The 144,179-nt window shown below is 39.9% G+C and overlaps 4 protein-coding genes and 1 long non-coding RNA gene across 6 annotated transcripts; 3 read left to right on the top strand and 2 right to left on the bottom strand.

Annotated features, from left to right (window-relative positions):
* The first annotated feature begins 6,285 nt into the window (after positions 1-6,285).
* LOC147337740 (uncharacterized) lies at positions 6,286-22,756 on the top strand. The gene is made up of 3 exons (XR_015131405.1): positions 6,286-7,010; positions 22,337-22,381; positions 22,633-22,756. It is a non-coding gene; the product is annotated as an uncharacterized LOC147337740 (long non-coding RNA).
* On the bottom strand, positions 8,528-12,654 carry mchr2b (melanin concentrating hormone receptor 2b). Its single transcript, XM_086309927.1, has 2 exons — positions 11,965-12,654; positions 8,528-9,913 (listed from the first exon to the last, which is right to left on the bottom strand). The coding sequence occupies exons 1-2, from the start codon at positions 12,366-12,368 to the stop codon at positions 9,274-9,276; spliced, it is 1,044 nt and encodes a 347-aa protein (XP_086166053.1). The 5' UTR covers positions 12,369-12,654; the 3' UTR covers positions 8,528-9,273.
* A 14,544-nt stretch (positions 22,757-37,300) lies between the features above and the next one.
* On the top strand, positions 37,301-45,051 carry LOC147337739 (uncharacterized). Of its 2 annotated transcripts, none has more exons than XR_015131396.1 (2): positions 37,301-44,855; positions 44,957-45,051. XR_015131396.1 is itself a non-coding variant. In XM_086309915.1 (2 exons), the coding sequence occupies exon 2, from the start codon at positions 38,327-38,329 to the stop codon at positions 44,453-44,455; it is 6,129 nt and encodes a 2,042-aa protein (XP_086166041.1). In that variant the 5' UTR covers positions 37,301-37,604; positions 37,706-38,326; the 3' UTR covers positions 44,456-45,051. The 2 variants fall into 2 exon arrangements, 1 of the variants encoding a protein (XP_086166041.1); XM_086309915.1 differs by having other exon boundaries at positions 37,301-37,604; positions 37,706-45,051.
* Positions 45,052-60,964: 15,913 nt separating this feature from the next.
* Positions 60,965-138,572, top strand: ctnna1 (catenin (cadherin-associated protein), alpha 1). The gene is made up of 18 exons (XM_086309904.1): positions 60,965-61,291; positions 62,784-62,901; positions 63,141-63,336; positions 73,955-74,121; positions 74,484-74,603; positions 76,664-76,933; positions 82,893-83,096; positions 100,360-100,440; positions 100,732-100,884; positions 106,535-106,627; positions 107,112-107,268; positions 108,132-108,332; positions 111,531-111,682; positions 114,942-115,052; positions 119,202-119,383; positions 124,325-124,430; positions 135,548-135,682; positions 136,756-138,572. Exons 2-18 carry the CDS (start codon positions 62,797-62,799, stop codon positions 137,044-137,046), a joined length of 2,724 nt encoding a protein of 907 aa, XP_086166030.1. The 5' UTR covers positions 60,965-61,291; positions 62,784-62,796; the 3' UTR covers positions 137,047-138,572.
* Positions 85,250-97,009, bottom strand: lrrtm2 (leucine rich repeat transmembrane neuronal 2). Its single transcript, XM_086309894.1, has 2 exons — positions 96,350-97,009; positions 85,250-95,667 (listed from the first exon to the last, which is right to left on the bottom strand). The coding sequence occupies exons 1-2, from the start codon at positions 96,351-96,353 to the stop codon at positions 94,031-94,033; spliced, it is 1,641 nt and encodes a 546-aa protein (XP_086166020.1). The 5' UTR covers positions 96,354-97,009; the 3' UTR covers positions 85,250-94,030.
* Positions 138,573-144,179: the final 5,607 nt, after the last annotated feature.

The following is a 144,179-nucleotide window of genomic DNA, read 5'->3' as shown; positions in this document are numbered from 1 at the left end:
CATGGAGTGTGTTTTGCATATTTAGGTCTGGTAATTTTTTATGGATCATCTCCCTGCAGTGCAAATAGAAGTGGGCTCTATCCCGGGGAAGCTTGCTGTAAAATCCCTCGTGCCACAACCTCCTGGTGTTGCATTAAGATTTAATTTCCAGTAAAACAATGAGTCTTAACATGCATCAGAGCTATTTAAAGTCCAAGGGAGAGCAACAAGTGTTGCTCGCATGGCTCTCCATCAGCAGTCACAAGACCTCAACCCCAGTGAATATTTGGCATCATTTGAGGAAGAAAATTTTCAAACAACATCACAAGACATGCTCTGGGATGCTCTAAAAGCGAGCTGGAATTTTGTGTTTTGTGTGGTAGAAGGAAAGAAATAGTTACGTGAGGTGTGAGTTCTGATAAAAGCAAACAGTGAACAAAACCAGACTTTTAAGAGGGTTTCAAACACTGAGAGCAGTATCGCTGTGGCAGAGGCGGAGTGGAAAATCTGATTAGTGACCAATTGCATGTAATCTGGGGTTTTAGGCTGTATCCACACTGATAAACCTGAAAACACATTTTTCTCTCCTGCTGGGCTTTGTATCCGTGCCAGAACTGCTCTTTGCAGTTTCGAAATTGAGCTTTTTGGGACTGCTGACTATATTAGGTGAATCTGATAGCGCACGTTTCTTACATAACTTAGGAACGAGCCTCATGGTCTTTTATAGATGCTCCAACCATGCTCTGATCATAATTATTCATCCCAGGGGTGGCTGTAGCTCAGGTGGCAGAGCAGGTCAGCCACTAATCAGAAGGTCGGTGGTTCGATCCCAGGCTGCATCCTGGCTGCATGCTGGGCAAGATACTAACCCCATGTTTGCCTACTGGTGGTGGTCAGAGGGCCCGGTGGCGCCTGTGTCCGGCAGCCTCGCCTCTGTCAGTGCGCCCCAGGGCAGCTGTGGCTACAATGTAGCTTGCTATCGCCAGTGTGTGAATGTGTGTGTGAATGGGTGATTTTATCTACTGTTCTGATTTTATCTGTTTTGATTTTATATACTGTTGTTTGTTTGTTTGTTAACTAGTTAGTTAGTTTATTTGCTTGTTTTATTCAATTTTAAATCATGCTTTTTATTTGTTCTTGTTTCTAATGTCTCTGTAAAGCACTTTGAATCACCTTGTTGTTGAATTGTGCTATACAAATAAACTTGCCTTGCCTTGCCTTGCCTAGTGTGAAGCGCTTTGGGGTCCTATGGACTAGAAAAGCGCTATACAAATGCAGGCCATTTACCATTTGCCATCCCTTGTCAATCTTCACGTTCATTAAATATATTTCTGACCTTGACACACACCAGTTTTAAACTATGATTATCTTTATTCACTTCCACTGAGGTTGGTTTTGGTCAGTGGTTTTGCTTCACAGACATAGCAGATCAACAGAAAGTCGGCTTATTTTGCCTCCACATCTCTCCGCCTCTGTTTAATTCTCTAATAGCTGATCACATGAGAGAGTAACGCAGGGAAGCTGCTATAACCGTAAAGTTGATGATGTCCGTGAAGATGTCAGAGCCTCGGAGTGGAAAATTCAAGACAAATACACATCTGTGTAACGCTTGGCAGTAACATGTTTGATAGGTGATCTCATCGCTGGTACGGGTTTGAATGCAGATCCACTGGGGAAACAGACACACAGAACCAGCATCAGCACATGTATGCACAAGCGTCACAATGAAGGATGATCTGCATGATTTACATCCTCTGTGTACACAAAAGTACGTACTAATGCACAGCCTATAGTGATGTGTTACAGTGGACTCAAAAATCCTGGGAAACTTGCCTGGATGACGACGGAAAATCTAAGATGTTTTGATCAAGTTTTCTTTGAATTTTCAACCTCAGGCTGCAACACATGTTTATTTGCACAAGAGACATGACATGATGTCCCTTTAAACCAACATAGAGATGCATGTTAATGCCAGATGTGAACAGGGTGAATGTAAGGCTCCTTGTAATTCAGCACACTCTGTCATCTGTTATGACTTTGCAGACTTGCTACATTTTAAAGGTAACAGCTATGCATGTCACCTTCAGTCTACTGCTTAATTATGTTGTCTATGTGCTCATCTTCAAGCCACCGTAGCATCTTAATGTGTTCTGAATTTTGATTGATTTGACTGCACATGTCACATCCACATTTTAAACTTTATTCTCTTAATCATCTGATTTATTTCATGCAGGCAGGCAGAGAAGAGCGGATGGCTCTCTAAAGCACCGCATTCAAAGCGGCTTCCCTCTTATTAGTTCTGGTGCTCATCAAATTTTTACACTGTGGTGCTCGAGGGTTTAAAGTTAATACTCTTAAAGTCACTGAGTGCCATCGTGTTTAATTTGTACGTGAGCGGTCACAGTTGTTGGAGATCAGCTCCAAATCACCCAACAATCTGCTTCCCATTCACTCGCCAGCTAATAAACCCGCGAGGCAGGTTTAAGACTGCTGCAGTGCACGCTCGTGTCACATCCACATCCAGCGCTCTCCTTCGATCACCGCGGTGCATGTAAACGTTCGCTCCACCACGAGTTCTGCCACACTGCTCACCTGAAAATTATGCTGACGTGCGCTGCTGTCGCTGGCGTTCGTACAGCATTCATATGCCTTCCTGCACCACGAATCCAGTCGCATTTTAATACTTTCAAATGTCTTACATCAACACTGTGCACACACGTTCCCATAATCATCTTTTTCATTTGAGTCGACGTCCTGAAACCTAAGCCTTCTGATTGTGACAAGTTCTGACTGTGCTTCCTGCGTGACTGAATATGTTTATGGTTGTCTACAAATTCCGCATTAAGAACAAAACCAGTTTTGTGTTAGAATTTGTGCTCCGGTTTAAAAAAAATAAGCCAAAAGTAAACAGTGCGGCTCATTTATGTGTTCAAACAGTTTGAGCAATGACAGAAAGTTAAATTAAAGCAGATTGTGGCTCCACAGATGATCCCTGTTAATGCTTTTGGTCTTCAACATTATTACTGAATGAATTCAGGCTGAGTTTGAGTTTGAGCAGAGCTCCGAACACAAACAGTATTTTTTTTTACTGTTAGAGAGATAGATTTTCAGGTAGCATCAGCATTACTGTGAGAGAGCTGTGCTACTGCAACATTTTAATATTCAGTGAAGTTTTTACAGTCAGTGCCGGCCTGTCAGGTTTAACTCCAGCAACTCCTGAGGAGCATCAGCTCACGTTTTCTGCATTCTCTGTAATGTTTCAGCAGCAGAGTGGAAAATATGTCAGATGTGCAGCTTTTCTGATATCATCATAATGCTGGTTTCTTCTGTAATGCAGGCAAATAAAAAAGAAAGAAAGATTTTGGCTTCCGTTCTGCCATCAGAGACCGGAGTGTATGGAATCCATAATTGAATTCATGTTGTCTCCGATGGGAAAATATTAAGTGAAGCTGGGCTGGAAGGGCTCTGCTTCACTGAGATAGGAGGGAGAAGTCAGTGCAGATGAGAGGTGAGGAGGAAAATGTGATTTATATGTTAGCCTGAATCATAAAAAGGACTCCTGTCAAACCTTTGATTGAATCACAGCTGGAACGCATTCAGGTTTAAGCGCTGAACAGGTGCTGCTTGTAGCAAGGATTGCGGAGAGGAAGGCAGGATGACCCGTCTACCTCGACCGGCTTCAGTAACGAAATGTGAACACAAGAGTGAGATCTCCCTTTGAAAAGAGCTGAAAATCACATTTTAAAAGGGCGAGCGGGACAAACCCCTACGAATAAGAAAAGTAAAAGTGGACTGAAAGTTATTTTCATTTCAAATTAAAGTCTACTTCAGAAACATAATCATATAAATACAAACACAGTTGATGGACCTGTTCTCTAAAACTGCTACTTGTTCATTTCGTACTTGGTTAATCATTGCTTGATTGCGAGTTTGCTTACTAACTAATTTCTTTCAGGACTCTAAGAAAATACCTGACATTTTTTTAATCACTTTTTTCCTGAGCTTTGGATGAAAAGGTGGACAACACTTCATTCAATGGAGGATATAGTGATTTGATCCCCTGCTGGATTTGTAAGTTTGCTCACTTACAAAGAAATGAACAGTCTGTGGTTTTTATATTAGTTTAATATTAATGAAGAGAGAACAAATATCAACCCATAATCCAGAAAAACAAATGACATGTTACTGAGTGGACTAAGCATTTGATCCCCAAGCAAAGCAAAACTTAGTACTTGGTGCAGAAAACCTTGTTGGCAAGCACAGCAGTAAGATGTTTCTTGTGGTTGATCACCAGGTTTGCACACATCTCAGGGGCCACTTTTCTTTATAGAAACTCTCTAAATCCTTTAGATTTCATCCTCCACAGATTTTCTACATGATTCAGTTTGGAGACTGCCCACTCCATGACCTTAATGTGCTTTAGCCACTCCTTTGTTGCCTCGATGATATGTTTTGGGTCAGTATTATGCTGGAAGGCCCAGCCATGACCCATCTTCAGTGTTCTGACTGAGGGAGGATGAAGTCTTCCTGGACCCTCAGCAGAAAAAAGGGCACAAAGTAAAATGTTTCAATCTCTGTGCGTACCGTTTCTGAGCGCACAGAGTCGGCACCTTCTCACCAAGCTGATGATCCACTGACAGCGCTTTGGACTTACTCATGGGTTTTTTTAGCAGATCGAATGCTTATTTCACGGCATGCAAATTAGTTTTTCAATTTTATGTAATTTTGGGGGTTTTTTCCCCCATTTTTGGTTGATTTTCTGCCCCTATTCATTAAAACGAAACTACCATAAAAATTAGAGACTATTCATTTCTTTGTAAGTGGGCAAACGTATGAATTCAGCAGGGGATCAAAAAATTATTTCCCCTGTTGGATCAGCGCAGCTGGAGTGAGCAGACAGTTAGACAGACCAGAAACAGCCAGCCAGGCCCTGTCTGAAGATTTTAAAAGTTCGCCTACTAGTACTTACAATGCTCACTAATTAATTCTGTTAAAATCCCTATAAGCAGTTTCCAGCTGTCATATTAAACTAAACTAGCAGTCTTATCCTGTCTAAAGATTAAGAATTTTACTTTCTCCTTTAATAGGAAAAAAAAATCTGTGAAACTCCTGTTTTAGCTATCAGGAAGATTTTGTTCAACTGTGTTCCCAACTTTCAAATCAAAGATCCAAAGAAAAGAGGAGTGGGGGTGGTGGTTGTTGATGAAATCCTCTGCAACTTCACTTCACTTAACTAAAGCAAAGACAGAGGTCGATATATAATTCAGGGTCATTTCAGTGCACTGGTGTGACTTTGAAGCTGTTTTGGCTGCTGACGCTCTGACTCTTGCTTCGAAGAAGGCATGCAGGCATGTCCCAAAACACTAGACTAACCTGGGCCAAGCACACTTCCCCAGTACCTCCTTTTTTAAACTGGCACTTTCAACTGTTCCTTTGGCATTACTGGCATGTTGCTGGAGTGCTAAATAACACAAGAGCTACTGTACGAGCTTCACCGTAAATAGCAGAGGCAAGTGTTTTCGCTTGATGCGTCTGAAGATAATCAAAGATAAATCTGAAATATTACATTTACAAGAAATTCACAAAGAACTCACAGAGTTCATATATATGATTGACATGTAAGCCATACCAAAAGCTAGAGAAGCCACAGAAGCTTTAAAGAGGCTTTTAAAGCTTTCATTGGCTGAGTAATTCAGCATAAAGCAATGAAAGAAAATAAAGAAAAAACACTTTACAATACAGACAGTGAGGAGACCACAGCAAAGCAAGGTCAGGGCTGGATTAACCCAATGTTGAGGTCCCTGGGCAAAAATCAGTTTTATTTATTTTTATTTAGATTATTTGATTTCACTTAAACTTGTTTGTTCTGGATGTAAGCTCAATGGCAACAGAAACAATAAAGGGAAATGCCACCAGTTTCACACATTAAACGCAGGTAGTGAGCCCTAGTCTGGTTCAACCTGTGAAATTGAGACTCCCAGCAGAAACAACAGCAGCGCTTCTTCCAGCAAATTTCCCAAAACAATATTTTTACAACAAGCTAGTGGTTTATAACTAGTGTCACTATTATAGAGTCAAGTACCAAAGAGGAAGAGAGGATCGGGGAGGATGAGCAAACTAACAAGATGTGAGAGACGGCAGACGGTCTCCCATTTCCTGTGTCAACAAAGTGTCTTTTATGCACCATTCTGGTCATTTCTGGTAGAAGGATTTTACTGTAACCATGGTTATGAAGATTTGTTTACCTTAATAAAGCAGCAAATTTTAATCCAAATCATAGTCTGTCCCTAAGACGAATCAAGCTGCTTAAAGCCAATTTCTTTTAGCTTTCACTTGAAAAAAAACCCTTTATTGTTATGAACAATCGTTGAGTTCAGAGGTTGTAAAATGAGGGAAGTGTTGCTTACATTGAAAGTTACACAAGGTTTGTCCCATCAAGTCTGAGAAAACGGTTCTCCTTCAGCATTGGGGGAGAGTTGCTATCCCAAGGGAAGGAGTTTGACCATCCCCGAGTGATGCTAACACCGAGTTTGAGATGGATGGGTGGATTGATTAATTCCACTGTGGTGAAAACAGACCCGAGCTAGATGACAAAGCTTTCCATTTACCAGTCCATCAGTTTTCCAACCTTCTACAACAGTCACAAGCACTGAGTAGTTCATTTTCCATTCGGTTCACGTTTATTTACATAGCACTGAATGACAACAACAGTCCCCTCGAGGTTCTTCATACTGTACAGTAAAGACATTACAGTATTCTGGAGAAAACCTCGAGATAACACTTTGAACTAATGGGAAGGAAAAACTCCCTTTTAACAGGAAGAAACCTCCGGCACAACCAGGCTCAGGGAGGAGCAGCCATCTGCTACAACCAGTTGGGAGTGAAGGGAAAGAGAGAAAAAAAAGGAAAGAAAGAGAAGACAAAAGAAAGAGAGGAGCAGGAAACCAGACTAACACGGAGTAACGAAGAGAAAAGAGAAAAATGTAACAACATCCTGCAGGGGTTCATAAACGCCTAGGGAGTGAAAAGAGGTGAGTGGAGATGTGCTAAGTGCATCGCATGAGGTCCTCCAGCAGTCTGAGCATATAGCAGCATTACTAAGAAATGATTTAGGGTCACCTGATCCAACCCAAACTATAAGTCTTATCAAAAAGGAAAGTTTTAAGTCTATTATTAAAAGCAGAGAGGGAGTCTATCTCCCAAATTCATACTGGGAGCTGGTTCCACAGATACAGACTCTGCTTCCCGCTCTACTTTTATAAACTTTGGGAACCACAACAAAGCCTCAGTAAGTCTGAAAGCAAAATACTCTGTTGGGATAATATTATACTATAAGATCTTTAAGCTATGATGGGGCCTGATCAGTCAAGACTTTGCATGCAAACACAAGGATTTTAAAATCAATTCTAGGTTTAACAGGGAGCCAATGAAGAGAAAAAGGTCCCGTTGGTGCTCTCACCGCAGCGTTTTGGATCAACTGGAGAATTTTTAGAAGAACCTGATAATAATGCATTGCATATCCTCCATTGGGTGGCTGTGCTGAGCTGAGATAAAGTGACAAATCTGGACATGTAGAGGTAAATCTGCATGTCCAAACTCTATTGAAATAAGCTACATGTGGTAGTTCAGACATCTACTAATGATCTCTTCCAGGGCACATTCCCTTTGAAGGTAACTACGGTGGCCCTGACAGGTCAAATGCATAGTAATTTAAGAAAACACCAGCATGTAGAAAAATGCTGCAAAAACACACGAAACACAGCAGAAGTAAAAATATAACAATGGAAATGGGAAAAAAAAATGTCACAAAACACAATAGAAGTGTTTTTGGGGAGTCATTAGTGCAGATATGACAGAAGCCAAAATATAAGAAGGACTCCACTGACACACGCTTTAAAAGAAGAAGAGGAGGATGCATTGGTATCGGTGACACAGATGCCTGTTTACTGTTCACTCCACGACTGTTCCTTCACGTTATCGTCTCCCCCAAAAACACTTGTGTCGTGTTTAGTGAGATTTTAAGCTGCTGCCGCCATGAAAAAAAATGGACAGAAACTGGGATATTCCCGTTTTTCTCTTGTGAGTTTGTATTGAAATGCAACAAGGAATCACTTGAGGGCCGTTGACAAAGATAATGTGAGCTTACTCATTGACAAAGGCTCCCTTTCACAATACAGGGCCTCGATATGAAGTCAGACTCTGAGAGCCACTTCAACACTTCGAGCTCGGTTTGTATTTTGAGTTTCCAAACGAATTTACATGTCGTTAAATTACCACAAACTAATTTTCCAACTTGTATGCATCCAGGGCCCAGTCGCCTAATTAAGCACAGCTGGTAATCCACAGCGCAGAGAGAAACACACTGAAACACACTGTGATTATTTACTGAGGAGCAAGTGTGCGAGGACTCAGGAATGACCTGTAATTAATGAATGTGCGTTCCTCTTTAAAAACTCACTAGGCTCCTTCACCTCAGTTGGCACACAATGAATAAACAACACTCAAAATTAAAAGAATTCATCTTAAAAACTTATGAAATAAACCAGTGATGATCATCTACTGTGCAGTCATAGCTGTTTCCAAACTATACAGTGACAGTTTATTCCTCTGTGTTTATGCTGCGTCACAGATCTAACAGGAAGCGTTATACTTATAAAACGTTCTCACTTTTCATTGTGCATTTTAACGTTACACTGAAGGGAAATGAGTTTGCGGTCTCTGTAATATCACTCTGAGCCCTTTATGAGAAAAAACAACTTCTTATCACAAAATTACATGTCAGAGGCACAATCTGAAGCACATATCAAATATACATTACATGGGAGGAGAGAAGAACACCAATATTAAATCAACTATCTCAACTCAATATACAGTATCAACACTGTTTCAGAATGCTCAGAATGAACATGCCACCATGTGTGTTAACATTATCCGTCAAACACATAATAAAGCTGACTCCTTCTATCACCCTCCCATAGAAAGAGTCCTGAACATCACATCATTTCACACACTCAGCATGTGAACGCTTATCCAGCAAGCTGCACTTCAGTGTTGCAACTGACCAGCAAGAGACTGGAAGTACAGTTTATGAAGGCTAATGGAAACACTGAGGCTAAAAGAGAAAAAAACAGTACTTCCACTTTCCTGTTTTTTTCAGCTGCGGTTGCTTTTGCTGCTCGTGCCATTACGTTAGGTGGTATGAGTTTATGGTGATTCCATCCATCCGAGCTCCTTTCTTCTGTGTTAAGCAGCAATATATTTACATGTACATATGTGTATATATAGAAAAAAAAGTTAGATGACCGTACAGCGGTAGTTGGGGTCGTTTGTCGTGCTGGAGCCATCTGTTTTGACCACCGTCACCTTGGAGGAGTGCTGGGAGCTGTGCAGCGCGTTCTTTCGGCACAGACGCTCACGGTAATTCTGGGCGAAGATGAGCAACATGAGCGGATTGATGCAGCTGTGAGAGTAGCTGAGGCAGATGCTGATGTTGTAGGCATAGACGAAAGCGACGGTTGGCTTGTTGTTGCTCAGGTTGATCACCTGGATGACGTGGTAGGGCGACCAGCAGATCAGGAACAGGGCGATGACCATGAGGACCATCTTAGTGGCTCTTTTAGCCCAAACAGACTGCTTACGCTTGACCCGACGTATGGAGCTGAACACGTGGTAGAGGGTGAGCGAGTAGAAGGTGCTGATGATGATGAGGGGGATGATGAAGCCCAGGATAGACTGGTAGAGAGTGTACCAGTACATATCTTCAGGCCCGTCCAGGTACATCATACACACCTCCAAATGCTGCCTGCTCACAACCTTGGCGTACATCATGACGGGGACGGAGAGGAGGAAGCTGCCCAGCCACACCAGAATATTGATGATGATGGTCCACTGCACGGTCCTCTTTTCTGAGGTGGGATGGACAATAGCTATGTACCTGTGAGGGAGAATGCACTGTGTAAAGAGTATGACCACTCTCTTGAACACAAATGGTAAAAGCAGCTTTGCCAGAGTGCATGCAAGTGCAGGATTTTGCTTGGATGGTCATTTTCATGCTGGATGAGCTCAGGCTACCCAATGAGATACAAGGTACTATGTCAGAGATACACAATCATTAAAGTGATGATTGCACTGATAAATCAGCATAATTTAATAAGAGTAATTTAGCAAGAGGATGTAAACACATTTCCATATGGATTGTGCTTCAGTTTGAAGAGCCAGAAAAATCATTTTGCCATTACATGCAATCATTGCCATTTAAGTAGAGCCAGGGACTGTCTGCATGTTTGCGCCTGACCTTTCTGTTGCGATTTAGCAGGCGTGGACACAAAAACACTCCTGTAATTTCCTCCATGACATGCTGCTAAATTGCCATTGCTCTCTTATCATTAATTTAGTATACTGATCATTCAGAGCCATTCGTGTCCTGAGCTCAGGTTGAATATGTTTGCTATATGCCCAAATACCCCCACTTCAGACTGTCAAAACACTAGATAGCCCTGCACTATATTATGTGCAAAAAAGGTGTCCCTAGATGATTTTTAGGTTTGCATAGAGGAAGAATACTACAGTTTACCTCTATGCAAAGAACCAACAGCCCTTCGGGTATTGTGTTTCAAATAAACAAACACTTGTACGTATCTAAAACCTATAAATCCAACAGCATTGGGGCATTAAAACATGAGTCACTCATCTGTAAATGTTTTTACAATTATTTAGGTCTTCTGTTAATTGGGAACACGATCATGTTGATATCCACAAACCTCCCATGAAATGAAATTACACAGCAGCCCGAGATAAAGTGGCCTTTGTTGGGATAAACAGCAGCGAATTCAAAGAAAAGCACCGTAATGGCAGTTTGGACTTTACCTAATAAGAAATTAAGGGAAAAAAAAAAAATGCAATTACAGTATGAGCAGATGTTGAGCAGATAATGTATGCTTTCTTTGAAAGGTAACATTGATATCAGAAATAAGGGGCAACTCAAATAAACTCAGATAATCAGATATCAAAAATGTGATTTGGAAACTCGGGAAAATCAGCTGCTTTTTGTTTTAGGTTTCCATGAGTTTCACTGCCATTTGACTCAAGACTACAGACTAAAATTATTTGCCTTGAAAGGGAAGAAGTTTTGATTTTTTTTAAAAGGATTGTTTGATCTTTTCCTCAGTGTTTGCTACAGTTAAGCCTTTGTCTTTGTTTTCCCCGTTAAAGAAGTGATTTAAAATGATGAAGCTGAATTGATGTGATATAAAGCTCCGATGATTCACAACCTAAATGGCAAAGCAAATAAGAAACCTGTGAGGAATTCTTCCTGTGGAGGTGGTGCCGCTAAATCGGAGCACATTTATCCGGTCCAGTGACCCCCCTCGCAGAAATGTATTATGTGTATTATTCTGAAGATGTGTGCAATCATACCTCTGTCAAAGCCACCTGATCCAGATTATGTCTAAATGGAGATGTTTATCACTTCAGCTCTTTGGCATGAGGGCTCATTTAATGTCCTGAATGTGTTCAGCTCACAGACCCGACACATTTATATAGGGAAGATTGTGTTTTCATGGGTTGTTACTCGCATGAAAAAACCCACTCAGTGGTACATTTTTAGAAGGAGTGCCTTTCAAAAGAAATGAAAGCTTCACTTGCACCCACTGAGGCTGGCTATGTATCAGGCTGAACAAATGAGCATGAGCATGGATTTCTGTTTTCAAACAGAAAACTCTGGAAATGAGATTTAAAAACACCTACTGTGGAATAAAATAAAGACAGTGAGTACAAAGTGGATACCAGACAACTACTTTTACTTATTTTCAGGTAATATTGGGTTGTTATTATCTTGATTTTTTGCACAGATAAATACAGATAAAATTTGTTGTTAGCATGCTTTGGAGGATATCTTTTGTTTTGTTTTTTCCTAAAAGATAAAATATTAAAATATCTTCATGGATTGGGAACAACTCTGTGAGATGTGTGGATTTCAACGCTTACCGATCAATGCACAACACAGTGACAATCCCCACTGTGGTGAACTGGTTGCTGACATCCACCACAACGACCGCTTTGCACATGAAGTTTCCGAAAACCCACTGCCTGTCTCTGACCAGCTGGTGAATGTTGAAGGGCATCACAAGCAAGAAGAGCATATCTGCTATTGCCAGGTTAAACACGTAGATGTCTGATACCATTTTCTTCTTGCACGCTGCCACCGCGTAGATAACCAGCCCGTTGGCAACAACTCCAACTGAGCACAGGATGCCATAAATGGAAGGGAATATGTGCATGAAAGTGGTGATGTCGATCTGACTGTAAGGCGAGGGAGTTGAATTCTGACATGACTGATCAGCGAAGCTGTCTGTTTGGTTGTTTTTGCACAATATGCCAGTGTCATTCATCTTCAGCTCGTCCTCACAGTCACCTCGGCGTGGCCAGTAATTAAGTGGCGCACCGTGCGCTCCGGGATCCCCTCAAGCCCGAGCTTCAAACTTAGGGCGGCAAACTTTGGCTCTCTCTCCAAACGCGCGTATCCGCTTCTCTGCCCTGGCTTTCACTTACAAGGATTATATGATTTAGCACAAGAGGAGGGAAAAAAGCAGTGTCCAATCCAGGCTGACTCCACTAGCAAAGATATCGTTCCGAAGATGTTTATATGTGGGAGCAAATTAGGATCCAAATGTTTACTGTGCGCTTCTGCCGCGAGCTTCAACAGACACCAGTGTTCCCTCCTTGTAGAGGATCACGCTCCGCGTTGTGTAATGAGAGGAGCAAATCACAAATCGGCACTTTAACCTCATGACAAGAATTTTTTTTTTTTTGGGGGGGGGGGAGTAAAAAAACATTTAGTGAGACATTTTTGATCATAGGGGCGTTTCCAGGATTTTTTCCCATTTAAACGAGGCGACACACCCACAGTTTGTGCGCCTTTACGCTTCTACTTCTTTCTGGGTGTAGGTTAAGATTCAAGCTTCGTGGATCAAAGAGGACTTCCTGCTTAAACTTTAAGACGGCAAACTGAAAGAATCTCTCTTCAAGTTCTTTCAAATCGTTTAAGGCGTTAAAAAAAAGTTGGAAACAAATCTGAGGTTCAGACTGCAGACAGCTAGCGTGCCCCCCTTCCACACTTCTCTTGTTTCACTTAATTTTTTTACATAAAACAAAAGATCTGTCTCCCTTTGGGGGGTTTACCTAGATTTCCAGACGATCTTTAAACATTCTTCTCTTTTGCTTTCTCTAAATTATGATTAGCTTCAACTTCAGCAAATTAAGGCTGGCAATTAAGTTTTCCGGTGGTGAATAAGCCCTAAAGGCTCCTGTCTAACCCTGCTATCAAAGATGTGATTTTCTTTGGAGCTTTGTTCTGACATCGCTGGGAGCAGCTATAAAGGACAGGAGCTGATCCAGAATCTGAAGCAGCTCAACGTAGAGAGGGCTCTGCTGGGATCTCATCACAGGTCATCCGGCAGGAATATATATTGGAGGTTTCCCCGTGCCGGTTTCAGGGGCTGTTTGTTCATTCCCCGTAGTGCTTTCTTTCTGTTCCACCAACCATTCAAAGACGCATATAATATAATTATTTTTCACACAGTCCTCACATAAAATATACATTATACTTTTGCCAGTTCTCTCTTGTCCAAAACACACAGCCCACCTGCCTCAGCGAGCTCTTTAAACTCAGCTCTGAAATGAGTTTTGCATTTAATTATCTTGATCCTCCACACCAGCCCTCCTTCGTGCAGAGATAGACGGGTAATTGCTGTGATCTAGAGTACCTGTGCAGATTCTATCTACAAGTCAAAAACATGCAGAGTGACTAAAAACAAGGCCGTTCGCTGCGTTTTGACTGAGGCCCCTCCACTTTGATATCAGCAATTCAAGGACAGGAGATGTGACTACGTTTCAAATAGAGGATTTGCATAATAATGTCCCCCCGCAGTATCAGAAGTCATTTGCTTTGCTTAAATGTTTTTGAGCAAATCCTTGAGATCAAGGACTAATCCATTGTTTGCATTTATTTCATTTAGTGTTGCATAACTTCATACTCTCTACATGGGCTCCTGTGGAATATTATATAAGAAGTGCGAGTCCCTGAGAAGGTCCTGATTTCTTTTCGATATATTTCTTTGTTGTATATCTCACTGGGTGGATGCTCCCCTACACAAGTTACCCCTAGAATGAACTCTAAGGACTTTTATTGTCCTCTGATAGTTTACAGATATCACCATCAGTGACGTCATGAGTCATCATTGGACAGCTTCTTTTTTGCCTTTGCCTGCGTGGGTTTCTTCTGGGTTTCTTCCACAGTCCAAAGGCAGAGTTTGTTGGTTTAATTTTCTAAACTGGCATACCGGCTGTAGGTGTGGGTGTGAGATGAATCAAGCTCTCAAAGCACAGAGAATCAATGTATGTGTGAATGGATCAGTTTGGCTTGTTGTGAAAGATGGCTTTAGGCGGTTAGTGTGACTACAAAAGCTGTCCATTTCCATTCTTTTCAAAATTTCCATTTGTGCCCTGCACATTGTGTTTAGTGCAGATTTGCTAATGTTAGCGGGCCCACTTGGCAGGTAGTTTGTTCCAAGCTTGCCACGGTTCTTCTGTGGATTTGGGCAGTCTCGCTGTCTTTTGTCTCCTTGTGTAATCCTAGACTGACTGCAAGATGTTGAAATCAAAGGTCCACGGGCGCAGTGCCATCTGTTTTAGGACTCATTGTTCCTCTTGTAACAGAGGATAGTTCAGCTGCAGACTGAATTTGGGACCAGTCAGGCAACATCCTGATGGCTCTGCATCATTGATAACAACCAAATACATTTACACAACACTGTGCGGCTCTGTGTGTGTGTGTAGGTGTGTGTGTACATGTGTGTGTGTGTGTTTTAATAGCTTGTTTAGAGAATAACAGTGTTTCTCATGTGACTATCTGTTTCTTAGAAGGCTAGTAGAAAATAGTACAAAAAAGACACAGATCTCATTGTTTGCAGCAGCACGCTTCTTGTGCTATAAATGATAGACTACTGTGGGCTGAACGTACCCAAAGCTCTAAGAGCTGGGCTTGTGGCTGATACAAATCTCCAAAGGCGCGCAGTGTTTGAGTCTCTCTTTCGGCACCTGCCACTGTGAGCGCTGATGCGCGACAGGGTTAGTAGGGTCTTACCTCACACCTGCTCAAGTGGTCGAGCGCAGAGGACGGCGCTCGCCCTGGTCTAGCCCATGGATTGTGAAAGTGTGTTACTGTAAAAAGTACACTGCAGAAAAAAAGAGAGTGACAGACCAAGCCTGGATCAAGTTAGGATTAGCTGACAGCTTGTTAAAGTTTGGAGTGTGCCGACACGTTTCTGGGTACAGATTAAACCAGAAGGGTTAGGTGTATTAAAACCACAGGAAGATAATGCTTTACCATGCATTACCCTCTTGAGAAACTTTGCATCAAGGCATTCATGCAGAACACCCACATGAACATTGTCTTAGATCAAGAATCCCACCAATATATCCAAACTTGCCAGATCCCAATCCATGCAAGCCTCTGGTCTTGCATGGATTGTCAGTTCATTTATAGGATGAACTGACACAAACTGTTGAATGTTTTTTTTTTTTTTTTGGTGACAGCATGAATTGGAAACTCACTCACATGTATCATGCCTGCCCCACAGACTAACAGTGAGCAAAAAAAAGAAGTGAACAAAACAAAAATATTGTCTTTAGTGTGACTCAGTCTGTAGTATATTAGGTAATGATCATGTGACCTATGCCACCAGTGTCCTCAAAGGCTTCATTATGGTCTCATGTTGTTGTCTACTTCTCCAGCCTGGATTACGGGAATTGAGCCAATGTGAATGCTTTGGAGGTTCACTCGGGTGCAGTCTTTGAGCACGCAAACAGCAGGTCTCCTCTGGCCAGTGACACTTTGCACACTTTGCAGACAATGCCCAGACGCCATAGGTCAGGTAGGCTGCCTTGAAGTGGAAATAGAACAGCAACAGCAGAGTCTAGTGACAACAGGAGGGAAAACAAACAAAGAATCAAGAACAAAGAGTCAGAGATGAGAAGCGGCTTCAGCGGACAGCTTTAATCATTTTTATGTTGGTTTCATTCCTTTACAAAGAAGTTCTTTGTACACGGCTTCTGTCGGGGACAAACAGAAGCAACACATTCAGAAACAGAACGTTCTGATATTGATCTACACACGGACATTATTTTTTAACCTGATAAAAGCAAATTACCATTTGCCTGTCAATCGCAATTTCCCTTTTTGCTCTTCAATGAATTAGTAAAATAAAGTAATCCAAATGCCATCCATGTGACAAACACCATTTACAGCATTCAGTGAAATTACCCATGCTTCTTAGAAAGTTCCTCAATGCAAACACAGAAGTGGTTTCAAGTCTTCTCCAGACAGTTTAAAGACATTACATATTAGATGCTACCCTGTCCTATTTTTTGACATTTCATGCCCTCCAGAATTTTCTCACATCAGTACAGATGAGCACTCATTATGGTGAAGTGTATAATTGCTGTGACATTGAATCGTTTCAAAAGAGCATCGGGGAGCTGGCACTGAGCTGCGCACAGCAGGTTTTTACCTGTGTTTTCATGGTATCGCAGTCAGTATCAAATGCGCATGTAAAACACATGCAGGTTGATTTATATCCATGCAGATAGGCACTAGATTATCGCCTGACATCATAAGTGTGTCAAAAGTGTGGCCGCAACCGCACTGCAGCAAAATACACAGATTGAGCATAAATCTGTATTAGTAGAGTGCATCTACAGAGATTTATACTAAGAAACATTTCGACAAGCATGCACTGTAAACCTGTTTTGACATCCCATTCCTCCTTTCACTTGGATTATTTTACAAAATCCAAAAACAGACACTAAAACCAATCAATACCTTTCCACAGCAAACCATGCTCCATCACATCAAAGGACACAAACCTGAGTACATCCTGTGCTCTGTGCCCGTGGTACACTCTGTGGACATGGAACTGAAAGCAGTGAGTGGCAAGTGTAGCAAAACATAATGTAGTGTCTGAGTAACTTATCTAGGAACATCTTTTATGCAATATAGTGCTATGCCTTAGGCCGATAATTAAATTCTGAAAATGTGAAACGCCACAGAGAAACTGCCACTGTATCTATACGTCAAGCTGAATGTATAGTATAGAAGGAGACTTCAAATTAAATTAATTTCGAAGGATCATGTTTCATTTCCTGCACATTCTGAGCAGGCTGCAATTTACTGAGCAGATACAGTAACGTATGGGCTGTACGTATAATGTGCTCAACGCTAAACTAAACCAGGGTAGAAGTGTCTGTTTGCAATTCAATTGCAAAACATGAACCAAAGAAAATGAAACTCCAGCCTGTCCACTGTGCAGTTAACAGTATCACATGCCTGAGAGGTCGCATGATACTCTGCAATGAAAAGATGCATAAATGCATATATATATATACTATCATGATCATCATGATCATCATCATTATTATCAGTAGTAGTAGCATAAGTAAAAGTAATTACTTAAGAATAAAGACAAGGGCAAAATGTGCATTGATTATTTAAAGTTGCCAACAAAGTTGAAGCTGGAGTGGGTGTGCTGGGTTTATTTATTGGTGTGTAAATGTAGAGAAGCAGCCAAGAGTGTGTTTAGGAAAAAAATACATCAAATGGTTTTAAAAGTACAGGCACAGATTTGTTGGTACCCGAAGCAGCTTACATTGTGAGGTTTTTTTAATATGATTTTAAATATGATTTTTAGTCTTATCCTGTATTTTTGAATTGCAGCTAGTTTACCGCAAAGCCATGATGCAATCTTTTACTTTAACGTATTACAGTGGAGTTATCTGTTTATTTGTTTGCCTTAACAGAGTTTGCATGTTTTCCCTGTGCCTATGTGGTTTTCCTGCGGGCAAAACACCAGAATGGTGTTTTGTAGTATAAAATGATCATTAGCAAATATATGACGATCAGTCCTACAGTGGTTTTTCTCCGAGTGTGGTTGCCACGCCGCGGCAGAGCTGTAAGACTGTTGGATGCAATCAAATGTCAGATACTGTACTGTCTGTCCTTTTCATTACTTTCAAATGCAGTAAAAGTCCCTGGAAACTAAATTTAGTCCCCTCTACAGTTCAAACCCTCACTTTCTACAGCCATGGCTGGCTTTCATTCTACTTCCAAAACATATAGAATTGAAATACATCCAACTACTGGTTCTACTGAATTTTCATTGGCCGCAAGTAATAAAAAGAAACTTGTGAGCTGTGAAAACCCCCCAAAAAAAACCCCAAACGCTGACAGGCAGAGCTAAGAGGTAAGTACTCCACATTGCTACCACCATAATTAAATGTGGCAGTAGGGTATGACTGAAGCTTATAATGATTTTATTGCCCCTTGTGACATTTCTGATAACAGATCTTTGCCAGCTTTCGAAGGCAAAACTTCAGCTTAGTACAAATTTCCCTCTGATAGTCCTTCCTTAATAGTGGATGTTTACTCAGAGTTCTCACAGATGGATGCTATATCTTACTAAAGGCAAAATCCCCTCATTATGGAAGACTACCCAGCTTCACAAAGGTTGTGACTTTTGTGACAGAAGAAACTGTGGATCTACAGTTTCTCAAAGCTGCCCAGTCTGTTTTTGACTTCCTCGATGATCAAAGCTTCCTTCAGTGACAGCATTCATACTTTAGACCTTAAACCAGCAAGAACTCAGCTCATAAAAAGTAACACTGTGCTGCAATCCTTGTAGATTTGTCCAAAGTTACAATATCATTACGTTTTGTTAAATAATCTGCTTTCAGCGGGCATTGAAGCCGCTCGTTATTCCAGATTAGATATACGAAACACACAAGATAAAGTAACATTCAAACATCCCTCAGATGAAAATGAGCCCCTTGTTATACTGTGGTCACTGGGTTAAAAGGCATCCACCACAGCCCCCTGACCTTATTTATAGAGCTGCCTCTCCTATTGATCAAATGCTATGAAAATTCCTAGAATGGGACCTTTAGTAACAATTTGCCCTCACAGTTGAGACTAGATGCTGGAACAGATAAAAGCTATTCACAAACCATCTTTGCCATTAAGAGCTGATAAAGGGAAGGAGTGTAAGGAGCGGTGTAGGGAAGAGGATTTATAAGAGATTATTCAGTCCTCTAGTGCAGCACTGTGGCCATGCATCACAGTCTGATCAGGATGACAGCAATATTTCAAATAGTGATGGAAAAAGGACTCGGTCTGCATTTGATTATGGCATTAGTGTGTAAATAGATGCAAGAGGACTACCAGCCAAAGGTAGTTTCAGGTCACAGTTTGAACAGTCCCTAAGAGTTTTTGTTGTGGTTCACGGGGAGCTGGAACAAACACATGGGAAACACTTGACCCGCTTGGCCACATTCAGACTCATTAAGCTTAATAAGAGAAGTATTTATCTCATTAAGCTTGAATTTGGAGGCGGCTAGTTTGTACATTCTTGACTGCGGTGTGTAAAAGCTAACCTCATTTTAGACCCGTGTGTGATTTCCTCTGAGCCACAAATCCCATGATTCAAGGAAATGTGCCTTTTATATTTTCAGCTTCTTTGTTTTATGTTTATTAAATGAAATTGTAGTTTGCAGTGTAGCTACCCTGCCATGGATTACCACAGACTCATGGAATTTTGATACCATTTTGTGACTGATAACAATCAGTTAATACCTACCTACCTAAAAGCTACATTTCTAGGTCTAGGATTTCTGCATTGTTACATATTTGGTTGTCTTTGTGGGAAACCAGATTTAAATTGAGATGATTAATAATTCAATCTTTCATATGGAAGTGGTTCAGGGTCAACACTGGATGAAAGTGCGCTGCATGGCAGGCAGACTATGCTGGATTTGGATGAGAGAGTGAAGTACTGAGGTATCAGCTAATGCTTGCAGCCTCTGGCTCACATCTGCCAATTAGTAATTAGTAATATTAAAAAAGCCACTTTTGCAAAACAAAATCTGAGAATTCTGTTAGTAAAATTAACAGTAGAGGATAGTAAAATAAAATAAAAAACTTATAATTTTATTAAAACACCAAGACCATCTTGCATCTGAACCTAATCATTGTAGCCTTACAGCATGTGACAGATTTGCTAAAGTATTTGGAAATTCAATGCAAATCTACAGGTGCTACAAGGTTTTGTTTACTGAGGCTGTCAATATCTATTCAGCTGGACTTTAGATCCACCGGCGTGGCTCACATCAAGAAATCTATGGTTTCAGGGTTTTTAAAAAAAACTTTATTACATGCCTGTCCACGTCTGTATGTTTTTTATGGGACAGTGATGGCCGAGTTTGCACAGGTTTCTACAGAGACAAGCACCCATGAGTCTTAAAACTGGTCGTAAAAAAGTAAAATCCTTTTATGGTACATATAGATTATTCTTTTTTCAGTGAGGACAGTGTTTAATGTCTGCAATGGTTATCTATATATTGTAAATCTCAGCAACTTGAGAATTTTCTTGCTACTTTGACTTTCCGTTAAATATATTTAAATCATCATGGCTGTTTTCATGCTTCGGGGAAAGCAGGATGTGCAGGAAATGTTGTAGAAATGTAAAAGTACACTTTCGCTGCTCTCTGAAACATAAATTAAGGCTTAATCATTCATGTATTAATGTCAGGTTGGCTATTTATACATTCTAAATACATCTGTAGTTCGAAACTTGGCACAGAGATTTATTATGAGGGAGTTCAGGGCATGAAATATGAACAGTATGCACGGTTTGAGGTTGACTAAGGAACCGTGAACACATTTATAATGTGTTGGATATGAAAGCAATGTTTATCAAAGCTGTTCTGTCTAAATGGAGAAATACTGCGTGACTGTATAACGAGAGTGCACAAAACTTTTTTTCAGTGTTTTTTTTTATTTTAGCACAAAAAATGAAGAAATTATACATAAAAGCAAGACGTCAATCTGACCTTGGTAGGATTCATATCATGCATCCCCACATGTTTTTATCTCTTATTATTTTGGGGGATTCCCAGTGGTGCACCACCTCACATACATGTCTCCTCTGGCTATTCAGTATGAATTTGTGTTTCTTCCTTATGTGCTGTTTTCAGCTGTGTAACACTGCTGGCCACAAGGAAGCTTTTTGTTCGGCTTCTTCTTCTCCGACTAAGCCTGATGAAATATTCATGGAAATTTCACCCAGAACAAAGAAAAGATCTGAATGTAAATTACATGTTATTCCGCGACTATTACAAAGCATGAATCCAGAACAATACTGTGGCTTTAGGGTTTTTTCTCTTTACATATAGCAACGACGCTCCCTGTATGTTTCGTCCCACGCGAGTTGTCATTTTAATGTGCCATTCATTCGGATTAGTCAATGACTCACTCCAGGCAAGAAGATTCTTCTCTGGTTGTTGGATGACACAGATCTTGTGAAGGTTCTTTAGACCATCATATGATCTCCTTCAGGGGAATGAGCAAGATGAATTCACATACTGTATGCAGGGAAAGCATCCACTTATAAAATACCCACACATCTATTCTGGTGTTACAAATAACTCACTTTACTAGCATCTCATTTTCCAAGAATTAACAATCAAAACATTGTATTTTCCTACGAACTCGGGACAAAGTTTAGATTTGTGGACATTTTAAATAGGCTGCCATTTAAGTTATATATGCTGGTAATTCGGGTAATAACGACCAGAAGAAAAGTGGCATGAAAATTTTATTTTCTTAAGATACAGCAAGTGAAGTGAAAACATGCAGACAGGTGCTGAGCTCCAGGAAAATGTCACCACTTTCCAAGAACAGTTTTAATGCACATTGGCATTTACTGTGGAAGTGTGCTAATAAATAAAAAAACCAGCAGTTTTTTCAGTATGCCTGACTGGAGCAAAACCAATTGCTCCCGGAAGTTAGCGACATACGGTTGCTGAGTACTATAGAAAGCAGCACTGATGTTTGAGGTCATTTTTAAAAGGTAAGATGTTTTTTTGTTTGTTGAATGAGCAAGCCTGCATGTTATCAGCACATAAATCAAATTAATCTGTGTATTGAAACACAAAACTGTGGCTTACCTAGCAACAAATTACTACACTGTGGACATATTAGGCTAGCAAACTCGTAAAAGCAATGAGGAACGACACATTCATTTATCAATTAACCAAATATTTTATCCTAATGTTATTTCATTCATTGACATCATGACATGTTTAAAAAAAGACTTTGAGTTTTTGCTGGGTTGCTGGATTGAAATATTAGCTAAATATAACATTAATAAAACATTATGTCCTACGGCTGTCTGCTCTGTTTATCCTCAAATAATGTTTTCAATGTTTTCAAGCTTTGTCGTCCTGTTTACCGTTACTGTCTGTATTACAGCTGAGCTGACTGCTGAAGGAGAGCCAGTGAGACTGAAAACACAAGGTAAGTTTATAATATGCTACCAGGTCTGAAACAAATACTCAAGACTAAATAGATGAATTAGACTAAATACGTAAAACTTATATAACTCTAATCCTGTATTACAGTATTAGTATTTATTGAATATGTATTGAATTACACAAATTCATAATAAGTGAATTTGTGTAATTCAATACACAACTCGTCACAAAGTTCTATCATTAGAGTTTTCCAATGAAAACCATACTCACCTCCTGATGCATTTACCTGTCCAGGTAACGTGTTTATGTGATGCCATCACCGACAGTCTCTTTCTGTCCCACCTGCAAGTCTTGGAGATTACTTTCACTCTGAGATGTGAATCATGAAGATTACTGAAAACACAATGAAGAAAAAGTGGTAGGTAGACAATAATTCATTGTGAAATATAAATTTTATTGCATAAAAATATAACAATTAGTTATATCACAGTTAATTGTTATTGATTAGCAATATATTAACAATAAAAATGACCACCAGCAGCGTGCTGCAACATATGCTTCACTGTGAGGTAACAATTATTATAGATTGATTAATTTATTGACTATTAATTGCCGTTACTATTACGCTCTTCCACAGTGTCTTGTCTGTCTGCCTTCTGCCTGTGCCTGGTTCTTCCTGTTAAATGGGAGTTTTAGTTTCCCGCTGTTGCCAAGTGCTTGCTCACTTGATTGTTGGGGGTTTCTCTGCCTTATAATATAAAGCTTGAGTCAGCTGCTGTTGTGATTTGAGGGTCTATAAATATAATTGAATCTTATAAATTGAATATTCCAGCTGCCTGTTAAGCACTTCCAGGAACTATCTGAATCACACGATGACCCCACATTCACCATTCGAGGGCTCTGACTGAAGCCAAACCATGTCTGCAAATTTCCTCTTGCAGCATAACAGTGCCACTAGATCTTGGGATCAAGAGTTTTTGACACATGTTGGAGGAGGACTTATCCGGTTTTATCACTTTCTCCCATCTCTGCAGACCAGTGCTATGGTTTCTCTCAAATGTGTATTCATCCGGGATATGCTCTGCTCTGCCACCAGTGTCATCCAGAGCTTCCTACCTTATTTACTTATTTATTTATAACGTTTTAGTCACCCTACTCATCTCGGCGACCGATGCTCCATCCACGACAGCAGTGACCCTCCCCCACCCCCAAATCACAATACTGAATCAGACTCCGCTGGGCCTCCTCAGCGCTTTCATTCACCACAGAGCACAGCTGGATGTTAACTGCTTAATTGTACCACGCAGTGCAGCTGTGTGGTACCGTTTGCGTTCGTAGCGTTTCTCCCTTCATTTAATTTGCCATTTTTCCTTTAATTTGTCACCCATCTGCAGTTATGTCGTGCGCCTCTGTTTACCCTCAAACTGCGGGGTTTTGACAGCAGTCTGATGCGGTTCCTGTTTGATTCGTAATGCCTTTCAAAACAGTGGTTTAGAAAGCACAGAGTTCTCTTTCTGCAGCTTATCTGATTATAGATTTGATGTAAAACAAGAATCAGCCACACTTGCCAAGTTATGATTTCTTTTAAAAAAGCTCCTTCCTTTCCTTCCTTCGTTCCTTACTTCCTCCTGGCAGTTCTCAGGAGTCTCTCAGCAGTTTCTAATCTTTCCTTTTCTTTCTTTGTTTGTTTGGAAATACAAATATTTTCATATTCCTGATGTCTTCTTATGGCAGCGGGGTGTAGGTTGAAGAAATTACAAAGAAAAATAAAGGACAATAACCCAGCTTGATAACATTTAGCATCAGCTTAAGGAACTGTTTATATAATCACATCTACTGTTGAATGCCAGTATTTAATGGAAGTGTTTTCCATGAACCTTGATGTGACATGTAACTCATCACAGCTCCCCGATGCCACCCTGATGCTTTATTTGATTTCATATTCTAAGATAAAAGAAGACGAAGGAGAGGTAATAGTTCTTTGTTCATAATGAAGGCTTCAAGCAATCCTGAGAATGTTTAATTACTAATAGCAGACATTAATCCCGCATCACAAATGCAGTGCCAAAAAACAGACTACAAAATGCCGATAAAACGTTTCTAAAATGATAACTAAATAAAACGCAGCATAAGTGGTTTTAGTTTCAGTGACGGAGGCTGAGGACGCCGGCAGCTGCAGGCATGCCTTTCATTTAAAGTGGTAACTTTAAGCCATAACAAAGCCCTGATGGGTTAGTTATAAAGGCTTCTTTTTTTAAAAATTTGATTAAAAACAAACAACCAGGCTGTAAACATGTTATTTTCATGGTTGAATTTGGGCATTTTAAAACGAGTCTATGGGGACTGACTCGCTTCGAGTGGCCTCGAGGGAAACAACAATTTTTCCTGCTTTTTTTTTTAACCCTAAAACAGCTCTGAGTGAAGCACCAGAAGCCGGCATGATCTTTTCACAATACACCGTTTTCGTGAAGACATTTTACCAAACCACATACTCTGGGAAGAGCACAGAGGTCATTCTTTAGATCCTCACTTAGCTCTGTGTGTTACCTCCAAACTTCCGTTCTCAGCCAGCGTTTTAAAGAAACTAGCGTGCATGCAACTGTTAACTATTAGGAAATATTGCAGATTGTAATTTGTTTTTCCACAGATTGCACTCCACAGGGGCAGCTCTCCCTTGTTGTCACTAATTGCATTACTGGATGGCTCGAGCTGTAACTGGAGTGGGTTTTTTTATGTCTCGTTTTGTCTCTGAATATTCTGCATTTGCACAAATGATTTTTTTTTTTTTTGTTATTTGTATACAGCGAACCGCAAGAGCCGATTCTCGGTTCATACTGAGAGCAGGCTCAGTGACTCTAACCCTTGCTCATAGGAGGTCGCTCTATTAGTGTGGGGTCTTTACCTAGCATTGTTAAGTGTCTGTCCCATTTAAATCAGATAAAATGAACGAATTTGCTCCTCTGTTCATTGTGTTTACTGCTTATCCGGTTTAAGGTCACAGGGGAGCCTCCACCAGCAGACACCAGTTACAAGGCAGGGTACGCTCTGGTCAACACAAACCATAACCCCTCCCCTTGTGCTAATTTTTCAAGGGATCTTATATCTGTTTTCACTCTTGTATGCTTTTCATACAAGTTTCGCACAAGACAGATGCAAACTTTATAAGATTTATTTATATCTTTTCCATATGGGAATACTTGAGCTTTAATCCAGTTTAGATTGTCTTCACGGGTAAAGCTATTGGTTTAAAAGGGGTCAAATGTGATCGAAATACATCACCAGCACCGTCAGCAAACACGTGTTAGACATTTCTAAGTTGACAGAGACTTGCGGCAGTCTCCGAGCAAACACGGAGGGATTACACCTCGAACATAGCCTGGAAACACCTCTGTGCGATTCAAGAACGGCTGTGGGATGCGACTGGACAGTGGGGACAAAAAGAAAGCATTCACACGCACATATGAAGTGGCACATTTCCATGATGGCAGTATTTGATTTACCCAAAATTGTGTATTGATTTATTTGATTACTTGCCTCACAGACTCACAGAAAACCATGGCAAATAGTGAGTCATACCCGACCAATTTCATGTGCAGACAAGCATAATGTTTTGTGTGGTCTTATGGTGGGTGCTCAAGATTTAATCAAGGATCCACACTGGATCTTGCTTGCATAATCACAGCTTTGATATCGTGAGTCACTCAAAAATAGGAACTGCAGAGGAGAAGAAAATCCTCCATTGTCACATGGCTGCATGGGGAGGATGGATGCCTGACCACATTGTGGTAGCATAGGAGAGCAGTGACACCCAATGAAGGCTTTATTCAGTCATGGGCACAATTCTTCCCTCGCTTTCTTTAAACCAAGACAATAAAGGTACCCTAGCTGTAATTTTAAAGTTTAATTTAAAAAATGAACTGAGGTATTTCTGTGCCTGAAACTTGACAAGTCTAAACTGTAGCATTTCTGTTTCATAAAACAGATGAAGCTTTAATATTTTGGGAGAAAGCAGGGATTGTGTGCTGCAACAGTGTCCTCTTAGATTTATTTGCACTGTTATCAACACCACAAGAGGGCAAGATGTTATTTTGGGATATTGACGTTGCTTTTGTGCGGATTTGAAATGCAAATAAGAGTTTAGCGTGTAGTATCACAGCTCTTTTTAAGCATTAGAAAAATTATTTCGCCACTATTCTCACCTCAAAGTGCAGCAGCACAATAAAAACATAGTGCATCTTGCAAACTATACTTGCCAGATGCCACTAGACTAACAATGACACTGCAGTCATTTCAGGTCTTCTCCTCCTACTTCAGTGCACAGAGAGAGGAAAAAAGGAAAACAATAGCTCACTGTGAAAACATCCTTTTTATTTATTTATTTTTTGCTTCATGCGCAATCATCAAATCTCTGGAATAGTTTTTGCCCATTTATGACCTGTCACAGCCACAACAAACATTGCCTCTCATAATTGGATTTTAAATAAGAGGATGAAAACTGAGCCACAAAGATGCCTTGTTTTGTGAGGGGACATCTGTATGCCAGTCTGTGTCAGAGCTCCCTCTGGAAATGGAGTCATTCCAGTAAAAGGGACGAATTAAGTAAGGTTCGGATTAGAGATTTGACGTTTTTTAGGAGCAAAGCCTGAACGAAAATGTTTGCTAAAGAAAAGTTATTGTATCAAACAACGTCTCAAAGGACCATTTTTCATGACAACTGTGTCAACAAGGCCACTGGTGGAGAACTTGAGATTGCTTTTTCCTCAATGACCGGTTCCCCTGTTCCCATCCTGGTTCCTGAACACCCACTGATAGCACAGAGAGTGAGCGATATAAAAAAAAACCAAACAGATTTCTACTAAAAATGTCTGCCAAAATTTGTTGGATGTGGATAATCAGTTATGCTGCAGACTACGCGTGCGCAACACTTGGTTACACATTTTTCTTGCAAACTGCAATCAAAGTATGAAACTGCAGTTTGTCTTCCTGCCATCCCCTTTCCCGCTTCCCCATGCTGAGCGCCAAACTGCGCCGCTGAAGTTAAGAACTTCCTTTTTGATGTGATTTTAAGTTTCTAATGGCATAATTAGTCTTTTCTCCAGGCTTAAGGGAGGGCATTTATGTTGTGTTTTCTTTCTTTTTCTCGACAGTCATGAAAGTGGCTTTATTCGAGGGTGTAAAATGCCTGTGCGCAGTTGCTCGTTTGATGACTGTTCGAAAAGAGAAGAGGCGCGTCACTCGGCTTTACGCAAACAAACAAAAGTCTAAAAGGCTCAAAATAGTTTCGGGGGTGGCGGGAGAGAACAAAAACAATAAAAAGAGACAAACACCGTATTGATCCTTCATCGCCCTCGGGGGCTTTTTGAATTAGAGCTCGCCATCTCCGCAAAGAGTTGTCTCACCTCTCTGTAGCATCTTAGCATTCACACGGTGTCTGTGGGGTTCCAGCACTATCAGTATGCGGCACACATCGCCTGCAGGTCTGCAAATAACTCTGTGGCATGCCCCCCACCTACCCACCCCGCCCCTTTGTTGATCTATACTTTATTGCTATATTTATGAGTAATACACAGGCACCAACGCAGTTTTTCCCATCAACTGGGGGCTGCGCAGATTTTTTTTTCCCTTCTAGCTGTAAAACGTAATGAATAATTTGAATAGGTGCTGACGCAGATAGAGAGCATTGTCAAGTTTATTTCGTTAGATTTTACATATACCGCTCTAAAGTTACACGCTAGCCCTCAAATCCTGCGAACGTCCTCTAGAAAAGCATTGATCCGAACATTCCCGTTCCTGCGTGTCAGCCCGTGGATCAAAGATGAACATATCAAACACATTGTCATTCCAGATAACATCTCATCCCTACCTGTCTTTATAGAAGCAGAGACTGCCTTAGTGCACACGGGACTTGCAGTCACCGCTTTATACATAATCCTCTGTGGAGTTCAGTGATTTCACTGTGGAGATACGGACAAGCGCTAAGCCTGCAAAGAAGAAGGAATCAATAAAAAAAAAATTTTTTTTTAACACCAGAGAGACCGGGTTTATACCCGACACGTAACTGTCTTTGTCGCCAGCCCATGATAGCAAAGCTGGCATCATTTTCACCCTGTGACTCTGTAAGGCAGGACCTGCCAACCAAAAAGGTTTTTTTTTCTTGAAGCTCATTGGCAGTTGTTTATATTCCTGCCTGTGGACAGCTTTAGATGATGTAATAATGTCAAGATACAGACGCTAAAGTTTACAGGTGTGTAAAGATCGAAGTGAAGGCCAAGTTCAAAGATGGATGAGGTCATGGGTGGCCTATGAGTGCTCAGTGAAAGATTTTGTGTGTATTTTTAACTCCCATTTAGAGTTTATGAATACGGACTATTTTCCAGGATGGGTAACTCATTGGCATTACTGCTGAAGGATGGGATCACACATGGTCCATCCATTCATGCCTTCAACCAATGATCCATTTTCTTGTCCCCTTATCCAACAAAGATCGCGGTGGAGCTGGATTCCATCCTAGTTGGCACCGGGTTCAGCTAGCGTTCAGCCGCCATAAAATATGACTCAGGACAGATTTCCTCTTCTCTGACACCCATTTTACCAGCTTAAAGATGTACACACAGGGTTCCGTGGAAGAGCATTATCCATCAGAGGAAGATGGCACTGCAGCAAAACCTCTTGGCACTCACTCAGTCACTTAATATGCATGCATTTCCACCTACTGGTCAAGGGATAACACTGCACATCATGATCTCCCCGCCACCCCCATTTTTTTTCTTCTTATTTGTCAGTCTGTGATACAAATCTAAATTACTGCTGCAAAATAGAGATTCGGGCAGATAGTAGACATGCATGTAAAATTTGAGCATATTTATGTAATAGATTGCAGCCAGTGGAGCATATCACAGGCTGCCTCAGGGGTTTATAGAGGTTGTAAAAGCGGGCTGGTTCAGGCCTGAGTTGATTTGTGTCTCTGCTCTCAGGTGTTCCTGCATGTAATTTGTCCAGAACACCCCCACACCCCCTTTTTTTTTGATATCCAAGCTGCAAATTTTCTCTCAAACAGGATGACACAGTGCGTGAGCCATTATTGCAGTGCATTTTAAATTAAGCTTGTCACCCAGACCTGCTCTGACTGTTCGGCTATTGGGAATAAAAACAGGTGGTGCCTCCCCCTCTTGTGGTTTGATGCATTATTACATTGGTTTGTGCAGTTACTGCTTTAAGCTGTGCCCAGTCATTAGCGCTTTTTTCTTTTTTCTTTTTGATAACCGCACCGAGGCTGCGTCTGAGCCGGGGCAGTGCGTAAGAATCTGCATTTCATGAGATAAATGTGCGTGCAAGGGTGGCACCGATGTTTGATCTCAGCAAAACATCCCAGACGCTCTCCTTTATGAGCGTAATGTGGAGTTATGCGACTGGCTGTGATCATGAAGACAATGTTTGAGAGAGAAGAGAAAGAAATCCATGTCAGAATTGAAGTAGATCTCTTATTTCCTTTGGAGTGCAGTGTATTGCTGATTGAGCGTTCAGACCTATTCAAAACCAAGATTGCCTCTCCTCTTTATAGACAGCTTCAGCTTGGATTGACTCTCAGTCTCATGATGCTGGTAAAAATAGCCCTGTTCTCAACAGGCTAGATTTAATTTAGCAGTCTCTACATCGGCAGTCGATGAGAAAAAGTCGGAGTAGAACCAGGTTTAGAAAACTGAGTTCTGTGTGACTTTCATGAAAAAAAAACAACAACAATAACAACAGTGACAACCAGAGTGATTACTGTAGAGCTTTGCATTGTTTGCATTTGTGTACCTATGATCACTTTCCTCTACCTTCACATCTGTCTGTGTGCATGTGGGGTTTTATTTTTTTTGTGACAGCGAAGACAAGTGTTCAGCATGGCAAATGTTTCCCCATGCGTTCAGAATTTTCTTCTTTAATCTCCTCCGAGAAAGCTTCGGGGCTTGGCTGCAAAGCATGGGTGCCTGGATGAGTTATGGCATGCCAGCGCCTCAGAAGGGTTTAGAAGAACGGGTGAAAGAGGAGGTTTCACCCAAGAACATGCTAATAGTGAAAACTTACCACATAACCGTGCAGAGATCACAGATCCCTATCAGTTATTAAAAAGCTATAATATGAGACAGACGGTATTGTGTCCTGGAGAACAGGGTTCCTGCAGGTGAGGGTGAAATGCCGCACACGAAGTGGTGATGAAACTGCAAGTATAGATTCTTGGATTCATTCTGAAAGCATCAAATTTAAGTGTTTCTTTTTCTCTTTTGTGCACACATGATTGTGCATACAATACTCGTGTGTGTTTGTGCACAGGAGGCTGTTGGTGCATCAGGGGGTTCAAGTTATGTGGATTGAAATTCATCAAAATCAGCAGAGCGTTATGATGAAGGTTTTGTGAGGGAAATTCAGCCATGACTATAGCCAGGCTCCATGCAAAGTTGTTCGTTTTCTGTTGCCTTTTTAATGAAAATTCTCCCCAGCTATATTGGTCCTCAGTATAGCTTTAACCTCTGCTGTTTTTACTATCCGCTGAATTGGCTGGTGCCATCCACTGGGCGGGCTGTGTGAATTAAAATCATCCAGGAGTTGTTTAGCGCGCTGAGAGTCTGGCCACGCGTCTATCTATCGCCTGAGTCCCTGGAGACAGATTCCCCATATTAAATTTGTGTTTGTTCCATCCAGTTTCCATTTGGAAACTGATTGACTCAGTGCATCCCCATCCGCCATAATCACCAAATAATTTACCTTGTTGTTATCAAGAGGCAGATAATGGGAAAGAAAATAAATCTCCAATCTCAGCTTTGTTAGGCCAGAACATTACAATAAAATGCTCGAGTTGTTTGTGAGGCACCAAGAAATGAAAACGGAAGAAAAGCCTCCTAATGTTTTACTTGTTTGCATGATTGCTTTAGCGGTTCCTCACCTGTGTTGTGTCTTCTTAAGATCAAATGGGTTCACGTATCTATGGCCAGTCGTTCACTTCCTATAACCCAGCACATTAGTGTGAATGGCACGACTGAAGCTGCCATCATGTCCTCAACTACTTACAGGATGATCACAGCCCATTGCATATGCATTTACAACCTCCAAGTAGGAGGCATGAAGTACAGTTGACATTAGCTCGCTCTCAGTGCACCATCATAAACAAATTCAGTGGCCTTGTACAATAACCTTGCCCAAATCATGATGGATGATTCGCCATCAAGATGATTTTTGGTGAGATCTTCGCTCTAGCAGTTTTTATGATGCAGTGTTTGGAGGCAAATAAAAAAAAAATGCAACAGTATTGCACCATGACCTGTTGTGCATTAGCTGGCAAAACTTCCATCTATCATTGGCAGTCAGAGGTAGGAAATATTTAAGTAAGTACAAATACTAGAATTTTCAGGTATCTGTACTTTTTGAGTATTTTTTGTCAACTTTTTGCTTTTATTCCCTACATTTTTAAACAAATATCTGTACTTCTACTAAAGGGTAGTAGAGATGAATTTGAAGCTAAGCTGATGATGATTGTGTAGTGTATAATATAAAGACGGGATAGGCATTGAACTGTCAGTGTAGAGGATGGAATTCAGCCAGGACAACTGATAAAAACATCTGCTTACACTTCGTTGAATTAAAAAAAGTCTACTGATGCTTTCAATAGACAAACATTGTGAGTTGTGATTCCTTTATTAGAATTAAAAATTAGACTGAAATTAAGTTTATAGTCCTATCTACTAATAATATTGTCACGGCGGGGTGCGCCGATGTGTGTGGAAACAGGACCCAAAAGCAGATGATGACGAGTAGTTGAAAGTTTGAGCAGAAAAGTGATCCTTTATTAGATGACGGCAGGAGTAAACCAGGAAACCAAAGTAAACTGACAAAACACTAAGAAACAAAACACTAAACGGTACTGAGACCAAAACCTAAACTATGACTGTGATGGAAAATAACCAGCAAATACTATGACTAAGACTAATGATGAATAACAGATGAAAACCATAACTAAGACCGAGGTCAAAATAAACAGAACCAGGCTAGAACTAGGGCAGAATAAACAGACGACCCAACAATGGCATGAAGAAAACAAAAGGCTTAAATACAGACATGAGGTGATCAGGGGAAGTGGAAACATATGGGGAAACAGCTGACGGCCATAAACCTAATGACAGGACCAGGAGAGAAAAGCTAAATACAATTAACAGAGAACACATGACATTGTCAGAATAAAACAGGAAATACTAAAACTAAACATGACAACACAACTTAACAGACCTAATACGTGATGAATAAATACCAAACCCCAAAACATAGAAAACCCAGGAACAATAACCAATAACTGCCTAAACTAAAGGCAAAATAGGAAATAACACAAAAACTAATAACATATCAAAAAATACAAAGAAAACTCAGAGTGCTGGGTCGGAGACCCAGCCTGTGACAGAGCCCCCCCATTAAGGGCGGATTCCAGACGCCCGAAAACACCCAGAAAACAAACACAAAACCACAACAACCCACCCAGGGCGGGCGGAGGGGGACCAGGAAGGAGGGCTGGAAACAAAACCAAAAACAAAGCACCAGAAGCACACCGGCCAAAAACAACAAGGGCACAAGAGTCCGAGACCCAGCTTCAGGAGGGCGACCATGAACCCGGCAGAACAGGAGCGAATGGCGAAGCGGTTCAGGCGGCCACCCCGGAGGTCGACAGCAAAACAAAACAGAGGACAAAAGTTCGGGAGGCCGACCAGGAGGCCAACGGTCCAGCAGTCCAAAATCCCGGAGTTCCGGGGGCCGACCCGAAGGTCGAGAGCACAGCAGGTCAGAGATCAAAAGGTCAGGGGGCCGACCAGGAGGCCAACGGTCCAGCAGTCCAAAATCCCGGAGTTCCGGGGGCCGACCCGGAGGCCGAGAGCACAGCAGGCCAGAGATCAAAAGTTCAGGGGGCCGACCCGGACGGCAATGATGTCCAGCAGACGGCCCAGAAAGCGGCCGGCGATCCCGAGGGGCAAAATGAGGCTTGGGCGATAGCAACACAACCGCAGAACCAGGCGAGGCTGACACAGAAACTGAGGCCGAAGCTGGACCAGGCGGAGGCGAAGCAAGAACAAAAGCCAAGGCTGGAACTGACGATAGCGACACAGGCGCCGAGGCCGGGTCAGGCGAAACACAGGCCGAAGCCGGACCAGACGAACCAGAAGCAGAAGCCGGGGCCGGACCAGGCGAGGCAGAAGCCGGGGCCGGACCAGGCGAGGCAGAAGCCGGGGCCGGACCAGGCGAGACAGCAACTGAGACTAAGGCCGAAGCTGGCGAGGATGATGAAGCTGCGGCTGGCGAGGATAATGAAGCTGCGGCAGGAGAGGATGATGAAGCTGCGGATGATGAAGCTGCGGCAGGAGAGGATGATGAAGCTGCGGCAGGAGAGGATGATGAAGCTGCGGCAGGAGAGGATGATGAAGCTGCGGCAGGAGAGGATGATGAAGCTGCGGCAGGAGAGGATGATGAAGCTGCGGCAGGAGAGGATGATGAAGCTGCGGCAGGAGGCTGGACGGGCTCCTTGGGCCCTCCAGCTGATGAGGCAGAAGGCTGTGTAAGTTGCAGCCACACACAGTCTATAGTGGGCGGCATGAGTTTGTATGAGTTCTCAGACTGAGGTGTGGCAGAACCAGGTGAGGCGTCGTCCTCAGGTTGAGGCGCAGAAGCAGCAAGCGGTAGCGCGGCAGGTGGTGGTCCTGCAGGCGGCGGCACGGGAGCCGCAGATGGTGGCGCTGCAACCACAGGTGGTGGCTGGGCGGGCTCCTCGGGCCCCCCAGCTGACGTGGTAGGAGGTTGTGTAAATTGAAGCCACACACAGTCTAAAGTGGGTGGAATGAGTTTATACAAGTCCTCAGACTGAGGTATAGCAGAACTAGGCGAGGTGTCGTCCTCAGGCTTAGTCGCAAAAGCAGCAGGCAGTAGCGCAGCAGGTGGTGGTCCTGCAGGTGGCGATACGGCAGCCGCAAGTGATGAAGCAGAAGGTGGCCGGACGGGCTCCCCGGGCCCTCCAGCTGACACTGAAATAGGCTGCACAAGCTGCACCTCCGGCTCCGGCTCCAAACCGGCCTGGATAGCAGTCCCACAGCAACTTAGCTGAGCCTGATGGCTAGCATTTCCAGTGAAAACAGTCTCATCATAGCCGGGCTCATGACCCAGAAAGGCAGTGTCCGTTCCAATAATCTCCGGAGAAAAAACATGAGGAGCCAAGATATAGTCACTCACTTGTGTTCGTGGTGTGGAGCGTCGATGGCGCGCACGCCGCTTTTTCTTGAAAGTGGAAGACGGCGGTGCAATAGGCGGAAGTCCCTGGTAACTCCGAGGTCCCCCGAGAGCCAGTCGAGAACCCCGGAAAGAGGGCTCGTGCTCCGGAATGAGCCATGGCTTCCACCGGAGCTCCTCCTCCAATAGAGCGCAGTATATCGACTGACGCTCGTCGTGATCTAAATCAACGGTGTCCAGCGCTTCCTCGCGCTGGACCATGGCAGGAGTATGGCGAGACTGTGATGAGGGCGTGGAAACTGGTGAGCTGAGAGGTGGTGACGCTGTGGCGAATCTCAGCGAACCGACACGAACACACTCAGGTTCCGGAGGCAGCAATGGAGATGACTGATTGTGGGGTTGTTGTGACTGGTGGGTGCTGGAAGCCATTTCCTGACTCGACAGTTCCTGGGCCTGCAGCATCTCCTTTATCCTGGTAAAGGCAGCAACTATGGCAGGTGAGTCCGGGAGCTGGAGAAGGCGGGGATCCCTCTCCATAATAGCTTCAGCAACGTTAACCATCACCAGCTTGCTCTTCAAATCGGGCGCTGTAAAGAAGCGGTCGAGGATCGCTTGGATACGAGCCGTCTCCTCCAGACACTCGACGAGAGCTGCATCCGCTGGGTCCATACTGGTCGGGTCGTTCTGTCACGGCGGGGTGCGCCGATGTGTGTGGAAACAGGACCCAAAAGCAGATGATGACGAGTAGTTGAAAGTTTGAGCAGAAAAGTGATCCTTTATTAGATGACGGCAGGAGTAAACCAGGAAACCAAAGTAAACTGACAAAACACTAAGAAACAAAACACTAAACGGTACTGAGACCAAAACCTAAACTATGACTGTGATGGAAAATAACCAGCAAATACTATGACTAAGACTAATGATGAATAACAGATGAAAACCATAACTAAGACCGAGGTCAAAATAAACAGAACCAGGCTAGAACTAGGTCAAAATAAACAGAACCAGGCTAGAACTAGGGCAGAATAAACAGACAACCCGACAATGGCATGAAGAAAACAAAAGGCTTAAATACAGACATGAGGTGATCAGGGGAAGTGGAAACATATGGGGAAACAGCTGACAGCCATAAACCTAATGACAGGACCAGGAGAGAAAAGCTAAATACAATTAACAGAGAACACATGACATTGTCAGAATAAAACAGGAAATACTAAAACTAAACATGACAACACAACTTAACAGACCTAATACGTGATGAATAAATACCAAACCCCAAAACATAGAAAACCCAGGAACAATAACCAATAACTGCCTAAACTAAAGGCAAAATAGGAAATAACACAAAAACTAATAACATATCAAAAAATACAAAGAAAACTCAGAGTGCTGGGTCGGAGACCCAGCCTGTGACAAATATTTTATTATTACATTAATATAGCCCAAGGTTCGGTTAGCGTTGCATAAAATTAGGTTGTTGAAATGTTCTTCAAGGAACTACATTTACTTGTGCTGACAGTGCAGCATTGGCATGCTGTTTACAATGTAAATACGATTAGGATGCAATGATGTGAAAATCACAAAAAACCACAAAATCTTCGCAATAGAACATCAAAACCATCTCAAATGTTTAAAGTCAGAAAATCATTTTGGTAGAAAAATAATATCATGTCAAATATAATGGCAGCAACATGGGCAACAAAAGGCTGGGAAAGTAAGTGGCACTAAAAATAAAAAGCTAAAGGAACATTGTGCAACTGGTTATGTTATTTGGCATAATTGGGCATAAAAAGAGCAACTTAGAGAGGCACAGAGAGTTACTCAGAAGTAAAGATGAGCAGAGGTTCACCGATCTGCAAAACATTGTGTCTACAATTTGTGAAGTAATTTCAAAATAAAATAATTCAACATAATTATCATCTACAGTACACAATATCTTTAAATGATTACAAAAATCTGGAGAAATCTATGTGCACATGGTAGAAGTTTAAAAGTCAATGATGATCATGATCTTTGGGTCCTTGCTGCAATAAAAACAGTAAAGATTCTTTCATGGAAACCACTGTATGGGCGAGGACACAAAGCCATTGACAAATGTAGGTTAATTTTTTTTTGGGGGGGGGGGGGGGGGGGTGTCATTGATGCAGATATACGAAGAGTATCTGCCTTGTTATCAGCATTCAATGATATATGGAGGTGCATTTGTGCCTATAGAATTGTCTGCGTGCACATATGGAAAGTGAATTAATACTTTTGGCTATATAGTGTACTGTATGTATATATGCTTTAGAGTAACATTTGCTCCAATCCAAACAACATCTTTCTCAGGGAAAGCCGTGGATATTTCATTAAGAAACTGCTAACCCGCACACTGTGATTTGCAGTAGAAGCGAGGTTGATTGACAATGATTGGGAATTTTTAGCTGAGAAAAGTTTTAATATAACTTTAAATTACTCTCAGAATCAGGAGTCACAATAGCAGACGTGGTATTACTTGGTGTCCAACTACGTATGAGACAGGAAAGCTTCTTCTGTTACTCTCCACACGTACAGCAACACACACAGGAGGAGAGAGTAAAGGGAAAAAGTAGCAGTTTCTTTTCACATTCATTGCTTTCATATAGCACATTCATGCCGGGCTCCTGACAGATTTCACAACAGACCATGTTGTGTTGATTGAAAATCCACTGATATATTATCACTTTAACTGCCATAAATGTAAATTATGTCAGTTTGTTTAATTTATTGTGTTCATTTATGTTATTTATTTTCTTTATTTATTGTTCCTTTTGGGGTAGGAACTAAGGTTCATTCTGTGTTGCACACAGGCCTTTTTAAGTGACGTAAAGGGAAGTAAAAAGCATGTGCAAGAAGCTAAGTTAATAAGTTAACTAAGGCAGAAGAAGGAATAAATAAGCAGTTTAAAGTAAAAGAAAGCTGCAAAGAAGAAGAAATTGGGAATTATTTTTGTTAAGTTTTGTTCCTGAAGCGGACTCATTCCCTCACGGTTACGTGCAGCCAGCGAGGTACGTTAACTGTGTTTGTTTATCGCGTATTTGTTAACTTGGGTTTAAATGTTTATTTGTAATATTTATGTTGGTCATTCTGTACTTTTATGTAATAACAGTTTGACGGTGGATTTTATGGTGTTTCTGAGGAGAAGTGTGACAGAAGAATAAATCCATCTGTGAATGAAGAACCGTGGTGTCGTGTATTAACTGGAGGGAGTGATAGTCAAACTCGGACCTGCCCAGACTCGCCCTATCAGCGCAAATTCGACAGCTCATCAAGACGGGAACACAGATAAGCCACTGTTTAGGACACACAGGTTCATAAGGTTTTCATGAAGAAGTCTATAAGCCAGACTCTAAAGTTTTTGGTCTGAAAAGTAACACAAGAGTTGGAAACTAAAAGGAACTGTGTATAGCCTGGCAGCCACGCTGTTTCACGTATATGAATGTGCATTTACGTAAGAGATGTAAATTCATGTTCAGCTGAATAATTATAGTTGGCTCTGAAAGGGCAGAAGTAAACTTTGTACATTTTGACAGAAATTCAGTTTGTATTTATGGTTCAGTGTCTTTTAAGAACTCTGTTAAGTGTACTTACTCTGTAATATTCTACATGTATGGGCTAATTTGAATGAGAGTGACTTCATTTAGTTAAGCTCATTCTTTCAGTATTCACAAATGTTGTTGCAGCTTGCTCTTCTATGCTGCCTGTGTATATCTGTGTCTAAATAATCAAAATGTCACATACAAGTAAAGAAGCTCAGGGTGCAGTAGCTGCTCCGGAAGAAGAGACTGAGTTAGAACAGACAGGTGAATCAAATATCGGGCAAAATATAGCACCACCTGAAGAGCCTCGTAGAAGTGAAAGAGCCCGAACATTAACAGAAAAAGGAAAAGAGTTTCAGAAAGGGCAAATCAAAGGGCTATTGCTTCGCTTTGACAGCAAATATGAACGATGGAAAGCTCTGATTAAGGTAGCTAAAAGATCTGTATTAAAACAGGATCCTAGTGACATCCTACAAGAACACATCACCAGTATTCAAAGGGAATTATCTGAGTTGAACATTGCTTATGATGATTACAGAAGAATTGATCAATCAGCCCATGACATGCGTCGCAAGATGGATAACTGCATCTCGATCACAAAGACTGTAGTACAAAATGCTCAATCTGAAATGCAGGGAACAGCGGAGGAGTTGATTTGGCCAGATAATAGTTCTGTATTCTCATCGTCAGCCTCCAGTGTTTCACTTCCTGCCTCTAATGGTTCTAAAGCTTCTTCTATTCACTCAAACGTATCTTCACTTAGAAGACAAGAAGCTGCTGCCGAGTATGCAGCTACACAGGCTGTACTGCAGATTATGGCTGAACAAGAGGGCCACGAAGAGAAACTGCAAAACCTTGAAGCTGAAGAGAGGTTGATCATTGCAGACCAAGAAGCAGCAGCATTAGCTCGTCGTCTTGAAGGAGAAAGGGAAGAAACTGAACGTAGGCTAGAAAGAGAGAAACAAGAGGCTGCTCTCTTAAAGAAACAGCAAGAAGAGAATGCTGCAAGAAGAAGGTCTGTAGAAAACCTAAAGAGAGAACTTGAGCGTTTGGAAAATTTGAAAAGGCTGAATGCAGCCAAAGCAAGGCTTCAAGTATATGATGAGAGCGAGCTCAGTCCAGCCCAAGGGAATGCTGCACAGAGCCTGGATCTACATAAGGTTATGCAGCCACTCAATCACGTGAAGACTGAGGACCAGCACTCACAACCATCAAAGGATGCAGTGCTAACACATGTGCTCCACGATAGCACAGGAGAGCTCGTGAAGGTCTTAGCTGAGGCTATATCAGCAAATAGGCTACCCATTCCAGAGCCCACAGTTTTTAGTGGTGATCCACTCAAGTTTAATCATTGGAAGTCATCCTTCCAAACTCTTATTGAAAAGAAAAACATTCCAAGCTCGGAGAAAATATTCTTCCTCCAGAAATATGTTGGAGGAGCAGCTAGAGAGGCATTAGAAGGTTATTTTCTGATTGGTTCAGATACTGCATATGTTGCTGCATGGGAACTCCTCAATGAGCGATACGGCCAGCCTTTTATGATTGCCAAAGCCTGCCGAGACAAATTACATGCCTGGCCAAAGATAGCATCAAGAGAGAGCGCTGACTTAAGGAAATTTGTGGACTTTTTACGCAGTTGTGAATGTGCCATGGCTCACAATGAGAGTCTGCGTATTCTTGATGATGGCATTGAAAACCAAAAACTGACAGCCAAGTTGCCTGATTGGTTAAGCAGCAGATGGAACCGAAAAGCCACACAGTATCAGCTGGAGCATGGAAGGTTCCCAGATTTCAAGTATTTCGTAACTTTCCTGACTTTGGAGGCTAGTATTGCTTGTAACCCTGTTACATCTTACTATGCTTTGCGGCAAGGGGAGCCAGAAAGGACAAGATCTAAACCTCAGAATGTAGTGACCTCTAAGAACCAAGCAGCAAATGCAAGGATTTTTACAACTAACACCACTGAGAAGAGCATAAGCACATGTATGTTTTGTAAGAAAACAGGGCATGTCTTGCACAAGTGCCGTAGACTAACTGCAAGGCCAGTTGCTGACAGAGTGAAGTTCATACAAGGTGAGAAACTGTGCTTTGGCTGTTTGAGTCCTGGCCATCAATCCAAGCATTGCAGCAACCGGATGGTCTGCGACACCTGCTCAAAGCGCCACCCCACATGCTTACATGAGGGTCGCTCAAAGCAAAAGGAAAATGACGAGACAAGTTGCAGTAAAGAAAGAAAGCCACAATCGCCGCAAGACACCACTCACGAAACCACATCCAATAGAGTTGTGCATGATGGTAACAGTGCTCAGACTTCAGCAATAGTTCCTGTTTATGCATCAATGCCAAGTGATTCAAACAAAGAAGTCCTTGTCTATGCTCTGTTAGATTCACAAAGTGATTCTTCATTCATTCTTGAAGAAGTGGTAGATGCTCTTGATGTTAATGCAGAGCCAGTCAAGTTGAAGCTGTCTACAATGTCTTCCAAGGAGACAATTGTACCATGCAAAAGACTCAAAGGTCTACAAATAAGAGGGTTATCTTCTTCTAAGAAGATCACAGTGCCAACGGTCTACACTCGTGAATTCATACCTGCCAATCGTACACACATTCCAACACCAGAGACTGCAAAGGCATGGCCTCATTTAGAGCATCTTGCGGAACACATTGCCCCGCCGAAGAAATGTGAAATCGGTCTTCTTATCGGGTATAACTGTCCACAAGCACTAATGCCTAGAGAAGTTGTATGTGGTGAGGACAACCAGCCCTTCGCACAGAAAACTGACGTAGGCTGGAGCATAGTGAGCTATGGTGATCCAGGTGAACACTACAGTGATGCAATAGGAGTAAGTCACCGCATCATTGTAAAGCAAGTGACCCCTGAACCCAAAGTAACAAGTAAGTTGAAGAGCGAAGTTCATTATGTTTGCAAAACAAGAATTAAGGAGATGACTGCTCCAGAAGACATACTTAAGGTGCTGGAATCTGACTTCAGTGAAAGGCTTGGAGAAGAGACAAATCTCTCGCAAGAAGATCTCCGGTTTTTGACTAAAATGAAAGAAGAAATTAAGCACAAAGAAGACGGACATCTTGAAATGCCTCTGCCTTTTAAACAGAGCAGGCCAGAGCTACCAAATAACAAGCCAAGTGCTGTTCAACGCCTCATGTGCTTGGAAAAGAAGCTCAAGAGAGACCAGAAATATCGGAGAGACTACATGAACTTCATGGAAGACATTATCAGTCGTGGTGAAGCAGAAAAGGTCCCAGAAAAAGAGCTTGATAAACGATCAGCTTGGTATATTCCCCACCATGGCGTATACCACCCTCAAAAGCCAGAGAAACTGCGAGTGGTCTTTGATTGCTCGGCAAGATTTCAAGACATGTCATTGAATGACTACCTTCTTACAGGGCCAGAGCTCACAAACACCTTGGTGGGAGTTCTTTGTAGATTTCGAAAGGGCCCAGTCGCTATTATGTGTGATGTGGAACGAATGTTTCATCAATTCCATGTAAAGCCTGAAGACCAAGACTACTTGAGGTTCTTATGGTGGGAGAATGGTGATCTTGAGTCTCCGCCATCAGTTTTTCGGATGAAAGTCCATTTGTTTGGAGCAGCTTCCTCACCTGGCTGTGCCAATTTTGGACTTAAACATCTAGCCACAGAAGGTCAAGATCGATTTAACCAAAGCACTGTCAAGTTCATCCGAAGAAATTTTTATGTTGATGATGGACTGGTGAGTGTAAGGTCTGATGCTGAGGCAATCAAGCTGATCAAGGAAGCAAGAGAGCTTTGCAGCACAGGCAAGCTTAGACTACACAAGTTCATTTCCAACAGCAAGAAGGTATTGGAGTCAATACCAAAGGAAGAGTGTGCAGACAGTGTCAAAGAACTGGACATAGATTTAGGGGAGCCACTCCTAGAAAGAGCACTGGGCGTGCAATGGTGCGTATCCTCTGATGACTTTCAGTTCAGAGTAACTGTCAAGAAACACCCAATGACGAGAAGGGGAGTGCTATCCACAGTAGCTTCCATCTACGATCCTTTGGGTTTCGTAGCACCGTTTGTTTTGCGTGGGAAGTTGATCTTGCAACAGTTGAGTCGAGAGAAAGCTAGTTGGGATGAACCACTTTCAGAGGAGTGCAGATCACAGTGGCAGTCATGGTTACAAGATCTCCATAACTTGTGTCAAGTAAAGATTAAGAGGTGCTACATACCAGCAAGCTTCATAGATGTCAAGCAGTACGAGTTACATCACTTCTCAGATGCTAGCTTCACAGGTTATGGGGAGTGCACTTATCTAAGAGCAGTGGACTCTAATGGCAGCGTACACTGCTCACTTGTCATGGGGAAAGCACGTGTTGCCCCCACTAAGGTCACAACAGTTCCAAGGCTTGAGTTGTCTGCAGCAGTGGTTGCTGCGAAGATGGGTGCCATCTTAAAACATGAGCTCGAAATAGACAACCTTAAGGAATATTATTGGACTGATTCAAAGGTTGTTCTCGGGTACATTAATAATGATGCCAGACGCTTTCATGTTTTCGTGGCAAATAGGATCCAGAGAATCAAAGCCACCACAGATGTCAACCAGTGGTATCATGTGCAGTCCGAAGACAATCCGGCGGACCATGCTTCGAGAGGGTTATCGGCAGATCGGCTCGTTGCTTCAAATTGGTTCACTGGCCCAGACTTTCTGTGGGAAAGGGAGCTACCCACAAGAGATGCTAAGGTGGGAGAGGTTAGTGATACTGATCCAGAACTTCGAAGGGCTCAGGTGCTCAACACCAGCGCAAGGATAAATAGAACATTGTTGGACCGCCTGACTAAGTTTTCTGACTGGAAAAGAGTTGTTAAGGCTATTGCTTGTCTTAAACGTCATGCTAAGCAAGTTAAGGGTCTTAGTCCCAAACTCAATGGAAGTACAAGTGTTGAGGAAAGACAACAAGCTGAACTTTTCCTAATCAGATTGGTCCAAACAGAAGTATTCAGCAGTGAAATCAAGAATTTACAGCAATCCAAGGACGTAAAATCCAAAGACAAAGCAAACAAGCTATGCAAATTAAGTCCATTTTTGGATGAGCAGGGTGTGCTGAGAGTAGGCGGACGCTTAACAAGAAGTGATCTTCATACACATGTTAAACATCCTGCTATTCTGCCAAAAACAAGTCACGTGTCTTCTTTATTGATCAAGCATTATCATGAGAAAGTACAGCATCAAGGAAGAGGTATGACTGTAAATGAGTTGCGATCTAATGGGATATGGGTCATTGGATGCAGCAGTGCAGTTGCCTCACATATCTTTAAGTGCGTCACATGCAGAAAGTATAGAAGGAACACACAAGATCCAAAAATGGCAGACTTGCCAGAGGACAGAATGGAAATGACCCCTCCATTCACATATTGTGGCATGGATTGCTTTGGACCATTCTATGTGAGGGATGCAAGAAAGGAACTGAAGAAGTATGGTCTTCTCTTCACTTGTATGTGTTGCAGAGCTGTACATATCGAAATGCTTGATGACCTCAGTTCAGATGCCTTCATCAATGCATTGCGCGTATTCATTGCAATACGTGGGAATGTAAGGCAGTTGAGATGTGATCAAGGTACCAACTTTGTGGGTGCAAAAAGAGAGTTCATGGACTCAATGAAGAACTGGGATCATGAGCAGGTGAAGGAATATGGCTGTGAGTTTGTAATGAATCCCCCATCATCAAGCCATATGGGAGGAATTTGGGAGAGGCAAATAAGGACAATCAGAAGTGTTCTAACAGCAATTCTTGATCAGTCTGCTAAAAGACTTGACACCGCCTCACTTAGGACTTTTTTGTATGAAGTGATGGCTATTATAAATAGCAGACCGCTGACAACAGAGCACCTGAATGATCCAACAAGTCTTGAACCGCTCACACCAAATCACATTCTTCTGATGAAGTCTAACATCATATTGCCACCTCCGGGTCAGTTCGTGAGTCAAGATTTATACCTGCGTAAGAGATGGCGTCAGGTGCAGTTCTTGGCGAATGAGTTTTGGACAAGGTGGAGGAGGGAGTACCTTCTTAATCTCCAGCAAAGACAGATATGGCATGGGGATAAAAGGAACACCAATGTCAATGACATTGTTATTCTTCAAGAGGACAGTGCTCCGCGAAATCACTGGAGACTAGCAAGAGTCACGGAGGTGTACCCCAGCTCTGATGGAAGGGTCAGAAAGGTAAAGCTGTTGGTTAGTGACTCAACTTTGGACAAACAGGGAAAACGCACAACTAGGCCAGTTTATCTTGAAAGGCCAGTGCAAAAAATAGTACTACTTGTTGAAGCAGAATAAGCATGTGTTAAACTAAATGCTTATAACTTGAAGATGCAAATCTGTGAAGAAATCTCAAGTTGAGATTTGGTGGGAGTTTAACTGCCATAAATGTAAATTATGTCAGTTTGTTTAATTTATTGTGTTCATTTATGTTATTTATTTTCTTTATTTATTGTTCCTTTTGGGGTAGGAACTAAGGTTCATTCTGTGTTGCACACAGGCCTTTTTAAGTGACGTAAAGGGAAGTAAAAAGCATGTGCAAGAAGCTAAGTTAATAAGTTAACTAAGGCAGAAGAAGGAATAAATAAGCAGTTTAAAGTAAAAGAAAGCTGCAAAGAAGAAGAAATTGGGAATTATTTTTGTTAAGTTTTGTTCCTGAAGCGGACTCATTCCCTCACGGTTACGTGCAGCCAGCGAGGTACGTTAACTGTGTTTGTTTATCGCGTATTTGTTAACTTGGGTTTAAATGTTTATTTGTAATATTTATGTTGGTCATTCTGTACTTTTATGTAATAACAGTTTGACGGTGGATTTTATGGTGTTTCTGAGGAGAAGTGTGACAGAAGAATAAATCCATCTGTGAATGAAGAACCGTGGTGTCGTGTATTAACTGGAGGGAGTGATAATCACCTTTACATAAGCCGTGTGGTTTTCACTGTAAAAAAAAAAGTATTTTCTTTGTTGACAATAGAAAATCCACACCTCTCATACCAATCACCTAATACTTTAATCACACTCGTTTGTCCCACACTTGTGAATGTAACTGATTAGCTGAATCCACCGGCAGATCAACACGTTGTTTCAACACTGTTAGCACAAGTGCTGACAATGATATTGCTTTCTCCCACTGATACCTCTGGCTATCATATCTGCATTTGAACTCTTGGTCTTCTGCTGCTCAACATTCCTATCCACTCTGCCTTTAACAAATTTGCATCGTAGTGCAGTGCAGAGAGGAAGGTCAGAGGAAGAACACTGTGTAAGCCTATCAATGAGCAAACCTGTGTCAACGATTTGGCCCAGTCTTGTTTTCAAAATTAGTGTTGAGCATCTAAAAATATAATCTGAAATGAGAGAATGTAAAATAGATTGGTGTGTATGTAAAAAAATAAAATGTTTTTAGAAGGAAGGGGTTTTGTACTGTGAAAGTACATACATAAGGCTTAAAGGTTTATTAAAAGCCCAAAACCTCAGTTTACTCAATGGCTACTCATTTATTATTAAGTCAGAATTGTTTATCCATGGTTAATAGCACTGCACCATAATTAATACATGAATGGTTTGTGGGCAGCCACACATAGAGAAGGTGCATTTAGCTTCATTTGCACAGACATGATTAAATTGAAGTCCAGAGAAACACAACCAGAAAAGGGAAAATCAATTCCAGTCAGCAAGAGCCTGACCTAATGTTAACTATGAGGCCCTGAGACACTTGTGCTAACTGCGTACTCTGACCACACTACAGTGAAAGTAAACAGCATTTCCAGCCTGGGTGTAAAGTCGATCTCAACGGAAAGAGAATGAGAATGAACATCATGAGGATCCCGGCGGCGCTGATTGATAGCAATCGCCTTCCCGTATCAGAATAGAGCTCAGCGGACTCTAATTATGAGATGATGTTAAAGTAACATGTCACATCTGCACCTTGGAATCACTCCCCAGCATGAATTCAACATGACAGGTCTGTGTGCTGTGAGAGGAAATCAAATTATATTGTGACAAACCGCTCCAACGATGATACAAACTGCACAGAAAGAATTAAGCCTGGAAACCTGTCTGACAACTTTATTCTCAAAGCTGGGGAGCGGACCATTTATGAACATCAAGCATCAGATTCAGGAGCAGCAAAGAGGCCACCGAGTGTCATAAGTGTAAAATAGTTAGTTAGCGCATTTGGTTTCTGAAAGCATCAGGCAGCGAGGTTAATTGTACTTTAAGGTCATACTCAAGAACTCCAGTGCGCGCCTGCCCAGCGTTCCTCTAACTGTTCAACTCTGTGATGCTGCAAGTAGATTATTATGTCTCTTATGTTCAATGGCCCCTTGACCCTCCCACTTCAGCTTCCCTTTACTCCATACTTATAGATTACACCCTACCATCTTCATTTTGGTCTGAACTGCATTGCTGTAACATTTCTTGTCTGCATCCTGCGTGATTGCAATGCTCATGTCCTACAGTATGTTTCTCCAGAAGTGTGTTTTGCCACGATGACGCACACTGACAGACTCACAGGGTGGAAACAATACTAATGATGCTATACGTGCTGGTCATAAAACTTGGATTTGCAGCAGCTGAGGCTGATCTTGAATCACCACCCACTGATAATGTCTCTCCCTGAGAAGATAAAACTGATGTCATACTTTGAGTTTTCGAAACTATCCCAATATTTTGTTAAGTTTGAAAGTTTATACAGCATGAAAGGACAAATTTGCTGAAATAATTAAATTACTTAAGAAACTGTAGTCATTAAGGGATTAAGAAATGGCTCATTTATCTATACAGAACGACATCTGCTGACGAGCAAAGGACATTTATTATTGAAAATGCAATGAGTCAGACTATCAGCCTTCACAGCACTCCGTGCAAACTTGCACAAACATATATTAAAGGTGCTGCCATCAGAGCCGTTAAAAGTAATTGATACAATGGCAGTGTGCTTTACAAATATGAATGAATGTTAATGGAATGCAAAACACAAATTAGGCTGAAAGGACATCAAAGCCATCAGTCAATTTAACAAGCATACATGATGATTTTCAGGCAGGCAGCAGAAGCATAAAAACAAGATGCTGTTTTTCTCAGTTTCTCAGTCTTTGAAAGTGGACGCGAAACACTACATGTATTAGGGCTAATTTACATCATGGAGCCGTCATAGATTTAACACTTTCTATGAAGCTGGATTTAAGCATGTGTGTAGCTTTGTCGACAGTACAAACCGGACACCTTGGATTACTAATCCAAGCGTCCTTTTCCATCTTCCACATCATTCTGTGTGTTTTGTCTTTTCATCGCCATGCCGCAACATATCCCTGCTCGTCTTCTGCTGACATGCTGACCCTGTGAAATGTTTATTTTCTCCATGTTCACAAATAGTTGCAACTTCCTTTCGCTCGAGTTCTTTACAGACAGTTTACAGCGCTCATACTTGTGACTTAGGTCGGAAAGTGAAGTGTTGCGGAAGAGTTGTAGAGCTGAGGTCTTTAAATCGTTATGGGGATGGGGGGGCGACTCCTCCTCCTCCTCCAAAATGACTTCTGGTTGTATAGAGGTTTATGTGGGGAAAACACCCTAGGCCCTTTTGTTGTGTGATGGCGTAATTGGGTTCAGTCTCTCATTGAAAGAGAACATTACGTCCATTTTGCAATTTATGGTCATTCTAAGAGTCAGAAAGGAGGATTACTAAGCTCACTGGCTAATGATTTGTCAGTCACAAGTTGTTCACCAATGAGTCAGTCACATCCACCTATCACTGCTCAAATCAAGTTCAAATCACCAAACTGGCAGAGGTGAAAACACTCATGCTGAGGCTGATCCTTGATTAGATGAACTATTCTGCATGTTTTGACTCACGACACAGTGAAACTATTTAAACAGGACTAAAACTATTCAGCTGACTTAAATAGATACACAACCAATATTTGTTTAATTTGTAGATACTTGGTAGTGTGGAGGTTAGTGCCATCGCCACACAGCAAGCAGGCTCTGGGTTCTAATCCATCAGCTGGATGGGACCTTTCTGTGGTAGCAATGTGATATTTTGGTGATCTGTCTGGACTGTACCCCGCCTCTGCCCTATCACAGCTACGATAGGCTCCAGCCAAGCTATGACCCTGAAGTAGATGAGCAGAAGAAGATGGATGGATGGACTTTAGATAATTGTACTCAATCCTATTTGCCTCCATTTCCTAAAACATGTATAACACAAAGCGCTCAGAGAAAGCAAACCTTCACGAAGCCTGGTCACTCTCTCAGCAATATTTACTTTAGAGAGAACAGTCTTGTATTTCTTTTGCATAGATTCATTTTGTTTTCTTTGTTCGTTGTAAACAGTGCAGTAAAAAATAACACAATCTGAGATCAACATAGAAGAAAAACTGTAGACAAGCATCACTTCTCTGAAAAATAAAATGCATTTAATGAAAGTTTGACCTTATTTGATTTTTAAAAAAGAGGTCAGAGGTCTAAATTAGCATTATTTATGTAATCCCCAATATCATTCCCTATATGCCTATATGTCATCAATACAAACAATGGAAGTAAGAAACATAGTTTTAAATAGATCAATATAGCATTTTTATTACTTTAACCTTGAGATCATTCTATTGACCTTGAAGGAGAGGTCGGAGGTCAGGTGTGATATTTAAAATCTTTATGTGTGGTACTTTCTATATGTTAACAAAACACACCACACTTGTAGGATTCATAATTTTTAAGTTATAAGGCTTTTGGTCCATTGCTGACCAATAAAAACTAAGCTGACTATGAAGACCTTGGTCATGTTAACATGACCCCACTCTATACACCTACAAAATTTAATCAAAACACATTCAAGGCTTTTTGAGCTGTCGTGTTTGCAGACAGAATGACATGCATGCAAAAACCATAACCATAACCTTCTAGGTGCCACTTTAGCTCAGTGGGTGAGCAGGCGATCACATGTTAGATGGCTGGGGGGCAGTGAGCTGGGTTTGAGTCTGACCTGCAGCCCCTTGTTGTGTGTCTAGTTTCCTATTTTCACTGCTAAACAGTGAAAGGCAAAAATGCTACAAAAAAGGATCTTTTAAAAAAAACACAACCTCCTTGGTGGAGGTTATGTTTTTTTAAAAATAATGAGCAACGAGAAATGCTTTTTCTGACGCGCACCATTACGAACAGCTTTGAAAAAGTCAACTGTCATCACCCGACAATTGAACCAAATCAACCGAGAAAAACAGACATGCAAGAAGGTACAAACCGAGGAGGCACGGTTAAGTAGTGGTCTTGATTTGGTGCAACAAATATTCCTCTTAGTTTAGTTCTGTTTATAAGCTTCATCAAGCCCTGAGAAAAATATCTGTTTCTAACTGCCCGCTGCTCAATTTTCCTCACAAGCAGAACATTTTCTTCATTCCAAACGCTATTTAAAATTGCATGTATGCATAATTCCACTCCAGTGAATGTTTTGCATACACACTGCAACACAATAAAGGGACTCAATTATATTGATGTTAATGGCTCGTTCCCAGCCGTAATTTAGTTTTTTGTCAGAGTCAGCGTATTGTTCCAATACGACCAGGTGCAAGGCAGCTTTTGATGCACTTGAGCACAGATAGCTTTACACTCAATTCTGTTGCCTGGTGAATTACATAGCAGGGGGAAGCCAGAAGTGCACATCTGTCGGGATACATTTTTTATAAGGAAGTCCTACTTGTGGCCATATTCCCTTCAATAATGTGTGAAACATTTACCACAATCTGTGAAAATAAGTCGAGAAATCACCGAGAAATTGGTTGAAGGTGCTAACTGTAGCAGGACGCAGCTCTCTGACATACATGCAATGTGGTTTCCTGATCCTGCAACACCGACACTGGACGAGGACTTCTTCCATATTCCTGTGCTTTGATCATTGCTTCTTCTTAACCAGGTCCATTCCCCTCCTTTCTGTTTCCCTTTTATTCTGCTCCTCCAAACCCATTCCTCACTCTCGGATTCTTTATAAAACACAGCTGGGTCATTCTTCCCGTTGCACTTGTTATTCTCATCTCTTCATGCTTCATGCCTAATGGTTTCATTATACTTAAGAGATGACACATTTTTTGGATAGGCTGCATTATATTTGTCACAGGCTTGTTGTATTTTTTTTTCAGGCTTGTCTGCTGTCACTAGATAACCTTGGTATGTTAAATGGAGCAGCTACAGTTCTTCCCCAGAGGAAACTGCAATGTGACGCCTTTCATTATCGCTTTGTCTTGTCTTTGTCTTTCTTCAAAGACGCGTCAGTGCAATAGTCAACAGTGGTTTAACCCTCGGATTCGTTTTCTCCGCCATGGGCTTTATCTCGCTGTTGATGTGCCGCTACAGAGTGCATTTCAGCTGTGTCACTCAAACTGACAGGGTGGGATCCTTTTCTGGACATAAGTCATTCTCTTTCTCTTAGGTTCTTACATGTACATATTAAAGTGTAATTAGAAGAATTTTCAATGAAAGCTCCATTACTGAAACATCAAGAAAAATAATAACTGTGTTAGGAATGGTGTTTAAAGTTGAACACGTAGCATAGATTTGAAATACCACAGATGCTAGCACACGAATTAAGCTGTTCAATCTGATTGTTTCCGATCCAGTCAGAAGGCAAGGACATAGCAATAATGCTTTTGAATGTATTTGTGCTATTTTCATAGCAATGTGATCCATGGGTCCCAGTGCAACAGAGAAGTGAAGCCACTGCAAGCAAAGCACAGTTTGTGCTAATTTTTTCTTTGTGGCTTTATGAGACATTGGACAACAATACATTTTGAAAAAAGGAGAATTTTTCTTCTAACTTGTTTTCACAGCCAAGTAAACAGATATTTAAACATAAGCTAAAGGCGCACACATTAGTTCTCAAGGCTTTGGGGGTGGGGGAGTGACACTGTCTGCCATGGCATTCCAGATACACCAAGTTCTGCCAAATATCTGCTAATATCGCCAAGAAGTGGACAAACTGACCCAAAAAATTAAAGAAATAACCCAGAGTAAATATGTTAATTTCAAGCTGACACAATCACACACTGAGCTGCTTAAAATAATTATTAAATAATTAGATGAAGACTCATCCTATCCACAAGACATTTTCGTAATGCACTCTTGAAGGAAGTGTGTTTTGTGTAATGTATGTATATTCTTTTATCAGAATAATAATGAAAGTGTTTATTTCCCTTAGATTTGAGTTACTAAAATATGGATGGGACTATTATGTCACCGCATTAAAGAAATATTGAATCACATTATACTGCAATGTGCACTTTTGTATCACAAAATCAATCAGATCACTTGAACACATTCATCCAGTCACACAGCGCTTTTATCTGTGACTAAGTGCTTTTTAGCATTCTGGGGGAGTCAGGGATCGAGCCACCAACCTTCTGATTGGTGGATGACTTGCTTTACCTCTTGAGCCCAGATAGATAGATAGATAGATAGATAGATAGATAGATAGATAGATAGATAGATAGATAGATAGATAGATAGATAGATAGATAGATAGATAGATAGATAGATAGATAGATAGATAGATAGATAGCGAACACTTAAACTGTAGCACCAGCAAACTAATGAGATGCTGAGGTGAGTGCTGGGCCATAAAGTTAATTGTGGGTGTGGACAAGCGAGACAGCAATTACTGATGGCCCTGTGATAATGATGTCACTTTTCAGACAGCCAATTAGGGGTTCAACCCCCTGTCTGCATAAACCGTCTCTTATTAGCTACTGAAATAGCACAGACCCAAACTGAAAGTATCTGATTTAAGCACACAGCTCTGTAAAGTAATCTAATATAAGACAGCGCGTTGATTAATCCTAAGAGGGTGTAACACATCAGCCTTTTTTATTTTCAGTGCAGACATTATAATGTATACAGTGCATGCCCAAGACGTTGGACCAGGACATACTGCACCTCTCGCTATATGAGAGCTGGGACAGTCCAGCCACCCTCCTGTGACATTACGTTTGATAAGAAGTTGTGGAAATGGATGGATAGGTGGATGTGTACTCTCTTGGCTCCTCTGATTTAAAAAAAAAAAGAAAGAAATCTCTAAATGTCATGTCTATAGATAACCAATGTAAAATTTTTATTCTTTGACTGCTTAAAAAAAAAACACGGTACAAATAAGCACAAAATAAAACAGATCCTCAACAATTTTAAGATCACATAAAATATAGGAATGCCTCACCAAGTGTCTGACTACCTCAGTTGCTGTTTGTAGTCTTCTTAATTGGACACACCAGGGCTTCTGCATATTTCTTAAATATTTTATTTATACTACTTTTCATCTTTATCAAGCGAATGTTAATAATTTAGATCTGCAACTCTTCTTTGTGCTTGTTTTGAGGTTATCAAGCAGTTGCTTTTCACTAGTTGTTTTTTTTCTTTCATGGATCAGTATGATTTCTGAACTTCTCCTGACTCCAGCATCTGACACAAACTGCTACAGTATGCACCCTCTATAAGGAATAAAAAGTAACAAACGTTTCTTTTGCTTATGTGATGCACAGTTCATGTTCCAAATCAGTCAATTAATACGTTCCTTCTAAGAAATTTGCACTCTGATTTCTGCTACTCCAGAATTTATTTCCTCATATATTACAGAATTTTGATAATGGACGTGCGGGATTCCCGCTTGGCAACACTGACGCGTCAAAATAGAAATCCATAAACCTCTCTTGACAGCGCATTAAATTGGACACATCCTGGTGATTGATTAGACATCCAGCTGACAGATACCCGGCGATTGTTTACTGTGGTGGACCCTGGATACGACTGGGTGTTTATTGCTGTCTGGTCCTGCAGTATTTCAACATTGTATCTCACTATTTAGAGCTATCAGCAAGCAGCTACACAGCAACCACACGCTTCCAAGTACCAGTTTGTTTCCAAACCGCAGCACATCCCTGCCGTGTTTACCTGTGCTATCACCTCTTCACACTGATGTTTTCACCTGCAGGTATTGCTTTTACAGACCGGGTAAAAAAAACTATCATTTTGGATAATTTATGGGTAATTATCCATACGCGTTCTGACATTCAACACGTCTGCTGAATTCCCTTCAGGTTTGTAAGTACTCTTGGAGGAATGAAAACTGCTGTTTGCCATGTTAGTTTTGGCAAAACGGCAGAAATGTCAACACTAAATGCATAACCATTTCCGTTGCAGTTGTAGTTTGTGTGCTTTTTCTCTTCGTAAAAGGTTTTTGCATATCAGTAGATCAGCTCTTCAATCTTCTATTCATTATTCAAAAAACAAACAAACAAACAAACACTATCAGGTGCTTCTGAAAACTTTATCCATCATCCATTCAAACAGCATAGTGCCATATCAAGTGAAAGTGACTGACTACACATAAACGACGATTCTGGTGACAACCTCCTCCACCAGAAGTCCTCACATCGGAAAGAATCAACGTCAGAACGGCGGCGGTTCGCTTTCCTTCGCTGCTCTTTCTGCAATGTGCGAGAATTTTATGCTTTCAATGACCCGTGCTTTGCAGCACAGCAAAAACAAGTCATGGCCGACTACACAGAAAGAGCATTACTTCCCCTCTTTTCCATTGTTTCACTGCCTTAGGAAGACTTCTGTAAATCTGTGACGGTGATTACATTTCGTTATATGTGGAAGTAATTTGATTTTACAATACACTGTGTGAGGCACCTTTTAAACGGGCCATGAGCAAACAAATGTTTGAGTTTCAGTTCTGCCCGAGCTACAGCCAGAAAAAAATGACATCATCTGACTTATTATCAGCTGTGTGGAAAATGGTAGGTAGTGCCGGCTGAATTGCCACATTTCTGCTGCTGCACTGAGTGACGCTTCGAGCAGTTGGTTTGATAAATTTTTATTATAATAAATATGGCATGAGTGGAGCCGGGGAGAGCTGATATTCTCTACAGGCCTGTCTACACATCACATGGACCCAATCAGGTCCTGATGATGTCATAGCTCTCTGCATCATTAATATTGAAAGGTCATTTCCCCAGCTTGGAAGTTGTCTCTATCACAGGCCGGATTCAATTTCCAATTTGCCACACAACTCTCGAGGTCTTTCTTACTGTATATCTGAGAGAACGCCACCTCACAGTGTTGTAAAATTCTATTTCCTCTATTCTGCTTATAGAGCCATTGACTCAGAGTGGCATTTTATTATTTTCTATGAAATGAATATTTAGTGAGTAGTCATACTCATAACTATACACACACCAAATCCACATTGGATTTCAGGCTTTAATAATATGACTAAGTATCCATTTTTATTTTATTCACAAACATCTATTTATTGCTTGTTTTATTGTTTTATTTCCTACATAGACTGCTTCAGCTCTTTCAGCGCATTAGAAGTCGCAAGCAAAAACATATTCTTTCTTTTTTCTTTTGGCTGTTTTAATAAGGCCCTTAGGTTACTGTGGTACTTTTATGATTAGTTTCTGAACTTCAAAGAAGTCTTATTTTCCATCAGCCCAAATCCTTTTGTGGATTCTCTTTTTACCCATTTCTCTTCAAGTTCCACCTAAAATCACGCCTGGTTATGTGACACATGTGACTTGAAATACATTTCTACCTATAAACACATATGTATAAATATATACACGCTTTGTGTATAAAATGTTCTATCAGAAGTCACAGATTATAATATAAACAGCCTGTGGCGCAGACATTTCCTGAGCGTCCCTTATTAAAAAAACAAAAAAACATCTCTTCTGTAAGGTAGAGTCTGACATTATATAAGCTGTCTTCAGTCATTTCACTGCTGGTAATGCTATGAGTGTGTATGTGTGTACACGATTAGTGCTTCAATGCAAAACAAAGCTTGCATCCTACTGTATTTTTGAAGCTCGCGAATGTGCTTAGTTCAAACACTTTGGCAGCTGCTTAAACCTGTGACTCATTATCGCTTTGAAATTCATTATGTTTCATTCTGTGGCTTCCATCACACACTTCACCTTCCTTTTAGCCTGAATCCCACTTGGAAAATGAGAAATTAGGGCAGCGGGTCTCAAGAGACTTTTGGAATAAAACAAGGTTTCTAGAATAGTTCTTTGTACTGTGAATGACAAGTGATTTCGTGGTTGGTGGCCTGGTGGTAATTGCATACCAGTCAGTAATCACTGTTTATGTGAAAGTGATTATAAACACACGATTGTCTTCTAATCAGCGAAACCCATCTGGCAATAGAGGTAACATGATGAATACAAGTAAGAGGGAGAGAGAAAAAAATAGAGATGCTTGTATAGTATAGTCTGCATCACTGTTTTCCTATTAACATCACCTATCATCAACATCACCTAATATTAACACCACCTTCGCAAGTAGAACCTCTGCAAAAAACATTTGTTTGAAATGCACTGCTTGAAAAAATTAGAGGAACACTTTGAAAACACATCAGATCTCAATGGGGGGGGGGGGGGGGGTGAATCATGCTGGATATCTACACTCGTTTGGACTGGGAAATATGTTAGACATGAAAGGATGCCAAATCATTTGTTGAAAATGAAAGTGATCAATCTCCAGAAAACTGAATGCAACGAAACCCTGAAAATGCTGAAAGTGCTTACTGTGAGTGTTACTCAGTAGTATTTATGCCCCCCACATGCTTGTATACATGCCTGACAATATGCTCCTAGTGTGATAATGGATGGTGTCCTGGGGGGTCTCCTTCCTAACCCCTAACCCTGGACCAAGGTATTGCTAGGCTCTGGAACAGTCTGAGGTGCAACCTGACAGCATTGCATGGGCTGAAACATAATGTTCTAGAGGTCTTCTGTTGGTTATAGCTCAGGTGAGCACTGGGATCCAGTCAGTGGTTCCTTTATCCTCCAGGAACTGCCTGCATTTCTCATCACATGAGGCTGGGCACTGTTGTCCATCAGAAGGAATCCAAGGCCTGCTGCATCAGTGTCTGACAGTGGAGCCAAGGATTTCATCCTAAGATACCTAATAGCAGGCTTGTGTGTCCCTCCATGGATATGTCTCCCCAGACCATCACTGACACACCACCAAACTGGTCATACTAAACGATGTTACAGCAAAATGTTCTCCACAGTTTCTCCAGACCATTTCAGTCTGTCACATGTGCTCAGAGTGAGTCTGCTCTCAGCGAGCCTGTTCTCAGCTCCTTGTAATCTCCTTCATGCTCTTTAGACTGCACTGGGGGACACAGCCAGCCTTCTGGCAATGGCAAGTATTGATGTGACATCCTGGAGGAGTTGGACTACCTGTGCAACCCTTGCTCGTGTTACCAGTAGTGACACTGACCCTAGCCAAATGCCAGACTACTGAATAAACAGTAAGAAACGTGTGAAGAGTGAAAAGGAGGCACGTTCAGATCAGTTCATAGCTATACTTGTTATACTTGACCCAGAAACATTAAAAGGGTTATTTCGTTAGTTCCTTGCTTTTTTTGTAAGTCAAGGAGAGGTTCTGTCAAAGCAGCTCCACTGGGACAGCAGGGAAGAGTGTGATCAAAAAGCCTAAACCAGCAGGTGGAGCTCAGCAGACTGCAAAGAACAGTTTAGTAGTGTTTGAGTCATGGTCACTGTGACCTTCCGATATGTCCAATCAGACAAGCAAGGCAGACCTCTGATATTATGACATCACCGTCCTAACACCTACCTGTAGGCATGTCTGATATGTCATAAGGGCTTATTGTTTGTCCACTGGAATAATGTACGTTTCTGTTCCGCTTTGCTGGACTGTCTCGATGAATGACTGATTATCATTAGCGTCACTAGTCGGCTGACTTCTCTCTGATGCCATGCATCACCACACACTCATTTCTAATCAAGGTACAGGGTTTTGCTTAGGAAAGGGAAAGCCTGCAGATGACATCATGCAGCTCCATGGACAGCTGTCAGAATGAGTCAGGTGGTCCTAGGCAGACTGATAGTCGCTGTGTTCCTTATGTCAGGGAACAAAATTCCTCCAGCAACGAGGCAGCTTCCAGTTCAGTCACCGTCAAAGCATGAGTAACTACTTTGACAGGAAGCTGTAACATACAGTAGCATCCATGACTGAAAAAAACAATAGATAATAACACAATTGTGAAAGATGCTTACCTTTAGTAGTCACCGTGAGCATTTCTTTTATCGGCGTGGAGCAGTGCCAAGGACTGTGATTCAATAAGATGCTGTGTCCCCTGAATAGAAATGTAGAGCTAATCTATAGAATCCATGAAAGCTAAGAGGAAAGATAGCATAAATACCATTTTTGTATTTTGATTTTTGTAATATTCACCTGACGTAGCACAAAATAATATTGCCGCATTTTCTATTTTTCTAGTGCCACACTCTGAAGATTTGCATGCACTCAATTATACATTCAGTATGTGACAAACATGTGCACTTCCACATAATGAGAAGGAATTATTTATAGCATGCTGCGCTCTTATCATTTGTCGGGCCCAACAGGTACAAAAAGATGAAGTTCAAGGACACCCAAACTTGTCCTCCCAGCAAGCTGTTACTTAGACAAACATTCATCATTCAAGAACACAATTACACCACATCTAAACCGTCTTCTCTACGGAGTATTAATTGGATAAACAGATCTCTGTTACACTATGTACATGCCAGTTTTCTCTGTTCTACACTGAAATTAATAATGTACACAAGATAGTTCACTGCTGTATCTCCATCCCAAAGAATTTAATATGGAAATTGAATCCATTACTCCTTAAGTTTTAACATGGTCAAAACTCTATGGCGAAAACAATTACTTCACAAATTATTATTGCACAAAAACCCCAAAAAACATTAAGGAGTGTCTTTCTGAAAGATAATTATATTCCGAGGCCTTCATTAAGAGCTTGATAAGTACATTTGTAATCTCATTCTCTCCAAGACCGTAATTCATGCTGCACTGGTGGAGCTTCTTAATTAACACCTACTCAAGCCAACAAATAGAAGTGTGTTAGTTGTGCTTGGCTGCAGGACAAGACAGCATTGTTGATTGTAGTGTTCTGTGTGTCCACTGCTTTGAATTACTGATGACTGTCCTCTCTTTTTGGAACCATGACGTGAAGCACTGTAGAAAAGTCTTATCTCACCCATCAGTTCTTCATATTTTGCTTGGACAATACAGATCCATTGTGCAGAGATCTATTGAAACATGCAAACATGTGTAGTTTGTGCGATTCTAACAGTTTTGAAGCTTCATTGAACCACACTGCTTCAATAATGTTGAGGTCCAGGCTCTGTGGGTGCCAGTCAACGACTGATAGTGTTCCATTGTGTGTTTTTCTATTCAGTTATGCTTTCACTGCAGTGGCAGTGTGTTTGGGATCATTGTTATGCTTGAATATGAAGCTGTTGCCAATCAGACTTGGTATTGCATGATGGATCAAAATCTCATGGTACTTTTCTGCAATCATAATTCAGTCAGTTTAGACAAGATATCCAACACCACTGGATTAAATTCAGCCCCAAACCACGACAGAGCCTCCACTGTATTTTCCACATGGCTGTGGACACTCACTGTTGTTCCTCTCTTCTGAGCTACTCCATACATTCTCATAAAAATTAAAACCCACAATGTCAAACTTGGATTAATCACTCCAAAAGACCTGCTGCGACTCCTTTTTAGGTCTGAACTGACACCCCAGTGTTGGTTTTGTGTGTACAACATCATCATAACAATGTTGGCTCAACATTGCAACTGACCAGTCACGCTGTCTGAGCAAACCAACACAAGTAATCTAAATTTGGCTAAAAGAAATGCTAACTTGATCATATGTTTGTTAAATAAAATAACTTTTAAAAAATGAACCACTTACCATTTGTTCCATAAGAGTTTAATATAAACAAAGTAATTTGTTTTCTTTTTTCTCAATATTCCAAAGCTATCACGTCACAACAATATGACTGGTCAGTAGCAATGCTGACCAACATTAACAACACCAGCACAGAGATAAGAGATTATTTAGTCCAGCTCTTATCTAATATGGCATACTTCAGTCTTTTTATTCCTCTGTTTGCCTTTAGTGGCTTTCCTGAACAGTAGGCCAGTTGTACCTCTCAGGTCAGGTCTTTGCTGGATCCCCCCCCTTTCTCAAGCACATGATTTTCACAGGTCCATGTTAAGTAGCTTAACAAACACAAAAACACATTCCTCTGAAAGTGGTCAGGTACAAGGACTGGACTAAAAATGGCTAAAAAGCAAACAATGGCAGAAGAAAAGCCTGGAGGACTTTTACTTACAAACACTTTGCAATATTGCAAGAAAGTCTGGCTCCTTGGAAGCAAAATGTTACAAAATGAGGGGTAACTCAAGACTTTTTCACAGTACTGTATTTCTTTAAGAGGTGTCTTGTGCCATAAACACACATAACATTAGGAGGATACAGATTGAACTTAATTAATAAACTATTAATTGCCAGCTCTGCAGCTAGTTCTATACAACCAAGAACCAAGCACTGAAGCTACCACTGCTATACGTGTGTGCGTGTATGTGTGAATTAGAAAAGTGAGGCTAGAGGGGTGGCACCTGGCCTCTTTAGATAATCTATTTATGTCTTTCACACTTCATCAAGCCTGAACCAAAATACCCAGCACTTGAATATGTTTATCAAATGTCTCAGTCCACGACATATGTGAGATATATTTGCTCTTGACCTTGTAAGAGTTGAATTTGCACATGTTTGCGTATCCACAAAGCATTTCTAGATATAGATATGCTGGTTAATTTACTTGTCTTGAATGCCTGCAGTGTTTCCATATGATGTTTATTTATTAATAATAAATGAATAAATGGCGCTTCAATGTGCCCATTGTGTCTGTGCACCTGATGCCACATCAGCTGGCTTTCCCTAGGGGATTCTGTTATACAGAGTTGCTAACATGTAAAACCCATTAGCATTAACAAAAGATAAACATAATTTTAGTTTAAAACAAATCGAGCTGCTCTAAATTGAGTTAAAATTAAAAATTAAATCAACTGAAAGGAAGATAATCAGCAAGTTAACAGAAGGTACAAAATGTGCAAAAGTTTTGATTCACCCGTCTAGTTTTGCATATTTATGTTTTATGAAATATGTGCTAAGATAAATAGAAGTACAGTAAATAAGGAAAAAACAGAGTTTGCAGAATTCTAATGACTTTTGCACAGCACTATATAACGCAAATAGCTATTTGTGAGTCTTCGTGATACTTCACAAAAAGAAGGTTTCAGTTTGAAAAGGCTCTGTTTTACATTCTGCTAGCGACGCACACACAGAGAGACAGTAAGAAAATAAGCAACAGACAAAAGAGCCACTGCCTGTGGTAATAACCTTAAACCTTGGAGTTTGTTATCGACACCGCCTCATTGCTGTCACTGAGTGGTGCAGTGCAGAGAGGAAAGTAAAGACAGGAGACAAAGGTCCAATACACGAGTAGCAATAATACGAGATAATGAACTGATTTGCTCACGGAGAATTTCACTGTTTTTTAATGATTATTTTTTCTGTTGTGACAGACTTAAGAAGAGTAAATCTTTTTATGGCTTTCTAGTTTAGCCGTTACGATTGAATGTCGAAGAAATCCTAGCAGAAAAAACAAAACAAAAACTATTACAACAAAATGTCACGTCTGAAAATCCCCTCAAATCAAATGTCATATTTAAAAATCAGATTTCTTCATAATAACTACTTGCAGTTTATTTTCCATCCTCTGTCAGAAGTCTGTTTTTTCGCCCAACAGTTTAAATAGCTCTTCCCTACTCCTGCCTTTATGGAAGCAGTAATTAATCCATATATGGACATACACAGCGAGCGCCACGCCTAAAACACCTCCTGGTTTTACGGACTTGCTGTGGCCCGTGTCCTCCCTTCCCCGCTGCCTGGAAGTTCAGGAACTTGGTCACCGCCCAGCGCCCCCTCCTCCTCCTTTTACCTCATCTATTGTTGGGCAATACGTTACGCCATCGAAATTCTCTTAACCGAAACTTTTCAGCTGACTTGCTGGAGCTCTTGTGATACTTTTCTGTATAGCCGTCGAGCGGAGGGAGTGTTTATCGTGAGTGAGCGGCGCAGTTAAACTAAGTCCGTGGGGCGAGGAAACGGGAGGAGAACTTTTGACGCAAGGAATTCCGTAATTCCCATTCCTCCATTTTGAACTTTTAAACTTCACTTTGTCTAGCGGACTGTTGTCGGTGAGTATATAACGAGTCTTTCTTACTTTACATACAATGAATACTTAAACAAAATGAGTGGACTAGTTGTTTGGGCCGTCGGTAAAGTTTCTCGCAGAAAGCAGGCTAACAGTTGTTTGTCGCTTAGCATTAGCTTTAGCTCATCGCTGTGTTTGGAGAGCTCCGTGTTACAGCAGGCAACCTGCATTACGCTAAGCTAAGCTGGTTACCTGTTACCTGCTGTTAATAAAGTATTGAAAATGACTTGAGGTGGACAGTTATTGGCTGTTAAATGTGTACACGAGTATCTTCTGCTTTGTATATTCTCGCTTAACGCTTTTTGACGGGGTAAAACCGACGTTTGTTTAGGTAGTTTTTGCAACAGGTGGAAGTTGAGCTAATGTTAGCACACCAGGTGATTGACCCACCCTAGTGCTTCTCAGCAAGTGTTAACATGTTTCTGTTTTGTTACGTAATTTTCCCTGTTTGGATACATTATATACACTTCTTGGTACCTACACATGGCTTAGTTTGACAGTTTTAAACCGTTAATATTATTATTTTTTGCCTAAGTCGCGTACATAAACCCCCCCAAACCTGCTAGACGGTTTCGATTTAATTTGCAGAGATTTGTAGATATCACTTTGCGACATGTACCACGCCCATACAGAGCAGTCGAACGCAGTTTCTCCCACGCTGGCCCAGATTAACCTTCGTCTCATGACTAGCATTTTAATGTTGCTTTCAGTGGAAATGCGTCATGTTGTCTGGACAAACAGACGTCTTCCTCAAACAACCTTTTACAGATTTTTTTTTTTTTTTTCTTTTTCCCCAATACACTTTTTCTTTCAATACAACATTATCAGTTTCACTGCGTGTTAACTCATGGGTAGAAACTCTGTGTATATTAGAAAGAAGAAAAGTGGTTAATAATACAGTAGAACTGAAAATAGCTCTAATATATAACGATTCACTATAAAATTAGAAAGCCATGGTTGCCATGTTCCCCTCTTAATATTTTTGTACTTTTGTTGGTAATGTAGGCTAATAGCTAGTGTTGTAATTCCTCACATAATACAGCTGACCAACTTTTCAGTTGAAGCCTCTCAGCCCTCGGGCCATCCTGATTATCCCTGCCCCTCCATGTTTGATAGCTAATCAATGGAGTCACAGCCACTGCCTGAAAAGAGAAATTGAAATTGGGCCACTGTGTTGCTGTGCTCTGCCGTTGGCATTCATTCTGAAAGCAATGGAGCACTGCTGGCTCTAACAAGGACTTTAATAATTTCTTTAATGCACCGAGTTCTAGACACTAGTCTGATAATCTGACAGAAATCTTGATTTGTGAAGAGAAATTATAACTTTTAAGTCATTCAGGGAAGCAAATATTGAGTAATCAAAGGACAGAGATGTCCATTTTTTTTCTGTAGTCTACATTTTCTGCTTCAGAAGAATTAATTTGTCATTTGTTTTTGTTTTTTGTTTTATTTTATTTATTTATTTTGAAACCCAGTAAACTAGACATCATGACTAGCAACACCGCACCAAACATCAACTTTAAATGGGACCCGAAGAGCCTGGAGATCCGTACTCTGGCAGTAGAAAGGCTACTGGAGCCTCTGGTCACACAGGTAATACAACAAGTATTAGTATTATTAAAATGAGGCACCTTACACATCTTATTTCACAAAACAGCAAAGTGAAAAAATGTGGTGTTTTTTCCCCCCTGTGGTTCATTCTTGCATTTCACCATTTTAGAACTGTTATTTTGCCTTACTATGTCATATGTTGTTTGTTTTGTTTTTTTTAGACTTATCACAATTTATTAACTGTAGGCAGGTATATAATATCCTAATAATCTCTGCCATAGGTCACCACTTTGGTAAACACCAGCAATAAAGGCCCATCTAACAAGAGGAAGGGACGCTCTAAGAAGGCCCATGTTTTGGCTGCATCAGTGGAGACTGCTACCGAGAACTTCCTTGAAAAAGGCGAAAAGATTGCAAAGGAAAGTCAGTTCCTCAAGGATGAGCTGACTGCTGCTGTGGAAGATGTCCGCAAGCAAGGTATATTGAAAATACGAATTGCAGCAGTGTGGCTTCATGCTTGTACAGAGTGCCTCTTAAGATAGGACGGATGAAAAATAAACCATAAGCTATGTATACATCATCTACTCCAGCAAAAATCCTTGAAATAAGAATATGGTTTGAGTCTGATAGATTTCTTTTAGAAATGGGTTTTTCAATGAGGCCATTAATAGACTTTCAGTTTAAGCATGCACATGGTTCAGATTCATTTCATGCTAGATGGTGTCATTCCCGTACCTTCTGTGGGGATCAAATTTAACCACTTTTCCCAGAGAAGCCTGCGTGTTCTCTTAGCGCAGTGTTAGGATACTCCCCAGTTATCTGAACTTGAGAATCAACCTCACCATATTCAGTGTTGTATTTTCTGTGCTTCCTCCCGTTTCTTGTCCTTTGTTTTTGTTATAGAAGGATACCAAGATGTGGTTATATTATAGAGGTTTGCATAACATCAAATCAGTATTATTTTACTTGTTTCTTAATGTTCAGAACTTATTTTTGGGTAGTGTGTGGGGTATTCTTGGCTTTTAAAAATCCTTACTGAGCAGTCTACTATAAACTATGTAGTACTCACACGAAGAACTAAATTCCAATTTAAATCTTGTGTTTGCCAGAAATCATAAAATGTATACAAATTAGGGTGTAACATGTAATTGCACGTTCTGTACTGATTGCCAAATATCAACAGTTGTGAAAAAAAAAAAAGAGGTTTTGTATGATAGAAAATTTAGAAGATTTATGTTATGGTTAGCATCAAAAAGATTGATGCCGATTTACAGTTTTATTATATTTCTTCTAACATTGGAGTGATATCACACACACTATCTGGGCCCTACATTATTGTGCTCATCTCTGCGGAACTGGGGTTTTATGATTAGCACAGTGGGTTGAGGAAGGTTTCTGTACCCGTTAACAGCCCACTGTTAGAACCGAGACAGGGCACAAGTTTGCACCTACACCTGGATCTGCGTACAAGTCTGTAAGGTTTATTTGTACCCAAAGTTGGCGGTATTCAAGATTTTTCCTGGCTCAGAATAGGTCTTTGGATTTGACTCTGTATACAAGTCTGATTGATTCACATAGCCAAAGAGTGTGTTAGCAGCCTTAACAGAGGTCAATACACTTCCTGTGGTTTGGACTGTTTTGATAAACAAAATGCATTTTAGCTTGGAAAAACTTCAAAATCACAGCCCTGATCATTTTCCTTTTATCTAAGGCCAAAACGTTTCTGTTTTTTTTTTATTTTATTTTTTTTTATTTTATTTTTTTATACAGAATAAACCCTGATATTGCAGATAACGTCAAAAGTGATCCGTGGAGGCTTGTGTTGGTGGAGAGGTCTGTTATTCTGTGTAATTAGTCATCTTACTGGGGTGATTAGTGGTATACAAACTCATATGGCAGAAGTGACACATGAGCTGTGCACTGTTGTTCCCGCTTTTTAATCAGAATGCTTCCCTTCTTAGTTGTTGCCACGGAGACCAGAGAAGGGAAAAAAGTTTGCAGATGTCACCAGTGATGTCAAATTTATTTAAATGGCTATATCCACCTGCCTGGTGGGAGGCCTCCCACGCACAGTCCATTTCAAATTCAATTTCATGACTTCCTCAAGTCTCAAGACAGGAATCCACCATAAAAATCACCAGCCAATGCAATTACAATTTGTCTTGCGATAGCAGGTTCCATCATCTTAACAACCACACAGCAAGTCTCATTGACTCTCTCTTTTTCCGTATATCATATCCGTCTTTTGACACGCTAGGAGACCATTGAGACCAAGGAGCTATGACTGGAGGGTGGCTGTTATCACCTTCTGAAGTGACATCTTTGTAGCTCTGTCCTTTTTTCTTTTTTTTTTTTTCTTCTTTTTTTTTCCTCTGCCCCCCTTCCCCTTGATGCCCAGTGAGTTAGATGTCCCCTGCTCAAGCTCAGCTCTGAGTATTTGGGAGGTAGAAGACATGTTGCTAGATGGCCTGTGCTGTGCTCAGTGCCCAGGAATGTTACTGTAGTTATGGTAAGCTGTCACTGGGCTGGAATTCAGTGACTGTTAGCTGGTGCCTAGGCCTGGCTGTCAGCTATGCCATGCTGCTCAGTGGAGCGTGCCTAGACTGATAATATAGCCATTGAGTAGGGTAAAACCACCCTGGATTCAGAAAGCATTTTCTACCCAGCTGTGGATTACCAGCTGTTTAAAAGGAAACACAAAGAAATCACTGACATAATAATAAATAAAAACTCTGTATATATTGCATGTTCAAGTGGTTGTTGCAGCAATTATGCCCTCTTTTCCCTTTTAAAGACTTTTTGTTTACTCAGTCCTTTCTGTCTGCTCTTGTCCTTGTTCCATCTCTGTTGCCCTTCCCTCTGTGTCTTTGTTGTCCTGCTGTTTTGGAGCCTTACTGTGTGATATACATTTTAATCATTTCATCATGCACTTGGTGGGCCGCAGGTGAGCATTAAACAGATGGAAGTTTATTAAAGGAGCACTGATCACTATCTGTCCCCTGAAAATGGCCTTATTGATTTTGTTCAGGGGGGAGTAACATCCTAAGGGTGTAGCAGACTGTGTTTGAGGTTTGTGTTGTCGATCATTTGCACAAACTGCTTTCGCTCTGTCAGACTAAAATGGGCAGAATCTGCGCGAGTGGTGTGTTATGCCTTTAGTGGTGCAACTTTTAGTTAAGTAAACAATGCTTCACTGAAGTAGGAAGAAAAACTCCAAATGTGCATTTTAAAAATACCTTCATTACTGTAAAGTTACAAGAGAAATGGTTGATTTTGTTAAATTTAATTAAAAAGTTATTATTGGTAGCAAGTAGTGTCTCAGTAAATGTCCCAGGAAACATTAACATTTTTGTGTTAATCTGAGGTTTCAATAATTTCTTTATAACTAGGGATGGGTATCGTTTAGGTTTTATCCGATACTGGTGCCAAACTGGTACTTTTGAAACGGTGCCGGTGCTTAAACGGTGCTCAAACCGGTGCTTAAAGAATGGAGAACACAAAATTGATCCAAAAACCTCATGTTCAGCTGGGTTTGTGTGGTTTTATTTTTTATTTTTTTGTAAAAAGAAAAAAATGTTAACCTTTTCTGCAGCTATGGGGCATATATGATATCACTCTTGGCTGGAAGCAGTGCTTAATCAATGGGGAAAAAACACAAACTTTGTCCAAAAACCTCTCATGTTTAACTGTTTTCCACTTTTTCTTTGGTCATTTTAGCCTTTTTGGCCAGGGCGAAGGGAGCATCTGCCATCAAACAAGAAGACAGCTGCATGTAACTACAACGGTGTTTGCTAGTTCACCTTACATGCATTAATGTAATAACGTGGTTAGCCTACTCAACGTAAATTACACACGGACAGCATTAAGCTACTCACACAGAGAAGAACGGCTGCTGCTGCCATCATCATCCGTCATCTTTTCTGCTACACTGGCAGGGCTAGGGGCCAGGACTCTCCTCTTCGTGTTTTTGGGGGATGTTGCTAACTCCGGGTTCGATAACAGGCAACCCACCCGCAGTAGATGCGCTCGGTGTGAGGTCTCGCAGCAAGCTATCAAATACGGCGCATTTTTCGGCTTTTAAAAAAAACGCTATGCGTCGCCAGGTGTTTCATCGGATTTGAGGTTTTACCTCCTTTGCACAGTATCACTTTAAAGCACTTGTTGCAGGCTGCTGAGTTTGCAAATTTTGCTGTGAAGTACAGCCAGTCTTTTGACTGCTTGGCCTTGGGCATTTTTAATCTGTAGCTCTGCTCTAAAAGAACGTATGTACCTGTACCTGGACCTGCCTACTATCCTCGGAAACGTAAAATGATTGGCTAGAATTCAAAGTGTATGACATCTCAGGGAGAAAAAAAAAAAAGCACCGAAATAAAGCACCGAAATGTGCGCTGCTTTTCAGTCTGGTTACTACCGTTTATGTCAGAACCGGATACCGGTACCCATCCCTATTTATGACTCACTTTTCTTAGGTATTTGTAGTATTGCTCTATTTTAGATCTGCAGGGATTATTTAATGAATCTTTTGGACTGTTGGTGGTATATTGGAGACTGAGTTATTGTAACTGTAGATTTGTTTTGAAGCCAGTTGATGATATGACAGTTGCTGCTGATGTGGTGCTGCTAAAGCCACAGCCACTTCTGGCTCACAGATGGTCACAGCAGTGTTGTCCGTTGAGATACACGCGCCTTTGAATGACTGAAGCTTTCTACATTTGCCACATACAGTAAAAAAAATTATCATTTCTGGGAGGAAGTCTATTTGCTTGTCTGTTTGACGTTGTAGTGTTTATATAAACTTTTTAAAACTGGTTCTCTGAACAAACCACAAAGCAGTATTTTGGCAGCGTGGATCTAGTGTGAACACAGCAGCCAAGCTGCTTTGCTTCCAACGTTCTATCTTCCTTTACAAGCTAGAAGGGACACGTTGGATCCCAAAGTGTTAAATCTGTCCATTTCTGCTTATTTGTTTGTTAATTTCTTTGAACAGTGAAATTTTAGAAGACGGTGAGTAAAATTAGTCATTTTAACTGCCTTTATGTTTCTGTCAAAATGGAAATTTAACATGAAATTTTGACAGTTTGGGGGAAGACGCCTTTTAAAAAAAGATTTTTCTTGGTTTATTCATTAGGTTTAATTCAAGCAGGATTTTGTCCTAGAATTGTTTTTTTTGTTAAACAATCACTTGTATAGTAAAATGTGTGACAGTGTAATAATGGCCTTTATTTACATTTTGTGTAAATAATTTGAAAGCTTCCATGCAATAACGTACACCACAGTATAGATACTGTTCAGAACTAGTCAGTTAGTTCCAGAATGCATCAGGCAAGCTAGGAAAATGGCTTCTGTGTTAGCACTTCTATATTTCACTGCCCCCCCCCCCCCCCCCCCAAAAAAAAAAAAAAAAAAAAAAAAAAATAGATCTGCTATCTAAATAATCAGGTTGAGATATGTGAAGTGTTTGGCAAGATCCTAATAACTGAAGGTAAACATTAACAGCTAAATTAATTTTCATTCATCTTTATTCCACATCACACTGGCCAAAGAAAATTATTCATTCTGCTTGTCATATCTCCTCTCCAGTTTCTATAAAGCTGCACCACATGCTAGAAAGGTAGACACAACAGGTTTTCTTTTTTTTTTTTTTTTTTTTTTTTCTTCTTTCTCTCTTTTCTTTTTGTGGCTGCGCATTTCTGGGGCAACGATGGTGGTTTTACGGTCTTTTTCAGAGTTTGAGGTTAAATGTGTCTCCACTGAAGTAAACTACTGATTTCCTGCTTTGTTCATGACTACAGAATTTATTTATGTGCCCAGTCAACTGTGCAGACCCATCCAATGTAGAACAAAGCATGGTGCTGGACAGAGCAGACACCGAGCCTTTTGTTGTGGTTTTGACCTCCCTTTTTTTTGTGTGTGTGTGTGTGTGTGTGTGTGTATCCATGTATAACCAGAAACGCTGACAAATGCCTATATCTCAGATGAAGATTTCAAAAACAAAATGTGTTCAGTCATTGGTCACTCCCTGTAGGCAACTACTACTATTAATGATTGTGTTTTTACTCTTCTTTTTTTGTCTTTTAATGAACCACAAAAAAGTGATTCATTGCACTGAAAAGCATTTTTTAAAAAAAATATTTTTATTGAAAAAAGAAAACAGTACTTGCAGTTACCGAAATACAATCAACCTAAGTAAATAAACTTAATATATATGAAAAAAAAAACAACAAGCACAGGAGGTGGAAGATCGTACCCTCGCTATAGCCTGTTCCCAAGACTCCTCATGTATTCGAATTCCTAGTTCTCCTTCCCATGTACACTTAAGCTTAACATTAGAGTGGTTGCTAAAAGACAGAATAGCATCATAGTTTCGAAATGGTTCCTCTGTGATGAGGAATAAATGATAACGTAGTTTCCCACTGCTGTTCTGGAGGTAAAGACGGGAAATTTGGGAAACACTTGGCAACAAAATTTCGAATTTGAAAATAGCGAAACAAATGGGTAATAGGGAGATTATAACGAGAAGACAAGTTGGGAAAACTATCGAAAACACCATCCACATATAAATGTTTGAACTGTTTTATACCCTTGTCACACCACACTGAGAATGTAGAGTCCAAAAGTGAAGGGGGAAACAAATGGTTGTCGCTTAGAGGACCCGAGGAAGACGGCATTACAAAATTAAAGTGATGTCTAAACTGAAACTAGATTTTGAGTGTGTTAAGAACCACCTGATTATCAGTGTACAGAGGGTTTTACGGGTAAAGAGGAATAGAGCAAAGCCGGTAAAGAAGAGCCCTTACGTGACGATAGCTCCAATTTACACCACGAGGAACCAGAAGATTTTAGCCAGTAGCAAAGTTTATGGATTTGAGTGGCCCAGTAGTAGGCTAAAAAATTAGGTAATGCAAGTCCTCCACTAAATCTGCATCGCTGCAGCAAAGTTTTAGAGACCCTCCCCAAATGAAAGAACAAATAATCTTGTCCAGTGAAACAAAAAAATGTTTTGGCAAAAATAAGGGAATTGACTGAAATAAAAAATTTTGGTAAGATGTTCATTTTAACAACATTAATCTTACCGATTAAAGAAAGGGGGAGATTACCTCATCTTTGAATATCAGATGTGATCCTTGATATAAGAGGAGACAAATTTGCTGATTTAGGGCCAGCTAAAGAGCGAGTCACGTTAATCCCTAAGTACTTAAACCCAGATGGACTGAGACGAAAGGTTAGATCGGACTGTTGAAGTTGACGTGCTGCCGTATTAACAGGAAAACACTCACTTTTCCCCAAATTTAATTTATAACCTGAAAACGAACGGAAGTTCTCCAGAATACTTAAAACAGCAGGGATGGAGCATGCAGGGTCAGTCATATATAATAACAAGTCATCCGCATACAATGATACTTTATGTTTAATTCCATTACGGATGATTCCCCTGAATACAGAAGATGATCTCAGTGTAATAGACAGAGGCTCGATGGCAATGGCAAAAAGAGTAAGGGAGACAAGGGGCAACCAGGCGAGGAGGCCTGACGTCGTAACTGATGTGCCAACAAGCGACTAGCCTTGTAACCATATTCGTAATATGAGCCACGACTGCGTAGTAATAAGTGCTCAGCCTCTTTGGTTGACATAAGATCAAATTCTTCTTGCAAATCAAGGCGCTGCTTCAGTAATTCTGGAGAAGGGTTCAGTGTATAACTTTGATCAAGGTTACTAATTGCAGCTATAAGTTCTTTAAGCCTGGCATTAATCTTTTTATTAGCACGGACAGAGTAAGAAATAATTTGACCTCTCAGGTAGCATTTAAGAGTCTCCCATAGCAGAGAATATGAAACAGAATCATCCTGATTGAAGGACAAGAACTCCTCAATAGAGCTTGAAATTCACAAAATTCTTTATCCACCAGAAGGAGAGAGCTAAATCTCCAAAGTGGAGGACTACGTTTATGGGTAGAAAGCTGAACATCCAATAGCAGAGGAGAATGATCAGATATTACAATACCAGAATAGTCAGAAGAATTAACACATGAATTAAGAGTTCTGTCGATGGAAAAAAAAATCAATCCTGGAATAAGACTGGTGGACCTGAGAGAAAAACGTCTGTGAAGGTTCTCAGTCATCCAGGTCATCGTAGTCAAAGGAGCTTGCAAAGAAAAGTGTCTGGACTTCTTTAAGTTGCTTGAAGACGTTTCACCTCTCATCCGAGAAGCTTCTTCAGTTCTAAGGTCAAATGGTGGAGAGTCCCAGATATAAACCTAATGGGAGTGACCCCCCACAGAGGGACAAAAGGACCCCCTGATGATCCTCTAATCCCCTGAGCCAAGGTGTGAAACTGGGCGTGGGTCCAAATCAGCCAGAGTTTCGGGTGAGTTCATGGTGAAACCTGGCCCCACCTTATCATGCGAATTCCTGAGATCAGATGGCCCAGGATGTGAGTGGGCGTTAAGGCGTCTGGGAAGGGATCTCAAAACTGGATTATAGATGGCAGAGAGTTGGTGTCGTAAACCACCGCTTCTGTTCAAAGATGGTCGCTCACAGTGGACATAGATGGCTTCTTTCACTCCTCTTTCAAACCATCTGTCCTCTCTGTCCAAAATGTGAACATTGGCATCCTCGAAAGAGTGTCCTTTATCCTTAAGATGCAGATGGACAGCTGAGTCTTGTCCTGTGGAGGTGGCTCTTCTGTGTTGTGCCATGTGCTTGTGAAGTGGCTGTTTGGTCTCTCCAATGTAGAGGTCTGAGCATTCCTCGCTACACTGTACAGCATACACCACATTGTTAAGTCTGTGTTTTGGCGTTTTGTCTTTCGAGTGAACCAGTTTTTGTCTGAGCGTGTTGCTGGGTCTGAAATACACTGGGATGTCGTGCTTGGAGAAAACTCTCCTGAGTTTTTCCTGATACACCGGCTACATAGGGGATGACAATGTTGTTGCGTCTGTCTTTCTTATCCTCCCTCGCTGGTGTCTGATCTTCTTTTCTGTGCCTCTTTGCTGACTTTTAGAACGCCCATTTAGGATAGCCGCATGTTTTAAGTGCTTCCTTTACACGTGTGTGTTCCTTCTTTTTTTCCTTCAGGCTTAGAGGGAACATGTTCTGCCCGGTGGTGTAGGGTCCTAATTACTCCAAGTTTGTGTTCCAGAGGGTGATGGGAGTTGAACAGGAGGTACTGGTCCGTGTGTGACAGACCAGTACCTCCATTGGCAGCTTTATCGATCGCCAGCTGCGTCTTCACCGCCTGCAGGTCGAACTTAATGGTAGACAAAGCATCACCAAGAGTATCCTGAAGTTCCTTTTTAAAGATGTCGGCGATATCTTTCCTCAGTGAAGCCAGCAACTCGACCTTGAGAGCCTCAATATCAGGATTAGCTTGACATGTGGGGGGGGGCTTTGCAGGAGACGACCGCTCACTCGAGGGTGTGGTCGCGGTTTGCAAACTAGGCCTCAGTTGTGTTTGAATAGTACTGCGGGTTTTAACATTTTTTTTTTTTTGCTGCCATTTTACGCCGGCCCGAGTAAAACTTCTCAACAAGACAATCCACAAACCAAAACAGGACTGGAAATATGGCCAAAACGCGCGAATAAATAACAATTTAATCAAAATTGGCGCGAGCTCCCAGACTCGCTTCCTACTCCATCAAAGCTCAACTGGAAGTCCCACTGAAAAGCATTTTATGCAGATTTTGTGATACATGGCTTGCTGTGTACGAATGTGTGTCTCATATCTCTAAATCACTGCCTTCATGAGGCATGTGCCAGGTAGAGCTGGGCAAGTAATCAGATTTTCATCTTGGTTGTCATATGGGCTTCTGGCATTTTATGAAAACAAAATAATTGGTATACAGTGGTTATTCTTCTGTTTTCATTTTTGCTATGCTGTCTGTAACGGCGGCTATGTAAAGCTAGCTCATATTCACGTAATATAACGTTTGTGCTTTTATTTTGGTAACGAATGGTTCTAGCTACAGTCGACAGGGGAACAAGGTTTGTAATGTATATGATTTAATTTGAGCAATCTGAAATGCATAATATGTATTATATAGTTTAATAAAAAACGTTAGACCAGCGTAATGAGCGATTAAGATGGTGTTACATGAATAATATGGTAATTGTTTGTTTGTCTAGCTCTTACATTGGTTCGTTGTCTGATACACGGCAAGGAATAATAAAGGTCATTCAACAACCATCAGTTCTGGCCTTCTCAGTTCGACTGGATGCTACACTGTCCTTGTTTTAAACACAGTGGTGCACTTTTTTTCCCCCTTCCTAAAAGGTTCAGCTCATCTGCTGACTAAAGGAGAACCTTCGGTCAACAGTATCCATTTAGAGGAAGCAGAACTCGGGACATTTATGTAGTTCAATCCTTGGAAGGATTATCAGTTGTCTACAGCTGTCTTTTCTCTGGATTGCTCAGGGTCTCTCGCCTAGTCTGCTTGCAGTAGCAGATGACAGTTGGCTGTTGGCTTCGTCTCTCTGTCATTCACCGTATGGTTGTTGTGCAAGTCTCACGGGGCTCACTAGTCCGCTGCTTTCTGTGGCTCCCTTTGCACCCTTCTGCACCTGCAGACATTCTGCAGTAAATACAGGCCGGTAGAGACTTGGCAGTTGCCCATGCGAGACAGACTTTATAATCACTAGTCAGGGCCTTACTCCTCACTGGATGAGCTGCTGTTGTCCATTTCATTTTTAAAAAAATATTTTTTTTTTAAAAACTTTACAATTCTCAATAGAATTATATTTAAAAGTATCTACATTTTAAGCACAAATATAAATAAATAAAATAAAATATTGACCCAAATAATACTCACTATTTTTCCCATAATAAATGTGATATCAATGTTAACAGCTCAGTAGCATGTTTTCTTTTATTTATTTTTCTTTTTGTTACTGTGAAAGATGTGAAAACTCTTTCCCAGTCACAGATGCCTGGGGGTTCAGAAAGAAAAGGTCATAATGGTTTAAAATGGTTGCTTTTGGACAAATGCTTGTAAAAATGTTTTGAACAGGTTTCTCATGTAAGGTTTCTGTTTAAATCTTGGATATGGAGCTGATTTTTTTTTTTTTTTTTTTTTTTTTGTGCTTTGTTTCTCTACCTGAAGGTGAGTCAATGCGTCAGGCCTCTGGAGAATTTGCAGAAGACCCCTGTTCATCTATGAAGAGAGGCAATATGGTTCGTGCAGCCAGGGCCCTCCTGTCAGCAGTTACGCACTTGTTGGTGCTGGCAGACATGTCTGATGTCTACAAACTTCTCGTGCAACTTAAACTGGTGAGATGTTGAATTCTCATGCATAACATACATTGATAATTCTAATTAAAGTGTCACTAACAATGAAGTGAATGCAGAGTTGGTAGAATCAGTTTGATTTAATATTTCTATTTGTCAGTAATTGCCTCAACCTCTTCATTCAAGTGCAAATTGAAATCTTGCATTCTCTCAAACTTTTGGGAACAGCTTGATGTCTTAATTGATCAATCCTAACTCGTACTTGAATTTTAAAAGCAAGCATAGACATTACTAATCTAAGTTAACACTTAATGTTGTGCAAACTGCTAATTCAGTCAAGTACTGCTTGTGTTTCAATTACTGTCTTCAGTATTGCAGCAACTCTTTCTATCTGTGTGGCTCAGGTGGAGGACAGTCTGGCCAAAGTGCGCAACGCAGGTACAGAACAGGATTTGGGAATCCAATACAAGGCCTTGAAACCAGAAGTGGACAAGCTGAATGCCATGGCTGCCAAGAGACAGCAGGTAATTGAAAAAAGTGATAGACAGGAGCAGAGTTACAGAATCTGTATTATAGCTTGAACACGGTTGGAAATTTTTTGAGTGACTTCAGTACTTGTAACCAAAAACGTGCTCCAAACAGCACAGTGACAAGTGACTATAAAAGTCTTGAGTGAGAAAGAAACATGTCCCAAAATTTACATTAAATTCAGCCTTCTAATTAGTATACAAGTATCGGAGTGATTTGTGTTTTTAAAATGATTATAGCTGGGCTATATAGCTATATATGATTATAATGGGCTTTTTTTTTTTTTTTTTTTATAAATCGGTTACTAGCTTGTCTCCAAAATCAAAACTTTAGATTTTAGCATCAATAAAATGATGCTAAAATCTACACAAATATTGTACACTCCCAAATCATTCATCCATCAATTTTATTCCACTAAAGCTGGGCAGACACTGATTTTTTTATTTTATTTTTTTTTCCTTTTTTTTTTTTTTTCCAGTCGCGCGATTGAGCTCCTGCTCAAACTGTACGATTGACTCGCAGGGGTTAGAAGTTCATAGGTCATGATGCAGGGTCTCACACTATACGACCCGATGCTCTGATGCGACCCGAGTGCTCACACTGTGCCTCCATAAAATGAAGGTTATAACAGAAATTCTGTCGCTCGTTCTCCCTCTCTGTCTTTCACTCACACAGACACGCACACCACCATCATCAACTTTGTTAAATTGCTAATGAAAAACATTGATCAGGCAGCTGTGATTGAGCAGCAGTGTAGATCCAACTATTTTCACGGTTGTTGTGGTCGTGATAATTTTGTGAGGCCACATCGAAAAGGCTCGGATGAGCTTGCCATAGTTCTACAAGTTGTACCTCCATCGCTTGTTTCCAGATCACACGCTGCACTGCCGTGCTGCGCCGTCTTTTTCGCTGACATTTGTGTTTGCGCGTGCGCAGTGTGAGAAACTGCGGTGACACCCTCACGACCAAGCGATTGATGATCGGGAGCTGGTTGTGAGGTGTCAATCGCTTCTCGTTACCCCACGTATACTACACGATGCATGACGCACGATGAAGGCCAAAATCGGGCCGATCGCCAAAACGGTCGAACGACTCAAAAATCGGCTCAAAATGGGCCAAAAATCGCACAGTGTCTGCCCAGCATTACTCAGTTCAGAGTCACTAGAGTCTATTCCAGCTGTCATAGGGCTGTGAATATAATATAAAAGTGAAACCTTGTTTGCAATTGAAAATGAAGGTCAAACAGACCAAAATGTCAATTGCCCTCCAACATTTATTATCTTAAGCTACTTGGCACATCATACTATAACATTTTTTTATTTTTTTTTATTTAATGGTGTAATGTGTTGAAACTTGCTTTTGGACATTTATGTGACTTTGCTGATGGAGATGGAGGAGAGGAAGTGGGTTGTGACCTTTTGCCAATGTCCCAGCGTGCTGGAATTTGAATAGTGGACTCACTGCTTTGGGAATTGGTGATCAGTAGTATGTTCTCCTTCTTGGCCATCGAGTCATCTAACTGATAATAGTTTTGAGAGAAAATTACTTTTTTAACTACAACATTTGGGTGTGGATGGAAATGTTTAACAAAAGTGAAATCAGGAAGTAATAGGGCTTAATTGCAAACGAGTAGTAGAGATAAAAGCCTTGGGAGTAGTCCAGTTGGAGCTGAAGTAGTTGGTGTATGTAAGCTAGTTGTTGTTGTTTTTTTTTTCGTTGTAAATGTATAATAAATCTACAATGGGGTAGTGATCGCTATCTCCTCTCCTCCTCCTGTGAATCTGTAACTAGAGTACAATGCTATGGTCTGAATAGTGACGTATTAAATCGCAAAGGCACTTTATATTGACCTGATTATGACTGTATTTTCTGCAAGGGACGGAAAAAAATCTGGGTCATCTACAATAAACTGCTACACTTGGTGTCTTTGTAAGGGCATGACAAGTCCATTTTGAATATAAAGTATATTACCACACTACCTCCTCAAAGTTGAACATTTTTATCATTTTTTTCTGATCTTTTTTTTAAAAAATTTTTTAATTCTTCTTAATTCTAGGAACTAAAGGACGTTCAGCACAAGGACCAAATGGCTGCTGCCCGTGGGGTGCTACAGAGGAACATCCCATTGCTGTACACAGCATCCCGTGCCTGCCTGCAGCATCCTGACGTGGCAGCATACAAGGCCAACCGTGACCTGATCTACAAGCAGCTGCAGTCTGCAGTGTCCGGCATCTCCAATGCTGCCCAGGCCACTCCCACCGGAGATTCAGCACTCAGTCAGTCAGGAGGGGGTGGAGAGCTTGCCGATGCCCTCAACAATTTTGATGTAAGTCAAATGAGTGGCTTACAAGTCACAACCTGACTTGTCACACTTCCAGGTATCTGCTTAATCTAGAAAAGCATGACATTTAAAATGACATTTTTCCTAAGTCTAACAACAAAGGCCTGACTAGGACGAAACATTAGACTTGGGTCAGAATGCTAGTATATAGAGCTAACCAAACTGACTCATGAAATGACGAAAACCCCCCAAAGTTAGTGAGGTACATGGACAAACTTGGGACATGGCTTTAAGGCACATGCTTGACTCACTACTACTCCATTCTTTGAAGGACATAGGTTAGTCCGTCTTTATGAACGCATCATAAGGAGGGGGGCGGAGAGGGGGTGGAGATATAGCCTCAAAGCTGTATCACAACATTCAATGGAAATGTGCTAAATTTCTGACGATATATGACATAAATAATAAAATAAGTAAAATAAATCAGTTATTGCAGTTTGCAGGCATCAACATGTAGAGCAAAGAAAATAAAGGTCATCTTCTGTCCTTTTCCAATGAGCTACTGTCACTGATGACGCACTGCCTAATCTGAAGTGCGTATTTATTGAAACAAGTTGCCAACAGCAACATTACAGTGCAGAGGTAGTGACACAGCATCAGTCAAATTTAACCACGAAAGTAAAAGTATAACTGCCATATGCTTTTAAAAATGACTAAAGTAACATGAGTCTTAGAGCTTCACATTATTGTCGCATAAAATGGAAAAGTTTGTTTTTTTTTACCTGTGATGAGGATGTGTGATGGGTCAGGTTTTACAAAATGTATTGCTTAAGAAAAATGAACTTGAAAGGTATATAAAACGTGTGATAATGTACTCATAATATTTATAGGAAACAACATCAGGATAACAGCTGGAAAACACAAAGCTAATCAACTTAATGCAGCCTGGGGTGATAAATGCAGAGAAGATTAACCTGATTTCTCTTCCATTGCCACTTATTCTGTCACACTTGCAAAGTAACTTATTGTTTACATGAGATTTTTCATGTTAAGATAAAGTCCAAAGACATTCAACAAATCCACGAGACAAATTAAGCTCCACAGAAGTACAGGTTTCTGTTGTGTCCTCTTTTGCTCGATGAATTATTCATCTTGTATTGGTTATTAAGTCATTTCGCAAGTAGCAGTGTCTTGATGTGTTGCTCATACTGAGACACTGTGTATTCGTGTGATTGATGCAATTCGCATGCTCATGTTTTATTAGCCAGTGGCTGTATGATGCATTGTTTAATTACTCATAGTTATTGCAGACCATGGTATTTCTGCTGGTTGACATGGGAGGTTTGGGAGTTGCTTGCACAGTTATTCCCGGCCTAGAATGTGACCCGTGGGAAGGGTGACTGCGCGTAAGCAAGATCTGCATGCAAAGGTAATGAGTCTGTGTTGCCATTAGTAAAAGAAAGCAGTGCTTTTTCCTCAGTAAATGAAACTCGAGTTAACTGAATTTGCTAAACAAAATTTGTTTTCTAAAAATTATTTGGTAATGGCCAAAGCACCTATTTATTTCATCTAGAGCTGGGAGATACTTATTTGTATCTCTCTGAAATTAGTAGTCAATTTGACAGTTAAAAGATTTGTACCAACAAAGATGGACATCTTTGGTTAAACAACCTTTTTTTGATTTATTTTACTTTTAATGTATAACACCAGTTAATTGTTGTTTCTGAGATCTTATGCCATGCACCAGGCTGCAGTGCCCCCCTTGTGCACTTTCTCTCAGGGGAGATGTAAACGAGAAACCTGAAAGACAGACATGTGAACCAGCATGTTTCAGAACTTTGATATAGAAAATGAATGGCTCTATGTAGGGTGTAATCTGGTGTGGTTGTTAGTGGAGAAATGTGAACCTACACTAACGTGTGGGGAAAAGAAGGCGCCTGCTAATGTCAACCACACTCTGCAGGCTAATAATCAGGTTTTTATTTATTTAGCTTTTTGTGCGTGTGTGCAATCTTATGTGTGATGTGATACATTTTGTATTTTAGTGAAGAATTGGTTTCGGAAGGCCCTTAAGTGGTTTTGTTACAGTTTTTAGTCTTTTTGCTGTTTATTTATCTTGTTTTGGGTCCTATAACTAGCGAATTGGTCACAGGCAGTTGCTAACGCTACTAGGTAACCCTCTAATGTATTTACTTCACCCTCATATGTCAGCACTACCCTTCACTCCTGTTGAAGGGTAGTTGTTTGAAATACTCACCTGAAAGTTGAGAGAAATAACTCAGGATCTACTCACTTGGTTGTTAATGCTTATTTCGCCTGCCATGACTGTAGGCCGCCAAAATTCAGCGGCATTCTATTCCCTGATTTCTATATTGCTGCTAGTGTCTTGATGTATTAGATGACCCCTGGACAAAACCATTAAAGGCTTTCAAATTTTGTCACGGTTAGGGTGCCTGAGAATTCCAATGTTTAAAGGATTTGTTGCTTTTCTTTTTTGGAGGTGGTGGACTCAATAAGCCAAAAGGCAAGATGCTCTCCGTTTGATTCAGTACCCGCTAGAATAGGAGAAAAAAACAAAACGCTTGACTAAAACTATACTTAAGGTAGTACATGTGTTATGTAAGACCGTCTTCTTTGAGTGTCCTTCATCAACTAAGCATTACTTCTCAAAGTAGTCCCACTTGGGAATATAACACAATGCCGTTTGTGCATTGAACAAATGTGTATTTTTAGGGCAAGGGTAGGCTGATGGCTGAAAGAAAAGAGTTTGATGATATCATAGTTGGCTTGCGTCAAGCCCTTTTTTTGTGTTTAAAATATTTTTTTTCACTCTAGAATAAAAAGATCATTAGTATGAAAGCTTTTCTGCCTAACGGCATCATTTCTGAGTGATTAATCAATATTGATCAGGTGACAAAAAAAAGCCCTTGTATCTGTTGCATCAGTGATTATTTTACAGGTAATTACACACACTCTAAATAAACTGGAATGCAGGCCTTTTCCAGAATACCTAGTTGTGGTGCCCACTTTCAAGTGCAAGGCAAAATTAGCAAATGAGTCAACCCCCGCCATCTCTCTCCCTCTCTTTTTTTTCCTCCTCCATGTCTCTCTCGTGTGCCTGTTGCCATGGTGATATGACACGCAAGCAGAGGAGGTCAGATGAGACATAACGGAGGGGGGCTGGAGGTGGCAGTGATAGAGGGCGGGCTGCCTAATAAACCACGATTGTAACAGCTGAATTGTTGAATATTTTTCAGCAATAGGGCATCTGCAGCAGTATTGCAGAGTTCATTTCTCCCCGAGTAAGTTGGCTGTCTTAGACTGTCACAAACGTTGTATTGATACCTTAACCCTCCGCAGTCACCACCAGCAGCCTTTCTCAGCAGATTTACCCGTGTGAAGTGAAACGTTTAAGTTGGCTCCCTTGTCCTACAGATATATGGAAAAAAGTGTGGGTTGCTGGAGCACCTCTTAGACTGAGATGAGCGATAAATACTACCCAACTAATACTTGAAAGAAAAGAAAGTTGTACAGTTGCATGGAAAAGTATGGAGACCCCTGAAGAATATCTGATTTAATTAAAAAGAAAAAATATATATTTTTTGTTTGTCTTTTTTGCGCTGGAAGTATCGATGGTGTCCTGTTTTTGGTTACTTCTTGAGTTCAGTCCTTCATCAATATTTACAGTGTTAATATTGTAAACCTTCTTGACTTTGGTTGAGAGGCAAGTGACATTGTTGAGGGCAGCAGTGTTTCAAAAATTGAACTATTTATAACAAAGAACGCTGTGAGCACAGTGAGGAGGGGAAAAAGAAATCCCTATGCTGACGGCCTTTTTGCACTAAGGACTTTGTAAGTGCTGACGTTCATTGGACTTGTATAGAAAATATATACTGAGACGGCAAAAAAATACAGCCTGTGGAAATTGGTCTATAGGCACATATCACAGCAGTTTTTGTTTTCCTTCTTCTTTGTCAAGGAACTTTCTTTGCCACACCCTTTTCTGAGATATTTTTGGGCAAGCAGGGCACATGCCTAAAACAGCTGGAAACTGTTTTTCAACTGCTGTTTGATTTAAAAAAAAACAAAAAACAAAAAACAAAAACTTGAAACCTTACTTGAACATAATCAAGCTTAAATTAAGAAAAACGAGCAGTGCCTAAACAAAATTAACTGGAGGAGCATTTAAACTATGATGAAAGTGATTTCTTCCAGGATGACTATGCTCCCTTCAGTAATGCACAAATGGTTGCTGCATGGTTTGAACTTGAAAGGAGAAAAAATACTCAAAACAAGGCACCTTGCAGCAGTTCTCAAGCTTACTAAGGTTTAAGTCGTCACCATGTGTTCAGGTTCATCTGCTACTGTATTCAATTCTTTAGCTAATAAATTAATGGGGTTCTCAATCACAAACTCTACTGTTACTGTTTTTATTACACTAGAAACAACATTTGGGTTACATTTTGTAACTTGGTTTTCCCATGAAGAACCTGCAAAAGGTATATCTGCCCCAGGGTCAAACTGTACAGTGGAGGCTCAGCCTGTTTTAAATGCCTTAAATTACACCATTTAAACCATTTTCCTTGCCAGGGCCTTATTTTCTTAAATTCTTTATCCCTAAATTAATTTTGTGTTTATTTTTTTATATATAAGCCATTTTATTTTTCTGTGTGGGAACCTAATGGCTTTTTAGCAGAGTGTGTTAACTATGTGAAGTGTATACCTTTTCTGAGAATTTATTTTCTTCACCATTTGTGGTAGGACCATTTTAAACCAGGACATGTTGCTTTGGGGAGAGAGAAAGAGAATGTATATTAGACTTTATCATTATTACCTGCTTAACTTGAAGCAGTGTATTTAAATTGACAGCAAAAGTTACTTTCACTTTGTCCCGGATAATCAATTAACCCTGAAGATTTGTTTTACAATTTCTGAAGTTTAATACAGGGTTTTGCCTTTAGTGGCTTTAACGTTACCTTTGATACTGCTGCCCTTCCACCACAACAAAAATAAACCATCTTTGAGTTTGAGAGACAATGCAGGAGGGTGGACTGTCAGTGAAGAAAAACCCCCCAAAAACTTAGCCATGCTTTCATGGACTACAGACCATTTTACAAATAACTGCCCGTTGCCAAAAATCTTAGAATTGCCAGTCTCATTACAATTTCTGGATACACTCAGATAACAACAGTTCCAGACAAGCTCTATAAAAAGCCTCAGTCACACCAGGCCTCTTATTGTATTACTGCTGGAAACTACGGTTTTCAGTTTACATTAATTTATTTCAGCGTCTTATAGAGTGGGTCGTGATGAAGAGATTTGAATTTTGCTCAGCGAGTATATGCAGCTTTGTATATACTCGCTGGTTTGTATTTGTTCAATTGGAGACTGCATCCTTCTTTACCCCAAGGTTTAGTACTTTAAATGTTTGACCAGTTTCCTTTTTTTGAACTGTAAACACCTTAACAGGGACCACTGAGGTGAACTTGTGTCAGGTGTAAATCAAAAATCACTCAACAGGCTTCAGCCAGATATAAGAGCTTAACATAAAAATATTATTGGCTCAATGTTCTGCAAAAACACTTTTGTGGCCGTTATTCAAGCCATAAAGTCGGGATAGAATTTGGCGTTGTGGGGAATACTGGCGTAAATTGGTGTAGATAGAGGAATTTAATCACTACACACATTCCATGAACTTTACTGGTTGGACACATCTGTTTTATTCTTTGCCATGTGGAAAGCACTTTGTAACACTGCCTTTGAAAGGCGCTAAAAAAGGAAGTTGTTGTTGTTCAGGGTGTACAGAGACGAAAAAAAAAAAGACAACATGGCACTTTCCTCCCTTCTGGTTTTCCACCTCACCTCAGAGTCAGTCAGTTCAGTCATTTCCTTTCTTGTTACTCTGGGCTTTGTGAAGGAGAGATCAGTGTACCATGATTGTGCATTTTTTTTTTTTTTTTTTTTTGCTCCCTGTGTAATTTTCCCTCTGACCCTTTCTTTACAGAAACAAATCATTGTGGACCCCCTGGCGTTCAGCGAGGAGCGCTTCCGCCCTTCCCTGGAGGAGCGCCTTGAGAGCATCATCAGTGGTGCTGCCCTCATGGCTGACTCTTCATGCACACGTGATGACCGCAGGGAGCGCATTGTGGCCGAATGCAATTCTGTGCGCCAGGCTCTCCAGGACCTTCTGTCTGAGTATATGGGCAATGTAAGTCTCTTTTCAGTTTTGTTTTCTTGTCATGTTATCTCGTCCCATCTTCTTTATTGTAGGCAGAACAATTTTCTAAGGTCAAAGGTTGTGCAACGGACTACAAACACAATTCATTCTGGCATGGATTGAGTTAAACTCTTAACATTTGACTTTATGTGAGTGTAATATGCGAGTCTTTACATAATCTGTTCCACTTGCAGGCACACCAATACCAACACATAACTGTCAGTGACAATTAATTCGATTATGTAAGTGATTACATAGCTAATCCTTGACCTTGCTTAATGTCATAAAGTATAGTACTCAATATCAACAGTGCTAACCACCATGCCACCGTGCTGCCCATAGTAGTCAATATATAAACTAAATTGCGAAATGTGGTCTTACTCAATATTTCTTGTGAACAACTTTTTAAACTGAAGTACTAGTTTGTTTCTGAAATTCAGCGGAAAGAAAAGACTTAGGAAAGTCTATACACATATAGAAAAGATGAGAAAAATTACAATACTAAATATTGCAGAGCATAATGACCAAGCTAGAGACAATTAAGCCCAGTCCACACAGGAAACTATTTGTTTGATGGTCATTTCTTGGTCACTGATGGTTGGTCATTAGTGGACATTCCAAGCTCCAAGTTGCCTTGGTGACCCCCTAATATATTTACTACCTTGTCATGTCAATCTACTGTATCCTGTGCTCTCATTGGTAGCTGCTTTAGTTGCTTGCCTCAAAGTTGAGAAGTAGATTTTTCAGCCATTACCAGCAGTTACTTCACCCACCATTGCTGGATGTCAGAACTGAGCCTGCTGATTTATTAAATGCTAAAATTACTATTCTGTCTGTAACAAAAAGTAATATATTTATTCCTGGCCTTGGCCCTGCATGCCATGCCTGTGAAATCTGTTTAGAATTTTAAGGATTCAGTGGACATATAAAGACCAAGAGCACAACCTCTTTTAGAGTTCACTTGCCTTTGGGGAAGTATCTAATATTAAAAAAAAAAAAAAGATGACTTAATGCCAAAAACTGTTGATTTTTATCCTTCAAAAGGAAAAATTTTCCACAAGTGCTGATGTCTTATCACTGGATTAATGTGACATGTTTTGTATGTAGATGCAAATCTGCTCCCATTTGTTGGATTTTGTTTTGTCCCAAAAACAAAACAAAAAAACAACAAACAAATATAGATAGAGAGAGAGATATCTCTGAGCTGCTGCACTGGCATATCATTAAAGTGGCGGTAAAAACCGACACGAGGGTACACTGTTCGACCCAGCTGTGGTGGCCACGGCGCAAAGTAGGGCTGCACGATTTTGCATAAAATGAGAATCACGATTTTTTTTTTTTTTTTTTTTGGCTTGGAATTGAGATCACGATTCTCTCACGATTTTCTTTTCCAGTATAAATATTTATTGCACTTATTAACTGCACATCAACTTCGTAACAGTTGAGACTGAACATAAAAACAATAAATAAACATAAAAACAACAAATGTCTCACGTTTTGTTGTTGCCGCAAAATGTTGTACTGCTTGAAATTCTGTCTCCACCTTTGCTCAACACTGCGTGTATAGAGCAGGTAATGCTACAATAGAAAAATAGCCTCCGTAATTTCTTTGTGCCTGCGGGAGTTCGACGTGTATAGGGAAGCGCTGTATAAGGTTCCCGTTATTGATGTTTGGGTGGTTGACCGGAACGGATTTTCTCCTGTCACTTTCTCGTCATCCCTGACATGTTCTCAGTTGTTTTTTCCCTGCTAATTTTAGCATCACACGGCACAGCTTCTGTATCACGTGGTATAAGGCTCCGCCTTTGTCATTTGTTGAGCAGGAAGAGTGAGCGCTTGTTTTCATGCAGAGTACGTCCCGGATCAAAATGCGGTACAGTCGTCTTTTTTTTCTTTCTTTCTTTCTTTCTTTTTTCGTCGTTGTCTTTTGGAAATGAGATCGCACATAAGTATGAATCGAGATCGCGATTTTCTAACGATTAATCGTGCAGCCCTAGCGCAAAGCATCAGATTACAAAACTGCATGACCGGCTAGGGTGTCACAAATGTTATGGCGTGCCCCCAGATGATGTGATGTCCAACTCGGCACGGGGCGCTCAGAGCATAAAAGCACCATACCAGTGAATGCTTATAAAATTATTTGATTGCAGATCAGGTTTGCCTCAAAATTTGTTTTCATTGGACATTGACAAAATTAGCAGTTGTGGGTCAACTAAGTTTGAATGTCATTTTCTCTTATTCTAGCCTCAAGAATTGCAGTCATGGTTTGCACTCGTTGTCCATCCACAACATGTTCAGTTTATTTTAAGGTTCAAGACACTCATGAAGCATCTCTGATTTGCTTCAAAATGACTTTTCCACTTCACTGGACTCATCCATGCCAGCCATGTTACCCTGTATGACTTGAGATGTTAGATTTACAGCGAAATACCACTCTGATGATAAGTGGACATGATAGGTGTATGACCACTCATTTGGCCAAATGAAAACAACAGATGAGAAGCATAATGTGTCATTGTCCACAGTGTGCTTTAATGGCGTAGTTTAGCCTCTAAGAATGGTGCCTTTAAAGCTGTGGTAGATGTTTGTTATGAATCTTAAGCATCTAAACAAACCACACTTGTTTGAGGATGTGTCAAATTATTCCAAGACAGAGAGATAATAATATATGTGATGTCTTTCAGGGAGGCAGTCTTTTTCTTGCCTAAACCAGTGTAGGCCTATGCTTGGCACAACCTTGCTACATGATGTCCTTGATTTTTAACTGTAGATCATTTTGAATGCAGATGAAGCAGTGAAAGTCAATAAACGGTATGTAGCCATTACAGCATATGGGTTTACACTCACAGCTCATGGTGTTGGAAAGACTCCTAACTCATTCATTCCCATCCCTTATGTTTCTTCATACCCTCTAGCTACAACTTGTTTACCCCCCTTCTCCATTTTTCCTGCACTCCTCCTGACTCAAAGATTTCCTAGTATCGTATAGTAAAACTCAAGCATTGAATCTTAGGTTTTGTTGAAAGGATTTAACTTGGAGTATAATTAATTGTTCAGTGTAGGGTTGTTGTACTATACTTTATGTTGTACGACTTGAGTTGCTTTGAGCTTAAAATGTGCTAACAGCAGTGGCCAAGAATCAAATTCTGGAGCTTGCATTTATGTGCTAGTGTGTTCCTCATCCCTTAGGCCATGAAACAAAAATGCTTTTGTTAATCTTTTTCATTAAGTTTTGTGTAGGTTTGTTTAATTAGGCATATTACAAGTTGTACAACCCCCAGTAGTAATATACAAATGATCTGGCTGCGGCATGCTGCAACAATATATTAAAGCGATAATTAAAAAAAAAAAAAAGTCCTTTGAATACCCTCTTAAAAATCTCTTGATCATTTTTATATGGAAAAGGGCTGGATAGATAATGACAATTGGTATGTTGTCTAGAAATCAGGTTTTTTTTTTTTTTTTTTTTTTTTTTTTGTGTTACATTTTGTTTCAAAGCCAGCTTGGTTTATATTAAAGTTGTTTTGATAAGCATTTTTTTTTTTTTTTTTATGTTCTGTTTAGGTCTGTTTTTGAGCTTTTCAAACTGCCTTTTTATACACATTCACAGCAGGTGATTTATTGCTTGTTTCATTTGTTTGTTCAACCATGAGAGTTATTCGAGGAGCAGTTGAAATTATGAGCTGATTTGAACACCATTTAATATTTGTTTATCTTGTATACAGCAGACACTTTATACAAGTTGTATTGACTTTTATAAATTTGAGCTTTGAGATAGATAGATAGTTCCATTGAATGAATGAATGAATATCTAAGTGAATAGAAAAGTTGGGATGCACTAGCTACAGATGTCTAAATGTATCAAGCACATTATGCGGATGAATCACTTGGATATGTCCAAGTGTCTTTCTTTCTTTCGTGTTCCCAGAGTAGAAAATGTAAGGGCAATGCTAATGATGATCATTTAATAAGACTAGAGCTTGTCTACTCAGCCAGTGAAGTGGAAAGGTGGGTGGGGGGAATGTCGCCCCAGCACTGCCACATAGTGTGACCTCAATTATTCCATATTGTCATGACAGTTTGGCATGGCACGTGTCGAGTGCAACTGTTTCTGCCACTTTTTATTAATAATGCATCCCTTGTTCTCGGCATCTGTCAGGGTTTCATTTCACATTGGAGAGTGACACTTGCTTGTTTTGACATACACAGCTACTGACATTTAAATTTCTTCAACCGGATAGGATATATTATCATTTTCACCTTAGGCAAAAAAGACATACCTGGCCAATGTAGTGGAACCCAACTTGTCCTCCTTGCTTGTGGTTTTTGGTGTAGTTCTCTTCCCACACTCTGCCTTCTCCTTGCTGAGTTCTGTTTCACTTTCTTTTGCGGTTTCAGTCTTCCTGCTTGTGCCCTCTTTTCTTAGTGCCTCACTCTTTCCTTAAGTCTTGCTGTTTTCTTGCCTTGGGCATCTAAAATGAATTTTGTTTTATTCTTACACTGTGCGTGCCTCTCATTTTAAATACTTTTTAGGTTTGTATCTTGTGCCATGTACCCGCCTTACCTGGTACCCTTAGTGTGTGTGTGTGTGTGTGTGTTAATAACAAGTTCACAACGCTAATGAGGATATTGATTGACATTTTACATGAGGATTTTGTTTGGACATATTTAAAACACAAACAAAGAAACAAACAAAGATTGTGTTTGATATTGTACCCAGAGGTTGTGATTATTATAAACTGTTTTTACCAAAAATATTGGGGTGGGAGAGTGACAGGGTTTTTGATTTTATTTATTTTATTTTAAATTTGTCTATTTGTAATCTCAATGGATAATTAAAACAAATTGCACTCCACACAATGTAACGGGGAAAGCTTTAGAGTCCCAAAGGTTTTTCTGTATTTACAGCCTCCATAAAACACTGGTCTGTCAGTAAAAGCCCTTCAGGCTACATTTCATTGATGGGGTGATCTTTTGCTGGTGAATTCCAAGCTTTTTGATTAGCTTTGCTGTCAGGTAAATGAGGTACACCCTTTCTTTAACAGGGTGTGTTGTGAACTGCATTAGACGGCTTGTTTTAAATAATTTGCTGGCAGCTGTGGCAAGCTTTGTCTGTATATTAATATATTTGTATTAATTCAGATTACAAATTTCTGTGTCAACTTTTGATCTTTTGCCATGTCCCTTTCTTGGTCACTTGAGAGCTGAGGAAACAATTTATAAGTGTAATATACTGAAAAATACCGATGCAACAGCTTAAGCATGCAGATGGTCCTTCTGATGGTAGTTGTCCTTAAGGTAGACTCATATTTAGCACCATAACATTTTCATTGAATGTACATCAGTTTAAATGTTTTCTTTCAATACTGCATTTTCTTTTCTTTTTTTTCTTTCTTTTTTTTTTTTTTTTTTACAGTTACAACACTGTGAATACACTGTTAAGTGACAAGATCAAACTAAGAAGCCTTCATTTCTTTCCTTGTTCTAAGTTTCAAACACTTTCAAATATAACACTAATATTCCTTTACTGTTGAGATTGAGAAGGACTGGTGTCCGTCTACGTAGAGAGGTGGCTGCCTCAGAGCCAAAGTGGCACATCTTAAAATGGATTCAACTGAGAATGTGGAATCCAGTTATTAGCCAGGTAAGGCCATTGTCTTTGAGTTCCTGTATCTTGGAACTATAGTTGAATCTAAAACCTAAACAGACTGCGAAGAACATGTATATTGCATACAGAAAAAGTTATAGCTTTAAAACTAAGGGCTTAGGTACCTTTCAGAAAACAAAGCTTATCCCTCAGTTAAGTACCAGATGGTTTAAGTGGTGTAAGCAACGTTGGTGTTTGTTTTGTAGAAAACATGGTTTGATTAGGCTCGAGTTGGAATTTTTGCTGTTTACTTAAAGCAGGCCTGATGTTGGACCATTTCTCTCTGGTTATGAGACAGCAGTGGCAGACTTGCTGGGTCTGGAATATTTTGTAATATGGTAACATGACGGCCATAGGTTTTTGTGAATAAAAGTGCTGTTCTAAGTTTGAATTAGATTTTAATTTATTAGGCTAAATATTCAAGCATGTCTATTGGTTTGTAATTCTCAATTGTTTGTGCTAGGACTCACCAGTGATATCCTTGGAGAATGGCTTTAAATTTAAGCAATAGATACATTAGGGGTTATATGCTGATGAGAGTCCTGATCAATGTGTCTCTCCTAGTAAGCATTTTCTAGATTTATTGGAGGTCTTATAATGAGTACCTGAAACATACATGGGTTCTGAGTCCTTGAACCACACTGCCGAAGCCGTGCTGTCAGACTCGTCAGTTTTGTGCCTTGCTCACTTGGGTACACCCTCCAGGTTAATTACGGAAGCTTGCTTTTTGTAGACCTCATCAGAAAAGAGCAGGTAAAATTGAAGTGGCTCTTGTAGTTATTTATTATCTGAACCTTCTGACAAATGTAAGATCATAGGTTAGAGGGGTGTGGTGTTTTTTTTTTCTTTTTTTTTTTTTTTTGTTTCAATCCTCAGATGAAATAGTTACATGAAGAAAATGGCTTAACAAGTTTCTGTGCCTTTATAATTTCTACTTAATATAACACAAGTGCGCACTAAAAATATGATTAGAAATATGTAAATTATGGAAAGTTTCTTGAACAAATACCTGTCAGGTGTTTATTTTGATATTATTTTGTTTTCAGTTAGCTGTTTTAGAGCAGTCAGTGAGTGAGAACAAACATGGTAGAGTTAAGTTTGTACTCTGTTTAATCATCCAAAAATGTGGAAGTTGTCTGGATTCAAGTACTCAGTCTGTCTAAAATCAAAACAATATTGGATTTGTTGTTTGCAGTGGCAGTAATACTTGCACTAAGCAGAGATTTAGAGAGTGGCTCGAAAATCCAGAGGTTAGATAGCCAATAACTGTATTTACTGGAGTGTTATACAACTGTAGAAAAAAAAAAATATGGACACTGAAATGATAAAACGAAGTCTTTTCTGTTGTTTTAGTTTTTATGTAAATTGCTTTACTGTCTTGTGTGAATGTTTCACTTTGATAGTTTTTTTCTTTTATATTTTGCACATAGAAGCTTAAGACTTTTTTTTTTTTTTTGCGTTGATGAATTATATCTACTACTTTTTTTTTTTTTTTTTTTCTTTTCATCTGAAAGTTGAATCTGAAACTAGACTCAAAGACAGTACTGTTTATAAATGTCACTTGTAAAAACTAAGAAAAAGGAAACACCCATGCCATTAATGTTGCCTACAATCTATTAGCCCACACGAAATGTGAAGTCTTAATTTGTGGTTTTGGTTTTGATTTTCTCCATGTAAGTAAATATCACATTGTCACAGAGTTTCTAATTCCAAAGTTTAATCTCTAGTTTTTTGCTCTGACATCCAAGAAAAATGGACAATGCTGGATGTTACTGGTGTTATCTGATGATCATTATCTGTAACTGCAGTGCTTGTATATCGGTCATTTAATTTTGGGCATTTAATCACATAGGACCAGTGTCGATGCAAAATCACGAATTTGGTGCAGTTAATATTCTCAACAATTCAGTCTTACATAAGACTGGAAATGCTTTAATAGCTTAATTACTGGTTATTCATTGCAGTGTTAGTTTGTAGATTTTTCACTATTTGCTCTTCTATTAAACAACAACCTATAGCTTGTGGTAAAGTAAAAGTTAATTAACTTTTGAATGTACCCATAAACATGAATCCTCATAGCAAAAAAAAATTGAATTTTTAAAATCATAAATATTTAAACTATCCTTCTTGAATGTCAACAAGTGTTGAATTTCACTTTGTTGATGTTCAGAGTTTTGCAGTATCATGATTTATACACTGTACTAAAGTGCAATTACAGACCAAACCAAGTTGTGAGCATCCATCAGTTGGCAAACACCTTGTAAATTATAATCATTTTATTTAAAAAATATATGTTTTGAGGGGACAATGTTTTTTTTTTTTTCTTCAGTTTGGCACAGCTTATCCACTATACAGATATGAAATTGTACATATTACAATACAAAAGGAAAATGGGAAGAGAAAAGCATTCATTTTGCACAAAGAGGTTGGGTTAGAGAGGGGATTGGTGCTGCTTTTTTTTTTTTTCTTTTTTTTTTTTTTCTCCCTATTTTCCTTTTTTTTTTTTTTTTTTTCTTTTTTTCTTTTTCTTTTTTTTTAGGCAGGGTGGGAACAAGGGCTAGAGGATGACAAGAGGAATCAAAAACAGATTACAAAGTGCAAAGGGACGCATATTTCTACAAATTTGTGGATTTTCAGTCACTTGGTACAACTGTAGTATTAAACAGTGAAATGTCTAATGATGGACAGAACTTTATAGGAATTCCATATACATCCCCATACTTGGTGTTATCAAAAACAAAGTCTCCCCATAAAGTTTGCTGAATGAGATTAGGAAATATTCAACTGAATTTTGACTCTTGAACATGCAAGACAGATTAGAAGGGCAATAGTTAAAGCAGTGCTAAGCTGGAAACAACTTAAATTAGAAAATGGAGGTGCTTGACTGATCAGTGTATGCAATGCTTTCATTCAATTCAGACATGAAGTGTAACAATTTTTGGTTTACAAAAGCACTTTCTTGTTTTAGGCATCCTATGAGCATGTGCTGAGACATGTTGACACGCAAGCATTCATTTGAGTGTGAAGCCAAATTTTGACAAGCTCAATATAAAGACAAAGCCACAAATGGTACCTCCTCCTTACCTATAGGGGGCATCAGCCAATGAACTTCACCCTAATTGTTGAAAACCAGGCATCTCACTTAAAAGTGCTGCATCTTGTCATCACTAATTGCAGACTTTAGTAAACACGAGTTAAAATACTAGTCCTAGGAATTGATAAGAATATCGTAAAATCGCTGAGTACTTGAATTTTACAGTGTTCAAACATTGGACTGCTCAACACTTGATTAGCTGTGAAGTTGCTGCTACTCTGGTCAGTGTACATTTCATGCCTAAGGTGCTGTCATTCTGTCATTCCATTCTCTACTACTTTTACTTGCCCAAAAGGATGCTCGGAATTGTTAAGAAAAAGACATAACCCCATTGTCAAACTCTGTCTTCATCGTCCTATCTATTCCTCTCAGCCCCACTCTTTCACCCTACCCCCACTACTAAATTGAACACAAAGAAGTGCGAAGCTACTGCAGCAGCTTTAGTCTGATGCTAATGCACATCCTCCCCCTGCTGCATACAAATGTGTCCTGACCCAGGCTTGCTGTTTGCTTATCACTGGATCTCCATTTGCTCTCAGGGTATTGACCGCAGTTTAACTTGACACGTTCGAGTGCTAACCTAGGACCTGAAATTCATTTTTCGCTAACAAGAACAAAACCTTAAAAAAAATATATTCGCACATGATTTTTGGTCACAAGGATTAATATACTGTATTATTTTTCAGTGGTAGCATGACTAAATGTTTCTAGATCACTGGTGTGGGTGATAGAATATTAAGTTCATTTTGCCTTGCTTTAATTGGTTCAATCTTGAGCCTGTCAGGACTTATTAGTGTGTAAGCAGTAAAGAGCACAGGCTACTGGGGTTTTGTATTCAGAATAAAATGCGCTCCTGTCTGGCATTTGAGCTGTTTGTTACAGTTTGTCACTTGCTACCCTCACTCTAGCTTGTCTGTATATTGATCCTGGTATAATATAGCTCATCAGTTAATTGTAATCAACACCTAAAGCTGTTGGAAATATTATGGTCACAGTTTGTATGGCAGTTGAAAATGGAGAATCCATGTACAGATCATTGTAGATCATTTTCCATGTCTAGGGTGAGGCTGACATCCATGAGTTTTTTTTTTTTTTTCCCTTCTAAGCAGTGTAGTGTGTTGAAAGTTAATCACAGTTGTTCAGTCTGTCCCACAGATTGGGAATTTATTTGTGGTGTTGAGCCCTCGTGGGTGGGAGCTAAAACATCCATTAACTTGAGTCAGCTGCAAAACAGCTTTTCATTTACGGGGGTAACGTCTGATTAAAGAGGTAATTTTTCCAATTTATATAATTGAACATAAATTCTCCATTCTCAGTCCACACTTTCAGTTGCATTTCCACACAGAAATGTTTCTTTGGAGGAAATCCAAATTTATTTATTTTTTTAGAAATAAAACAATCTCATTCTTACTAAATACAGCCTCTCTTCTTCTTCTTCTTCTTCTTCTTTTTGTTTTCTGTTATTTGAATTTGGCAACCCAAATGTATTCTTGGTGGGAAACCGTGGAACCATGTCAGATTTGCTAAACGTAATGTCATAAGTGATTACTCAATAGAATTTCAGGATTCTTCTATCCGTAACAGATGATTTCTTTATTCATAACATAACAATAATGACATTTACTTTACAGTTATAATTCATAATTTGAGTTTGGTCTTAGTGCCCTTTAATGTATTATAGTTCTCTCAAAACAAAGCTACAAAACAAAATGTTCTGATAATTGGTTCTGTTCATTTGCCCCAGTGATTGAATGTTTGGCTTGGACTGCCTATGGTGTAGTTAGAAACAGCATTTCAAATATTTACTTTTTAAAAGAAAATACATAAATCACATCTTCCCTTAATGTATTCTGTTAGCAGAGGGCCACTTGGCAAAGTAGTTTCTCTGTGCTGCAGAATATAGAGACAGTGGTGGAGACAGATCTCACAGTTTACAATTTTCTTCTTTAAAATGATTGCCCCTGCCTGATATGAACAACCTTGCATTCATATAAAAATAAATTTGTGACTATCTCTACAACGTCCTGTAACTGCCCAACCTCTGCCATTGTAGCATTCTCACATATTCTCAAATCTCACTTGTAGAAATTATGCTTTTTACATAAACTGGGAAAAAAAAATCAAACCCTGTATCATCTGAAATGGTCAAATGACAAACCATATGCTCTAGGAATAAATAAGAGTTCATACTTCACACTCTTTGTAAGGCAGCTGCTGACACTTGCACTGCCCGTAGCCGTTGATGATTACGAGTGCCCCTTCTTCATGGCTGGGCTCATACTCATTATAGGGTACCTGCGTAGCTAGGTCTGCCATAGGCTGTCGTTGCTGGGTCCTCATCTGTCTGCGGTTCTGAATAGCCGAACAGTGGCGTATCCGGCGCAGGGTAGGAGGGCAGCACTTCCGTGAGATATAGACAACAAAAATGATGAAAAAGAATGAAAAAAGAAGGGCCATAGTTCCCATGATAACCCTTTGAGTCATAACAGTGTTGTCTGCAGTTGCGAAGTCATCTGTTACAGCTGCCTCTTCCAATGGAGCAGTAGTAGCTTGAGCAGTGCGTGATGTTTGTGTTATGATTGTTGTGGTAGTGACTGTGGTAAAGCTCCCAAAATCCTCTGCATAGTCCGGTGTGGGGGTCGGCTGCATAATTCCAAACAAGGAGCTTGTGATCTCTGCAGCTGTAGTAGCGTCTGTTGTTGTACTAATGGTCTGAACGACTGGTACTGAAAAATTCTGACAAAGTTGGAATCCATAAACGGCATCTAGTATCTCCTCACCTTGGGCATATTCAGGACTGTGGCAGAGGATAGAATGCTCCCACCTTCCCTTAAAGGTGCTTAGCCAAGTGGCAAGAGAGCAAATCCTTTTGGTACATTCCCAAAGGTTGCTGGACAGCCCAATCATACCCAAAGACTGCCACATATCCAAGACTTGGGGATCCAGGCTGCTCAGTTTGTTGTTATCCAGCAGCAAAACTTTTAAATTTGGCAGCGTTTGAAATACATCAGGGGTCAGGACACGAATTTCATTTCCTGTGAGGTCCAGCTTCTCCAGCGTGGTCCAGATCCATTCCATGCCACATGTTACGTTGCTGATCTTATTCCATTGCAGGTATAGAAATTGAAGGGCAACAAGGCGAGGGAAATGGGCCAAGTTTATCTTGGTCAGTTGATTGTGCTCCAAGTGGAGCTCTTTAAGCTTGATGAGCCCAGCAAATCCATTTCGTGCCAGGCTTCGGAGACGGTTGCTGCTTAGGCCCAGATATTCCAGGCTACGGCAGTCCCAAAATGCCCGAACAGGTGTGGTGCGAAGTAAATTAGAGCGGAGGTGGAGTATCTGGAGCTTCCTCAGTCCGTGAAACAGTTCTGGCTCCAAAGCAGTCATCTGATTGAAGGACAGGTCCAGTATCTGAAGATTGATGAGGTGGATGAAGGTTGTGTTGGGCAACTTGGTGATACGATTGGAGCTCAAATTGAGGTCCTTCAGTTTATAGAGCCCTTGAAAGGCATCCTCTTGTACTGTGGTAATCTGGTTGTGGTCTAGATGTAGCCAAGTGAGCTGGCTGAAACCATAGAATTGATCAGGACTGAGCTCAGTGATACTATTGTGTCGTAATGACAGCCCCAGGGCTCCCTTGTCCACACCATCTGGGGGTGCCTTAAGCCCCTGGGTGTCGCAGTAAAACTGCAGGTCCTCACAGCGGCATTTTTGAGGGCAGGTTGTGCACAACGCAGGAGACAGCAGGCACGCTAGGAGCATGCTGATCACAGACAGAGCCGCTGGTGCAGGTCCCACCAATGGCCACCTTGAATGGAAACCTGGGTGGGTTCAAAGACAAGAAAATGAACTGTGGGGCGGGAAAGCTAATCTCTGCAGAGTACTTATTACTAATTCATGCTGGCAGTTATGCTTTTTTGTGTACGCTCTGTCTTGTCCTTACATATAGCTGCTAAGGTATTTTACATTGGCAACTTTAACAGTGTATGTAAACATGATACCCTTGAGATTCGGTTTAATGGAGATGTCATTTTCTCAGCAAGGCTTCTAATGATCAGCTGCATACATAAGGCAGACCTTTTTTTTTTTTTTTTTCTCCTCTCCCTTACCATTTATATTAAGCCTGTTTTGGTCCACATTTTGTGCTATTCATTCGAGCATAATTTTCTTAATATTGTCATTCTTTTTTTTCTTTTTTTTTATTAAGTGCTCTATGCTTCTTCTTTTTTTTCCTAGGGGAGGAAAAAAACATAGATCTGTTATCTGTTCAGGAAAAAATGATAATTAAAAAAAAAAATCTTTTTTTCATCACTTATGAGATCTTCTAGAAGATTCAAATGTTAAAAATGTATTTCTTCCCAACTCTTCTGTCTGAAGGAGGAAACATGAAGGACCATTGCAGTAAATAGACTAGGCAGAAGAGCTTTTAGTCTTCAGCCTCCCTCACTCTTACTTGTATTCCCTATTCATGTCCAGACCTGTCATATAAAGGGGCTAACTTACCCATTCTTTTGTGCACATCGGAGGCTGCATTCAACTGTCCTTTTCCGCAGACTCTTGGAGCAACCAGATGGAAGAAAAATCCAAAGGGAAAAAGCCCTTTTGATTAAGCACAAAAGGAATCAGCCTCTTGGGAAATAAAGCAATTCTGAACCCACCCAATTCAAACAAAATATGAAATTCCATGTCCCGACTAGATGTTTATTCCTTTTATTTTGTTAGTCCTTTAAAATCCAGGCTCATAGAAGAGTGAGTCTTTTTCTTCCAGCCCACGAATCCTTGAAGAAATTATTTTTTTTTAAGTTGATCAGTTGCATCCAGAGCGACTCCAGTGATCAGACCCCCCCCCTCTCCCTTTTTCTTCTTTTTCTTTTTTTTACCCTTTTGTTTCCTTTCCTCCGCAATGGTGTCAGCTCAGACCGTTAATTGAAGATCAAGCGCTTCTCTTTCATTGCCGTGGTCCTCCAACCCTAACTTGTTGATGGCAGCCAGAGATCTTGCTTCTGACGCCGGCTCAGTCTCAGCATAGCCTCTGCAGAGCTGTGAGCGGAGCCCTCGTCTGCTAGCTGAGACGCAGGGGGAGAGAGAGAAAGCAGAGCAGGGAGTCAGGGATGTTATTCTGTGCTTTTTTGTTGCAGCCACTCACTGCTACAGAGTGGTGGCAGCCTGGCGTCGATCATCACTACTGTTTCTCTCTCTCTTTTTCTCTCCCACACACACACACACACACACACAAACACCCTCTCACTCTCCTGCTCAGTCACTTGCTCTCAGCCTCATACACAGTGCTTGTGCACCTTAGTCTTCCTCCACCTCCCTCTTGCATTTCCCTTCCCTCCCACTGGCTCGTCACCTTCAGAATATTGATATCTTGAACGTGTTGCGGCAGCATGCTGTTGAAATTAACCACAGCTGTAAATCTCAGTCTCGCATTGCTGCTGTTCTGCAGACTGTATGTATAAATGTATACACAGGACATAAACCTTAAAAAAAATAAAAAGAGAGAACGCAGCAAAACAGATTTTACTACATCAGTGCTAACATAGGGTGTCAAATTTACATATCCTGGTTGCAGTTCTTTAACTTTTGAGGACAGGCATGTGATCAATTGCCAGCTCCTTTGAAGTTAAGTTAGGCTAGCTTTTAAAATGTAAAGGTCAAGGAAAAATACTGGGTTATTCATGTGATGCATTAAAAGGATTTGAAATTTACTAATGCTAACATGTATCTACTTGACCTTAAGCTATTTTGTGATTATTTTTTTATTTTTTTTATTTTCTGTTGGAAAAATGTTTGCATTTCAGAGGTTTTTTTTTAATAAATTTTTTTTTTGAATCCCCCTTTTAAAAAAAAAAAATAAATAAATAAATAAATAAATCAAAAAAATTATTATTTGTTTATTGTTGTTTTGCTGTTCATCCCTTTTGGTAGAAAAACTGAGGTAGCTGAAAAGTCGAGGTGTGAAATGAACCGTGGTGATGAGAAATTCCTTAATCCCTTGTCCCTATAGTTCTTCATTATTTAATGTTTGGTTGAGGTGCGTTTTGGGGTATATGCATCAAATTAAATTGCAATCAGGCAGACTACTTAGCAGAAATGGTATGAAGAACAGATGGTATCCTGCTCAAAGTTGGTTCTTCGGCCCCAGTCTCGTTAAATTTATCTGATCTGGATTTTAAACATTGTTATTTAATGAAAGCACGTAACAATGCACACTGATCACTGATTGGTGATGGTGAATTCCATATTTTCTGTTTTTTCACAATTTAAGTTGGAACACAGAAAAAGTAAGCCCCGTCATTATCTGGCGGTGAATTTGCAGGTCATTTGTCCTGCATGTTGCTGTATTTTTCCACATCTATTTTAGCCTGCATCCTCAAAATGGGAGAAAACATGTAAAAATACTAAGACCTTACAGGAATGTTCCATCTGTCTGTGTGTCGTCTGCTTAGTGGCAATTTGGCGTGTTGCAAACGTAAATTTTAAAAGGGGGAAAACATTAAATTATACTTAATTTGTACTTAAAGTTCAATAAATGTATAACTTATAACTAATCCAACTAAGATGAACTTTGAAAAGCAATAATGTTGAATTGTTGAAAAGCAATAATATTGACTGCATATTATTTGACTCTTAGAGCAGACTCTTGCTTACATTGAAACACTAGTGGGTTTTTGTTGAACGGGATGTTCCTAAATCTGTCCTAAAGGAGATGGATATACTCACCTGGCTATCATAAAAGATTCTACAGAGAAACTGCTTCCATAATGAGCACCTGAAGAAGTGCTTTAGAACCCCTTGGCGTGGAAATGAAATATAGGCTAGGCATGAATGAAATAGGATTGAAAGTGTTGGGGCAAAGCAGGCTAAAGCACTACCACAGCACTGTATCCAGCCAGCACAAAATCACAGGGGATTAGTGCTGTGGAGCTCCATGGCCCCTAACTGTGTGCACAAGCCCCCAACGGGCATAAGGCAGTGGGGGATGGGGTAGGTCAATGCTACCGCCATCCATGGTGTTACGTTGCAGTTGATTTAAGCATTATAAAGGAAAAGAAGAGCCCAGAGTCCAACTGGTCCTTTGCCTTTACTCAGACCTTTCCTGTCCATCTAATTTTGCTCTAATTTTATGGCTCTCCACTATCTGGGAATTTTCACTCTTTCTCACTTTATCTTCTCAAGCGTTTCTAAAAGTTTTCAGTGTTTTTCTTTTGTACTTTGCAGAATGTGATCAAACATCTCTCTACTAAAACTACTCAGTAGTTACGAATGTGTTCACTGCAAGGCAGCCCCTGAGTACTTGTGTGGATACAACTAAGAACTTATTTAAACGAGAAATGGATGCATAGGTTTAAATGTATAAGACTGATATGATTTTGGGCCTTTATGACTTTCCCAAAGTTGGTCAGTGCTTGTGTAGCAACAAGTCACCTCTACTTACGTCACCTTATGATAGCCAATCCAGTCCTTACTTTGTTCTCAATAGTTTCCACAGTTGGGAGCTAATGTTGGCCTTTAAAGCTTGAAGATAAATGGCTTATTCTAATACAAAATGACCAAAGGACTTGGGCAGCATTGTAATAAAAATTAGTGAGGGGGAATAATGAAACAAAATGAGCACTTGTAATATTATTAACCCTGAATCAAATTAGAATCACAAATGTGACAAATATAAAATGATTTACAACAGTTTCAAGTTTGACAGCCCATTGGATTTAGAAACGTTGGCTGTTACCAGACTACTTTTAATGTTGTGCGCAGGTCTTTATAGCATATCCATGAAGAGCGCTGTGGTGGTAGAGAGGCTTTGAAAGGATTTGGGTAGCTTTCCCCCCCCCCCCTCTTCAATAAAATTTTGGATTTTAAAAGCAGTTTGCAACCAACAGAAACACGTAAGAGGATGCATTGCACATTAAATATGACACTGATATAATGCAAAGAATCTTTTTTTTTTTTTTTTTTTTTTTTTTTTTTTTTTTAATAAAAGCCAATGTGGTGGCTGTTGCCCTGTTTACTTTCAGTGTGTATACATTATTAATTTAAATTGTTAGCTGGTATTCTGTCGGTGCATTACTTGCTGTGAGTCGGTGGAGGATGTCATTGTTTATTGGAGAACAAAATGAACAATAACTGGAGGCTTCAGAAATGAACTGGACTTGGTATCTCCAAACATTAGCTCCACAAAGCAGAATAGCTCAAGCTTGTTGAAAATTACATTTCATTTCAGAGTAACGCCTACAGGGTGACCCAAGTCTGCTCTAGAAGAGTTTGGGTGACGTTAAAGTATAAATTGTATAACTACCCTGTTGGTTTAAAAATGAAAAGATGCAAGGGATGATTTACAGATATGAATATTTTTGTCATTTTGCCTTTTTATTTACTCAAGACTGTTTAATATTTTAGGTTTGATATTGATTTAATTTGATCTGATCCCAAGACTTTTCAGGATTTTTGACACATGAGCTGGTCACCGTTATTCTACTCACTAATTACTACTTTTTTCCATGTTTCAGGCGGGAAGAAAGGACAGAAGCGATGCTCTGAACACTGCCATTGATAGAATGACAAAGAAGACTAGAGACCTTCGCAGACAGGTACTTTTTTTTTTTTGTGAACTTCCTTTTCCCTCTTTCCACTAGGTCTTCAACTTTAAACTGTAGTGTTTGCGCTCAGTGAACTTTTATTGGAAAAAAACAAATCAAATATTTTTTTTCTTTACTTCAGCCTTTTGAAGTTTACCAGCAAACCTCAGGAGACTCTTGTCTCTCATAATGTCAGGATGTAATCTGTAGTTCAAAAAAGCTGTGGTAGACATCAGTCTGTATGTAAAGGATATGCACCAAGGGCATTCTAACGCTTTTTCAAAAAATCATCTTATTTCACAGCTGCGCAAAGCTGTGATGGACCATGTCTCCGACTCTTTCCTGGAGACTAATGTTCCCCTCCTGGTCCTCATTGAAGCTGCTAAGAATGGCAATGAGAAAGAAGTTAAGGAATATGCTCAGGTGTTCCGTGAGCATGCCAACAAACTGATTGAGGTATTGTATGTTTTTCTTTTTGTTTGTGTGTTTTGTTTTGTTTTTTTTTTGTTTTCCCTTCCCCTTCCTCTCTCTCTCCAGTGCATTTGCAGTCAGAACCTGACCCACCCCCAGATCATAACACTCAAATGCTTCAACTCTATCCCATTAGTATTGCATATTTAATTTTTATTGTTTCTGTTCTCTGAGATAAAACTTGTGATAAGACTATAGCATTATTGTCCCTTTAAAAGGCTTCTTTAAAGGTCTTTGGTCAATTCAGTCTGATGTTGGTCACACTCTCGCACACAAACATTAAATAAAGAAATGATAATTATTAAACTTAATATTTAAGGAGCTCTATTGCAGATCCTGGATCCTTTTCCCCCTAAAATGAAAAATAATAAAAAATTGCTATGTGGCCAAAGACCTCAAAATTGCTCTTTCTTTATTATATAATAATGGATTGGATTTATATAGCGCTTTTCAATGCACCCAAAGCGCTTTACAATGCCACTATTCATTCACTCTCGCATTCACACACTGGTGGAGTATGAGAAACAAAAAATATATTTAGATCATTATGAAACTGTTTCAGGCTGTCATAGTAGTCACGTGAGTAATCTTTAAAATCTAGTTTTGAGTCCATAACCTTCCACTAACAGACGAGAATGCAATACATGGTTAAAAAAAAAAAATTCAAGATGCAAGGAGAAAAGCAAAGTAATGGACTCGATAGGCAAGAAACTAACAGAACATTCAGCCAGGCTCATTAGTGGTCTTTCCTTCCGTTCCTCTAATGCCTGTGTAGAGCATCATATGACATTTGAAAGTGACTTCTGTCTATGGGCATATTGCCATGAGTATAGCTGGATATGTTAGACTAGCCAGGACAAGCAGCATGCATATTCACCAGGGAAACCATTGAAGCATCAGAAGTAAAGGGGGAGTGGGCAACAACACTGGGGAGTAACCCCTTAAGTAGCACCCGAAGGCCTGAGTGTCATATGTGGCATTAGAGCACTAGACCTTGCTAATGCATGGTTACTATTTGTGCTTGTAACACTTAGAAACACAAGGGGGGAGTGTGTAATTTAAAAAAAAAAAAAAAAAAAAAAAAAAAAATTACATTCAAACCAAAGTAGTTTTGGTTTAAATTTGTTATGAACTTTATGGAGAAATTTCTTTTAGTAATTTTTTCTTACAGTTTTCATTTTCATTTGAATATACATGTTGTATGATATCAATCTAAGAATAGAAGGTGCATCTGTAAAAACCGCTTATCAGCAGCACAAAAGAAAAACTGTACAAATGATGTTTAAAGAATGTAAACTCCAAATGCTGTCTATTTTAAAGCTGGGGTTCGTTGTGGTAATTGTTGCTATCATGACTTTAACTAGAATATTTTACTTCCAAAGTCTCCATATCTGCAGTTGAACTGAGCTCCTACATCAGTCTAGTTGTACTAAAATATTTATCAGCAAAATATGTTTTTGTCATACATAAATTAGGAATGCTAGTAGTGTAGTAAAGCCACTGAACAGCATCTTGGCACTGAGTTGATGGGCATCATTATGGTAGAGTTTTAAGCACTGGGCAAAGTAACTTTCTTGCTCATTACGCATTTTCTAAAAGGGAGCCAGTTGCCATAAATTCCCATTTCAAAATCTACATTAGGAGATATTCAGTGTAATCTAGCAGTTTATCCTCCACATACTTTCTTTAGTGTGTTCCTTCCAAAAAACGACAAACATCAACTGCTGCAACACAAGCGTTCACAACCTAAGTTGATGTATGCCTTCAAACCTAGAGAGAGCCCAGCTCTAACTAGGACCTGGGAATTATAAATCATGTTTTGCAACAGCCTTGACAGAAGTTGCATACGTTACTCTTCATTTTGGCTAAAGATTTCTGCCTTTGTAGAAGCTGCCAACATTGCATTTTGTCATTTTTACATTAACCTTTTTAATTATTTTTTTATGTATCCCATCCCTGGTTAATTGGCAAAAGCACACAGTCAAGTATTATCTCACTTCTCAGGAAAATTATTCCTGTAAGCCAACATCAATACAATCGGCTGAACAGTAAGCAGTTCACAGTAGACCTCTTGGCTTTCACCTTTAAATAAAAATGGTTGACATTTACCTTCAAATGCATGGTAGGAAGTAGGTATTGAACTGTGCTGTGGGCCGCTCTAGATTAGAGCCTTTGCCAAACAATATATATGCAAATCAATAGAGCTGGAAAGACCTAGAGAGAGAAGTTGAAACATGTTTGTTTCTTTATAACATATGGAACAAAAATGCTTTAAATGTAGGATGTCCTCTGTTCAGTAGCAGGAATAGCAAAGAGCAACCAGTCTCTGGCTGTGTTTTGTATGACATCGCAGGTTGCGCAATTGTAGTCTGCCGTAAGGCAAATGGCCTATTACATTACACACATTTTTATGAAAGCTACATTATGACTGACCCATATTTAGAGAATGAGGGGGATACAAAAAACTGCATTCAATTTGGCATGCACCAAGCTGTGTAAGGCTCTCATCCAGGCAAAGGGATGGTTGTCACATTATGCAGAGGGTTACTTATTTACCTCATTTAGATAAGTTGTTTGTTTTTGAGTGCACACTCAGTTCTGAAATATAAGCTTTGGAGTGTGAAGCCACTATAAGTCATAAAGATGTGCTACATAGCAGGTTGAGATGCAGAGATGTGCATTACTGATGGTATAATCAGCAGTGGAAAGTGAATTTACTGGTAAACCCCACCTAAGGATTTCTTTTGTTTAAGAAAAAAAATTAAGCATTGCCCTAAAGCTTGCTTTTTTTAATGTTTAAAAAAAACAACAACAACAAACTTGCACCCATTATCCATAACTCTAAAACCGGTCACTAAATATTGTGTTCCCTCATGTCAGTAAAACAACTCTTGGTAATCAGCTTTTCCATGAGTGCATGGAGTTAATCAGTGTATTTAATCTTACCTGTCAGTGGTATTATGTCATTGACATGTGAATGACCAGTTGTACACCCTTTTATTTTAAAAAGATTTGGTGTCTGAATACCTTATCCATTAGACCTGAACATCAATAACTTTTTTTTTAAGCTTGATGTATGGACGGTCACACTGCAGTTGTATACTTGGCTCAATAGCACTGATACTAAACCACTGCAGTGATTAAGATATTTTATGCTAAATATATTATCCATGATATTAGCATAAGTTTGTAGTTTGTTGGATTATCTGTCCTTAGTGCAACTGCTTGATTGGGATAACTGTTACAGGGCCATAGTTATTTCAAATAAATGCAACCCCAGTGTCTCAGCTTTAACATATGTTTGGTATGTTCACTGTGAGAAATATGGGTTTGAGATTTGTAAATCATTGCTTTTTTTTTTTTCTTCACTTTTACATTTTACACAATGTCTCAGCTTTCTTGGAGTTGGGTTTGTACGTATTGTTGATGACAGAGTACTTCTTTAACAAGGGGTTGTGTATTAAGGAATAGCTCTGTAGGACAGGAAGGTAAGAAAACGGGTGCACTTTTGTAATTGTTTGCATAGACTGTAAAGTCGGGCTCCCCTGATACTTTAAATGGTATGGTACAGTGTTGCAAGTGGAATGGCATCTCTCTATGCAGAAACATCTCCTTTCCCAGTGGTTCACAGGGGGCGTCATCAAAAGCTTTTGTGAAAGATCGTGCAAGTAAAAACACAGGTCTTTCCAGTTTTTCTTCATGTAACCACTCTTCATTCGTCCTCATGGATTACTAAATGTTCTCCCTCTGGTTCCAGTATGTTTGAATAGCGATGTAGAATATGTTTATATCAATGTTTCAGTGCTTTAGCTACACAGTGAAGAAAGTGCTTCTCATCAGCAAATTACTCAGACATTTTAAGGTTTGAAAGGGGCTCCTCAATGCAATACTTTGGCAGCCAGTGATGCACCAGCCCATCAAATAAGATGTTTTTTGTTTTTTCTAATAAGTATTATTTTCTAATAAGTATTATTTCCCTGTCTGTTAATGGTACCAGAGGAAGAATATCATCACAGAAACCTGTTTTTGAATAGAAGTTGATTAAAGGAAAAAGATAAATTGAATGCCTAAGCTGAGCTTTGTTCATTCCTTTTCCAACCTCGTGTTTTTGCTCCAATCAGACATATTATTAATGTACGTTTTAAAATTCAGTGTGTCACCTTGGCTGACAGTTTTGTTGTGCTTTTTGACCCAGACGTCAGTAAAGTAGTAAATTAGTGACCAAACTTTAACAGATTTATGTGTGGGAATACAAAAATAAGAGCAAAGCTGTTGGACTCCTAGTGCTTTTGCTGTCATGAGTTGGTTTAGTCCTTTGTAATTGATTATGTTTCAGCACATTTTCTATCTGTTGAATAATCCCATTTTGGCGCAGTTCCTCACATCCCAGGCATTCTGTTACAGCATTGCTGCCAGTATATGCCAACCAAAATGGGAATCTTCAAAGCCTTTGACCTAAATTTATGTCGCTATAAGTAGATGTCTAATGTAAAACTTGAGTATGAAAGACTATTTAGAGATAATTGTAGGAGAGCTTTATTTTAGTCAAGACAGAAAAAAATTACTGATGTTAGCAGCTGCAGGCAAGATTTGCTTAGTTTAGCACTCCCGTTCTCACTCTACTGCTCACTTTTTGAAAGTGTCATTAATATTTGCCTCTCCAGGAGCGTAATGGCAATCTGGCAGTCTTGTGATTCAGTCACTGAGAATAACGATATCCTTGAGTTAACCAGCTACAACTTAGATTTCCATTTGGTGAAATTTACTTTTATTCTGGGAATTGAATACAGAACTTTCCCAACAGCTCGGCTTTTGTTTTTCTTCCTACTTTTTTGGTTTCTCCCTCTGTGTCATCATATTGTATCCTTTTTAGCAGCTTTATAAATTAATCCACAGCAGTGGGTTTGTATTCCACAGGGATTAGTTGTATTGCAGAGCTGCTCCATTTCTGACGGAAGAATCCCTAAACCAGGCTACCATAATGAACTTATCCAAGTTTAATTATGTATCTACAGTATGTATGGCGTTTGTTTCTGTTTTTTCTCAAAATTAGTGCAGTGCCCCGTTCAAAGTGCTGCCTTTATTCAGAACAGGCTCGCAGCATCTGAGATTTGTGGCGAGAGGAATGGTAACAAAATGGATAAATGATTTGGGTTGCTAACACCCACTCTGCTTGAGCCAACACTGCACTTATTGGTTCCTGTGAGTTAGAGGGACCATTTCAAGCAATGGAAAGACAGACACTAGCAATTAAGTGTTTAAATTTTCATATTGTGATTATTTTCTTATTACAAATATCAATATTTATCACAGCTATCGGTTTTGTTACTTGCTGTGAAAATGTGCTGAAAGTATATTAAAACAAACTGAAATTGTCTTAACAAATGTTATATTGATTGAGGGTTATAAACAAAAAAAGACCACCACTGAATATGAACAATTTAGTTTTGACTGTGGTTTTCTTCCTTTTTATTTGAATAATTTATAGCTCCACGCCTCAGCCAAGCGTGATACAAAGCTTTGTACTGAAAACAAACATCTAGCAGGGTAATCACACATGTTGTTTTTTGTTGTTGTTTTTTTTTTGTGAGATTTCTTGCCTTTGGTTAACAATTTTGTTTTTTGTTCATTGTAGGTGGCAAATCTGGCATGCTCCATTTCCAACAATGAGGAAGGGGTAAAACTGGTCCGTATGGCTGCATCTCAACTAGAAAGTCTTTGCCCCCAGGTATGTTTGCCCCCAGCTGTCACCCAGCTCAGGTCTTGGAGCACATCCAAAAGTCAATAAATTTAATTGCAAGCACATACTGTCTTCAGCAAACAACAGTTGAAATCTGTTTACGTCTCTAACCTCCCTTTTGTGTGTGTGTGTGTGTGTGTGTGTGTGTGTGGTCAATCTTTTGACCATTGAGTCCATTTTTTCCACACACCTGCTGCTAACGCTCTTTTTAAGCTCATCTAATGAGTCCCATTCATCCTGAGCTATGATATCCACAGATGTTTCTTAGTCCAAAACAAACAATCTATTATTTTTGCCCTAGTCAGTATCTAAAAACACTCCCTGTAATCACCTCTAGAAATTAATTTTCTTCCTAATTCAATCCTAACATTGAGCTAGGGAATGGGGTCTTCGTGCAATCAACCTATGCTAATGTTGTGGCTCAAGGCTATGTTGTAATTGAGCTTTAATGGTTGTAATTGGGTGATTACAGGTGATTAATGCAGCGTTAGCCCTCGCTGCCAAGCCCAACAGTAAGGTGGCCCAGGACAATATGGATTTGTTCAAGGAGCAGTGGGAGAAGCAGGTTCGTGTCCTCACTGATGCTGTCGATGACATAACCTCCATTGATGACTTCCTTTGTGTGTCTGGTAAGTCTTGTTCATTTGCATGTCATAGCCATGAGGAAACAAAATAAGTTTTTCCAAATAGTTGTAATGGTCTGGATTTTATTATTCGTGATGCTTATAGACTAAACGCAGTGCATAACGGAGGAAAAACCTTTTTATACGGTCTGTGGTAGTAGTGTTTCCTCGTGAGTCGCAGTCACGCTGTACACTTCTCAGATATATATATATATCTGACGTGGCCTTAGCAAAATGTTTAAACGTAGAAGACCATATTTGTCACCATTATCCACACAACAGAGTGATTGAGATTGTAGTGCAGTACTAACCACTGTTATTTGATTTAAAATATAACGTATGTATGTAAGATGCATAAGCCATCTTAATTCTCCCTTTGTCCAACAACAAGCATCGGTTCACTCTCCAAGGTATCATTATGCGCTATAGAGAAAAACCCAGAAGCATGAACAGAACTACATCTATATTTGACATCCTGTCATGGATGTTGAAGCACACAAATGGTTTAGAGTCCTCATTAAGCATTAAGCAGAGTGGCTTCTCTGACCTCCAGCCAAGGACAGACTGTAATTTACACAGTGGACATTTGCATTTTATAGGCGCTCATTAATAAGTATTCTAAGAATTGGTTTTCAAACCCATACCTTCCAACAAACGCATATTATGTACTTGAGTTTTTCAGTGGCTTTTAATTTCAGGACTAACTCAGGAATGAGAACTTCCTAATAATTTTTTTTTTAGACTGTCACATTATGTATCATATTATACTGTAGTCGTTTTGATTAAAATAAAGTGTGGGTGTGTGTGGAGAGGTCTGACTGTCCGTCCGGGCTGTACACTAATAATTTCACACTGCTTTATGTCCCCAGAGAACCACATCCTGGAGGATGTGAATAAGTGTGTCATTGCTCTGCAAGAGAAAGATGTTGATGGTTTGGACCGTACCGCCGGGGCTATTCGAGGCCGTGCTGCCAGAGTTGTCCATGTGGTTACTTCAGAGATGGACAATTATGAACCTGGAGTCTACACAGAGAAGGTTTTGGAGGCAACAAAGCTCCTTACTGATACAGGTACCACAGAAACAAGTTTACTACTAAATAAATTTAGACAAATACTGAGAGGGTAGACACGGTAACACTTGCTAATGTAGGTTACTCCAAGTTAAATGAGAAGGCAGTGGGTCCATGGGCATGGATGGCGTCATGGTTGCTGTGTCCATATTTTATATACATTGTGTGGTTAACACTTATACCGTATTTTCCGCACTATAAGGTGCACTTAAAATCCTTTAATGTTCTCAACTCGGCAGTGTGCCTTATCTGGTGCAGCTTATCTATGAATTCTGGCTGTTTACTGACTTCGAGCCGGTTTTATGTGGTACACGCCGCTCAAAAATCTGTCGAAATGTTTTAGTAGGACTTTGCTGAGCTACGAAGCCGCACCGCTTGATGGATTGTCTGAGCGTTATGGCTACCGTATTCCGCGTCAGGCCCCAAAGTCAAACGAACACTGTAAATTCTTTCATCTTTAATAAAATGATCAGTGTTGCTGCTTTACCAGGTGTAACAATTAAGTTTAACATCCAGGCATCCATGAAAACAGAATATATTAAATTTAACGGAGTTAGAAGTTAGCAGAAAGTTAGCTCGCTAGTTTTGCTAGTTAACTAAACACGATATATCTTGTTCTGACTGAGAGATTTCTAGCGACACATTTATGTTAGCATACCAAAGCATAACACAGTGAACCTGGAGAATGAACACTAACTTTTTTCCACTTGATAAAAGTTCCCAATGTGGTTTTTTTGACAAATGCAATTGCATGGAAAATTACTGTAAACGGACCAAACTTCAGTAGGGGAGAACAACTGAGATAATCCAGCCACAATATGAGGTTAGTCATTAATATAAGAACCTCTATTAGTCCCACACGTGGGGAATTTGTTTTGTTACAGCAGAAAGTGGACAGTGCAAAGTTACATAGCAAAAGTTAGAAAAACACTGGAACAACATACTGTTGTTCCAGTGTTTATAGAGCAGCTACCAGCGAATTCAACATTAATGAATCAATTGTAAGGAAGTGGAGGAAGCAAGAGGAATGAGTTGAGTAAAGTTTGACTTATCTGTTTTGTTTCGATTAATGCGCCTTATAATCCAGTGCGCCTTATGTATGAAAACAGACCCATTTGTCGACAGTGGGCCTTATAATCCTGTGCACCTTATGGTCCGAAAAATATGGTATTTATGATCTACTTACATGGACTGACACACTAGGGGCCATAATGGCATGAGCGTGATAGTCTTTCTTTGATGTCTGTCTTGTTTTTGTGTAAAAACGGTTGACAAGAGTATAAAAAGATTAACTACTAAAGGGCTTTAAGATAATAGGGTCCCCCAGTTAAGCTCTTGCAGACTAGGAGAATCTGTAGATCACAAGTTTGTTTGTTTGTTCTTTCCTAAGATTTTATTTTTATTTTGAGAATAGCTTTAGTTGCTTTCAAGAATGAGCTTATTTTGGTTATGCTTATATATTTATTATAGGTGGTGGTAGTACTAGTACAATACAAACGCAGCACTTTTTACAAACAGAACCAGAGGTATGCATGTTTAGACAGGTTGTCTGTAATGTGGTGCACTGTACTGTTGGAGTATTTGTGTACAAATTAGTAGTCATACACATGTATAAAGAATTTCCTTTAATTTAATTTGATCAAAAAGCCTCTAAAATCTTTACTTTTTATTTTTAAAAAGGTGGAGAGACCCTGCTCCATCCACTTTATCTTTGGTACATTGCCTGGTGCTAAAACCACACTAGTATCTGCCTGCAAAGTTGTTTCTCAGAAGTCTGCCCTTTATTTGATTTGTCTTTGCTTTGGATGTTTTTGAGCATTTGAGTGCTGGTGGCATTTTAAAAGGCAACTTGTATGAATCTAGAATTGGCTTGTGAAATGCAATTTTCTGTTGAATGAGCCTGAGACATTTTGAGTTCTTCCACAATTCATTATGGTGCATTGTGTGATATGGTCTCTCACACAGCTTGCATTACTAGTCAGTATGACATGACGGTCACTGTTAACCCTTCAGTAGTATTCTGTTTTAATCCAAATTATGACGTAATCAATCTGTCATAGGTTCAAAGACTGAGTCATATTACAGTTCCTTCCACCTGTGCTATTATATTGCAGTTTAATGTGTGGAGGTTTTTTGTCCTTCAAAGGACAAATTCCAAAAAATATTTTGCAATGCAATAGAGAGAGGGGGGACAATATTCACCAGGGCAAAATAAATCTTTATTAGCCTCTATTTTCAGTTTGTCTGAATGTTGAGGTGCATTTATACAATGTTTTCCACCAGTTAGTAAGAATGTTTAAAGTTCATTATCTATGGATTCACTAACAATACAGTTATTTATTAACACTTTTTTTTTTTTTTAAATGGGAACTTACTTGAAAGAGTCAGTTGTGATAGTTTAAGGAGAGTAATCACTGTGACTGAAAAAGCCTGGAGGTTGTAAACACAAAACCAAATCTGCTTTTTAATCCTGCTGCTCCCTCCCTCAACATTTGCATCTTGACACCCATGATGTTCTCATGAAGTTGCAGCAAAATGCAACTCTCTTAATGCAGTGCTTTAAGTGGTGTCTATGCATATGTCCTGGTGAGTCCTCCAGAGCATTCTGTGCATTCATTTAAGGCATTGAGTAGACACCAGTGCAAATTTCATTAGGTTTAATATAACACTTTGTAATTATGAATTCTGACACCACTATCTTCGTTTGCATTTAATTTTAATTCAACATCAGACCAGAACTATTGTTCAATATTATCACTGGGGCGATTGATACTGATAAGTCGATTAATGTAATTTCCTTACTAGACTAACAGTATGTGTCAAGTAGCTTTATAACCCAAGTTACACTAAGAGAAATGTGATGGATGTAAAATGAAAAATAGGCCCAAGGTAAATTACTCTGATATAAGGATAAATATTTACAGAAGTGTATCTAACAACATTGTCAGTTCTGCTTATGGAACGCTATCTGATCAGTTTTTACTGTAGGAAAAAAAAGACCTACAGAGGTTTTCAGCATCAATACAGCTGCTTTATTATTTGTTTCTGACAGTACAGAAACGGTAGAAATGAGGCTTACATGTTAGTGAGTTGTGTACGGTTTACACTGCCGACACAATTCATTCAACATACAGCTGTCAGGAAAAGCCACATCAGATTGATAAAGGAACTGATCAACTTCATCTCTGCTTCCTGTAGTCATGCCACGGTTTACAGAGCAAGTGGAGTCTGCAGTGGAAGCCTTGAGTGCAAACCCCTCACAGCCTGTGGATGAGAACGAATTCATTGATGCATCGCGCCTGGTGTATGATGGCATTCGTGACATCCGTAAGGCTGTCCTCATGATCAGAGTGAGTTGCACAGTTTTGTTTTTGTTTGCATGTTTTTTTTTTTCTTTCTTTTTTTTTAAATCGAATTTATTATTTCTAATGCAAAGTAAGGCTTCATATTGTCATCTATTTTTCTCTTTCAAATTGTGACAGTGAGAGTTCTGACGGAGGATTTTTGATGTGGTTTTTAACAGCTTTTGAACAGAAGTCATATGCTTGGAGTTGCTCTATTGTTGCCATATGAGTAGTAATATCCAGATTAGCTTTTTATCTATAATTGTGAGAACCTGTACACATGCAGTCTTGGGAACCTATGATTAACTTGTCTCAGGCAGTGGCCAACCTAATTGAACAGACTTGCAATTTCGGATAACAATGGGTTTAGTTGTCTGTGGCATAATGCCTTTTAGTTGTGTCCCATGGATGAAGAAAACATTTCCATCAGGGTAAAACGTTTCATCATAGGATCACTAAGAACAGTTTGGGCATTCAATCACAAATGGACTCAATCCATATTTCCTCTAAAATGAAGAAAAGTGAAGGGGGGAAACCCACACAGCCTGTAGGAAATAAGATTCTGGGGGAAAGTTGTTTTTTTTTTTTTTGTCTTTCAACATATTACCCCCTGTAGCTAAAGTACCTGAAACTGCCAAATTTGATTTCTCAGTAGGGAGCAAATTTCTTTAAACCACTTGTCATGTTTAACAGTACCAAATTATGTATTTATCACACTAAGATACAAAGTGCTGGTTGCTGTCTTCTATTATTTTCAACACTTTTTTAAAATTGAAAACACTAGCCTTGAGAGCACATTTTGTTTTGACAGTGGTCCTTAACTCTTATTAATAATCCTGCTCAACCACAAACAAAAAAGCAATAACAAATGAAAAGAGGAACATTATCCTGCTTTTGCATTTTAATAAGTGAATGATTTAAGATGGAGGGTTTAATTGGCTTTCCTTAATTGAATTGCAGGCCAAAGAACTATATTTTAAGACTAATTTCCATCTGCCCTAGCTCCACTCTTCTTACCCTTTTTGTTTCAGACCCAGCGGTGAACATTGGGCTTATGGTTTGGGCTGAATACTACCTGGTAGATTTGTGGGCAGGTGTAATTTGGCGTGTGTGACTGTTAACGGGACTTATTAAGCAGCTTTGCTCATAATGTATCTGTTAGCTTTATTCTGCCTTTAAGTGCCAGCTGGAGAGACTGATGAGATTGAACCTTCACCCACCACTTTCTAGAGAAGGCAAAGGAAAAAAATGGATTAGTGTTATCTCTGCATTTGTTATTTCAAGCAGCATCTACACAGCACACTCTTTAATCTTAGTCTTAATTACTGTTTGTTATAATAAGATTAAAGGCGTATCAAAAGCATTGATCTAGACTGATTCAATTGCAGGCTAAACTGTCATTCAAGGGTTTTTCTGTGGGCACGTTCAATTCTGAGTCCAAAGAAATATGAAATCCTCCTAACAGCTGCGCTGAGATGGCCACGAGACAGCTTCTCTTCAGGGCATGTCCACTCACATGTACAAACCCACCCTCTTGCTGTCTTTCTAAAAATCCCCACATGCAAGGCCCTAGTCTTAAATCAAAACAGACAAGAGTGTGGTTGGGGCTGCTTAAGATAGACTCATCTTTAACCTCTATAAGTAGTGCACAGACAGTCTGTTAGATGTCCCTTGAATATTTGACAGGCAGACAGACCCCTCTCCCAACCTCCAGTGACATCAGAGAATATGCCTCCTAGACATGAAACGGTCTCGAAGTCAGCGAGCCACTGACAGTTAGGTACAGAGGGCAGCTGTTACCGTATGATTTGTGCGGTGCATCACAGCCCAAGGTGATTTTGCTGCCTCTGTCCTAAAAGAAGAAAAAATTGTCTCAACCCACAGAGGCTATGAGCAGAATGTCACAAAAAGAATAAAACTGGGGTTATTTCAGTGTTGAACTGTCTCATTCATATTTACAACAGGAGGGAAAAAAAATTCTGGTTAAGGCTATGTCTGTTTTCCAGCTCTGTCATAATGCTATAATTTCACCTCTTGCCCTGTACACTTGTAATTATTGCATTTCAGATATCATCTGTACATGTATGCGTCATGAAGGCGTTACAGGTGACATGGATAATTGCAGCTTTCAGACACGGTAGAAATACAGAGAATTATCACCTAAAAACCTGATTAACATATTTTCCCACAATGTGGAAAAAGTGGGTTTTAACTTCATTTACCTTGACAGCAGGTTTTCAATATGTTGTCTTTTTTTAGACTGCAGGCTATTGTTGTCACTTCTCACAGTAGTTTCCCACTGGGTGCCCACCATGAGTTATGATTTCTGAGCCTCCCACGTTCACAGGTTATCTGTTGAACAGGCCGCAGCAGGTGATATCTCTGCCCCACTGAACAGCATTGTCTGAGTTGAAAGCGATGCCGATGAGTCACTACAGCTTTTGTATCTGAAACCATACCCATATTCCCTTGAGTACAAGAACATCTCTACATTCCCTAAAGCAGAGTAAGATTGTTCAGAGACTTTCAACTATTTTTTCATTACAGAAAGGAGGTAGTGAGAAAGCCGGATAAGCACAAGCCAGGGCGTCTGCATCCTAATGTCCCTTTATCTGTCCACATCATCTCCCCTGTTCCTACATATCAACTAACTTTTGCCTATCACTTAATATTGTATCTTGCCTGAAGCATAACCGGCAAAGATAAAGTTCATTTTATATATTAATAATATGGCAAATTGTTCCCTGTGGCTTGTTTTGCATTCAGGGCAAGAGGTAAAGGATCTGAGATGAAGTGGCAAAATTCTGGAAAAACACAATTCATGCCTCACTCGCCTTTCTGCAGATAGCGACAGATGGGCCTCTAAAGTGTTTTGCTCCCAATATGTTTCGTACCAGCTCATACCTTCATTTTCCCTCTCAAGATGCACAGGCAGCACATTACACTTGATTTACAAATTCATTTGGAGTTTACAGTTTCTCTACCAAGCTGTGGAGAGGGTAGACATTTATCTCATGCTGCCCTGTCTGGCAGCACTAAGGCATTTCTCATAGATGGTAAGCAGTTTTGCTATTTAATAGTGTTCACAATGCTGTAGTATGCCAATATTATTTTATGTTCCCCACTTATGTACAAACAGCTTTTTCTTACCTTATTCCACTTCATCTCCCATTTTTCTTTTCTCCCCTCCTCCTGGACTTTTTTTTTTTTTTGGGATGTTTGTCTTTCTTTTGACATCTTCTCATGCTCTGTTGTCCTGTTACAGACTCCAGAGGAATTGGATGACTCTGACTTTGAGACTGAAGACTTTGATGTTCGCAGCAGGACCAGTGTGCAGACAGAGGATGACCAGCTTATTGCTGGCCAAAGTGCACGGGTATGTTGTTCAGAGGTTCTGATTCTGTATTTACTCCTCTTCCTCTAAAACGAAGGGTCATCAAATTGCAACAATACTTTGGGAAAAATTGTGAAATATCCCAGAAAGAAACGCATCTCAAAAATGTATTTTCCTATGAGAAAATGGGTTGCTTCAGTGTGTGGCTTAACTGTATTTTTACATGGTTAAATATTAGCTGTGATACTGCATATTTCAGTATCACAGTTGAATATTGTCATCCAACTCTATAATATTTTTTATATATATGTATGTATATGTGTGTGTGTGTGTGTGTGTGTGTATATATGTGTGTATATATGTGTGTGTGTGTGTGTATATGTATGTATATATATAAAATTTTATTATTATTTTTTTTTTTATTTTTTTGGGGTGCAACGATACACAAAATTCACGGTTCGATATTTTTTCGATACAAAAAAAAATGTTCATGCCTTTTTAATTTGTCATTTATTAAAATTATAAATATATATTTTAACTCAAAAGTACAGTTTTTAAATTTAACCCTAACCCTTGTGCGCGTTTTTTATTTTGACAGCGAATGCGCACCTGCGGACCACTTATGTGCAGCCCTGGTTATTTAGCTCGTCATATTGCAGCCACAGAAATTCTTTTGTCCATGAAACCATAAAGCTGCACTTTCTTTTTGCCTTATAGTCTGATTTGTCATAACTTCTCCGTTTTGTGGTAAGCTTTTCTTTGGCTGTCACTTCTTCACCCTGACCTCTCTTATTTGGCTCAGAAGAAATGAAATATATATCCTCCTGCTTTTACACACGCACTCACATAAGCTCAGCGATTCTCTGCGCGATCAACCTCTCACATGTTTAAGCTTGCTGCGGGAGATTTCACTTGTCATGTTTGCATAGTAAGCTAACGATTAATAAGACTATGTCAGAGGAATTGGTGCACAAATTATCATCACTCACAGATCAGTGCTGTCGCTCTCTATACACAGTTCGCGCGATTGCAAAGTGAAAGCAAAAAAACAAGCGCAAATTCAAACGCGATTTCAATATGTCACATATTGACAGTGGCTCACCGATGCCAATGACATAATTACCCAGCTACATTTCTGAAAGAATGCAAAAGCATTGACATATATTTTTCTTCCTACAATAGCCCGACGGGCAGGGAAGAGATAGATTTTGGTAGCCCGACTGAAAAAAATCGCTAGCCCCAGGACGTCGGGCTAGCGATATTGCGAGCCCTGTATCTGATTGAGGAATCACTCATCTTTGGAAAAGAGAGTTTATTACAGAGAAATGTCTCTTTCCAAAATAAAAGCTATACTATCCGCTTCTTCTGGGCTATATTCTCAGCAGCATAAGGAGAATCATGTGCTAACAGCTGTCTAAATGACTCGGCTAAAGTTAGTAGCATGCTTGTTGTTTTTGTCTTTGCACTAGGATGATGTCGGCGTAAATGTGCAGTCATATTCGTTGTGTTCCCACTAGTGCTTTCAGGTTAATCTCGTTGAAATGACCTTAACGCCATAACACGGCAAATCTCCGTTAACGAGCTACCGCCGATCGCCCCGTGCATGGGGCTAGACGGCCAACACGTTAACGAGCTAACTGCGCTAACACACTAGCTCCCACCCATGTAATTGAGCATTGCATGGCACATCCAACATACTGTTTTACTTTAGTCCATGACTCGCTTACCTTCAGGGTCATACGTCACATGAAAACCAAAATAATTCCAAACGCCAGATCTGGAGAGCTTAACTTCTGTCTTGCTAGCTTGCCCTGCGCTCTTCCTTCTGACGATGCTGTCTGTGTTGAGCACTCAGTGGATCTGCGCTCGACAGTGCAGCCTAGGCGGAGTAGTCGAACGCAGATTCACTGAGCGCTCAACACAGACAGCATCGTCAGAAGGAAAGTTGATAAAATAAATTACAAATGTTGTATTGTTCGATACATATGCGTACCGAAGCGAAAGCACTGTATCGAACGGTTCAATATCGATACGAATATCGTTGCACCCCTAATATATATGTGTGTGTGTGTGTGTATGTGTGTATATGTGTGGTAGGTTTAAAAATATACTTGATGAGACAAATATCACTTGACTGGTGCAATAACATCAATTGGAATAGTTTATTTGAAGAGCAATTTTATATCTCTAATGAAATTTGAAGATGAGAAAAGTAGAACCAATACATTAGTCTTTCTATATTTGCAGGAAATATTTAGTCTTTTTTAACAGTATTCTAATATTAATGCTGTCCCAGCCATTGTTTATTTTTCAAACACTTCACCCACGTACTTGGTGATGATGGCTTGTCTTCTCAATAGCTCAAGTTATGGGGGGAAAAAGGTTTAACCATATAGAGCTCTTATATTCAACTTAAAATGGACCTGTTATGCTTTTACTTACTTTTTCTGTTTCTCAAAGAATGCATGGCTATAGATGAGTAGGACTCTTTTTGGCTAATGCTAAAAGATGAGCTGTTCTATTGATACAGAGCAATGATGGAGGATCAAAACTTTACATGAGTTTTAAGGAAACTGGCATCTTTAAGATATTTTTCTTAATATTTGGCCCCATTAATCTATCATTAAAATGTTATTGAAGAAAAGTGTCATAGTAGCCAAGCAGCTTTTTTTTTTTTTAAATTTTTTATTCTGAGTCATGCAAGCTCTTGTGCACACGTAAACCTGTTTATAAGCTATATTAATTACCCGAAGACAGTTGGTGACTCCAGAATCTTTTGCTCACTCATTTTAGCTGTTTTAAAAATAGAGGTTTTTCACTGCAAATGACCTTTTTAACAGTATTCATGGCAACAGAGACATTCTTCACTTACCTTTAAGCATAGATTGGAAATGTAATAAAAGCAGACAAATATAAAGCTCAGCAACAACACATGTATGCAGATGAGTTGGAATAAATTTTAAATTTTTAAGAAATGATGATAATAAGTCAACTTTGAAGTCAGTACTTTAAAGTTGACTTATTGTGTGAATTATGTCATCCAGTTTGCTTTCCTTCAGTCATCCATGCCATCTGGCTCTTAGATACCATGTCACAGACGGAACCAGTGAATGTTTGTTGACTGAGCAGTCTGCACTCTGTGAACTACCCAAAAAAGACTGAGCAGCTAGTTATTTTGTTTTCCCTGCGTGGTGTAACACACTGCGAATCCAATCTTTTGTGCCTCTGGACACCAGCTTTGTGTGTTCTTTTGTCATGAGATTACTTCAATACAACATTCACTTGGATAGGACAGAACTGCAGTTCTACAGTATTTGTACTACGCACCAAATTTGTTAAATTTAAGGTTAAACTTACTTGTAACTTTATATTTTAAGAATATAGAGAGATTGTACATGTCTTGATCTCAAGAATCCCTCATGGCTCCATTGGTACATTTCAAGTGTTTTTGTTGTTGTTGTTTTTAAATCGCCAAAGATGATCTATTTTGTTAGGTACAGTCTTTCCATCTGTGCACTGCATAAACAGCTCTTTTGAAGCTTATGTGCCTCTAGAGAGAGGGTCCCATTTATCAGCAATAGAATGAACACTTGTGTGATGATATTGGATTTCCTGCTCTTAAGTGTCTGCCTACTTTGGCCTGACAGGCTCATTCACTGAATGGCTGATGTCTGATTCCCTTCTTTGGAAGCTGCCCTCTTACTCTCCAGTCCAAAAGGATGGATAAATATGGTGATAAATACATCTTAACGTGAATAAAGTAGTTGTAACTAACTCCCCTTATACTGGTCTTCAGTGGCCAGAGGTGGTGAGTTCATATTTTTCCAAGATATGTTACATATGACTCACTTGCTCTGAACATAATTTTGAACCCAGCTTTGAATTTTGGGGATGAGAGAACAATATTATTTACTTATTTATTCAGAGGATACTTCAGGCAACCGTTATTCAGGCACATTGCTGAAAAGCAAGTTACACACCAAATAGTGAACAATTATGCATGTGTTTAAATTCTAAATAAAGGGTCACACAGTTGTGTAGGATATCTTGCTGCCTTGATATTCTCAGGCGTGGTTTCGAACAAGACTCACTCATTGATTATGGCCGCCAAACTTATGTTCATGGTATCAGCAACAGTATGTTTGGGTCTAGTTTGCTAACCATCCATGCTTTTCATAAATCCTCCTTCAGGCTATCATGGCTCAGTTGCCCCAGGAGCAGAAGGCAAAGATTGCTGAGCAGGTGGCCAGCTTCCAGGAAGAGAAGAGCAAGCTGGATGCAGAGGTATCCAAGTGGGACGACAGTGGCAATGACATCATTGTGTTGGCCAAGCAGATGTGCATGATCATGATGGAGATGACAGACTTCACCAGGTTAGTGTTAGTGGACTGCTTTAAAAGAATACCTTTGATTGGTAATTACTTTCATGTACTTGCACGGGGACAAAATACGTGCTGCATGTCAACTTCCCTCTTGCTCGCATTAATATTCTGTTGTTGTGCACTTCAGGCAAAATGCCTTCCAAGTCAGATTGCATATTTAACTTAAGCCTGTGTCAAATACAATCAGCCAGTAAGCCTACATTTGTTTTCCCAACATTTGCCCATATCTGCACAATGCTGTGCACCTAGTTTAGCAGTACCATTCATGCATCAGTGCCCTTTTCCTTGAGCAGCACTGTTGGTAGGATTTTGTGCTTGATTATTTTTCAGTCCTCCTTTAATCTTAATATGCACAGCCATAAGCAGTGTGTCAGATCTCCCTCTCTCCTGGTACATGAATAAAGCTCTGGAAGTGGGGATTCTCCATCCACAGAGCTGCTCTAAAGTGGCTGTATTCACTCTTGGTAAATGGTTCAAGAGGTGAAGAGCTCAGCAGGGACAGGTGAGACATTTTACACCAAAAAAGAGAGACTACATTTGAGCTATGGGTCTAAGGAAAGTAAAATAAAGACCTGTTAAATGTCATGATTTAATGTTATAAGCTGGTCAGCCACGTGTAATTACTGTCTAAATCAGCATTTTTTGTCAATATGCAAACTACTTGGAAGTGGAAGTGAGCTTGAAGTAAGTAGTAGATTCCCAGTGTTTTTTTTGTTTTGTTTTTTTTACCTGTACACAGTCTTTTTTTGTGCACATTTGGGACATGCGTTTTTATGCTATAGATGGTGAATAGTGCCTAAATTTGCTAAACTTCTATGTGCAAACTCTGTATCAGCAGCAAAATGAGAAAAGATTGACCTTAGTGTGTTGAGCCCAGATAGTCTTGTGGACAGATGGTAGCAAATGTAGTTAAACATGGCCTTATCCTGAAATTTTCATCAAGTCTGTTTTAGTGAACCTGTTGACATAAGAGATCTCGCCACTCTTGGCTCTGACTCTGCAGCAACATACACACCTTTGTACAGAAGTAGCAGCCAGTACCCTCCAAAGGCCTCATTAGAAATTTGGCTCTTTTTCAGTTCATCCTGGTCTTTGCCATTTGCTAACAGATTTGTTGGCTTTCACTTCACATCAAAACGCATCAAACCATAAACAACAAATTCAGTGATGAAGTTCTCAGTGCTGCATGTGACGGCTTTCTTTATTGTTGTTTCATTGTTGGATATACAAGTAAGTTCAGGACCTTGAAAATTCACAAAGGATGTGATACTGGCTTTTTCTCTCACCCGCTGATGATAGAAAAGTGTAAATCGTGACCCTTGCCAAGTACACAGTGGGGGCTTGTCCAAAGGGATTACTGATTATGGTTCACCAACATCACCATCTCTACATTACCTTCTAGCTTACAGTGTGAGTGCATTTGTATGTTGGCATGCACAAGTGGACATTTTGACTGGCTGCCTGTATTTGCGTCTGACTATATTTGTATGGCTGTGCCTTTTTAAATTTTCAAGTGAATTACTCAGAGGACGTTGTGTGTCTAACTCTGAGTCACCTCCGTAATGATGATGAAATGCTGCCTCTCTATCTTAATCTTCTGAATGGGTCAAAGATCCCGTCTCCTTGGCCAAAAAAGTGCTGGAAAGCTGTAGAGGATTTGAAATACTGACATAACCAGCAATCTGACCAGGGTTAAATAGGAACCAGTCATGTTTGCTTGCAGTACTTCTTATTCATGCAGAGGATTAAGAGAAAATTTTTTACATGACATGCAGATGATACTGCTCATCCTGGACTAAAATCAGTGCTTTTTAGTGAACTCGGACAGCCACATGCCTACTTCAGCTTTCATTATTTATCTAACAAATGCATTTTATCATTCGAAAATATTTTAGTTATAAGTTTTCAGCCAAAGATTGACAAAGCTATAATAAAAATAAGCATGACTAATAAATCTTTGAGAATTTGCAGTATGAATGTGAGTGAACATTTGATGAGTTGCTTTGTTTGTAGCCTTTCACCTCTCTTACAGTTTGCAAAATGAAATCACAAAGTCAATTTATTAACCCAGTTAAACTTCAGTGAATGGTAACTCATGGACTATTTTTATGTGAGTAATAAAAGAGAAATGCTTTGTTCTATTAGATAGAAAATGAGGCACCTTCATCAATGTGATGAGCTGCTGACCTTATATGCAATTTCTTTATTTATCCTTTGAATATTTGAATTGAATTTATACATATAAGTCATACTTCTTCCAATTAGCACATTATATCCTCTCTGCTATGTTACTGCCATTTGAAATAAATTGAAAATGATGCTTTACAAATAGTTTTAACAGTCCACATAGTAACTGTGTGGAAGTTGTTCATTTAATCCCATAACTTAGCATTGTGGCTTTTCTTATTTGGCACTGTCAGGGAGTTTGGAATTGACTCTGTGTACGCTTGTCTCACATGCGTCCGTGTATGTGTGCGCGCGGGTTGGTCGACTGAGGGAACACGCATGGTCATTTGTCAGGCAGAATAAATATCTTCACATTATGCCTTCACTCTCACATGCAGTGGTAGCACATGGAAGGTCAGTAGTTGGCTAATTCAGCCCGCGTCCAAATTATTGCCCCCACAACCTTGAGCTGGCACAAAGCACTGCCAAGGTTAATGCTGTATGAGGTAATTGATCCAGACCTCCCTCCTGACAAATCTGCAGAGAGTGACTGAGATCCTTGTTGACTCTGCATCGCTTATGGCTGTATGGCAGCTCTCATGAATAAGGCATATGTGTATAGCTTGAGAACATGCAACATATTTGAAAGCCACCTGTCACAGTCTTTTGATGTAGAATGCTTCACATTGACACACGGACAGCTGTGTGGACAGATATGGAAAATGATGCTTTAATTCTTTTGCTTTAAACAATTTTTTTTAAGGAGGACATCATAGGTATATATTCGCAGTATAAAAATGATTACCATGTTTATGTATTCTAATGTGTTTTTTGGGGGCAAACTTCTGTATTATATTACCAACCTACAAATCTTTTTCTAAATATCGTCACAGCACCGTTAGCTCTCTCCAGGGGTTGACTTGTCCCCAGGGAGCTTCCAGTATGTGCACTGACGCGTGGCCTTTTCCACTAGGACTCTGGCTTGCTTTACATCAGAGCAGCAGAGGGAGAGCATGAGAAGGGAAGGGTTGGAGATGAGAGGAGAGGGAAGAGGAAGCAAGAGAACAGAACACAAAATTCCATCTGTTCTGGGTTGGATGGCTCATTTTTTTAGCCTGAAGAGAGAAGCTTTGAATCCAATTTGTGCCTCTTGCCAACTGTGTCCCAGAGTCCCTTGGGGGGGCAGAAAAGTGGCAAATGGCTGATAAGCTTTACAGTGGGTCAGGTCAGGGCTGGATTGACCTGTGCTGGGATGGGCTTTGTTTGGCTCAGGACGGGTCAGAAATGGATGTGTAATACTGTGGCAATGACCAAAGGCCTTAAATTGAATTGGATTCCAATTTTGCTGCTTTCAATTCTCTTGCCTTCTCTTCCTGCCTTCTTTGTCTCCAACTTGGATGGGGAAAAAAGAGAGAGAAGTTGGTGTGTGAAAGAAAAACTTGGATACTAATTGATCGCGCAAAAACAAATAAATTGGATTTAAGACTAATTCAGTAGTATGTTGACAACTTTACATGGCAGTGCTGCATGCAGGCGGGCAGACAAACCCTGGAAGAAGTCAGTAAAGTTTCCATTTGAGCAATATTAAAAAGTTATCAACCTGGCTTAAGAATTACCCAATATAAACAAACCCAACCTCAGGGGCTCACAGGCTAGTGTCCTTTTAGTGCTAGTGCCAGGCTCGGATAAATGGGAGGGTTGCATCAGGAATGGTATCCGGTGTGAAGTCTGCCAAATCAAGTATGCTTGTCCATCCAGTGTGACATTCCCTTGGGAAATAAGGGAGTAGTCTAAAGTACTTTGTCCGATAGCCACATTAGCTGTCTTCAAGTTATCATTACGTTAAGGCTTGCAATGGCAAATAATAAAACAACAATGTGGGAGTGTTGCAGCAAATGTAATCAGTTGCGTCCATGTGTAATATAAATGGAGATTGTTAATTTAACAGGGTAACACAATTATTTGTTTATTAAAAACTGTTACACTTCTCTAGAAGTGAAGATGAGAAAGTCTTCCAGCAACTAGAGACGAACAGTGGCAGCTTACCGTACCAAGTATGGAGCCAAGTGACCAGAAGCACAGAACTACCTCGGCAACCTAAAAATATTTAACTTATTGCACTATTGCGCAATCTTTATCCAAAAAGTCTCTTGCCCCTGTGTTATCAACCTTTGTCCTGTGTCTTAGCACTGTGATAAACACTTCAAAGTTGCTTAAAAGTTTCTAAGTAGATTTTTCTTATATTTTCTGTTGTGATAGAAGGCATGTGGTGCTATATAATCGCCTCTAGACAGTTTATTTCCAAGCAGTTTGTGGAGAAACAAAGTGTTGTCAGTTCATCAGTAAATTTTATGCATATTTTTTCAAGCTAATATGCGTTTTATTAGACTGAACACAAAGGAAAAATGAGTTGAAAACTTGATCTTATAAGAAGTCATGTAGGTGCTACAAGAGTTTGATGGTGCAGTGTTATAGTCCAGTTCTTTGAGAATAAACTTAAAGTCTAACCTCTGACTTTAAAGGACTATAACACATTCTCATCCCTGACAGAACAGCATGATGCCAGAGTGTTTTATGTGTATGGACATGTGTGTACCAGCGTGCACTTTGAATTTGGTGCAGTTTCCCTGAGGTGTTCCCGGTTCACGATACATTCTTGCTTCTGACCGAAAAAGAGGTCTCTAAAACAAACAGCTGCTCCTGCATATTGAATGAGCTTGCAATATATCAAAAACAGTCACTGATCTTTCCACGTCTTCTCCTCAGGGGAAAAGGGCCGCTGAAGAATACGTCTGATGTCATTAGCGCTGCCAAGAAAATTGCTGAGGCAGGATCAAGAATGGACAAGCTGGGCCGCACCATCGCTGACCATGTAAGTTAATATTAATCTGTAGACTACAGCTTCATTCTTAACATCAGAGTATGTTTAGCTTCGTAAGGTAGTAACATAAAAGATTTTGTTCTGTTTCAGAACATTTTAACTCATACATAATGTAAAATGGGACCAATCTCAGATCAGTGGCACATGTTTCAGACTACATGGAAAATTATTAACATTTTGATTAGTTTGTCTAATGCTACAAATTAGATTAGATGTTCATCATTTAAAGACAAACACACACAATTTTAATTGAAAATGGTAAAGGTCTGCCTGCTGGCATTGGAATACTCTTGTTTAGTTTCTCTAAAGTCCTATTCATTCATATCACCACATCTTTCCGTGCATTACAACATTTGGCAATTCAAACCCCTCCCCGAAGAGTTCCTTTGGCACCCTGTGATCAGGTCTTCTAAAGTTATTTTTTTTGTTTTGTTCAAAAAAATAAATAAATAACAGTAGTACATAACAATTCGTGTTTCAAGTTACATGGTGGTGTACTGTCAAGGTTTTCATTACCTGAATTTGCAAAGCTTTTGTTTTTTTTTTCCTTTGACAAAACTTTAACAGACAAAAACAGAAAACATCCACTACATGAATTACTCCCCCCCAATACTTCTTTCTTTTATTTGTTCTTTTGTCTATTTAGAAGCAAATCAAAGAAACAGGCTTGCGCTGTGGGGTCCTTTCAGACATTAACTGCAAAGTGTTGTGTGACTGTGATGCAATCCTTACCAGTATTTACCACTTCTTTCAGTGTTAAACCCTCATTCTTCCATCTCCCCCCTCCCACTTCCATCACTTGTTCACATCTATTCCCTGCCCCAGTGACTATGGTCCTTGACATCAGGAAACACACATTCAATTATCCATGGCCTCATATTTCACTTAAATACTTGCACTGTAGCGCTCCACAGGGAGACATGTTACATGATTTATCCCCCAACTTATTCATGTGCCGTCTCTAACGCTGGGGCTTACCTTTTTCTCTCCAACATGTATACATTTTGGTGTGAAATCATGGAAGAGTTTAGTTATGTTTTTAACAAGACACAGTTGTCAGTTTGAGGCTTTCTCCCTTAAATACATCACTTGCTCTTTGTGGTTTGACTATAATAGCTGTGGGTTTTGTCAACTTGTATTCAAGAACACAGTCACTCAGAAAGGCACTCACTCATTTTAGATGTCGAAGCCAACGAGTTTTATCAAAACTTTAACAGTTCTTTTACAGCTGATAATATAGGTGAAATGCTGCAAAAGGTAGAAGCCTGTTTGTTTCTTTTAGAGTTTAAATTAAATACTTCAGGGCAATAAGTTTACAAGCTGATTTGGGATTTATCCGTTTCTAATTACTTACTATACATGTACTTTAAGTTCCCCTCTGATTCAAATGGGAAGAGGTTTTTCAAGTATCCTTTCCATATTTCCTGCACAGGGAGAGGTCGTGGTTATTCCTTCTTGTAGCAGAAACATCTGCATTCAGCTTTAAGCAGATTCCACCCCCTATGGTCTGACATAATGAGCTGCTGGCCTCCTAATACCCTGCATATCTGATGTTTTATTTAAGATGGCCTCAGATCCTTAATATTACAACCCCACGTCTATCAAAAAGTAACAGTGCTACCTGTACTGACCTAATTGCATTTGAATCATCTGAATAGGGAATAAGCTCTGGAAAGTGACTTTTATATGCCTCAGTGCTGCTTTTAAAGATGCTTATTCACTTTAAGGAAAACAGCGCTATCCCCCAAAGAAAACAGATGGGTAACTGTGCAGGTGTGAGTGTGCATATCTGTGTGTGCATGCCTGCATGCAATCATGTCTGTTGACTGACATGCTTCTCCATTTGGCAGTCTGTGTGTGTGGATGTAATAGATTCAGGTACCTATTTTGCATTTATGTACTAAACTCATTGTAGGTACTTGTTTCTTTCTTTTCTGTGTATGTGTGTTTTGGTTATGTGTACGCACTATGAGAGGATTTTGGGGTTGGAGGCACTCAAAGTATGAATAAATGAAGAGCTTTGGCTGTTGAAACAGAAGTATTTGCCAAGAGTGAGGACCCCTTCAGCCTCTGAACCCATCCAGCTGTCCCTCTTAGCCTTTCTCTCTCAGCAGAGACCAAAACACTCGCAGATCAGGCGACACTCTCCCATAACACATCAGCCAAGGCTCCCAGGGATGGACATAGGGTAGAGACGAGGGGAATGATGGAGATGGGGGAGAGAGAGAGAAAGGGGGCATTGCATTTGCGTTGAGAGAGGTATGTCTCTCCTGAGAGATGAATCTATTAAGAGTGCTTCGCCTTTTAATTAGCAGCATAATTGCCAGGTGGCCATTTTTAAAAATTTATTTACGCAGGCTGTTTATTTTTAGGGCCATATCTTTAACAAAGCAGGAGATGCCACAGGCCCACTTGCAGCAAAGGCAGTGCGCTATAGGATGGTCTGCATACTCCATCAGCAGTGGTTAAATGAATCACTACTAGGATGCACATAGACTGACAGAGTCTGAGAAGCAAAGGCAAAGCTGGGACTGCTCATTAACCTAGGCATATTAATCACTTGCGCTCTGTGCCTCTGGCCTGCAGGGCCTGTGAGGGTTTGCTCCTCATATAAAACACATTGGCAGATGGTCCCAGACTGATAGCACAGCATCTCACCCCACATTTCTTCTTTGTACAACTGTGTCATGATATGCTTGGTACACGAGTGCTGTGTTCAAAAGAACTGTGCAGGTGGACATGGTCTAGGTTGGGGTTTTTGAGAAACTGTTAAATATGTGTAATGGAGCCTTATTAAAATTTAAAGAAATGAGTGTAGTGCAGAGATGAGCTGCAGGATTTAGGTCATTGCTGTACAAAGGTCTGCACTGCAGTTTATTAAGAATTTATGACCCTCCTCTGCAGGGCACCTTATGAGAATTACATCTGAGGGGCCAGTAAGCAAATAATGCTATGTAATTGAGATTTATAATGCAAATGTGTTAGCCGCTATGTAGCCTATAAATTGCAGCTGCTTGCCTTCTTACCAACACTTGCATGTACACATGCAAACACGAGCACATAAAATAAGGCTTACATATTTGGAGAATAGGCATGCACATGCTGTATGCATTTGTTGCGCAAGCTTTATTCTCCTGATGTTTACTGACATACATAATGTACTTTTCCAATTTGCATTCAATCAGTAAAGATTTATGGTGATCCACTGGCTCTGTCGCTGGTCACAGTCTGATCCAGGCTCCGGTCCTAGACACTGTACTCAGGCAGGGTTATAAATTACCTACTGCAGAGAAGAAGGAAAGTCGCCCAGAGAGCCCACAAATTCTCAACTCAACCACCAAATGAAGATTTCTTTTTTGGATTTCTTTTTTTCTAACCAAGCACCATCAGCTCCCATTCAGTTGCATTTTATTATTTTCATCCATCCATATGTTGCACTTGTCCATTTCAGAGTTCCCAGGGTTGCTCCCCAGCTACCATAGGGCAAGAGGTGGGGTACATCGAGGACAGGTTGCATGGCCGACACAGGAAAAAACGGTCAACCATTCACACTTGAATTCACACCTATTGTGAATTCAGAGCCAGAAACTATTTGCTTTAGAGCGTCAACGTTAAATGTAAGTGTTTTAACATGACTCTCTCTGGCCGTGCTAAGTTATCAGTTTTGCTTACAAGTCCGACAGTAAAATGCCTGACTGACAGGTGAAGTGTGAACATTAAAAATTGATGAGGACCTTTTAATTGGTCCCTGTGGTTACCTCGACAGGTTTTTTGTTTTTTTTTTTTTGTTTTTTTTTGTTTGTTTGTTTGTTTTTCCTCTTCCTGGTGTGCTCCCAGCTTGATGTTCTCCTGTCTGCTTTAATGTCACATTAACATTCCCAAGTGCCAGTGTGATTGAATCAGCCCAAACCAAATACGGAGCTTCTTTTTAGCAGCTGCAGTTAAGAAATGTAGCTATCATCACATAGTTTAAAATGAACTGTTGGTTGCCCATGGAAGATTTATTCTTGACTCTCATTAGTAATAGAATCAGCACTAGCTTGGTAAAGTAAAAAAGAATGGGCATTACAATTAACCTTTACTGGAAAGATTTCTGTGAACAGAAAGCAAAGGAATATCCACTTGATCAGAGGTCTTGCAAAGAAGATGCAGGGCTGCAGGATAATACACCACCAGTATACTGATGGAGTCCAGTGTTTTAATTTGTTTTTCATGGTGTTCATTTATCTTGATACGTGCTCAATAGGGATGGGTATCGAAAACAGTTTCTTGTTGAGAACCACTGTTTCAATTCCTTGGAATTGTTTGCCATTTTTTGCAAACGATTCCCTTATCGATTCCAGTCGCCCCGAATGACGTCACCACGTTGCGGAGCGTCATTTACCTGGCAGTAAACATGGCAGCTCAAACGCTCAAAAGTTTGATTATACTTTACGAGAACGGATGACAGCAGGGCAACTTGCAATACTTGCAAAGTAGATATTTCATTTAAGGGAGGAAACACTACGAATATGCAAAAGCATTTGCTCACAAAACACACGATAACCTTAAATGAATGTCGTGTTTTTAATTCTGCTCCGGACTCGTGAATCTCAACCCAGCAGCAGCGGTAACGTTTGCACGTCCTCTCCCGTTAATGCAATCTGCCTTATTACAAAACCTGCCATGACTGTGCGCTGCATTTAGGTGACCATGATGAGAGAGACAGAGTCTGGCTGGCTCAGATGCTGGTAGTTCTCGCTGCAGTCTACCGGTAGCGTCTCCTTTCAGGCCAGGATAGACGAATGTCACCGAGCAGTGACTAAGTTTGTGGTAAAAGGCTTGCACCCATTTGCCACAGCAGATGCCCCCAATTTTCGGTAAGTGAATGTGTTTAATTGTAGGCAGGGACATTACTGGATATTCTTGTGTAATTGCTACAGAATAATTTATGTTATACTTTGTTATTGCTACAGAAGAATATTTCTTTTATTATTTTACACTTACAATTTTTTTTCCTGGGGACCCTGTGACACCCCATTGAAGAGCCATAGGCTGGATCTCTTAAGATCTCACTGTTGGGTTTGTAAGGCCATGTTACTCCTAAATTTCTATCTTGTTCAAAGAGAAGATATAAAACAAAGTTTTAAGCTATTCGACCATAGTGTTCTCCTTTTTTAAAAAAGAATCGGTAAGAGAATCGATAAAGAATCGAATCGTTAAACAGAATCAAAAATGGAATCGGAATCATGAAAAACTTATCAATGCCCATCCCTAGTGCTCAATCATCCAGGTAATTAAATCCCAAAAAGTTGATTCTGTTCATCTGGACGTAGCGTTTTCAGTGGGAGAAACGTTTCATCACTCATCCAAGTGACTTCTTCAGTCAGCTGACTGCATGTTTCCCAGCCTTATAAACATAATGACTGAAACTAGCACCACTGACAAATGGACTTTGATCAGTGGTTGTTGATCAATGGTCATGACAATTGGATAGTAATGATCATGAAACTGATCTCACAGCCCATTGTTTGTCATTGGTGCAATGTTATGCAAATGTGTTGTTTATAAGGTTGGTGAAACCTCTGTAGTGTATTATGTCACAACAAGTCAGGCATACCAATGGGAAAATGCATATCTCATCTTTGTCTTACATGGCACGTTTATGGTTGTATGGTTGCGAGACCTAAATGGTTACACTTTAGAGTCCTGGGAAGTTTTAATCCATCTAGTTTTTATCCACAAGTAAAGCTGCTTTGAATTTCTTATTGCTGAGGTTTTTCAGTTTGTATGCTTTTGAAGCCATCCCATTTTTTTTCACTATTGTACATTTTGCTGCTGTTTTGTTAAGTTTTAAACCCCATATCATATACTAAGCATTGTTTATGTTGTTGCGTTATCTTGAGATGTCTACACAGACTATAGCTGGAAATTGATCACTTCCCGTCAGTGCTTAGCCATATCTCGTACTTTAGTTCTCCCCTAAAGAAAACAGAATGGTCTTTTCAGCGCTTTGTTTCCTGTATCTCCAGAAGAGTTTGCCATGAATCTTTTTTCCCCCCTTTTTTTGTTGTTTTCCCGTGGCTATAAGCACATTCTATCTCTTTCATCTCTTCTTGCAACCCCTGTGGCAGTTTTGAGGTGTAATCGCAGATAAAGGTGCCCAGCGGCTGGTTGTCCTGAAGGTCCTTTGTTATGTTAGGCATAGTTAATTATCCAGAAGCTTCTACCAGACAGACTTGGTCTTTTTTTTTTTTTCTTTTTTCTTTTTCTCCTCCACCCAGGAGTAGTTGCTCGCCTCTGTCAGTGCGCCCCAGGGTGGCTGTGGCTACAATGTAGCTTGCCATCACCTGTGTGTGTGTGTGTCTGGATGTGTAAAGCGCTTTGGGGTCCTTATGGACTAGTAAAGCGCTATACAAATACAGGCCATTTACCATTTTTACACTTGTATGCAAAAGTTTGCTAATTGTATATGAAATTTAAAGTATACACTGGTAGTGCATAAACATTTTTGCAGCAAAGCTTGTTATTTTGACTTAAAAAGCTAACTGAATTTAGCCTGGACAGACTTAACCTTTGTCTCCAGTATATCTGAGCAGTAATTCTTTATAGACAAGCATACCAACAGGCAAGGTTCTGTATTGTATTATTTATTTTTTCCCCATTGAAGCTATTAAAATGCATCCACAACACCAGACTGTCAAACTCACTTGAATAAATGTTTGAGTGTTTAAGCCTGCCTTTCAACTGTTGGAGAACAAATTACCTATTGGTGTTTTATTGTATTTATTTATTTTTTTGTTATTTTATTATTATTATTTTTTATAGGGTTGAAAGATGCTTTATCAGTACAGTTTTTTTTTTCTTGTTTAACTTTCTAATTGCACCTACAACTAAGTCATCTGATCTAAATGAATGTATAAATGGGTCTTTTTGAGTAAACAAGATAACTGGAAGGAAGACTTCAGGAAGCAGTCCAAATTTAGAGACTAGAGCAACAGGTCCCTCCAATAAATACAGTAAGAGAAAACACTCAATTGCCTGAGGACAGTGGAGACTAGATTTTCTCATGACTGAAAAGCAAACATAACAGAAAACGCTTCTTGGGTCCCATTGTTGCATGGCTCGCCCCAACAGGTTGCTGGCAGACACATTAGAATGCCGCAACGTGAGTAAATATTGGAAATTAGCATTTCCTCTGGGTGATGCGTCCGGAAAGGTCAGCGCTGGGCGGTGGCAGCTCTGTGGCTCTGCCTCTGCTCTGTATAATAGAACTGAATAGCACTCGCCAATGATGGGACCTCACCATCCGATCATTATTTAAATCATAGATTGTGTGCTTTGTGTTGAGTAACAGAGAGAGCTTTGTTCAGCATCCTGCACTGTCATTCTTATTGCCACATTTCCTGTTTTTTGTGTGCAGTGGATTGGAAAGAAATACATTTTGCTTTTGATTGGATTGTGATGTGAGCTTCTCTAGAGCTACAGCTTTGATGCAAAGGAAAGAAAGAGCTACCCACTCTTTTCAGACCCACATAAATGTGTAGTACACTAAAAGTCTTGTAAGGCATTGTTACTGAAGAGATTCAATTAGCAAACTAGAATACTGATCTGGTACCCATTGTCCCCATGTCATCCATTGTTTCACCTTTCTTTTTCTTTAAAAGGTACTTCAAGAAGTGAAGGGGAGGCAAAACTACACTAGAATCTTTGACATTTCTGCCTGTACTGCTGGCTGCTTTTGAAAAGATTTGTCCTTCTAGTTTGTTCTGAAAAGATAACCAGAATTGTCTCTAGTGCACCTATTCTTGATTTGCCATCTCTCCACAGTAGCTGGCAAGGCAAAGTTGACTGTCCTATTAAACAACTGTTTTTAATTTCAGTTTATTCACTAATAAATTAAAATACAAATTCCAATATGATCATGTACAAGATGGCTTTTGCGCAGCTCAATTTGACAAATGACTACCCACAGCTTATAAGTTTGTTCCCAAACACCAGATAATATACACTCATTCCCAACATTACATTGTCTTACTAACCCGAATCACTAAATCTCCTAAGAATAACATTAATCCACTACATCCAGTGAGTGGTACATAAAAATCCTTAAGTTTTTTTTATAATTCTAAAGTTTTGCAAGATCCTTGCCATAAAGTTTACATAAAAAGGCTTGTATGCAATTTTAGAGCAGCACACAGACGAGACAAAAATAGGCAGTGGTGTGTTCTAATAGTTAAAAACTCACGCAAGAGCAGATTTTGAGTGAACCGTTTCAATAACAGGCTAGATTATTAACTTGACTACCGAGGGAAAGTGCTTGCACAGCCTGCAGATGCAATAACATTTAGGTTGTAAAACTACACCTGAAGTATTAATTATTTATAGCATAAAGTCTAAAAGCAGAGATGTTGCCCTTTGATCCACCTGGTTTTAGGGAAGCATTGACGTAACAGTGCGGGTAGTTATTGAGCTACCTTAGTTTTGCCACCTGCATTTATTGCACTTCTATTTCCATTTGCAGCACCTAAACAATTCAAGGTGCTCTTGTCTCTTCTTTTTGCAACTTATGTATTCACATGTCACAGTCAGAGCAGCGTTGCAGAGTTTCCTGAGTGCTAAGTGAAGCCAGCAGCTGAGCTGAGTATGAGCACAAGTGATGCTTTCACAGTGCCCTGCTTCCAGCCATCTGAATACTTCCCCAAGCCTTCATTAGCATGGCTGCTGCATTCAGTCTCATCCCAGGTCTTTGCGTTTGCATCTCTCTCTCTCTGTTTCTCTCTGACTTAAATGCCCCTCCCAACTACAGTTGAATCCTTTCGTCTACCTTCCTTTTCCCCAGTTGGATTTCTACTTCTTATTTACTCCTCCACTCTGTTCCCCCTCTGGCTCACTCTTCATCCCTGTCTTTTCTCCTACTTATTTTTCTTTTTTTCCCCTTTGCTTCTTCTTTTTTTAAACCTTCCTCTTTCTACCATTTTCTGTGGTCTCACAGCCTTGTATTAGTCCTCTGCTGTACAATGATCATCATCTCTTTTTCCATACAGTTTTTAATAGAATGTCAACACTTAATTTGTCCTCTCTGCTTAGCCTGTCCTATTAGTCAGCAGTAGATGGTGATAATACAGGAAATGGGAATGTTGTTATTAAAATGTACATGGAATATCTAAAGAACTGTCAATAAATTGTAATTGTAGATGCTTTAGGATGTTTGTGTCCTATATGTAGATGAGGTCTATTTGAGTAGTTAAAGGATGCGTTGGTTGTATGTTCTATTCTGCTGTGGTGACCCATCACGTATGAATGAGTACAGTTGTACTGGGTGGGATGGTGTTTAAATTCATGCATGCATGGCTGTATGGCTGGGAGTGAGTGCACTATACTCAGCCGTGCACTCTGTTCTCCCACTAGGGATACTGATGCGCTCAGCAGGATTAGACGCATCATAAGTCCTAGTCTGTTTGAAGTGTCCAAAAATCAGGATCCTACTTATGTTTCCTCTTCCTCCCTCCTTTGATACAGAAACGAAAACGGGGTTTTGTTGCCTTTGGTTAGGTTGATGCACTTGAAGAGGAGTAAAAGCCATTATAGCCAAGTGGGAGATACCCCTATGCCCCGCTGTGTCATTTACATGCTTATATACAGTGTTTCTTGTTTATCCCAAGACAAGCAAGCACTCGTTTACACTCGTGTTCTTTAGCACTGACCTCACAAGCTCTGTCCCAGAGAGCTTTTATCAATTAAAAGATTGGCCCTAATTATCTCCATTTCACCTTTTCTGTGCACTCAAAATTAACAGGACCAAAGGACTCCTCCCTCTGACATTTTTCACAGACATGGTCATCCCAAATATTTTCATAGATATTTTGTGTTTGCTAGGTGATGTTGACAATTGCCAGCCTTTGATCGTATAGCATAGCCAGTCTGATTGTCGCTGACATGCTAGCTGTGACTCAAGTCACTGTAATGATCTGATGTAAAGCATCGGAGCCCCATCAGACTGCTTAGATCCTTCACTTGATGAGCAGCTAAGAGTACTGTGGCCTAATTACTCTGGTAGCAGGGGGCTTGTTTAGCAAACCAGGTAGAGCGCAAGTGTAATTACGATGCTATAATTCAAAAAGGTTGCCAGTGCTAAACAGAATACAGTTTTTGAAGCTCTTCACTTCGAAATAGCGTTTATAACTTTAATGCTTCAGTGTATTCTTTTTTTTTTTTTTTTTTGTGTGTGTGTGTGTGCTTTTGGTTGGCTTTTGATAGGCCTTGGGAACAAAAGTAAGACTTTTTTTTTTTTTTTTTTTTTTTTTTTAACCTACATGAACCTATGGTCTTCAAATTGCTTAACTGTGCATTTTAAGGTTTCTCTGCACTATTACATGCTCACTCACATATTAGACTGTATTTACCGAAGCCTGTTTGAGTGCTTTTCCAGCCCTGAGAAGTTTATTTGCACTTTCACGCCCAAGGTCACTGCTTAAGTTGTTGGCATGAAGGTCTTTTCAAACTCTTTTCTTCTAAGAATTCAAATTACTGAAGGCATTTTGAAAACAATCAATGAACTGTGCTTGGGTTTACACTTTCAGTAAAAAAAAAAAAGACTTCACACAACATTCATATCAACACTAATTGACTGACAGCAATGTTTGCCTCCTACTAGAATTTGCATTCTGTGTGACTTGATCATATTTAACCTTGTGAAAATGAGTTATCTACCAGGTTGTGGGCGTGTGTTTTTCATTTTTGCTCAGAGCACTTTGATTTTGTGCGTGTCTACCTTACCTGTCACACTGCTACTATCTTATTCTAAGGAGCTTGGAAAGAAAAACGTCTGGACTCGAATGAGAGGTGAAACGTCTTCAAGCAACTCAAAGAAGTCCAGACGCTTTTCTTTCCAAGCTCCTTAGAGTATGATGACCTGGATGACTGAGAACCTTCACAGACATGCTACTATCTCATCCTGATAAAGTTGAACATAATTGCATTCATAGTAAATTTAACAGTGCCAGCAAGTGACTTAACTGATTAGCAGCTACATGCAAACAGGTAATATTATTGATAGAAAGCTGTGCATAACAAGGGTGTGTGTGTGTGTGTGTGTGTGTGTGTGTGTGTGTGTCTTTCTCTCATAGTGTCCTGACTCCAGCTGTAAGCAGGACCTGCACGCCTACCTGCAGCGTATTGCCTTGTATTGCCACCAGCTTAACATCTGCAGTAAAGTCAAGGCCGAAGTTCAGAACCTGGGAGGAGAGCTGGTTGTCTCTGGGGTAAGTTTAGCCTTTTCATTTTATCCTCAAGCACTTTAAGTTGTATATTCCAGTTTTCATTATCTTTCAACCTCACATCGGATCAGGCTGAAACGAGTGTTGAACTGAGTTTGAGTTTGAGATCGGATTTTTGTTTTGAAGATTGCAGGCTGGTAAAACTTGGTGACAGTGATGCAGCTTCAAATGTGGGCAAAGTGGCAGTAATTGAGAAGAATGAAGAGACTGAGTAGTGGTGCAAACTGTGCAGGTTTCAGGAAACTTGAGCTGCTTTGTTGTCAGCTTCATGGGATAATCAATGTAAACAGAACTGCACTTGTGTATAGTGAAATCTCAGAGGAATGCCTTTAATTTCTACAACAGTTCTTAAATCAATAGAATCCCACAGCTACTTTTAAAAGTTTTATCTGTTGTTGCCCAAATAAATTAAAAATACAGAGGCTTAATGACACCGGCTGCTGGTTGTGATTACTTAATGATTTATTCTCTGAACTATAAGTTGCAGCTTAAATTTTAAATTTTAATTGAATAAACGCATAACAGCATTTAGTGGCTTTCTCTGTGCTGGAAAGGACTAATGTTGCCCTGATGTTTCCTAACCTTTTTACTACCTCAGATAGCACTTTGCAATAAAAAAAAAAATTACAAGTCCTTTAAGCACTAATTAACCACTTACTTGCCAGTTAAATTCATTTAAATATCTGTGCAGGGAATAATGAATTACTTCCTCCTTTCTGTTGGGCAGAAATGAGAATATCCTTCTACTACTTTGAGTCAAGTGTGAGTGGCGTCTCTGGGGCTGTTAAGTGTGGGGATTAAATTGGTGTGACCTTTTTACATATTCAAAATTTTGTCACACGTGTTTGTATTTCAGACAAGGGACTGGTTGTTAATGCTTTAGTCTGAACTCTTCCCCACAAAGCTGTAAAGATGGATTTAGTTCATTTTTAACTTGATATGAGCTTAAAGACGATTTAATCAGCCTTTGCTTTTATCATTTTACAAAGCTGACCCTGTTCTCTCTCTCTCTCCCCCCCCCCCCCCCCCCCCTTCCAACATCTCCTCCACTGTATCAGTTGGACAGCGCCATGTCACTCATTCAAGCAGCAAAGAACCTGATGAATGCCGTGGTGTCCACTGTCAAGGCGTCGTATGTGGCGTCTACCAAGTACCAGAAGAACAAGGGCATGGAGGCACTCAATATGCCCGCTGTTTCCTGGAAGATGAAAGCTCCTGAGAAGAAGCCTCTGGTGAAAAGAGAGAAGCAGGATGATGGCCAGACCAACAGAGTCAAGAGATCTTCTCAAAGGAAGCACGTGAACCCTGTGCAGGCTTTGAGTGAATTCAAAGCTATGGATAGCATCTAGACCCCTGACCTCCAACCCCACACATTTATTGTTTAAAAATAACAAAGGATTTTGACCAATGAGTTTTTCTATAGATTGAGCATGTCACTCTATCAAAGAGAGAAGCTTTTAGCATATTTCTTCTATCTTTCCATAGACCGCTTGTCTGTTTGACCCAATATATTCCTCCACTGCCTCATTTTTATTCCACCAGCTCAAATGTACTCTTGTCTAGTATCAAGTGTCTATTCTTCAGAAAGGGAAATCAACTGGACAAAGTTATTCAGTAGGTGAATTTAATGGATATGGGCTTGTGGTTATTTTGTATCCTAACCAGTTTCAGAATAAAACTGTGGGGTCTCCAGGGTGTAAGGCTTGATTACGGCAAAATGCGTTCTGTACTGCAGATATCAGCTATGCAAAATTTCAACTGCCTTATTTTTACCTTTAGGCATAACTGCAGTTAATTTGGATGTGGGAGTCTAACTGGTAGGATTTAAACATGTTTTGGTTCAGCCAAGTCGAGATATTTCCATGTGTGCCTGCGTTTTTCTTTATGCCATTATGTATTTTGTTATGACACTATAAAAAAAAAAAAAAAATCAGACCAACTTTAAACTTTATTGTCAGCACCATACAATTTGATCCATTTGTACCCCTTGATTGTCAAAGGATATTTTCCTTTTAATTTAACCATCTCAAATTGTATTTGAATGAGTTTTATTGTTGTTACTGTTATTGTATTGTCTTCAGAAACCAAAGGTGACGGCTTATTCTTACCCTTCTCTTTTGCTACATAACTGATCTACTTGTGTGAACCTACACTTTAAGGCACAGGTCTCCAGCAGTTGAGTCAAACTTTGTTAATTAGCAATAACTCCTCTGTGTTTAAGAGAAGCCAGTGGGCTAAAGAATGAATACACAGTTGTTGGTACTGTCCAAAGCCCACAAGCTTTCATTAGCTGTCAATGAGACCAAACACCACTACATTCTCAACATGTCCAAACTGAGGGATCAATGTTTTTCTCTTCACATCTTAGAAGTTGGCAAGGTATGGAAATGATTATCTGCCTCTTAACTCTTATTGTGTTGCTTGTCCTTTTATATATAAAATCTTAATTAGTTTAATGCACAGTCTTTAAGAAAACACGCAAACTGCTTGTTAGACTTTACAGAGTTCAAATAAAAGCAGAAGTTGTTAGCAGCGTGGTTTGCAGACATGTATGGTGGTGCATTGGTTTGCAGCAAGGCTTTTAAATCTTGCTGTTTTGATCTCGGAACTGAATTTGTTTTGCTCATTTGACATCTGTAAACCATAGCAGGATGGGCATGCATGTTTTTTAGGGAACTGAGCATTTTGAACGTTTTTGTTATTTAGAGTTTTTTTTCCCTCCCTACTGTTAACCTTTTGCTGTATTTGAGTCTTGAGTGGATATCAAACTACATTGCTGTGGATTGTTTTGTTATTGAGAGCTGACATATTAGTGGACACTTGATAAATTTAATGTGTCTGCTTTATATCTTAATAAACTTTAAAGTGAATCTAATCTGTTATTTTGTAATTTGTCTTTGTACCACTGCCGACTAAAGTAATGTGCACTGCTCAAAACAATTAAATAAACACTTTGAAAACAAATCATCATTTGATGGAAATTAAAATTACCAACCTGCAGATGGCTGAACTCAAAGACACCCCAAAAATCAAAGTGGAAGAATATGAAGCCAGTCCATTTTGCTGAAATTACTATTGCAGAATTACAAATTGGTAGAGTCATTTGCAGGATCCCCACATGCTTGAATGCACACTCTTTATCAAACTGTGTCCTGGTCTCCCACATCTGGGCCAGAGCCCCTGGATACTCTAAGTTGCCAGTTGATAGCATTGATGGACCGAAACATATCCCAGAGGTGTTCTACTGAATTAGTCAGGTGAGGACGGGGTCCTTTATCCTCCAGGAGGTGCCCACTGACTCAACATGTGAGGCTTGGTTTTGTTGTGCACTAGGAGGAACCCAGGAACCACTGCGCCAGCATAGGGTCTGACAATTTCATCCTCGATAACTAATGGAAGTCAGGGTGTTGTTGCCTAGGCTGTACATGCTTCAAATGGATTAGCCTCATCAGACCATTACTGTCCCTCTGATTGTTTGGTTAGAGACTTTCACACCAGTGTTTTGTTGGAGGTCATTTTGTAGCTCAAAGTACTCATCTTGTTCCTACTTGCACAAAAGACCAGATATCAGTCCTGCCAATGAGTTATGGACCTATGTTCCTGTCCAGCTCTGCTTGATTAACGATCTGTCTACTGGAATCTCTTCCATGTTTGAGGCTTTGCTGGGAGACACAGTGAACCTTCTGGTACATATAGATGTCCCATCCTGGACTACCTGTGCAACCTCTGTAGGGACGAAGGTCCAGGTTTCGCATCATGCCACCAATAATGATACTGACCCTAACCAAAACTAGTGGGGAAAAATGTGAGGGGCCTCCACCTGTGAAACCATTCCTTTTTGGGGGTTGTCATTGTTGCTCCTCTAGTGTACCTGTTGTTAATTTCATTAACAACAAAGCAGCTGAAACTGATTACGCCCTCTGATATTTAACTGACCTATCAATTACAAAGTTTAACTGACATGATGCTACACTCTGATTAACACGTTCCTTTAATTTATTTTTATTTCTCCCCTCACTTGAACCATGCTTACATACTTTCCCCCCCTGTTGTACCACTTTTAATTTGTTTTGTAGTAACACATTATAGTATGTGGGGGGGAAAGCCCAGAAGAGTAATGTTTGCTCTCAAAACAAGCTTTAGCATGCCGCCTAATGTGCTGCTCTGTATAATTATGTTGTACGCCTTCATTATTTTGCAACATACATTGGGTCCTGCTGCTGTTGTTTATTAAAAGTGCAGCTTTTAACATCAAACACTATATTTAGCCTGGTGCTGGTGCTTATTAAACAATAGCCAGTGAAGTTGGACTGCAATATGTGAAGCAGCCAAGAATTTATATTGCTGCAGTAATCGCACATCAGAGTATATTTGGGTCATTGTAAGGACACTGAGAAGACAAAACCACTTTTTTTTTTTCTTTTTTTTTTAAATATGAAAGTCAGTTTAAGTATGGTGATTTGCAAGATTGTGTGTGTCCGTCAGTTTTTTTGTTTTTTTTACTGTACCTCATTTAAATCGACTTAATAAAATATATAGTTTCCCAGAATCGCTTAGAAAAAACCCACACAAAAATGGATGCAGTAAAAGATTTCCATATCACTGATGGCTGTAATTATACTGTTTTGAAAGCTGCATTAGGAAAGAATACATATTTTCCAGCTCCTTGTATAAGATTTGATGTGAATACATTTACTTAAAAAAAAAAAACATTGGCAAACATGGAACATTAAATAGAAAGACTAAAAAGGTTGATGCATGGTGATAGCTGGAAAATAAATTTTAAAAAAATCATTTGGCGCACCTGTTCAAAACAACAATCAACCAATCTATGCCATTAAAATTAAGGCAGTTCTGAGAGAAAACGGGGGTCCAATATGAAACTAGCAATGGATAACTGATGAAGTGGGCAGTGAGTGCACATCTCAGTTAAAAAGTTATAAATGTAACTACATAAAAAGTGTCTAAGTCAGCATAAAGCCAGAGTAAGACTTAAAGTGGGGCCGCTGCTGTGTATCTACTGACACACATTTTTCCGCATGGGTTGGAATTAAAGGTCTTTTGGGGAAAAAAGACCCCCTGGGCAAGATTATAGGTCATATAATCCCTCGTGACCGTGTGACGTGTTAAATTTACAATTACGGTATTTCATCTCACTGCAGACAACAACATGATATACATACAGCTGCAGGAAAAAAAGCGCAAGAGGATAGTGAATTGAAAGGGTGCAGGAGGACCCAGCAAATTGGGTCAGTGCTTCACACATTTGTACCTGGAACTTTCTGAAAGGTACAACAAAGAACAGCAGATATGGAATAAGGATATAATGAGCTTTTGTCACAGCAGACATATTCGCTTCAGATCGGGGAGAAGCATAGGTGGAATTAATGAGAGTAATGACAGCCCAGTTCCATTAAGTGTCCCAGCAAAGCTATTCCAACTGAAGATAGCCATCGTTCATTTTTGGTAGCTGTGATATATCTCCCACTTGGTGAAAAGAAGACTACAAACTGTCACAATAATGGCTGCGAATACCCCACTGTGGGCAGCTGCGTCAAAGTGAAATACAGTCCCCTCCATAAGTTGAGCAATGACACGATGCTCCCAACTTGTGAAAGTCAGCAGTGGTTTAAGGAAAAAATAGTGAATTAACCATTTTGCAAATGCAGGATTTTTACACAGTCTCCTTCAGAGGACAGGAACTGAAGAGCGCTGATTCGTTTCCAGCTTCAAGCGTGCGCAAAGGGTAACCTCGGCATGCTGTTGTTGCTTCAGCAGAGTCATAGTGGACAAAGACAGTGGCCAACAGTATAGTCAACCCAGACCAGGTGTATAATTGCCATCCGATAACTGCTTTGAGCCTAGTTTTAAATGTACTGGCCGAACATCCTGCAAGTGCAGCCCCCTTATGAAGCAAAAAAGATAGCATTTAATGTAGTGCTGCCATGTTCACAGGCCCAAATATAATTGGACTAAGTTTCACAATTATAAACACAAGAATTGATTTTAATACTTGGGTGTAAATGCTTTGCCTACAATCTGGGAATCATGGATGTCACCAACTGCTACATTTCCTCCCTTGATAGTTTGCCTGGCTTTTACTGCAGCCGCAGACTTAATCGAATTTCGTGTTAGCGATTGCTTTTCATGCAATAACCCAAACGATGAACCCGTTAACACCAGCTGACTTTGCCAGCTGACTCTGGTCGGGTGCAGCATGTTAGCCACCATCTTCTCTCTTCTCCTGCTCATTTCTGCTGTTCTGTGGCAGTCAGGGAGGGAGGACTATCAAACCAATGTGTGGCAACACTTAGTGAGATTCACAATGGTAAATGGCACTCAAGTGTTAGCGGCAAGTCATGCTTTACACACTGAAAGACCAGTTAGAAGCCTCGCTGGGAGTCCATCTGACCTTTGAGAGAAGCATTACCTGCCAAGTGCACTAATGACTGGAGGGATATTATCCAGAGACGGTTCAACACTTTCAACTTTATCTAATGGTGAGTGAAACTTATTTATTCTTACCCCGCGGTTTTATTCTGCTTCTGTTCAGTTCCGCTATTATCCTGCTCACTGTGCACGTGCTACTTTCTGCCTTTCTTCATACAGTTATGTTTTTGTACTTTTGGCCTTGAAACCATCAAGGTTGAACCTTTCTGTCCATCCAAATGGGCCACAATGGGAGCCATGACGACGTGAGTCATGACGACATGAGCCATGTCACCTGAATGAGAGCTGGGTCGTATTATTATTTTATTATTATTATTATTATTTTTTGTAAGGCTTAAATCCTTTTTGGTAGTCAAAGGGTAGCTTTGGGTAGAATTTTGACTTGCAAGACTTTCAGTGCAGAACTTTATCACGCTTTTGTGTTGCTACTTTCACTAAAGTATCTGAAAATAAATGAATAAATTTGAATCTATCCGACTCACTGGCATCTTCAGGGGAACTTCCATGTCATAAAGTATGCCGTCCCTTGCACATAATAATGAGTAGGAGGAAAACTGTCTTGGCAGCCTTGGTTTTCACAGAGGGTTACATTTCTCATTGGAGTTTGGGCCTGCACCCTAAGTTCATTGTAAGAAGTACTTAAAGTATAAATCTTCCTCTTTATATTAAAATAAACCCGCACTATTATGAGGAGCTATGAGGAATAAATCTGCTCCCTTAATGTTAAAAGATCCAGGGCAGCCTGAATTAGCCAGGCTGTAGGAAGAAGCAGTAAATTTTGAAACCGTAAACATCAGTTATTGGTAATAATAAACCTCACATCAGTCCTGTGCTGATGTTGCCTTATGCATCACACTGCATTAGGGTGGTATTTCCACCTGTGTTTCTCCACAAAGCAGGATGCAGGACCTTAAACTGATACAGGTGTTCTTATGTCTTCACTGAAAACCTGAATGTTCAAAGTAATTAAATACATTAAGTGGAGGAAAATTCATCATCTTCAGGAGGTTAAACATGACTTTCTGTATGCATTTTTCCACACACACATATATATAAGTGCTTTACCATAAAATACAGTAGTGCTTTGAGGTCTATAGTGGCCTTCAGCTCGTCTGCAGTTTTGGGTCGAGCGTTTCACTGAACTTGTCTACGATGTTCCGTTCAAGCAAGTTTGCCGGCCAATCAAGTTCAATAATAATATGGTTATCAAGCCATTTAATTGTATTTTTGGCCGTGTGAGCAGGTTCTGAGTCCAGGAAAGCAAATCAGCATCTCCACAAAGCCAGTCAGCTGATGGAAGCATGACGGTCTAAAATCTCCTGGTAGATGCTGCTTTGACTCTTGACTTGATAAAACACAGTGGACCAAACACCACCGGCTGAGCAAACTGAGCACAAAGTCTCCTTCCTTCCATCCTACCTAGGATGCTTCTGATGTTGATGAGTGGGTTGATATTAGGGGTGGGGGAAAAATCGATACTGTGTAGTATCGTGATATTTTGTTTGCTAATAATGTATCGATACAGGGACAGCAGAAATCGATATTTTGTTACAAAAAAAGGTTTTGTGCTCTGACTTCAGAGCATGTTGATCCTTTTTCTGAGCAAGAATCCTGACATTCCTTCACTGCCCAAATGTGTTTAACTTTTTTTTTGGCAGCAATAAACATGACAGCTTACTTATTTTAATTTAAGACATGTTTTATTTTAATTAAGTTTAAAACTTTTTTTATTTAATGTAAAATTATATTTTGTTTTAATTTACTTTCAAATTCTTCAGTTGCTGAAGGGGCTGCGTAGTTTTCATAAATTGCATAGTTCAGAATAGCTATAATTGTACCAGATGGTTGCATTCAGTTAAGTTGGACTAGACTGTAATACAAACCGTTCTGTTTGTCAACAATAAAACTGACTGAAATGAGAGAAAGACTGAGTGTGAGACTTTGATATTAGATAAAATGAATATTGATAAAGTTTACCTTTATGTACAGAATCTGAATATCGCAGATATTTTAAAAAATTGCAATAATATCG

Source organism: Aulonocara sp. 'chitande type north' Nkhata Bay, linkage group LG2, assembly GCF_057382095.1.
Source record: "Aulonocara sp. 'chitande type north' Nkhata Bay isolate Kocher_YH1m ecotype deep benthic linkage group LG2, A_spYH_male_GT1.1, whole genome shotgun sequence".
NCBI lineage: Eukaryota > Metazoa > Chordata > Actinopteri > Cichliformes > Cichlidae > Aulonocara > Aulonocara sp. 'chitande type north' Nkhata Bay.
Note: the sequence above shows the minus strand (reverse complement) of the source record. Positions and strands in the feature narration are given on the sequence as shown.

Coding starts and splice junctions, on each gene's coding strand:
- ctnna1 (XM_086309904.1), top strand. CDS start 62,797: ATGACTAGCAACACCGCACCAAACATCAACTTTAAATGGGACCCGAAG. Junction 74,122..74,483: donor TTCTCGTGCAACTTAAACTG/GTGAGATGTTGA, acceptor TGTGTGGCTCAG/GTGGAGGACAGTCTGGCCAA. Junction 100,885..106,534: donor ATGCCAACAAACTGATTGAG/GTATTGTATGTT, acceptor TGTTCATTGTAG/GTGGCAAATCTGGCATGCTC.
- LOC147337739 (XM_086309915.1), top strand. CDS start 38,327: ATGTCACATACAAGTAAAGAAGCTCAGGGTGCAGTAGCTGCTCCGGAA.
- mchr2b (XM_086309927.1), bottom strand. CDS start 12,368: ATGAATGACACTGGCATATTGTGCAAAAACAACCAAACAGACAGCTTC. Junction 9,914..11,964: donor ACTGTGTTGTGCATTGATCG/GTAAGCGTTGAA, acceptor TCTCCCTCACAG/GTACATAGCTATTGTCCATC.